This window comes from Pseudopodoces humilis, chromosome 17 (genome assembly GCF_049639895.1).
Source record: "Pseudopodoces humilis isolate 2021_Gansu_Grassland_sample_001 chromosome 17, ASM4963989v1, whole genome shotgun sequence".
Lineage (NCBI taxonomy): Eukaryota > Metazoa > Chordata > Aves > Passeriformes > Paridae > Pseudopodoces > Pseudopodoces humilis.
The window spans coordinates 1,557,166-1,687,503 of NC_142216.1; the positions used below are offsets into that span (position 1 = coordinate 1,557,166).

General features: G+C 54.7%; 6 protein-coding genes and 1 long non-coding RNA gene across 12 annotated transcripts; 3 read left to right on the top strand and 4 right to left on the bottom strand.

Annotated features, from left to right (window-relative positions):
* Positions 1-2,882: 2,882 nt before the first annotated feature.
* On the bottom strand, positions 2,883-15,424 carry ARHGEF37 (Rho guanine nucleotide exchange factor 37). 2 transcript variants are annotated; one of them, XM_014253028.2, is made up of 13 exons: positions 15,298-15,424; positions 13,073-13,276; positions 12,611-12,734; positions 12,175-12,322; positions 11,244-11,443; positions 10,628-10,758; positions 10,057-10,161; positions 9,326-9,436; positions 8,369-8,692; positions 7,608-7,736; positions 7,069-7,264; positions 6,488-6,660; positions 2,883-6,209 (listed from the first exon to the last, which is right to left on the bottom strand). In XM_014253028.2, the coding sequence occupies exons 2-13, from the start codon at positions 13,262-13,264 to the stop codon at positions 6,000-6,002; spliced, it is 2,043 nt and encodes a 680-aa protein (XP_014108503.2). In that variant the 5' UTR covers positions 13,265-13,276; positions 15,298-15,424; the 3' UTR covers positions 2,883-5,999. The 2 variants fall into 2 exon arrangements, with proteins under 2 accessions (XP_014108503.2, XP_087919840.1); XM_088063714.1 differs by having other exon boundaries at positions 8,369-8,698.
* A 2,497-nt stretch (positions 15,425-17,921) lies between these two features.
* On the top strand, positions 17,922-19,155 carry LOC106628220 (uncharacterized). Its single transcript, XR_001331499.1, has 3 exons — positions 17,922-18,009; positions 18,087-18,159; positions 18,938-19,155. It is a non-coding gene; the product is annotated as an uncharacterized LOC106628220 (long non-coding RNA).
* Positions 19,156-29,178: 10,023 nt separating this feature from the next.
* Positions 29,179-61,328, top strand: CSNK1A1 (casein kinase 1 alpha 1). 3 transcript variants are annotated; one of them, XM_005523685.2, is made up of 11 exons: positions 29,179-29,583; positions 30,402-30,508; positions 40,952-41,078; positions 42,745-42,843; positions 45,252-45,335; positions 48,076-48,215; positions 51,329-51,407; positions 52,398-52,472; positions 53,774-53,880; positions 54,728-54,876; positions 59,809-61,328. In XM_005523685.2, the coding sequence occupies exons 1-11, from the start codon at positions 29,461-29,463 to the stop codon at positions 59,814-59,816; spliced, it is 1,098 nt and encodes a 365-aa protein (XP_005523742.1). In that variant the 5' UTR covers positions 29,179-29,460; the 3' UTR covers positions 59,817-61,328. The 3 variants fall into 3 exon arrangements, with proteins under 3 accessions (XP_005523742.1, XP_014108577.1, XP_005523744.1); XM_014253102.2 differs by having other exon boundaries at positions 54,728-54,840; XM_005523687.3 differs by lacking the exon at positions 45,252-45,335 and having other exon boundaries at positions 29,184-29,583.
* A 30,058-nt stretch (positions 61,329-91,386) lies between these two features.
* On the top strand, positions 91,387-93,014 carry IL17B (interleukin 17B). Its single transcript, XM_005523684.2, has 3 exons — positions 91,387-91,444; positions 92,317-92,603; positions 92,756-93,014. Exons 1-3 carry the CDS (start codon positions 91,424-91,426, stop codon positions 93,012-93,014), a joined length of 567 nt encoding a protein of 188 aa, XP_005523741.1. The 5' UTR covers positions 91,387-91,423.
* Positions 93,015-94,110: 1,096 nt separating this feature from the next.
* PCYOX1L (prenylcysteine oxidase 1 like) lies at positions 94,111-97,008 on the bottom strand. Its single transcript, XM_014253039.2, has 6 exons — positions 96,894-97,008; positions 96,493-96,699; positions 95,883-96,057; positions 95,592-95,803; positions 95,363-95,503; positions 94,111-94,842 (listed from the first exon to the last, which is right to left on the bottom strand). Exons 1-6 carry the CDS (start codon positions 97,006-97,008, stop codon positions 94,184-94,186), a joined length of 1,509 nt encoding a protein of 502 aa, XP_014108514.2. The 3' UTR covers positions 94,111-94,183.
* A 1,889-nt stretch (positions 97,009-98,897) lies between these two features.
* Positions 98,898-110,177, bottom strand: GRPEL2 (GrpE like 2, mitochondrial). Of its 2 annotated transcripts, XR_001331522.2 has the most exons (5): positions 110,021-110,177; positions 105,928-106,096; positions 104,695-104,776; positions 102,309-102,797; positions 98,898-101,551 (listed from the first exon to the last, which is right to left on the bottom strand). XR_001331522.2 is itself a non-coding variant. In XM_005523683.3 (4 exons), exons 1-4 carry the CDS (start codon positions 110,086-110,088, stop codon positions 102,442-102,444), a joined length of 675 nt encoding a protein of 224 aa, XP_005523740.1. In that variant the 5' UTR covers positions 110,089-110,177; the 3' UTR covers positions 98,898-102,441. The 2 variants fall into 2 exon arrangements, 1 of the variants encoding a protein (XP_005523740.1); XM_005523683.3 differs by having other exon boundaries at positions 98,898-102,797.
* Positions 110,178-110,760: 583 nt separating this feature from the next.
* AFAP1L1 (actin filament associated protein 1 like 1) lies at positions 110,761-129,950 on the bottom strand. 2 transcript variants are annotated; one of them, XM_014253041.2, is made up of 19 exons: positions 129,890-129,950; positions 119,554-119,682; positions 119,095-119,178; positions 118,681-118,778; positions 118,424-118,535; positions 117,971-118,069; positions 117,391-117,602; positions 116,850-117,029; positions 116,154-116,240; positions 115,846-115,939; positions 115,565-115,717; positions 114,966-115,177; positions 114,593-114,738; positions 114,210-114,288; positions 113,985-114,099; positions 113,694-113,858; positions 113,240-113,418; positions 112,869-112,997; positions 110,761-112,613 (listed from the first exon to the last, which is right to left on the bottom strand). In XM_014253041.2, exons 1-19 carry the CDS (start codon positions 129,903-129,905, stop codon positions 112,590-112,592), a joined length of 2,313 nt encoding a protein of 770 aa, XP_014108516.2. In that variant the 5' UTR covers positions 129,906-129,950; the 3' UTR covers positions 110,761-112,589. The 2 variants fall into 2 exon arrangements, with proteins under 2 accessions (XP_014108516.2, XP_005523843.3); XM_005523786.3 differs by having other exon boundaries at positions 113,985-114,102.
* Between the last annotated feature and the right edge of the window lie 388 nt (positions 129,951-130,338).

Genomic DNA, 130,338 nt, shown 5'->3' on the forward strand with positions numbered 1-130,338 from the left:
TGCTCTGTGCATGGCATTCCCCACCTGGATCCCTTCCAGGGGATTCCAGAAATGCTGTCAGCTCTGGGAGCTGGGCTGTGGGCATGGGGAGGGCAGCAGCTCGAGGAGGTGAAAGCAGCAGCAGCAGCCAGCCCTGATAAGAGCTGGGCTCTGCCCCGTTATGGCTCTGGGGAAGGCACAAAGAGGAGCACAAGGTATTCCATACTTAGTGTGACCCGCCTGGATCACGCTGTACCTCCGGCTTCATCCACTTTGGGAGAAACAAACCTCTCTGGTGGGGAGGAGAGGAGATATTCCCCCTCCTTGACATCCCTCTTTGCCCACCCCATGCCCCGGGGTGACTGCTGAGGCCTGGTAGGCAGCAAGGAATGTCCCTCCTTGGGGGATTTAATCACTCCCAGAGCAACCCAGCTCCATTTCTCCATTGCCTGAGGTAACTGCTTTAGATTGGGAGGGCAATCCCAGCCCCACTGTACCCAGTTCCCCCCAGCCTGAACAAGAAGCTGGGCAAAAGACACATTTTCTTCGCTGAGGAGGAGGATTCTCCTCTCCCCCAGCACTTGTTCCGAGTTTGGCAGTCCCACAGAGACATGAGCAGAGCTCTGTGCAGCTGGAGGGTTAACATCTCAGCTCTTCCAAATAAATAGAAAATGACCCAGTTTCTTTATTTTCCTTTATCTCCCAAAGTCCAAACACCCAAAAAATGAGATGGTAAGTGGAAGCCACAAATAGATTTCATGTATCCCGGCAGAGCTGGGAGATGAAAGCAGGGAAAACAGCTCCTGCCTCCCCTGCTCAGACCTGGGAATGGTGCAGCACATCTTGCCAGGGGTTAGTTTCCCTCGGTCAACAAGGCAGGAGAGGCTTTGGGTCTGATCCCAGCTCAAATCCTCATCCCTGGGGGAGCAGGCTCTTCCCCGCAAGCTCTCCCCAGTGCTGCTCCCATCTGCCTCGTTCCGAGCATTAAGGTGAGTGGCAGAACGTGCCCAGCCTTCAACTATTCCTATCACGTCCCATCTGGAGACAGAAATCTGCCTGCTGGCTTTACAATTAAAATTGAAATGATTTGATTATGGGGCTTCATTAGTAAAAACAAACACCAGGCAGCCTGCCTCCCTCTCCCCCCACATCCCCGCCCAGCCGTTCCTCCCTGGGGCTGTTTTAGGTAAATCCCAGCCGGGATGCGGTCGGGCTCACAAAAGGCTTCGTGTCTGCAGCTTGTAGCTCCTGTCGGGAGCAGCCTAAGAGAGGCAGATTTGAGACCCACAGATCTCCTCCTTTGGGCAGAGATGAAGGAACAGCCCCCATGGTTTGATGGGCTGCGTGGAGTGCCCGACACGGCCTTGAGGGGAGCAGGATGTTTTCCAAGCCCTGTGTAAATGCTTGGTGATCTTCCCAAGGGGTTCCCACAGCTCTTGGGGCTCCTGGCTGGACTCCATCCCCTTCACCCCGTGACTCTTTGCAATGGGGGTGTTTCCACCTGCACATCGACCTGGCCTTGTCACTGCTCGCTCCGTTTTCCTTCCCTGCAGCTGGAGCATCCCGCGGGAAGGGCTGAGCCGGCTGCCCGCGGTGTGTGCAGATGCTCCAGTCCCTAAAGCATTGGCAGTTCTGGGGAAAGCGATTCAATTAACGCTTGGGGCGTTGGGAACAGGCTGTGCAGGCTGGGAGAGGAGGAATGCCAATGAAGGAGGGCTCGGGAATGCTGCTGGGTTAGGGTGCGCTCCCCCGGCTGCTCCCAGGGACTGGTTTTCTCCAGCAGTGACAGGACAAGGGGAATGGTTTCAAACTGACAGAGAGTAGGATTGGGTTAGATATTAGGAAAAAATTGAATTGTCACCAAGCCAGTGGCACTAACAGCATTGCTGTCCTACCCGGGCTTGCCTTGTGGGCTAAATCTTTAACCAGATCAAGGGTTTAATTTTATCAGTAGCTGGAAAAACGTGGCACCACTTCCCTGGGGCAAAGTATCTTGAGTCCTGCAGAAATCCCTTTTCCTGGGCCTCACTCAGCAGCTCCTTTGGCATGGGGACCCTCTGGAGCAGGGAGCACCCTGTGCCCCATGCCAGATCTGGGCTCCTAGCTGCTTTTCCCTCCAAAATCACTGTTTTCACAGCCCCGAGGAGCTGGCACTTCCCCTGGCAGCGTGTGTACCTGGTCATGGATTGCCCTCCTGCTGGGCAGCGCTGGAGGGAAGCCACCACCGGAGCAGAGGGTTCTGTGTCCCCCTGGGGAGCCCCCCCAAATCCCCCTGCTCGCCCCACCAGCTCCCCAGCCCTGGAAAACCTCGCACGTCCCCTGCCCACAGCAGGGTGATTGATTATTGTTATTAGAGGTGGAGAACAGTTTCTGTGCACAGCCAGCTGGCTCAGGAGCAATTCGTCACCCACCGGCGGGGGGGGCCGGGCTGTCCCTCTGTCCCTGCCAGGGTGGGAGCTCTGTACAGCCGCAGGAGGCTCCGGGATGGAGCCGGGGCAGGGCTCTGGCAGCGGCTCAGCCGCAGGGCAGGGCTCCCACCTGAGCCGATCCCTGCAGCCCCGGGCATCCCGTGCGATAAGGGGGCGGCACGGCAGCCCCCAGCCCCACGGATCCAGCCCCAAGGCAGAGACCCAGCCCAGCCCCCACGGCAGCCCCCAGCCCCACGGCAGGGATCCAGCCCATCCCCACGGCACGGACCCCCATCGCGGGGGTGCCCCGCAGAGCTCTGAGGGGCAGGGAGGGGATCCCGGGCCAGGGGGGCTGCAGAGCTGGGCCGGGCCCGGGGGGACACAGCGGGACACGGGGGGACACAGCGGGACACGGGGGGGCACAGCGGGACACGGGGGGACACGGCGGCAGCCGGTGCGGGGGGGCTGTAATGACGGTCCAGCTCAGCAAAGGTAGCAGAGCATGAAAGCAATTTCACACTTTATTAGACAATTCAGGTGCCAGCTGCACCAGCCCGGAGCCAGCGCTGCTGCTCACAGCTCCCCTCCTGCTGCACAGCCCAGGTTCGCTCGGCGTGGGCTCAGCCCCTCCTCGGGCCACGCTGGTCCCGGCTGGCTCTCCCGGGTGCCCGGGCTGCTCCTCGTGGGCCACCACACGGGCGGGTGGCCGGGAGCACTGCGGCACAGGCTGGCTCTGCTCGGAGCCAGCTCAGCCTGGCAGAACTCGAGCTCCCAAAGCCACTCGGGCTGGTTGTGCCCTTCAGCCCAGGGCAGCCACCCTGCTCCTCCTGGCTCCCCGCTCCGACCCTTTGTGTCCTCTGCCTTTCTGTACCCCGGAGGGGCCCGGCATTGGGAGCCTGGGCTCGGGGTTTGCGCGGCAGCTGCTTTTTCTCTCTCCTCCCTGTCCCCGGGGCGCCCCAGCAGAGGCGGTGGGCACACGGACACCTGAGCACCCAGCCATCCTCCTGCCATCCCGGGATGTCACCCTGGACGTGCTTTGTGGCCCCGCAGTGTCCCCAGGGAGCAGCAGACAGGCAGAGCAGAGCCGGAGCGGCCCCGTCCTGGGCTGGCACCCGCGCCTTGGGGACACGGCCGTGCGCTGTCCCAGCCCGATGCTGGACAAGATCCAAATGCCTGCACGTCCAGGATATGAATCAGCCCGGACAGGAGCGCAGCAGCCGCTTCGGGACAAGCGGAGCTGCTCCGGAGGCTGCTCCGGCAGCCAGGCAGCGCCGGTGCCAAATTCCGTGCGGGCTGGCGGGCAGCACAGGCGGCTCCGCTGCCACCTCCAGATCAGCCCCGGGCACGGCAAACCCCTGGCCTGGCATTCGTTTCCCTGTTTGCACGGCTCTGCTCCCCTGGTGCCAAGCCGTGGCACGGTGGCAGCGGGCCAGGGCCGTGCCTAACCTTGACCTGCCCTCGTGGCGAGCAGCCCTGCCCCGCTGTCCCCCCGTGCCCGCGGGCACAGGCATGTTCCGCCGGGCCAGCCAGAGCATTCTTCCCGGGAGAGCCTGTCCTTGACGGGCTATTTAAAGGCACACTTGTGCCCTTTATCCCCACTCATGTTTAGGCTGGAAGAGCCCCGTGCCCTCCCGTGACTCCCAGAGGGCACTTCCAGGCTCAGGGCAGCGGCAGCGCCGGGAATTCAAGGGACAAAGGAGGGATGCGGGCAAGTACCAGGCCCCATCCTGGGGACAGACCCCCGGGAAAGGTCCCCTGGCCATCGAGGGTGGCAGCAGGACTGGGGGAACTGCAGAGCCCAGCTCACCCCTCGGGATCCAGAGACTGGAGAAGCCACATGAGCTCATTTCCCTCTTCCCGGCAGGAACCAGCCGCTTGCTGGATGTCCTGTGCAGTCCTGAGCACCCCACATCTCCTTCCAGGGGGAAGATCGGGGCCCAGGCAGCAGCGGGCTCAGCACCCCCTGTGCCACTGTCCCCTCGAAGCCTCTGAAGGGCCTCAGGCAGCCGAGGGCTGTGGAGCAGGAGCTGCCCGACTGCCGCCACCGCCTGGCACAGGGCCGATTGCTTGTGCACCCCACGGAGCTGGCAGGAAGGTGACTCGGGAGGGAAACCCGACCTAATGTGATTTGATTAGGGGTGGAAAAATCCAGAGGAGCCATCTGCAGGGAGCTGGAGGGGTGAGCCCTGTGGCTGCAGGCAAGACACACAACCCCTGCTCAACAACCCCCAACCTCCTCATTTTCCCTTTCTGAGGGAAACCATCAGCCTTTCCCCAGGCTGGGAGCATCCCCAGGACATGTCCCCAACCCTGGCACTGCTGTCCCCTCCCAGCTTTGGTGTTGGTGAGCATCTCCTCGGGGCTTTCAATGGCACCTGGGCAGAGGTGGCTGCCCCCCAGCCACCCCACTCTGCCCCAAACCAGCCCTGGGGAGCCTGTGGGGAGCCCGTGGGTGGCCGGGCGTGCTGCTGGCCCCGGGCACGGCAGGGCAGGGCAGGGCAGGGCGCTCGCCAAGCCGCCACGGGCACCTTTGATGCGGGCAGAGCCAGGAGGCCAGGGCAGCCGGGCCGACGCCAGCCGGGAGCTCCACTGCGAGGGATGGGCAGCGTGCGGTGCCAGCCCCGGGGGGCTCCTCGGGTCCCCTCTGGCACCATGGCAGGGCTGCCGTGGGCACGGCTGCCCGCCTCGGCGCCACCAGCATCTCCTGAAAGCGGGGGAAACTGAGGCACGGAGCTGGCACACCTCGGGAATGGTGGGAGGGAGGCTGTCTCCGTTCTCAAACAGAGCCTTAGGTCAGGATCAACACGGATTGATTCTCCCAAAAACCTCTTCCACCCGTCTCGGGGATCTGTGCGGGTCGCAGGGGAACGGGGGGTCCCGGGAGTGGCGATCTCCGTGCCCTGAGCGGTGCGGAACCCCCGCGCTGCGGCCCCGCACTCCCGCACCAAAGCTCCCAGTGCTCCCAGTGCTCCCAGCGCTCCCAGTGCTCCCAGTGCTCCCAGTACGGGCCGGGCGGGCACTGGGAGCAGGTGAGGGGCGCCCTCTGGCGGCCACAGCGCAGCGCTGACACAGGAGCCCAGGTAGCCAAATTCTCAGGTGCCCACCTTCTCAGGTCCTCAGGTAGCAAATGTCTCAGGTACCCAGGTGCCCAGTTTCGCAGGCACTCAGGTGCCCCAGTGCCCAGGTGCCCAGTTTCGCAGGCACTCAGGTGCCCCAGTGCCCAAGTGCTCAGTGCCCAGGTGTCCAGGTGCCCCACGCCTGGCCGAGGACCCCTCTGCAGTGCTGCACCTCTGCTGCTCGGTCCTGCTGTAACCAGGGACGGCGCTGCCTCATCAGCCCCAGCACACGTTTGCCACTTGCAGGGATTTCAGCAAATCCCTGGAAAACTGCAGCCACCTGCCCTCGCTCCCTGGTGCTGCTTTGCTTTGTGCCAACACACACCCGGCACCCTCACAAGTGCCACCCTCATGCCCACGTCCCTGGGCCGTGTCCCCAGGTGCCTCCCACCACCTTCCCAGCCGGGGGCTGCTCCCTGCAGCATCTCCTGTGAGGTGCCCTGGGGTGCCGAGCTGGCTGCTCCCATCCTGTGCCCCTGGTGCGGGCTGGCCGCGCTCACACGGGCAAGCTCCAGCCCGCGGGGTCCTGCACGGGGACCGTCACCAGGTAGCTGGAGGGCACGTAGCCCCTCTGGCCGTTCACCTCCACCAGGCTCCACTCCGTGCTCCCCTTCTTGTCGTGGGGCTCCAGCACCAGCACGGGCTGCCCTGCCTGCAGCGTCACCTCCTGCGGGCTCCTGGCTGCGAAGGAGAAGCCGGCGACCACCTGTGCAAGGCAGGGAAGGAAGGAGGGAGGGAGGAAGCCCTTGCTGGAGCTGGGAGTCAAGGGGGGAAGGATGTGGCAGGACAGGCAGTTCTGAGAGGGCAGCACAGCAGTGGCACGGATGGAGGGATTGGTGACCCACCAAGGACAGTTCTCTTGGCCCGTCCACCCTGGTCCCAGCAAGGAGGACACCTGGAAAAGCAGGTCCACCTCCCCAGCCACACAAGGACCAGCAGGGTGGGGTGGCTGGAAATGACCCTGGGGATGTCCCCCACTCTCACCTGGAATGTTGGGGTGAAGGTGGCCACCTGTGGCCTGGGAGCTTCGGGGGATGCATAGGAATGTCTCCTTCTCTCTGTGCCACTGTCCAGGGGCAGCAGATGCATCCCAGGCTGCTGGGCTTGCACTGGGCTATAGGGCCGGAGCTTTGCAGCAGGAACAAACCCTCGGGGACCTGCAGGACATGGACACACACAGCTCATGGGGCCCTGCACGTGCAGGACCGGCTGGAGGAGACAGGAATGATGTTTTGGCTGTTGCCTGGCATGGCACAGCAGCCCTGCTCAAACTAGTCCATCTCTAGGGGATATTCAGGAGAAATCCCCGCCAAAAAAAGAATTCCAGATCTTTCTGTGTGTGTGGATTCTCCTTTCCCAGCCATGACACTTGAGGAGTGCTCCCTTGGGGGATCAGCCAGGACAGCTGAACCTTACAGCTGATGGCAAAGCTGAGGTGGCCTTGGGCTGGAAGGGAGCAGCCAGGAGACCACGGCCTGCTGTCTCACCCAGGGTAAGGAAATGATTCAGGTGAATCTGGCCCTGGTGCCAAGGTGAGGAGAGGCTGCCCACAGTGCTCACAGTACCTCCAGCATCCACCAGCCACCTGCTCGTGTTGCCCTTGGTGTCGGCGCTCTGCAGCAGAGCCACGATCTGTCCCCTCAGCAAGGTCAGGTCCAAGTCTCTGCTGCCACTGATGTTGCTGGTCACTTGGTAAAGCTTGTCTGGGCCGTGCTTGCTCACCAGGGAAAGGACCTTCCTCTCCTCAGCAGGGGTCAGAGGCTGGTGGGGAGCACGAGACAGAGGAGCATTGGCTGAGACACAGGGGGTACACCTGCTCTCCTTCCTGCAGGATCACAGCCCAGGGACAGGGACAGGAGAAACTCCTTCACACTCCCTGCTCCACCCCCAGGTTTGGAGTGTCCAGAACCAGCAGAGCTGAGCTGTTTCATCCCTGGTTATCCCCAGCCAGCTGCTCTCAGGGGCTTGGGGAAAACACTGTGGCAACCCCCTGGGTGACATTCTGAGCCAGCCTCCCCACCAAGGGGATTTTCTGCACTGGGAAGCCACAGCCCAGTCCCTCTCTTTATCCAGCTGGCCCAAGCCGTGCCCTGCCCAGCCCTACCTGTGCGCCAGGGCTCGGGGTGACGGTCTCAAAGGCCTGGCAGAAGGCACGGAGCTGAGCCCCCGACTGCTGCAGGCTGTCCTCCACCACCTTCCAGAAGCTGGGCAGGGGCATGTGGCCATGGGGCAGCTGTGGAGACAGACTGGCATCAGGGAGGGCCCTGAGAGAGGAAGAGCTCTGGGTAGGGGCAGAAGGGAAGCAGGAGGAAGAAAAAGGGTGGGAAAGCAGAAGACCAGACCTGACCACTAAATTCACCTTGCACAGGGGATCAAAGGTGCTCCTCTCTGGCTTTGAGCTGCACCTTGTTCTCCCCCTGGTCCTGGCTCAGGCCAGGGCTTTGGACAGCCCTCACTCTCCGTGTTTGCAAACACCAGGCTCAGCAGTGAGGAGCTCTGGGAGACATCTCCCAGGGGATGGGCTTGGGGGAGGCAGTTCCCCAGCCCAGGAGCTGCCTGTCTCCTCCCTGCCTTCCTGGCTCTCAGGAGCTCCGAGTTCACACTGATCTCTCAGACAGCAGCACCTCAATAAATTACCAGTAGTGCCCACAAACAGAAAGCAGAACAGTTTCTGACAGTGCAGAAGAGAAAATTTGGATTTCCCTGGGCAGGAAGGAAGGGAGATTCTTACAAATGCTCCACAGGGAGTTGTGTGTCTGCAAGGGCAGGTTCAGAACTTCAGTGCCCTGATGCTGTCTGAGAGATCTCCCAAACCTGGAGAAGGCAGTTCTAGCTCAGTTCGTGCACCTGAGGGGTCCCACTCACCTGCTCCAGCTCCTTTTGTGCCTGGTGCAGGACCTGGGCAGCCAAGTCCAGCTGCAGGGCGCTGAAGGAGCGCAGGATCTGCCCCAGGAGCTGCACAGCCACCTGGTTGAAGCGGGGGAGCTCGGCCAGCAGCAGGTCATTGATGGCCAGGTAGGTGTTCATGGCTGCCTCCTCATCGTAGCTCACGCTGCCCATCTCGCTCTTCCTCTCCTGGATCTCCTCGTAGTCCAGCAGCTTGTCCAGGCGCTTCTTGACCAGCTGCTGGGGCCCCTCCAGCATGTCTGAGAGGCTGCAGAGGGGCTGCCACACCAACCTGTGCACACACTGCTTCTGCCAGGTGAGAGCAGCCCCATTTCCACGGGAGCCCGTGGGAGCAGCAGCTGCCAGGGCCAGGGGGAAGGAGGCTGGGGGATGTGGGACACCCTGGGACATCCCCTGGGATGGGGAGCACCTGGGACATCTTTCCCTGAGGGCACATAGGATGCCAACCAATGCAAACCCTTGGGAGGGGGCAGTCATGCCTGACACAATTCCCAGCTTGTGCTCTGTGCAAACAGCTGGGCAGAACCCTGGAATGGCTCAGAGCAGTCTCAGCCAAAGCTCTCCCCACAGCCCTGCCCAGAGCCCATTTAAGGGCCCCGTGCCTTGGGGTGTTCTGGTCTCCTCCCCACCTCCCTGGATGCACATCAGAGGGACACTGCAGCTCATCCCAACCCTGGAAGGGCTCAGGAGCTGTGCTGTCTCTGTCCCTCTGCCCTCCCTTCTCCCCTGGAGCTGCTCCCTCGCTTCATGTGTCAGTGACTGCAGCTGGATCCTGTTACTTGCTGCTGGCTCTGCCTGCTGCCCTGGGGGGGCTGTGAGGACACTGGGCTGCCCTCAGCTCCTGGCTGCCAGCCCCACTGCGGCCTGGCAGAAGGTGTGAGGGCTGAAGGGCACGTGCAGGGAAGGAGAACTCACAAACTCTGGGAAAACGGTGCTCTGGAGGAGCTCTGAGAGGCGGCGGTGCTGCAGGGCAGGTCCCTCGTCCATCTGCAGCTCGCACCGGTGTGGGGTGGGCAGCAGGAACGCCTGCAAGGGGGGAAGCATCACGCTCTACCTCCTTCCCAATAATCCTGTGTGGGCAGCCCTTGTCAATCTTTTCCTGCAAGGCCTTTCCAGCCCAGGAATTGCTGCTGAACCCTGGGCCACTTCCCCAGGCTTTCCCTGTAATGCTGTGTCTGGGGATTGCGTGTTCTGCCAACACTCAGACTTTCATTTTCCTCAGATGCCCCCAAGGGATTTCCATGAGAAAATCGTAGCAGCTGCTGACCCAGGTGATTTCAGAAGGGCAATTTGTTGTCAGGACAGATCTGGGGACGTTTCTGCCTTATACACATTATTAAAGCAAGAATTCCCAGGCCGAACAACACCCGGCCTTTTCAATCATTTAAGACCCTGAAATAATGATAAGTTTAAGGACAGATTATTCTCAGATGACACCAGCTCAGACAGTGCTGCCAAAGCCTCAGCTTTGGTTTAAACTCCCCTGGACCTGAGCAATCCTTGGATGTTGTGCAATTCCCTGACACAACAGCTCAGCTGCAAATCCCTGAACATCCCCAACTGCTCCTGGTTTCCACAGGGCTTGAAAACATTCCACAATCCTGAGGGGATGGAGCCAACCCCTGGGCCAGTGGTCAAGGTTTTACCTCTAAATGGCCCAGGTAGGATTCCACATTCTCCTTCAGCGTGGCCACACTGGATGCCACACACTGGAATCTCTCTTCCAGGTCGTCATATTCCTTGTCCTCAGTCTGGAAGGAAAGAGGCAGCTTGTCACCAGCGTGGCCAGGGCTGATGCCCATCACTGGCGGCACCTGCCTGGAGCTCACGGGGCTGGGACAGGCAGGGCAGACCCTGTGGGGCTCCATGAATCTGGAAAAGGGTGAAAACATCGGTGCAGGCAGCAACAAGGCTCTTGGTGTGGTCGTGGTGCTGGGGAGAACAGGGGTGTCTTTCCTTTTGCTGGGGGTATCCTGTAGGTCCTTTGGGGGCCAAAGTGGAGCCCAGCAATGCTCTGGGGTGGGGAGTGAGCATCCCTGCATCCCTGCATCCCTGCTATCCCACAGGCCCTGATGGAGAACCAAGCACCAGCCACCCCACTCCACGCTGGCTCCCCATTCTGTTACTGAGGCACCTCAGGAGCAGCAAAACGCCCCAGAAACGCCCCAAGGAAGGGCAGCAGGTCCCGGGGTGGGGCAGGGGGTGAGGGCTGCCCACCTTGGCCACGATGCCGGCCTCGTGCATGAGGAGCCGGCTGAGGCGCGTGGTTTTCTTGGCGATGGAGTGGGTGTTGAGGCGCGCCAGGCGGTCCCGCAGCGTCAGGTGCTCGGCCTTGTTGTATTTGGTTGCTGCCTCGGGTGGGAGGAGGCAAAATAGGGAGGAGAAAAGATCAGAAGAGGAGACTTCACGGCTGAGCAGGCAGCAGAAGGTGAGCAGCACAGGGCTGATCAACAGGATAAGCACAAGCCACATCAAAGAAGGGAAAGACCAGGAAAATCAAAAAGCAGGGTGAGCTGCCATCTGTGGGGAGCCTGATTTCTCCTATCCCAAGAGCAGGACTGTTATTCCCTGCTCCCCTGCCCCAGGAATGTGGACAGACTGGTTTTGTCCTCAGCCCCCCCATGCCACCCTGCTCCTGCAGCCTTGGGGTCTTGCCCAGAGTGGCATTTACAGGACCAGAGCAGTTCCAGGAGCTGCCTGCACAGCCTGCAGCTCCACCAGGCAGGATTAAGTGGAGGGCAGGAGAGCTTTGAACTGATTTAAGTGGCCCAGGAGACCACAGGGGTTGGGCTGGGTGCTGTGCCCCACCTGCACCCAGCTCCTGGCCACTCACCCACTTCCCGGCGCCGCTTGTACTCGTTGATGTTGGCATTGACCTGGGCCATGGCACGAGCCGCTGCCTGCAGGGCTGAGTGGGCACTGGCACTGCTCGGGGTGTTCTCCAGGATCTTCCCCAGCAGCAGAGGGTATTTGGTGACCCTCTGCACGGGCATCACCAGGAAGAAGCTGAGGTCTGATGCGCCTGTGTGAGGCCTGATGGAGAGGGGGGATTGCTCAGGGTTGGTGCCTTCCTGCCCTGCTGCTCTCCACGGCTTCTCCGGGAGTGTTTTCAGCAGAGAGCAGGCCAGAAGTCATGGGGCATTTCTGGCTGTGAACCTCTGCTCTCCTCCAGCTGCAGGGGGACTGTGTCCCTGCCAGCCCCGAGGGCAGTGCCAGCCCTGGCTGGGTGTCCTGCCTCCCTGAGCAGCGCTGTGCTTGTCCAGCCCTGGGACACGGGATCAGCGCTTGCTCTGCGGGCAGCAGGGAGGGAGGTGCTGGCAGCGACTCCCTTCCCACCCACAGGGAAGGCATCTGTCTTTTGGGAATCATATTGCCTGTGTCCTAGGCAGCAAATGCCAGGAGCTCCTCCACTGCCGCTCCTGCTTCTCCTGGCTCTGACAGTGTTTGTGACCCTCTGAAAGTTTGGGTCCCCTAGGGCCAGCCTGTGTCTCTCCGGTCCATGTGCCCTCCCTGGGGAAGGCAGCAGCTGTGGATGTCACCCATCCCTTATTTTGGGTGAGATTCCATGATAAAAGATTATGAACCAAGGGTCTAGGACAGGCTGCCAGGGATTACACCAGAAAATGCCACAAAGGTGTTGGCTGTGCTGTGACACCCAGCCTGGTGACACAGATCCACGCAGGCAGCTTGTCCAGAGAGGAGAAGGGCAAAGCCAGGATGTGAAGCAGGGACAGGGAGGCGGTGGCTCAGCAGCAGGGACCTACACGGTGGCATTCAGGGTGTCCAGGATCTCCTCCTGCAGCCGGGGGTCCCTGCGGTAGCTCTCCACCAGCTGCAGGGCCTGGTCGTAGCTGGCACAGTAGATCTTGTAGACGGTCTCCATCTCTTCCTTGAACTCCTGGAACAGGGTGCCTGGGGAAGGAGAGAGGGGCTGGAGAGGAGGGTCCTTTCCTGTGGGCTCAGGGGTTTCTCCCCAGCCTGCTGGAAGGGTGAAGCCAGTGGAGCAATGCCAAGCGTGCCAGGGCAGGGCTCTGCCCCCCGGGCACCCTGCTAAGCTGGGCCTGGTGCTGCCCCCATGGCTGTCTGCAGGCTGGGCAGGTCAGCCAGGGGCAGGAGGTGTCAGGGCAGGGGGCTGGGCTGGCCCCCCACCCCACACACACAGAGTGGGCACAGGGCAGCCATTGGCACTGCACCACTTACTGATGCAGAGCAGCTGCTCCTGCCCCTGGCCCGCCGTGGCCTCCAGACCCTTCAGAAACCGTCTGGACACATGGAGGATGTCGTCGGTGTTAGAGAAGAGTCCTTCCAGGTCAAGCTCGGGCAGCTGAAGGGAACAAAGATGCCCCAGGCTAAGCCAAATACATCAGAGATGGAGCAGGTGTTTTAGAGGCACTCCTGGTGAGCTTCCAGCTGGCCCAGGGGACACCCCAGGAGCTGGAGTGATGCTCTGTCTCAGGAGGCTTTGGGAATGCTGAGACCTGTCTGGGCTCCCAAGGGAAAGTCATAGTGTGAAAGTCAGACCCAAGATCCATCCAGCCCCAGACCTTGGGGGAGCACAGGAAGGTGGAAGAAGCCCCTGCACTGATTTGGGCATCTCACAGCTCTGGACAGATTGACCCTCCAGTGCCCAGCCCCTGGGCAGGGGGAGGTGGCCCGTGTCACCTGCTTCTTCTGGAGGTGTGCCCGGATGTCCGACACGCAGAGCTGCATGTTGTGGACGTAGCTGGCCTCGGTGGTGATGAGCTCCTCCACAGCCAGGCGCTGGCTCAGCTCGGTCCTGTCGCAGGGCATCACCTCGTAGGTGGCCTCTTCAGCCTCAGCTGCCTCCTCAGAGTCGGGCTCTGCACTCGCCATCTCAGCAGGACACTGCAGGGGTGGCAAAGGCAGCCCTGGTGGCACCAGCTGCTCTGCTGCCCAGCTCGGTGCCCCTGCTCCCACCCCTGTGCCTGGCACACCCCACAGCACATCCCCAGGGACACTCAACCCATCTGCACTTAAGAGCACGCTCCAAAACCGTGGAGCCATGACGTGCTGGGAGGCAGGAGCAGGCTGGCTGCAGACACCCACGTGTGGCAGGCAGGGACCTGCCACACACGCGCCGACACTGCGGTGCCCACGTGTGGGGCTGGGGAGCAGGCAAAGGCCCCCAGGGCCTGGCAGCTGCCACCCAGCACTGGCACAGTGTAGGGACCCGTCCCCAGGGGCAGAGCAGGGTTTGTCACCTCCACTCCAGCTCCTGGCTGCCAGGGCCAGTTGTTCCCTCCCTGCCTTGACCGCTGGCGCCTTGCCTGGCATTCAGGGGTCCTGTCTGAAGTACAAAGAGCAGTTCTGCAGAGCTGGAACAAGAGATGTTTCTGTGACAGCAAGAGCTGCTCTAAAAGCCACTGGGACGGGGGGAGAAGAGGGCAGAGCTGCTGACGCCTCTGCCAGATGCACTGGTGGCCCCGGTAGGCAGTGCCAGGGCCCTGCGTGGCACAGCACGTGACACACTCTCCTCTCTGCTGTGGAAAATCCCAGCTGATTCCTGCCCATTCCTTCTCAGGAAACATGCTCTGCTCTGAGACCAGGGAGGATGAGCAGCTCCCAGAGCATCACAAACAGTGCTTGGCTCCTGGCAGGGAGGCCTTGAGAGCGAGAGGTGCAGCACAGCCCACAGCAGCACAGGCACAGCTGGGCTGGATCCATACCCCAGCCGGGGCAGGAATGCTGCCAGGCCTGCCTGCAGAGTGGGAGAGGAGCAAAGACAAGACAGAGGTGGCCTGGCAGGATAAAAATCAGATGGCACAAGCAGTGGCACAGACTGCCCTACCCTACCCGCCCAGCCAGTGCCAACCTCCACAGCCGGACTGCAACATGCCAGGTGCCACTTCAGAGGTGCAGCCCCTCTCCCTGTGGAGAGGGTCCAGCTCACAAGTGGCTGATGCAGCTGTGAGCCGTGGGCAGGGCCAATGCCCCTCCTGGCACACGCCACTGTGCTGGAGGAGAGCCGGGCTTGGCACAGCTTGGCACACTGTGCCACCCTGCCAGCTGTCATCCCTGCCCTCTGGGACGTGGCTGCCTCCCCTGCCTGTGGCATGGCATTGGCTGCCACGGCACATGGGGAGGAGAAGGCTTTTCTGCACCTCTCTGGGTGCCTGTGAGGTGTCCAGGCAGAAGGATTCCCATCAAAGGCTCTCGGGCAAACCCAGTGTCCTAGGCCTGGGGTGAGAGCAAAACCCCACTTCAGTGGAGGCAGGAGGAAAGCCCTGATCTCAGACACCCCCCTGAGCCCTGGAGGGGCACCCTGAAGCTCAGGACACGCCAGTATTTGGGTGTCCCTGGTCCCTCCAGCAGCATCCCCAGAACACAGAGCTGCTCTGGGGGGTTCCCCAGGCTGCGGGAACCTCACTGCCTCCCCTCACCCCCCTGGTCTGAGACCTCGGGGCACAAGGGTGCAGTGCAAAACTAAACTGCAGCATTTGTGGGCAGCTTGGAGCAGGCAGACAGCGCAGGAGCAGGTTTTGTTTTCCCAGCCTCCCCTTCCCAGGCAGCTTCCCGCATTTGAGCTGTCACTGCTGCCTCGGCGGCTACAGCATCCCTGTCCCCAAGGGGGGCTCCGGCCATCCCTGTCCCTAAGAGGGGGTCTGGAAACCCCTGTCCAAGGGGGGCTCCGGCCATCCCTGTCCCTAAAGGGGGCCTAACAGCATCCCTGTGCCCAGAGGGAGCTGAAGCCATCCCTGCCCGTAACGCAGAGACCGGCCCGGCCCTCCCCGACCCCCGCTCCCCGCGGGCCGACCCCCGCCGGCTCCGGGTCCGCAGCTCCCACCGCGCCCCAGGAGCGTCACCCCCGCTCCTCAGGCAGCCCAGGCTCTTCTCTGCCCCCCGAAGCCCCCGGGCCCGGCTCTCACCTGCGGGCCGGGCGGGGTTGCGCAGGTCGCCGAGCGCGGCCGCTGCTGCGGGCGCTGCCACCGCAGCCGCAGCGGGCGGGCACGGGGGGACACGGCCGGGCCGGGGATGATCCCGAGCAGGGGGATGATCCCGAGCAGGGGGATGATCCCGAGCAGGGCTGATCCCGCCCAGGGGGGCCCAGCCCCGCCGCCGGGCAGCCGCAGCCGGTCGGTGGCGGGCGGAGCGGGGCGGTCCCTGCGCACGGCCGGCGGGCGGGGGAGGCTGGCGGCCGGCCCGGCTGGCACCGGCTGGTCCCGAGCGCACCTCCCCCGGCACCGGGAACGGGAACGGGAACGGGAATAGCACCGGCACCGCTCCCATCAGCCAGAACAGCCGATACCCCGCTCTGTGTCCGCCCTCGGTGCCGCCCTCCATCCAACCCCCGGAGCACTGTGCGGCTGGAGGGCAGGGGACACACAGGGACACACCGGGAGAGCAGGGACACACATGGAGAGCAGGGACACACCGGGACACACAGGGAGGGTAGGGACACACCTCCTCGCCCCCAGCACGAATAGCAGGGACAGGTCCCCCGTGTCTCCCTGGCGCTGTTGTGGCTCCCATGTACAGCCCCAGCAATGCCCTGGTGTTCCCACAGCCCATCCGTGAACGCACGGGATTCCCGGTGTGTTATCCCAAGGTCTGGCGTGTCCCCGGCACTGCCCCTCTGCTGTCCCTTACCAGCTGCTCAGCCTCGGGAACGGGGGCAGAGAAAACAGAAATGAAAATATAACCGAGGAAGCGGTTCCCAAGATTAGGGCATGGGGAACCAGCGGCTACTTGGCATGAAGATAGTTATTTTTTTTTGCTTGGTGAGGTGTTTGCATCCTTATAAACAAGCTATTGAGAAGAGAGAGGCTGATCCCTTGTCCTGACCACAGGGAGGGGATGGCAGCACCGGGGTTTTTCCAGGCTGACCCACAGTGCAGAAAGTGTCACTGTGAAAAGGACTCTGAGTTTTTCAGTGACTCATGTAGGACAAGGCAGCGTCTGTGGCTGGATCCAAAACTCCCCACGGGCCAGGACAAGCTCTCTGGCAGTTCCAGCCCTTCCCCCTGAGTCCTTTTGTGGGACCTTTTCTGATATGGGCTGGACAGGGCACCACATGCACCTGCTGCACCGGCTCCCTGCCAGTGCTGGTGCCATCCTGTCCCCCTGCCCACATCTCATCCTGCCCAGGGAGAGCTTGGGTGCAGATCTTGGGGTCCCAAGCCAAGACCATGACTCTGGCAGGCTCTGTGGCTGGGGTAAAGCCCCCCCGGGCTGCTCTGTGCCACATGGGCTTGGGCAGTGTCCAAAGGGCTGGCACTGCTCTGATGCCCGGAGTTCTCAGCTCCATCCTCGGGCAGGAGCTCTTACTGCTGTGTCCAGCAAAGCCATCGGGACACATCGCAGCTGCTTTGCTCCCATCAGCACATTGTGCATGATCCAGGACAGGAACCACGAGGGAATCCCGGCAGGGCAGAGCTCTCTCCTCCTCCGGCATCTTCATCCCACCGGGCAGGACCAACACCCCCAGCCCAGCTCCTCCCCGGCCAGCTCACACCACAGGTGCTCCCTCAGGCATATTTCCCATTCCAGCCCGCTTTTTCAGAGGCTGGATAGCCCGGCTCCAGCGAGTTCCTTGTAGGATGGGCTTGCTCTCCTTCCTGACAGCTCCTTCCCTCAGCACAAGCTGTTTCCTTCCTGCCCTGCTGCTGGCACCCCTGGGCTGGGGCTCCACTCGCCTCACCCGGGTGGCTCAGGGAGCACCGGGAGCAGTGTGACAGTGCTGTCACCGCTCCAGGGTTCCCCAGGAGCTGTGACACCAGCCTGCCTGCCCTGGCTCTCCTTACACGAGCAAAACAAACAGGCGCCGGCTGGTCGAGCAGGAGTGTTTGTGTGGCAGGGCTGTGCTCAGGTGAGGCCAAGCTGAAGTGTTCCAGCAGGATCCCCTGGCACCCAGCCGGGTGTGCTCCCACCCTGCCAGCACAGAGCTGTGGTGGGGAGTGGGATCTCCCGTGGGACCGTGTGCGGGATCACCGTGCAGGGAGGCAGGACTGGCTTCTCCTGCAGCAGAGCCAGTTGTGCAGCCCCATTGCAAAACTGCGAGGGTGAGCCACCTCCACGGCATTGCCCAGCCCTCTCCATGGCCACTGCCACAGCGGGACTGCTCTGCCAGCCCTTCTCTGGCAGCATTTCAGAAAAAACCCAACCCCAGGAGGCTGGTGGGATTTGATCCCCTGTGACACTCCTCGTGTGATGAGCACAGCCTCAGCCCAGGGGCTGGAGGAGCACCTGATGATGGTTCTGTGTTCTGGCTCAAAACAGGACATGGTGAAAGCCTCGGGAAGAGGGAGGTGGATGGGAGGCAGGAACATTCTGCCATCCAGGCAGAAGGCATCACCTCACCCTGGAAAGGGGCTATTTCCACCCTACATCTCACCCTGAGCTTGCCGGCTCCTGCAAAGCCTTTTGCTGTTTTGCCTTTTCCCAGCTACTCCAAACATGAATGCTCAGGATATTGGGATGAAAGCTAAAGCCATCAGGGGGCTCTCTGGGAACGCTCCAGACAAGCTTTGAGTTAAACAGGGCTTGCTCAGAAAATAAACACAGCTTCCAGCCATGCAAAGCACCACAGTTCAGGCTCTGCCTAATAACAGCAGGCGGGGTGGCTCCTCTCCCAGCAGCAGGTTTGTACAGGAAAGTTACATTTCCTCTATTTAATCTCTTCCATTCTTACTGTTCTTTGGATTTCTTTCCCGTCTAGAAAGGACCTGGTGACCACAGGATGGAAAGGAAAACACAGGGAGAAAAACAGCAGCTCAAGAATGTGCTCCCAGGTGCGTCCTAATCACAAAACTTCCTCCCACACAGCAGGGCTTGGAAGTGGACTTTGCCTGCAGCCCCACACTCTGTGCCGTGCAGCTCCAGCCACTGGAAAGGAGGAAAAAGCCTGTGAAATTAAAGGTTTTCATCCTGCTGAGCTTGCCACCAGCATGAGCAACTCCTGAAAAACCACAAGGATGTCATTCTTCCTCTTCCTTCTTCCTTTCCCAGCTAATGTGCTTAAGAGGGAAGGAGGGCAGTGCCTGCCTGCTCGGGATAATCCCATCCAGGTACTCAGCCAGGGCTCCCAGGCAGGTGGAAATGCTGTCAGCTCCAGGGGTCTGCACGGAGCTGCAGGCTCCAGCCACGCTCCTGCAGCATGAGGCAGAGCACAGCCTAAAAATAAGCAGATAGGATTTGATCTAGGCAGAGTAAATGAAGAGTCAGCTCTTTCCTTCCAAGAGGGTTATTTATGGGCCTCCTTCATGGAGGAGGTTTCAGCCCCTCTTGGCCTCTCTGAGGCTGCAGCAGCACAAACCTCCTGGATCCATGTTTTTGTGGTTTCACGTCCACCAGGGTCTGTGGTCCTTCCTTCTCCCCTCTGCTGCCCTGCCTTGCTTTTCCTACCCCAAGATCTAAATTTCTCTCCCAGGGCTGGTGACTCTGGGCCTTTCACCTATTTGTCACGAATCCCTGTAGCCAGCTGAGCCAGCTGGTGGTGACAACAGCTCAAGGAGAAAGCCAGAGGCTGGAGTGAGGGCACTGAATTCTGAGATATTTCTGTCCTGACAGAGGATCCTGCTCTCTCAGGACCAGCACGGAGAATGCCGAGGTGTGCGCAGTCCATGGGCACCTGAGCTGGAATGCAGGGAGAGATGGAGGTGTCTGCAGCATCCTGCAGCTCTGGGAGGAAGGACACATGTCTCCAGGCCAGTCCAGCTCCAGACAGGGCCACCACACCCTGTCACGGGGCAGTGCCAGTGACAAAACTCCTTGCAACCCATGGGGCACCCCACTGAGGACCTTCTGCCTGCAGCAAGGAGGTAACAAGACATGAGAAAAGAAGAGTTCAGAAAATTCTGGTGTTTTCTGCTGATTACTCATTTCCACTGATCCAATACTGATCTCCTCCCTGCCTGACTTTGTAGGATTCCTGCGCCTGCCGCGTCATCACAGCCACCCACCCGTGGAGCTGGAACTCCACTTGAGCTCCTCCTCCTCCTCCTCCTCCTCCCTGTGGGCACCCCACACACCCGGGCACCCCCTGCCCACGGCCACCCCTGGGTGCTGCCGCTCTCCTGAGCAAGGTGAGGGCGTGAGAAGCCGAGGGGAGGCACATCCCCTCGAGAATCACTGTATCCTTTGGGATCAGACACCTCTGGAGTCCCACCGGCTCCTCCAGACAAATTCCTGCAGGAGTGGATGTTCTGGAGTCACAGCAGTAGCTGCTGCCTGAGCAGGAGGAGCTGCAGGAGCTGACTTCTCTTGCTTCAGAGAGAAGTGAGGGGTGGCAGGGAGGTGAGAGCCCCCTCAAGCTGCAGAGCCAGTCCCTGTGCAGTGTTCCCATCCCTTTTTCCACTGACGGACCCAGGAGCGTGTCTCTGCCACAGGCAGGTGGGACAGGTGTCCCTTGGGAGAGCCACTGGGTGCTTGTTCCCCTGCTGGAGGCAGAAACCCACCCGTGGGGCTCAGCTGGGTCTCACAGCACGGGGAGGACACCTAAAACAAAGACCTGGCAGGTCACAGGCTCCAGGCTGTGCTGGGAGGGAGGGCAGGGCTGGGCAGCCCTGAGCTCTGTGCTACAGGCTGGGGAAGTTCACGGCCAAGAGCTTTTCCATGGGAGCAGCCTAATGCCTGGATCCCCCTTCAGTTTGGGGGACATAATCACCAGAGGCTTCAGAGAGCTGCGAATGGTGGGGCTGCCAGATGCCGAGGCTGAGGAAACAGGGAGATGTGGCTGAACAAAGCCAGGAGGGGTGAAAAGAGGTTGAGGTGGAAGGAGAGCTCCAGAGGGCCCTGGAGCCCCAGCAGCAGCAGCAGAGGGGATGCAGGGCCAGCTCACGGTGCTGCCCACACGTCCTCCTCTCCCCACCACGTCACGGCAGAGCAGGGAGGATGTTTAACTGGGAAGGAGTTCGTTGTGGTAAAACCCCAGCAGCTCATGCCATGGAATAGAAAATGATGGAATCCCAGTTCTGGTGGCGCTGAGGTCAGGCAGCTCAGCCTGGGGGCCAGGTACAGCTCAGAATCACCCAAACCTGTGGGGTTATCCCAGCTCTGGCAATGTGGAGCTTCCTGCCAAAGTGTCCAAGGTCACTCTGCCTGTCCACAGCTTCTGCTGGAAGCAGAGCTCCCCTGTGTGTCAGCAGCCATTGCTTCATGCCCTTCCCTCCAGCCACAGGACGGCTGCAGTGTCAGAGGGATGTCTCCATTTTTAATGTGTCTCCATTATTAATGAGATTCCAGCTCTTGCAAGACTGGAATCAGGCAGGAATTCCTGACTCACCAGCCTACACCCCAGCTCCAGGCCTCGTCCCCAGGCCATGCTGGTGACAGCCACCAGCTTTGACACCCTCTGCCAAGCCTGGCTCCTGCTCTTGGCCAAGGGCGAGCACGGGGCCATCCTGCAAGGATTGGGGAAGGAAACCTGGTTTGTGAGATGTCCAGCCAAGCCTCCCACCAGAGCCCCTCAGGGACATGGGAGGGAGAGAGGAAAAACCTGCCAGGCAGAGCAGTTGTTACAGGAAAGGAAGGGCTGAAATAAAGGGTTTGTTTTCACAGCTAAGGGATGTTACCTAAGGAACATTGAGTGTGTCCAAAAATTATCTGGAAAAGGGCAGGGCCAGCAAAGTGGCCGTGTTTGGCACCAACACTGAGCTCTTTGGAGCCGCTGGGTTCACGTCCCTGAGCAGGGGACTGCAAGGCAGCCAAGGGAACTCAGGAAAAGGCAAGGAAAACACATAAAAACCAGTCCTAACACTGGTAGCCCAGTGATAGACTCTGACTGGTGCATCTCCTCCCAGAAAGGGAGCCTGGGGGTCGTGCTAAATGATGCTTCCCAAATTCCTGGAGCAGAGAAAGCAGAAAATTGAATGTTGGAAATGAGCAGGGAAGAAGCAGAGGATGAGAAGGGAAGCACTGGCTCTGTGTGAGCTGGTGATGTGCCCACGCTGAGGATGCTGCCTGCAGCTCTCCTCGCTTCCTCATCTCCAGAGGGATGTGGAAGAGGCTCAGAGAAGGGAAGCAGGGATGCCCCAAGCTCTGCAGGAGCCTCTGCACGAGGAATGGCACTGTGGCCAGGAGAAGGGATGAGGGAGAGGGGTGTGATGCAGATCTGCCCTGCCCTGGGAGGCGTGTGAGGGCAGGAGGGGGATTACTCACCAGCTCTGCCACTGCAGAGTACAGGCTCCAAATGAAACTACCTGGAGGGAAGTTTGGGACAAGGAAAAGGATGTGGTTCTTGGTGCAATGCGTAGTTAAAGCGTGGAGCTCCTCGCCACAGGATGTGACAGATGCAAAGCATTTAAACAGGAACTGGATGAATTCATGGAAGAAAAATCCTTTGGGTTATTAAAGACAAAGAGCCACCACCTCTTCCTTAAGGCTGGAGGTCTTGGGGGAGCTCAGGGGCTATTCTTGGGACAAGAACACTGCAAACATCTGCTGTGGGCCACAGCTAGAGCCAGAGTATGGGTGAGCTGTCACATGGCTCTCACGTGAGAGAGATGGAAGGATCTCATGTCCTGAGATGGAAGCAGAGATCAGGAGCTCCCTGGGAGCGTGGCACACCACTTCCTCACCCGGGGAATGCTGTCACCTGTCACACCCCAAGGCAGGTCCACCCTCGTGTCAACACTGAGCACTCCTTGCTTCCCTTCTGGACTGAGACATTTTTGGCTCTCTGCGGAGGGGAGGCAGGCCCCACATGTCTGAATTTTCTTGGGAAGTTTCAAAGTGAAAATTCTGCTCAAGTGATGGCAGGTGGGATCCCAGGCCTGGGAGTGTGGCTCCACCAGCCCAGGGAACATTGTTCAGTCACCACACACTGTGTGTCCCTCTGGAGGCAGGGTCACAGGACACCTTGGGACTGCCTCACTTCGGGGAGAGGAGATTGTGCCTGAGTCACACAAGATTTTGATCAGCTCCCTAGGTACCAGTGGGGTTTGTACTGGGCCAGCAGAACCCTAATGGGGGTGAGGCGTCCTTGCTGGGTGACATTTCTGTGCCAGGCAGCAGCCAGCACCTCTCAGCCCCACAGGAGCTGCTCAGGAAGGAGTGTGGGTATGAGAGCTCACACAGTGACAAATAATCCTGCCTGTATTTTCAGCCAGTCTCAGTCCAGGACAGTGACCAGCAGAGCTGTGCTCCCATCATGAAGCCAAATCTGCTCCCTCCAGCTCTGTCCCTGCCAGGACCTGCTCCCCTGAGCAGAGGACGATGCAGAGGGAGCCTGTGCTGTGTGTGCTGGAGCTGCAGTGGTGCAAGCAGGAGGGAGGTTCATCCTTGGCCGCTGCTGCTCCCAGATTTGCATTCTGGGTGTCCTTGGAGCACTTCTGCTGCTTCCCAGGGCTGTCCCTCTGATCAACACAAGCTGCCTTGTGCCACAGGGCCCCAGCCCAGCTGTCCCCACAGGGTCTCAGAGCCAGTTCTGGGGCTGAAGCTGGATGTCCCCGTCTGGTGGCCATGAGACCCCACAGAGCCACTCCTGGGGTGCCTTAGTGAGGGCTGGAGTGCCCAACGTGGACAAGACTGCAAAGCCTGGCCCTGCTCTGTGCTGAGCTGCTGATCATTAGTGCTGAAACTCGCTGAGGGCCCATCAGTGAAGGAGCGCTTGGCAGAGCTCGTTCCCAAGTGCATCCAGGCGGGACAGCTCGTTCCCTCTTCACCTGCTTGTTCTGCTCCTCAGGCCCTGAAGTGGGACCCACACGTCCTGGCTGCTGCTCCAGAGGGGTGCTGGGGCAGGGCCTTGTGCATCAAGGGCTTGATTGATTCATTAGTGATATTTCCAGTGCTGGGCTGACAATAACATGTGATGAGCCTTTCCCCTTATCTGGCACTTTCCACCCTGTGCTCTTCCCAAACGCAAATGAACCGGAGCTCGTGATGATCTTTGGAGGAGGGGAGAGAAAAAAATTCAGGCATAATCAAACAGCATCTCTCAGCCCATTGTTGGGCTTTTTTTAATCTCAGCAAGCATCAGCTTTTGAACGACCTGAAAAGCTCATCCATTGAGTAGAGAAGATGTTTGGGCAGGAAGGAACTTGCTTTAAAAAAAAATTGGAAGGGTCTGTAATGTCCTGACAAGGGGAGCCCAGCCTCTGCTCCAGCTCCGTGTAATTTCTCCCCTGATGTGTAAAGAGATCCAGAGCACCCCAAAAAGGTGATGGTGCCACTGGGACAGACTGTGCTTAGCTGGCTCCTGCCACTGGGGAGCAGCAATGTCCAGCCAGATCCTGCACTGGGACCAGCAGCAGACACTGCACCAGCTGCTTTTGTTCCTCTTATCCTCCCTGGCACCCTAAACCACAGCACAGGACATGTATAAAAGTTCCCTAATATGTTCAAGAAATAGCACTTAGGAGGATGATTTACTCCCAGGTGTATCAGCTGTCTTCCAGCACCTGAATTATTTTGTGTTAGAGCAGACTCACCTCAGTGATTTGAACCTGTCTGATTTAAGCAGCCACAGAGGAAATGTGCCTTGGCTGCCAAACACCAGAACTCTGCACACCAGCAGGGTAATTAATTCAAAAGCACCAGAGAAGCTGCTGCTGAACACTTCTCCACAGCACTTGACATGCAGTGAATCAGCTGTGCTGCCATTTACATCTTTTTGGGCCCATGACTTCTTCAGGCTCTCTTTCCTCACCTCCCAGTGCATCCTCTCAAGCACTCAAAGCAATTTCAACCCTGGCATCACTGGGAAGTTTGGGCCTCAGCTCCACACTGTCTGCAGGAAAGTCTTCAAAGGAACAATTTCATTGGTGGAGTTTCAGCTGTGCACTAACAACATTCCTGTGAATCATCCAAGTTACTTGAAAATCCCCCTTTTCCTCCAGTACTTAAAAAAAAAACCAACAAAAAAACCACAAAAAAACCCTCTCTCCAAACAGCCAAGAATGTCCCAGACTGTAGAATTCCCCTCTAACTTCTTACAGGCTTGTAAGTGGCACTGCTGGCTCCTGGACACCTCCCTGGACACAGACCTTCGGTTCAACCCAAGCACTGCAAGAATGAGATTTGTGCCACCGTCCCCACCTGCTCCTGCTCTGTCCCATCCCATGTCCCACCTCCAGGGCCTGCCATGTCCTTTCCCTGCTGGAGGATGAGCAAGGCACAATGGCTGTGGGTGCTGGGATCTGTCTGGAGACATCATGAGGTCAAGTTTGGCATTAGTGGGGGAGTCTTGTCGCAGCCTTGTCCAGGCTGTTCTCTCCTGCAGCAGTGCCGGAGATGAAATCCCATGATTTCATGGCTGCTCACATCCCTGCTGAGGCAAAAAGGCATCGCCTGTGCTGGCTGTAACTACAGGGGCTGACAACTTTCTGAGGGTTGCATGCAAACACTTCAAGCAGATGCCCTTGCCAAGAATAATGGTGCCTCTTGCCTCGTGCCAGCACTGGCATTGAAGCTCTGCACTGAGATCCAGCCTGGCAAAGGCTGCCAGTGTCAGACTGTTCCGGAAAAATGGAGTTATTTTCAACCTGGAGCAGTTCCCTGGGCTGGCTCCCCACAGCCCTGTGCCAGAGCAGGGGAGGGAGCCCCAGGAGGGCAGGGACAAGTGGCTCTGGCAGGGGTGGCCAGCAGCACCCCTTTGGGTGCCCTTGGCGTGGGTGGGTGCCGGGCAGGACACTGCCCATGGAATGTGGAGGGACTGGATCCCTCCAGCCACACTGCAATGTCCTGGCGAGCCCCACGTCACCCTGCTCTGCAAGAGCCACCCGAGGGACAGGAGGGTTTGGCCAGAGGGGTGGCAAAGCCACCTGTCCTTGGGCAGGAGTGTCCCAAGACGAGCTGCCTCACACAGGGTCCCAGAGCAAGCCTGGTTTGGTTCCTGCTGGCACAAGCTGCTCCTCTCCAGCCGTTTTCCCAAACACCATAAGCTCTGCTAAAAATAGCTGGATGGAGGGTGAGCTGAGGGCAGCTCAGAGATGAAGGCAGGGATTGGGAGGGAGGGCAGAGGTCCCTGTGAGAAGGACACGCTGCTGGTGTGAGGTGTGGGCAGATGGCAGAGCAGAGAGGGTGTCCCAGACCAGGACTGGGACTGCACACCTGTGAGCATCCCTCAGTTGTGCCAGAAGCTCACTTGCCCCTCCTGGCAAAGAGCAAAGGGATTCTGACGTGATTTTGGAGCCCAGGACTCAGTGACACCCATTGACGGTGTTTTGGTTCCGTCAGCATCTGGGTTTTGCTCACTTAGAGGGAAAATGGGGTAAAATTGCCTTGGGTCCTCCATCTTTTTGAGACAATAAACACTTCAGAGCGCAGATCAGAGCTCGGGCTGAAGATGAGGGCTGCTCACACTGGAGGCTTGTCATGCAGCAGGACTTCTGGCCTGCCTTTTGGAAAGGGAAGAGAGAGGGTTTATTCCTTTCACTCTCTCATGTGATGCAGATACAAAGATGATTTCATTGTCTCAGTGGCCCTGAAAGATGTGAAAAATAATAATGGACAGGAGGTTGACATCCTTCAGGTTTCCAGCTGACACCTCCTGTTGTTCTGCCATGTCACTGCCAACCTGGGACAACTCTTGCACTGTCCCCTGGAGCTCCATCACAGTCCCCAGCCTGGCAGAACATTAACCCAGAGAAAGCATCAGGAGAAACCATTTGGAAAATTTTCTGTAGGTTCGGAGAGCTGAGCTGACCATGGAGGGTCTGCTGACCTGCCAGAGCTCAGCAGTGAGAGGGGAGAGTAGGAAGGAAGGAGGATGAAGAAGAGAGACCACCCTGTGTATGAGCAGCAGTGAAACCTTGGGTCAACTCAGCCTGAAACTCCCCTCCAAACTGAGATTTTCAGAGCTATTTAATTGGAATTTTAAATCCAATTTCTGGACATGGAGATATCCCCTGGACCCAGAGCTGTTCCCTGGACAAGGAGCTATCACCCAGACACAGAGCTGTCCCCAGGACCCAGAGCTGTCCCCAGGGCACAGAGCTGTCCCCTGGACACAGAGCTGTCCCCAGGGCACAGAGCTGTCCCCAGGACCCAGAGCTGTCCCCAGGGCACAGAGCTGTCCCCTGGACACAGAGCTGTCCCCAGGGCACAGAGCTGTCCCCTGGACACAGAGCTGTCCCCAGGGCACAGAGCTGTCCCCAGGGCACAGAGCTGTCCCCTGGACACAGAGCTGTCCCCAGGGCACAGAGCTGTCCCCTGGACACAGAGCTGTCCCCAGGGCACAGAGCTGTCCCCAGGACCCAGAGCTGTCCCCAGAGCACAGAGCTGTCCCCAGGACCCAGAGCTGTCCCCAGGGCACAGAGCTGTCCCCTGGACACAGAGCTGTCCCCAGGGCACAGAGCTGTCCCCTGGACACAGAGCTGTCCCCAGGGCACAGAGCTGTCCCCTGGACACAGAGCTGTCCCCAGCAGGCAGGAGGTGGCAGCATTGCCTAGCCCAGCAGATCCTGCTCTCCTGCATAGCCAGGCACGGGGCTCTTTCCTGGGCCAGGAGCTCCAGACCTGTTTTTCCAGCTCCTCCAAGGATACGTGACTCCAGCCAAACGCCTCCTAACTGCTCAGATCCCATCCAGAGCAACCATTAAACGCAACCCCAAAGGGCGACGGAGGCACATCAGCCCTGAGCTGTCTGCAAATCACGGGGGGCACCTGAGGACACGGGGCTCTGCTTTCAGGAATGGGTGTGATGTTCAAAGATACCTCATTTGCCCTTGAAGCTCCAGCCCCCTGAAGGAGTGTGTGATGCATCCCAGATCCCCCACACGAGATCCACAATCCCTGTGAGTGACAAGAGTGCGGATATTCTTGCCTGCACAAATGCTCCCTGACAGAGCCGAGGTGGGAATGAGTTGGAGGCCAGCTCGTTCTCGGAGCATCGTTTTCCTTCTGGTGCATCTGGCTGATTTTGAGTCATTTGCATTTCAATTTTTTCATCAGAGATAGCTGTAGTAAAACCTTGGATTTAAGCTCCCTGAAACACAAGGGGAACTTGGAAATGGCATTTGCCATGCAGGGCATTGCTGAGTGCCAATCTTCCCTCTCCAATCCTCTCGGTCTCTCACTGTGGAGTCATCTGGAGCTCACTGAGTCCACCACAGGAAGAAACTCAGGAAAATCACAGATTTCCCTTCCTGCCTCACAGCCAGATGGACACAAGCCAGGGCTCTTTTGCACTTGTGCAGGCAGAAAGTGTTTTTACCAAGCTAGAAAGCAACATGGTGAGTTCAAGGAGAGCTTCTTCCACTGTGTGGATGCTGTTGTTTGAGAGAATTCCTCCACCTTCGTATCCTACTGATATGTCCTAACCTGGACCTCTCAATCTCACTTTTCTCCAAAGCAATCAGCTATTAAAAAAAATAACCACACGTAGACAGGTCTTAAAATCCATATCTTTATTATTTCCATGGCTTTGGGTGCACCAGGCAAGCTGAGAAGCCGTTTCTGCCTGCCTGCCTTCAAAGCAGACACCCTGAGTAGGCTTTCCTTCTACTTCCATCAGCTACATTACTGGAGGAGCTTTCTCCCTCCTGCAGACTGAATCATTTCCCAAATGTAGCCTTGCACGGCAGAAGACGCCGCTGTGACAGGGAGTGATGATGAGTCACCGGGAATTCACAGTTTGGTGTTCCTGCAAAGGGAAAACTCACAGCGCAGGAGATTTCACTTCTGACAGGCAGCAAGGAACAGCCCCTGGAGCACGAGCTGCTGGGTCAGGGTGACCCTGGCCAGGAGGGAGCCGGCTGTAGGAGCCACGTGAAGATGGAGAGGGCAGGGACAAGGGATGTGGCTGTGACGGGTGGTTCTGCTGGCGGTGTCCTTGTCAGGGGGTCACGGGCTGCTCCTGGATCCTCACCTGGTGTGACCACCCAGGACCTGCAGGCCCAGGGCGAGGGGCTGAGGGGGAATTGCGGTGCAGGGAAGGGAGATGGAGCCCAGTGTGTGTGCTCTGGAGCATGGACAGCTCGGGCCCGTGATCCCCCCGGGCTGGGGACAGGAGGTTGTGGATTTCAGAGAATCGTACATTTGTTTGGACCTCTGGAGATGGTCCAGTCCTGGCATAGGGGACATGGGAATGTGTCCAGGTGGGTTTGGGATGTCTCCAGAGGCTCCACAACACCCCTGGGCAGCTGTTCCAGGGCTTTGCCACAGTCATGGAAAGAATCAAAACATGCCAGGATCCTTGGGGTTGGAAAAGATCTCCCAGATCATTGAGTCCAACCTGTGACCCATCCCCACCTTGTGACCCAGACCAAAGCACTGAGTGCCCCATCCAGCCTTTCCTTAATCACCTCCACGGAACGAAGTTGTTGTGCATTTATTTATTTACCCACAACCCAGCCCGGTAACGCACACACAGGATGGGGGCTGGGCTTTGAGAAGAGCCTGGGAACAGCATCATATGTGGGGTGGCATCTCAGTGGTGGCTGATCCAGCTCGCTGTCGCGGTCCCCCCGGTGTCTCGGGGCCCAGAGCTGTGTGGGCAGCGCGGGCACCGCGAAGAAGCCCCCGCCAGCCCCCGACCCCCGCCCGCTGCCGCCGCCTGCCCCTTTAAGAGCGAGTGAGGGCGCGTCCGCTCTCCCCGCCCTCTTCCGCCCGGACTGGCGGAATGGCGCTGTACGCATGCGCGTTCCAGCGGAGCACCCAATCACCGCCCCCGGCCGGGGGGCGGGGCGCCGATCGAGGGCGGTGATTGGTGCAGCGCCGCAAGGGGGGCGTGGTTTTCTCGGCAGCGCCCCGCCCCGCTCCCCGCGCGCCCCGCGCGGTGAAGGAGCGGCGGGCGCGCGCCGGGGGCATTTTGTGTCGGCGGCGGCGGCCCAGGCACAAGATGGCGGCGGCGGCCGAGTGAGCGGCCGGCGCCCGCCGCGACCCCGCGAGTCCCCCCCCCCTTCCCCTCTCTGCTCTCACAAGCACCTCGGGGGTCGCTTCTCCTGTTTCCGGAGCGCGCCGAGAGCCGGGGAGCGGCGCAGAGCCGCGCACGGGGGGCGCCCGCCCGAGGGCCCCGGCTGGAGCTGAGCGCGGGGATCGTTCTTGGCTGCGCCGCTCTCCCCCCTCCAGCCCCTTTCCCCTTCTCGGGGGCGGCCGTAGAGCCCTCGTTGTCCCGCCGAGCCGGCCGGGAGGGCCCGAGAGCCGCCCCTCGCCATGGCGAGCAGCAGCGGTTCCAAGGCCGAGTTCATTGTCGGAGGCAAATACAAGCTGGTGCGGAAGATCGGGTCGGGCTCCTTCGGGGACATCTATTTGGCGATCAACATCACCAACGGGGAGGTAAGGGCCGCTCGCATTCCCCCCTCTGCTCCCCGGGGGGAGCCGGGCACCAGCCATCGCCACTCCGAGCCCCACCTGCCCCCGGCTGTGCTCTCCGTGTCCCCGGGGTGGGCTCTTCCTTCCCCCCCAGGCTCTTCCTTTCCTGCTCTTTCCCCTCTACGAGAGGTTTCATTCCTCTTTTTCCCCCTTCCCCACCGAGGGGCTTCCTCGCTGGCCCTTCCACAGCAGAGCCCTGCGGTCGTGGCTCCCCCACCTAGCACTTGGGAGAGGAGAAAAGAGGCGAAAACCATTGTGGGAAAAGATATTTAAACATATTTGTGTTTTGTGAGCGGCCAAAGTCGTCGTCCCTCGCCCGCCATTCATCTCCTCCTCTGCCTCAGCTGGGGAACACTTTGTATCTCGTTTCATCAACAGTAATAGAAACAAAGAAGATCCCCCTGTTTTTCCAGCTTTTCCTTTGGGTATTTTTTTTTTTCTTTTCTTCCTCCCCCTCACGGCTATGAGCTGTAAAGAAGAAACACCCACGTATGTTCTTCCTCACTTAAGTGGTTCTGAAGACTCCACATCTCTAGCTCAAATGCATGACCCGGGATGGATATTTATGTACAAATCACCGCGATGTGGATTTTATTGGAAGATACGGGAAAAAAAAAAAAAAAATTAAAAAAAAAAGCGACACGTCGAGCTGGGAAGTAAATAAATATATACCCGAAAGCTTTTGCATCAGGGGTGTGTGGGGGATGTGGAAGTGCTGTGCCCCTTAAACCTCGGTGCTTGGTGGACGCTGTGCCCTGACTCGTTGTTCCCTCTCCCTGCAGGAAGTTGCTGTGAAGTTGGAGTCTCAGAAGGCTCGGCACCCCCAGCTGCTCTATGAAAGCAAACTGTACAAGATCCTGCAGGGAGGAGTTGGCATCCCACATATACGGTAGGAATCAGCCCTGCGTGCCAGTGGCGTTTCTGTATGGCTGGCAGGACTTCTTTTTTGTCACGCTTATTACTGTATATTGGCAGTTGATTTATACATGTTAGTGTGAGGCAGGGCACTACCGTGAAAAGAAATTTATCCGTGCAGGATTTGGGCTGCTAAGGGGGGAAATGCTCCATTCCAGGCTGTGCAACTCGCTGGGTTCCTCTGGCAGGCATGCTGTCTTTATAGAGAGCGAGACACCCAGCGAGAAATTCTTGTGGCCATTAGAACAAAGTGTGAGGATGAGGAGGCTGTTTCTCTGAGAGTTGGGAGCCGGCCCTGGAAATGGCTGCTTTCTTTTGTTGCCTCTCTCTCTCTCTCTCTCTCTTTTTTTTTTTTTTTTTTTTTTTTTTTTTTCAACATGTCTTCCTGCTCCGCTCAGAAAATGGCGGCTGGACGTGATTAACCCTCCCCCTTCTCCTGGTGGGACAAGGGACGTGCTCGGGCTTGTGCCTTTTTCCTTTCATAGTTAAGAGCCGCCAGGCTTGAGACTGCGGAGAACCTGGAGCAGGAATGAAATGGCAGCAGCTCCTTTCTGCTGCCCGCAACAGATGCGTCACCAGGCTTTCAGTACGGGATGAATCCCTCCCAATTCCTCATTATGCGGCTCCTTGCTTCATATTCCAACTGAAACTTTCGGCAGGGTTTCAGAATTTCTTGATCTGGAAGAAAATCGCTGGTGCAGGACTTCTGGAGAGGTTATTTCCTCATGGGATTATCCAGTGTTACCCTGGGGTAGTGCCCAGCTCTGGAATCTGGGCATCAAAGAGTTACATGAAACTTCAGTTTCCTCCAGCAAGACTTTTTACACGTTGTTCCTTTTTTTGAAACTTTGTTAATAATTGTTTTAAAAGTTAATATATTTTTTTCCTTGCTACAATGGCATAAAGGATTTTTGTTCCTTGAGCTGCACAAACTCTTGTCAGTTTAGGTTCTGTGTCAAACTATGGATTCCATTGAATTTAACCCTTCCTGACTTTGTACAGGCTCAATACTGACATTTAGGGTCTGTGTTAAAGTTCTCATGATGACCTGGCCAAGATTCTGTATTAATTTGGACAAAGCCAAGTATAAATCTGCATTTCTGAGGTTAATAGCTCCCTCCTCCCTCCCCTCAAACACAACTGGCTCTGATCCTGAATGTGAGCTGGAGGAGACAGTGTTCTGGCCATCTGTCCTCATTCACTCCAGCCTTTTGCAGGGATACAATCAACATACCTGAATTAAATACTTGCAGCTTCAACAGAGTTGCTGCTGTGCAAACAGATGCAGTCTTTCTTTGAGAATAGTTTCCTTCTTTTCTCAAATGTGGCTGCCTTTATTTCACAACTGAAGCAATAGGAGTTGCATTTTGGAAAGCTTTCATGGTATCGTTGCATGCTAAAACAGGGATAACTGGGAAAACAGCCAGAGCAAGCAGATATCAGGTGTTTCATCACAGAACTGGAAAAGCAGGCATTCTTGAACTACTTTTTTGAAAAGTAAATGAGTGAGTGGTGCTATAATGAGGCCCAAGTCGCAAATTTTTGTCTGTTCCACTGAGATACTGTTTAATTTCTTGTATTTGGTTAAAATGCCCTGGGAGATACTGATGATAACCTTGCATGTTGACAAACCTGCCTCTAGCTTCAACTACAACTTTCCTCTGTATTTGATGTTCTTATACCCCCTAAAAATATACAAGGTTATAAAAAATTGAGAATAGACAAATGAGGCAATGCTCAGCACATTCACAGACTCACTGTGCTAAAGGTGTGTGATTGTTGGATAATGTCAGTCAGTCTTTTCAGGTTCTCAAAATGTTCATCTTTTTAGTATTTTTCTAGAAAAGTGTCCTTTTGGAAATACTCTTTCTAGAGGCAGCATTAATTGTAAATCTATTTTTATGTGCCAGATGCTCCTTGAGAGGTTTCTCTGATATTGGTTTGATGATGCTTGAGAAAATCTAAACCAGCATTCTTAGGTTTATTTTCTTTTAAGAGGAAGCTAAGTAGGGAACCAGCACAGTTCTTGTGACAAATATTGAAATGTTCTGTGTTTAGTAGAAGCAGAATCCATGGTGCTCTGAATCCAAGTCAATACTTAGGTCACTTTGCGTGTGTCATTGATAATCCATGTGCCACCATTGTGTTATAATAATATGCTGTCACATTGGAATAAGCTGTTCCTGGCTCAGTGTATTCACAAGGATGAATCAAGCTGAAAGAAAGTCAATACATTTGGTAAAATTTCTGTAATGTGACACCTTTAAACAACAGCAGCACAAGAATTTGATAGGAAGTGAAGGAATCATGCCAAGATTTCCCCATTGCCATGCTTTATAAAACTCAGTCCACATCTTGGACACATCAACACGAAAATTTGTGTTCCTCATTAGGAGTGAGGCACTTTTCCTCTATTTTTCACCTACTTAAGTGATGCACTGGCCAAGATCAACTTCCTGGAAGTTGCATGATGTGACTTTGCCTCACTCAAGTGGTCTCTGCTGTGGCTCTGTGACTCAGAGCTGAGATAATAAATGAGGTCTGGATTGCTCATTCATTGGGACTCCTGTCTAAAGCTGAGTTCTGCCTTTAGATGTGATTGCAATTTAGGATTACAGGAACACATATCTAGAGGGTCACTGGAGTTATCTAGAACCAAGAAATTCTTCTTACAGCCTTAAAGGTTAATTTGAGGGACTTTCTGCTCATTGCAAGAAACTAATGAGCAAAATGTCAGTTTTGAGGTTAAGAGTTTAATGTTTCTGTGGGGTCAGCAGTGAGCCTTCACCTGTTGTGGAGGTTGAACAAGGGGCCTTGGTGCTCGATTCTGCTGAAATAGAACATGTAGTTTGCACAGAAAATAGCAAAAAATGAGATTGGTGTGAATTAATTGGAAATTTTATCTTCTGGATATTCTTAACCTTTTTAGATCTTTAAATTTGCTGCTTATTGTTTCCTGGAAGAGCAGCAAAGTTTCTGAAATTAAGCCAAAAGTTTCACAAAACCTTCATTAATACTAAAAAAAAAATTTTTAAGCTGTGTTTTATTCTTGATGTCCAAATTTTGCTTAATAATTACCTTATTTTTTTTCCTAAAAGGCTGTTGAACCAAGCTTAACATTGTGACAGTCTGCTGTGCCTTTAGGACACAATGGCCAGGCCCCAGCATTCTGCTGGGCTTATTCTCATTGTTCCCTCTCATCAGCTGCCCTTTGCTTTTTTTCCTTTCTTTTTCAGTGACAAAGCATTTTGAGCTGTAATCTCGTTAACTGGGCACTGATCCTATTAGTTGGGGCTATCCACCTTTATTCCCCAATTCCTGGTGCTGCCTTGGAGGGATGCAGCAGAGTGTGTTTGATTTTTTGGGTGTTTGTCCACAGTGTCACTCTGATAAAGCTTTATTTACAAAAGCAATTATTCAAATTACCTGGGACAGCCACTCTTCATTTTTTTGCCATTTATGGTGTTCATCAACTATTGGTTGTATCCTTGGTGAAGATCAGCTATTTGTAAGTTTAAAAACAAAAAGTTACTGACTTAGTGTTTTGGGTTTTTTTGGTGTTTTGTTTTTTTTTTTTTGCAAAGTTTTCTTGCAAACTGAATAAATCATTCTGTACATTTCTGCATTTTTCAATGCAGTACTTGCAAATAATTTGGTATTGAGATATTCTCTATCCAGTATAGTTTTCTGGAAAAGACAATAAAATTATCTACAGTATTTGTGCTTCTGTTTTATTACTGCCATGTTATGTTGCTGGATAATTATTAACAACAGAATCTGCCCTTATACATCTTCATTAAATGTTACCTGTAATGGAAAAATGTGGTCAAGGTTGGTAATCTTGAGTTATCACAGTTTGCCTTAAGCACTTGAAACATTGATATTTTTTTTTTTAAGCAGTGCTTAAAAAGCTGTAAACACACCTCTCAAACACCTTCATTTTTAACTGTTTTCTCAGTAACTTCCTGCAGCATAAAACCCCCAACCAACCACCAAAAACACCCTAAACCACCATGAGAAAAGCAGAAAAACACTCATAAAAGCCCACAAGAAGCCCCACTCCCCCTGAAAAAAAAAGTTTCTATCAATAAATCTCACTGTTAATTAACTTTGTTATTAGTTAATCTGCATATTGAAGGGTAGAGCCATCTGATAGGTAACCTAAAGCCTCTTCTTGTGCCTCTAAATAAAATGGAAGATAATATTTTCAAATAATACCTATGGTTTCCTTATTAAAAAAATAAATATATTTAAATAAAATTGATTTCCTGGTTTCTACCAATCTAAACTCTTGTGTAAATTGGTCTTTGTGGACTCTATCAAAGCATCCAAGAGAGACCACAGTTTGAATTTTCTTCTCCCTGCCTTAACTCAGTTTTTGGAGTTTGAGGTCAGTGTTACTCTTGTTTGAAGCCTATGAGCAGAGATAATATTAAAATACCCATTTCCTCAGTGATGTTTGCTGTCCTCACTGTTGATTAATGGTTCACCTTCTCACTAAACTGCAACTCCTGACTTTTGCAGGGGAAACTCAACTCCTGCCTTCCTCCCAGGTGTTAATGAGGTTTATTAAACAGCTCAGCAGAACAGGGAATCAGCTGCGTGTTTGCAACATCACCCTGGGCAGATGAAAACACCTCCTTGCCGAGGGGATGAGTTGTGCTGGCATTCTTGGTGTATTGCTCTCAGAACTGTACAAAAAGTGATCCAGAATTTTATTTATAGAGTGGAGCCAACTCCATAGCGTAGGGTGTTCATGGCTGTTTCTTTATTTAGTACTTGGGTGGCCTAATTCATGCTCTCCATGGCAACTAACGTTAGGTGACATCTGCTAAATATTGCACTTCAGGATTTCAGTCATGCCATATTATGTGAAGTTCATTTATATTACTCTTAGCTGGCTAACAGTTAAGTGCTTTTCCAGTTTCAGGGGAGATAAAGCAGAAATATAAAATATGTGTCAATTAGAAATGAATCTGTAATAATCACCTTTCTCTTACGTGTTGCTTCAGTGTGTGTAAGACTCAGTGCATTTGTACAGGCATAATTCACTTTCCAGTTTGTCTGCACTGTCATTGTTTGTCTGGAGAGGTCTGTGCTGAGAACGTGGGAGCAGAAGGGTCTGAATCAGTCAGGTGCAACATCACAACTTTCTAGGCCAGCAGGGCAGTGCTCATGATTGTTTTGTTGGGCAGAGAGGGCCAGAGAGCTTCTGTGCCTAAAGATAATGCTTGCACCCACAGGCACTCAACTGCCAGTTATTTTTTCCCCTCATTTTTGTTAATAACCTTTCCCCATCCTCCTGTAGCTATAACAAATAATTGCATGCTTGAGCTGTTTGAGGAAATGATTGCAGAGGTCACAATGTGCCCTTTTTGGGATTTGGATTTCCTTTCCTGAGTTGGTGACAGGGCTTGCAGCAGTGATCCCAATTCACAGGTTCTGTGTAGAACAGCTGCCCTTTTCCTGGTTAGGATAACTTGGTATTTTTCAGGGATATCAGAGCTGTGTAATTACAGGGAGGTCAGTGTTTTCTCTTTAGTCCCATCATCTGACTGATGCCCAGTTCAGAGACTTTTGTGTAAATGACTTAGGGCTGGCAGGGTTGGAATACAGTTCCAGAGTGTTCACCAGATCAGTTCCATTTGCATTTCTGTGGGATGTCTGAATCCTTTGTGTCCATGAGGCCTTCCAGACTTGCATATTCCCTCATGTGCCTGCTGACTTGTCAAACTTACTAATTAGGTGATCTCAGGTATCTGTTGGCAACTTCTTTCCAGCTTGCTTTTTCACCTTACATTTTTGTTCTAACAGCTTTTTTATCCACTTTAGTTCTTCTGACAATCCCCATTTCTGTCACTAAAACTCTTTCACTTGTTGCTTGAAAACCCAGGTGCTGGGAAACTTAATTACATAGGATTATACAGAGTAATCATAGGGTCACACACCATAATTTATGAAAGTGGCAAAAGTTTATGTAATGTCAAAGAAGTTAAAATCACCCTTTTTGTAAAGGGAGTATAAGCATTTCTGGAAGTGTAAAGTTTTGAGTTTAAATATTCCAGTGTTGGAAGAATTGTCCTTTCCTGCAGTGAGGCACCAGGAGATGATTTTTGTTTGACAAAAGCACAGCCTCCTGTAGCTCTGTAATTCCAGGTGTCAGAGCCCCTGTGGGAATAGTCAGTGATGGAGCTGACAGAAGCCTTTAGTGGAGGATGGCTTACCTGGCAAAGAAGGTGTTGATTGAGGAGAGCTTTTATTAAGTTGGAACAAAATGGCCTTGTCATGGTTTATCTTGTGGTGGGAACAGTTTTTTTGTGACATTGAGCTCATGTTCTGGTTTTTTGTATAAGCTTTAGGCAAAGCAAGGTGCCTTTATTGCCTTTATGTCTTCAGAATTCTGGGATTTGGGGTTTCTTTACCCGTGGCTTAGAGTTGTCATTTACTAATTAGTAATTTCCTTCATCTTGATGTGAGTTTGTTGGGTTGTTGTTTTGTTTTTAATGTGAATCTTCTTAATCTTTTTATTTATTTCTTACACATTTTGGGTACTTGTGCTGGGTTTGTTATCTCATTGCAATTATAATTGCCAGTGTAGTGAATGAAACTGCTGGTTGTTGACTGGAATTGTGTGAGTGACACAGTGGTGTGAAACTGGGCTGGAATTTCATGGCCTGTTTGTGATTCTGTTAGCCCTTCACCCCCTTCCTCTGCTAGTTTGCCTAGTTCTGTTTGACCCTTTCAAAGGAAGATGTGAAAAAACACTATTAATAACCAAATGAAATGTTTTTCCTAGGTAAAACAAATAAAAAATGGGAACTAAACAAACCAAGCTATTAACAAACACTTCCTCAAACAGTTCTTTTGTCCTTGACATTATTTACAAAACATGCACTTGCTGAAATAGAAATTATTGATTTTTTGAAAGATGCAGCTCTGAAAAGGCAAAAGGATTTAAAGTTTGGTTAGAGTTGACTACAGTGTTTGCCACCAAGTATTAGATATGCATCAAGACTTCACTTCCTTATCTCAAGGTTAGTCAAGAGAATTTTAAAACCCACCCCATGTCAGTTCAAGTAAACATCCATTTGTCACATCCTACCTGCTTTATTGTGTATTATTTATAAATTAAATGCTTTCAGACCACTGTGTGGTGGGACTTAGATGTTCCCACAGTTCCCAAAATCCAAGATGTTAGAAAATTTCTGCTATGTGTTTATGCTCTCAAACCACATGATTTGGAAACTTGGTGACGTGGCCAGTCTTGGTTTTTCACATAGACAAGTCACTGAAGTGAAATTAAGGTCACTGTGCTCAGCCTTTAACCATGCTCTGATAGAAAGCTTCATAAAAAATGTTTACTGTATTCTGACTAATTGGGAGAGTTTGATTATGTAGCTTGAAACAGATGAGGGAAGGGAGAGTGATGAAGCATTTTTCTGCCTGGGAGCTTGGGCACACCTTGAAGGTGAAGTAGGTTTGTGACATCTGTGTCAGATGTTTGTGTGACGCTGCCTGTTCAAGGGCAAACTCAGCTATTCCTCATGATTATGTCCTGTTAATGTTTTGTGTAAGGAGGTGAAGCACACTAAGAATCAATTAAAGACAGACTAGAAGAGCTTTTTCTAGTAAATTAACTTCTCTTCTTGAAATAATACATTGCATGTAACTAAATCAGAGTAATTACCCACCCAAAATGGCCATCAAGTAGTTCAATCTCTTGCTCCCATTTTTCATTCCCCTCCAAAACTCATCCTTATTTAAAATGTGTTGCTTCCTCGACTTTATTATGAGGGAAAGGACTTCAAGTGTGCTGACAGAAGTCATGGATCTCTCAGATGTGTGGGCACACTTTTATACTGAAATGCCAGTGCCACCTAATAGTTGCCCAGGGCTTTGTATGGATCGTTCCCTTATATTAGTAGATAATTCCAAGTTTCCTTGCTGATGCAGTATAAGAACTTGTGAAGATCTCTTTTTGGGACACCAGCTTTTTATATAAAGTTTTCCTAAGAAAACCAAGACTTTTAATGTTCTTTCATTCAGAGCTGCCAGTAGTAGCAGCTCCTACACCTTGAATGGACATTATGTCACTTTACTTCTTAATCCCATTTTCCCTGGAAATGTTCCAAGGGAAATGAAAACTTACTTGGAGTGTTAGTAAAGTAAATAAAACACTCTGATACCTTGGAAGAAGTTCCAGTTGCCAATAGTGAAATGCACAGTCTCAGTCTTCAGTGAGGAATTGCAGGCAGGTAAATGTGAGAATGAAATATTAAGAGGTTCTGCTTTATTTCTTTTGTCTTGGAGAATTGAATGTGCTTTCCACCAGTGCAGAATGGTCAGGAGATGAGAATCTTCTTGTTCATACATAGAAATAGGCCAAACAGGGGTTGTGCAATCATCCTGAATTACTGCACTTACTCAGCAGACAGATCCCTGTGGAGGAACAAAAAGGTTTTTAAAATGTACCTTCCAGGGTGGGCTTCCTTTGCAGCAGCTTCACCTTGTGTGTGAGGCTGTGACTAAATTTTCTTAGCTCCACTGAAGGCTGATCTTTGATCCTTTTCTCTTCCATTGCATCTCTTGGGCACTGAACCTTTGCTGTGCTGAACAGTTACACTCAGTATCTCAATTAGAATTCCATCCCTTGAAGAAAATAGCACTTCATCCAGATCTTGATTTACTCCTTGGAATTCTTCACTTCAGCCCTTACTCTCTAGTTTTTGGGGTTTTTTCACAACAAATCTCAAGTTCAAAGGACAGAATACCTGAGCAGGTCATTTGCTTCAATTTTCACTACTTTAGGTGACCAAAATGTTTTATTTTCACCTGTGACTCCTGGAGTTGTTTACAGAGCTGTTCTGTTGACATTTCAGTTGAATGATTGCTTTCAAAATACATATTTTCTGCATCCCATTTTGATGTAGGGAATCAATAAAGGTATTAGACTGATCTGTGAAAACAAGGAATGTGATCCACAGCTTGTGTATAACTTTTATCAGATTTATAACAATGCAGGAATGAAGGGTATGGTTTCTCCTAGAATCCAGACAGTGGGAAGGTGTACAGGCCAGCAGTTCCTGAAACAAATCCAAATATAGAATCTTTTCTCTCTGCCTTTGTAAACATTTTATTTTACTACTCCAGTTAAGCTAAGCTTGGAATCCTGTGAATACCTAGGAATTTGTTGACTTTATCAGTGGTAACTGTTTTCCAGACAACCATGCATTGGTGTACTGGAGTCTTTGCCTAAAGTGGAAATACAGTGTCTGTACAGATATTTAAGCCCCAGCAGCTACTTTAGCTGAATCTTGAGTTATTTTGTTTTTTATCTGTATGCTCTTATGAGGCAAATCCTTGGTGTACCTTGTCTATGCCACTGCTGTTGGGAAATTGAGGGAAAAATCTCCCTGGACTACTGGGAATGTGTCCTTGATGTAAGGAAGCTTAGAAAAGGCAAAATTACAGCCTTCTGATCAAACAGGTGTCATGTCAGCTTCAAAACAGTTTTTCACACACAGCTGTCACTTCGGTGTAGTTATCTGGGATGTGCAGAAGGACTGGAGAGAATTCCAGCCCTGTCTTTCAAGTGTGCAGGAGTCCAGGGTGTGACTCCAGGTCTGCTCAGGAGCTTGGGTGGGGAGATACCACCCCCAGTTGCAGATGCAATGAAGCAGGGCTTTATTAAGTGTTAATCATGAGTTGGAAAGGAAGATATCCATGGAAGGACTTATGTTTGTCCTCACAACATTAATAGCCTTTATTTTTGCCCCAAATTGATGTATTGGGCACTTAAAGGTTACTATCACAGTATAGCTGCAATTAATATTTTGTCATGTTTTTACTTTTGCTTTTCTGACATTTACTTAAGTGCTTCTTTCTCTGTGATATTAAAAACCTGATAAAGAGCCTTTATATTCAACTTAATTGGACAATAGAACTTATTGGCATTTTTTGAATTGAAAAATAAATAGAAAAGTATAGGGGTGCACTGCTTTGGTCTGGTGCAGAGAAGTCTGACCTGAAAACAAAGCCTGAAGCATTTCAGGATGGTTTTGTGAAGTGAAATGCTGCAGGAGGGATGAGAGTAAGGTGTCCTGCAGAGGAATTCCAGTCCAGGTGTTGTACACACCCCTCAGTATAAGGACACTGCTGCTATGGTTGCATTTTCATTCTGGTGTTGGGTATTTTGGTTGTTGGAGTACTGTTTTCAGGGAGAATTGCCAACTTGTGTGTTCTGGTTTGCGCTCAGACTTTTGTTTCCAGGAAAAATAAGATATTACCGGCATTAATTTCTCATTAGCTTTCAAGATGGAACATTAGTCAGCAACGTGCCCTTGCAGCTGAGAGCACTGATGGTATCCTGGGCTGCAGCAAGATTCCTGCTAATGCTGGATCATTTCCTGTCTTGCAGGTGGTATGGTCAAGAAAAGGACTACAATGTTCTAGTCATGGATCTTCTCGGGCCCAGCCTGGAAGACCTCTTCAACTTCTGTTCTCGCAGGTTTACGATGAAAACAGTACTTATGCTAGCAGACCAGGTACGTGCACACCTTGGTGGGAGCAGCTTCAGGGCCCTGAGGGGTTCTCTGCAGAGTGGGATAAATAATTAATGCAGTGTTTTATACACTAAGTGAACACTTGACCTAAATAAGGACAAAGTAAGGGTGGTTTCTGTGTGCTCTGCCCTACAAAATGCACCGAGTGGGAGGGCACTGCAGCTGCCTGCTCCTTCGTGCTGCTGCTTTCAGGGCAACTTCATTAAAATAGTCAGACTAATTTGGGTGTATTCACTGCCAGTATCGCCATGGGGGTTGTGATAGGGGGCTGAAATATTCTCCAGCTGTGGGTGATGTGATTCAGTGGGACCAGTGGTGACAACATGCAAGATTGGCCCTGTGCTCTCACACCCTCCTGTAGCCTCTGGGACCAGACAGTGAGCTAGTAATAAAGAACTGCCTTCCTTCTTTGGTCCTCACAGAGAGTTCTTAAAGCTGTTAGAGGAGATGCCACTCTACCTCCAACAAAATCGAGGCCTCTAAAACTCTCTGAAGTCTTTTTTTATAGCAGTTGATATTTTTCCAACTTGGTCATGAGAAAACAGCATTTGAAATGAGCAGCCATATTTATTTCTTGCTGCTTAATAAATGGCTTGATTGTGCTGCTTTCAGCTCCTTGAAAAAGCAGTGAGGGTTTTTCAAGTTGAATTTTTCAATGGTAGTTGAAATTTCATCTAATGTTACGTAATTGATGTCAGTACCAAGTTGTCACTTAGCCAGATGCTCGTAGAATCCCAGGCTCTTGGCCAAGGAAGCTCAAGGCATTTGTCTGGAGACAAGGTCAGCTGTCCCTGTTCTCTCTCAGCTGCCCTAAGAGGGTTATGTGCTTGCTTTAGAGAGCCATTTGCCTGCTCACTTAGCCAGAGTCTGGGTGTGACAGCATCTCCAGGGAATCCACAAGGGGATTGTGCAGTATTCTTTTGGATAATAAACATTAATTAGCCATCAGCTGAGAAACAGGCAGAAATGGGGGATATCAGTGCTCAGGAGTGGCTTTCAGGGCACAGTCCAGCAAACAGCTGTCAGGGCTGTGATGTAACAACTCAAGCCTGCAAGAGGAGTGTTTGAGGAGCTGCAGAGCTGTGCCACAACCACGGGCTGTGATCTCACCCACAGGAAATGGGTTGGCCCTATATGATGACACAGATGTGCCAGAGTATCTCCATGTCTCCAGGTATTCTGGGGTCAAGGTAGCCTAGATATGACAGGATGGACCACCATCGAGTTGTGACTTGCTCCATGAAAACTCTTGCCTGGAAAAGTGATGTTTGATGAATGAATAACCAGATGAATGAGTAACTGGGACATGGGGAGCAAATGAGCTTTAAAATTGGCTTGTGGTAGCTATAAAACCTTTGAAGTGATGACAAAAAATTACTTTTTAATAGGAAGCTGTAGTTAGATACATGAACTTCAATATCTGGGAAATACTCAGGTATTTAATCTGCCTGTTTCTGACCAAGATTATGGAATTTTGACATGGAAAAAAGATACTCAGACAGCATTTTAAAAAATTTGTTTTCATTAAGGAAATGCATAAACTGAAGTTGCAGAGGAAGGTAACACTAAAAATTCATGCTTGCATTGAAGGTTTAATGAAATGTCTTGCTCACTTTGAAATCTTACATGTTGCTGGTTTTTTTTACAGATGATCAGTAGAATTGAATATGTGCACACAAAGAATTTTATACACAGAGACATTAAACCAGATAACTTCCTAATGGGTATTGGGCGTCACTGTAATAAGGTTAGTCCAAAGCTCTTTGTTTCCAAGCTGCAGAGGGAATGCCTGTGTGATTTGATTCCAGCTGCACAACTTTTGTAAAATCCATTACTAAAACTGCTATTTTGGATGCTAAACCACAGTTCTTGGGTGTGAGAACTTGGTTTTCTTGGTGTCCACTTGTAAATGCTGTGGGTCTGTGACCCACCCTGGGAGATGCACTTGACTGCAAAATGATTTCTAGACTTAAAGTTATAAACTAACCCTAGAGAAAACTTGACTACTTCTCTGAAGATACCTGTTGTCATAGCATTTTATTCCTCTATGATAAAAGTCAAATCTTACCTTTGGCTTTGGGGCTGACTTCCTCGGATGAAAACAATTTGTGCCAACGTGGGAGCTCCTGACCTACCAGTCAGCAGGGCATTAAATCTTGCAGTGACAGACTGGTAAAGTCTCTTCAAGCATCAGAATTGTGGATAAGACCAAGAGCCAACATGCAGATGCCTTTATAAATAAAATAAATGATGCAGTTATGTTGATGGAAAACTGTTAAGCTGTAGCATACCTGCTGTACAACAAAAATTTTGTCTCAGTTTACTTTGTGGGGGGAAAAAAGGCTGAGGGTGGGTGGGGGGTGGGCTGAGGTTGTTACACTTTTTGGGATGGGTAAACATAGTCAGAAGTGCATGTTTCCTGCCTAGAAGGCAACTTTTTCATTTTCTTTTTAGTTTTCTTGAGTGAAATATGCTTAATCCTGCAATTTGTATGTCGAGCTCGGGCAGACAGGCAGCATTGGCAATGCATTAAGCATGCTACTGATTAGAAATTAACTTCAGGACAAATGTACGTGATCAAGCTGTTTATTGGAAGCAAGATTCCCACTTATCTCCTCTATATGCCGTCCCAGGATGTCTCATCTGGTTAGGCACTACCAGTAATCAAAATGTTTACCTTTGTTTGCCTGTATGAATGCCAACTTCAGGGCCATGAGCATTAGAAGGGGAAAGCTTGGATAATGTGAGATAACAGCTCTTGTCTGAAGAGGTGCAATGCACTGAGTGTTTAGAGACAACCATTGTTGGGAAAGCTTGTAATTCCAGCTGAAAGACAGTCTTTATGTAATCCTGTTGCTGTTAAACTTTGTTTGTTCCCAAGTTTCATACTTTCACTCTGTACAGCTCTATTTTTCTCTGCTGTGTTGAGCAGTTTAGGCTCCTTAATTTTCTGGCATGACTCAAAGTAGAACTTGAAAACTTTTATTTTGGTTTTTTCCTAGTTTTAGTTTCTGATTTCCAATTGTTCTTTTTGGGCCATTTTTCTATACTTTTGCACAGTCATGCTAGGTTGGCATTGCTGCACTCCAGTTCATCTTGGTGTGGATTAATGGCCTAGAAATTGCTGCTGTGCTTACTTTAGAGGAGGAACACATTAGATTTGCATCAGCTGAAATGAAAGACAAAATTGCCTACAAACCATTCAATTTTTTCCCCATTAGTTAGGGAGCCAGGCAGTGATATGGTGGTAAAACACTGTGGCCAAGGGCTTCACTTATGTCTCAGGGGGTTAGGGAGGTAGATCCTGACCCAGGAGCAAATTAATAGTTTTGCATGAGCAAAATGTGGAATGGGTTCCTTCAGTTTTGGAATCAAGTGCCTTGTCTAGGAAACACTTGCCACCATACAGTATTTAATGTTTCTTTTTGTAACCAAGTGTAGTTTTGGGTTTTTTAGAGATGACTACCCAGTTCAAAGAAAATCAGCCACAAAGACTAGAACAGCATGGTAATCTTGTTCCAGTAGCTTCCTGTCAGTTATATTAAAAAAAACAAAACAAAACAAAAACTTGATTTTTTTTTTCCAAATTTGAATTTGGTGACTGGGAGAAATTTTGCTCCCACATTAAAAGATGAATTTCCAGCTCTGCTAGAAATAAGCCCTGCATGCTTATGAAAGTAAACTTTAAGGTGACTAAATGCCTTCTACCTCTTCCTTACTGAAGATTTACTTTTTCTAAATGTCTTTTGGGGGAAGGGCAGTTTGTGGAACCAAAGGCTGCTTTTGTAAGCAAAAACTTGAATTTCCTTTTTTAATAGAGCCAAATGTCACCATTGCTATCCCTGGTTAAGGCAGTGCCATTTTGGAGCGGCTCACAGTTGAAATTTACCTTGTCCCATCTGTCAAATTTTCTCCTTGGAAAAAAAATAAAAATAATAATACAGCTATAAATAATCAAAATCTTGCTAAAAAAAAAAACCCAAAAAAGATGGAAAGATACAGTTTTTTTGAAAAGTACAGTGCTTGGTGGAAGAAGGATGGCATTTGGCTACCCTGTTCTTTCTCGAACGCCTCGGTGTTGCCTGTCTGCGCCGGCCAATGTTGCAATGTAAGCAAGACTGTTTGATGCACTGCCACCCTCTATTGTTTGTTCAGTGTTTAGAATCTCCAGTGGGGAAGAGGAAAAGAAGCATGACTGTTAGTACTTCTCAGGACCCATCTTTCTCAGGATTAAACCAGGTCTGAACTGTCTCCTATTCCAACCTCAACCCCAAATTCATGTGCTTTATTTTTGTTTTGGTTATTTTTATTTTATTTTTGTTTGGTTTGGTTTCTTTTTTGTTTTTTATTTCGTTTTTCTGGAGAATGTAGACCTTGCAAAAGCACCTCTTATGTTGGCATTATTCAGACATACTTGGCAAACATGTAACATTACTAAGATGTTTCCCTGTGGCGCTTGTTTAAATTGTGGAATGATTTCTAAACTTTGATAGGGCTAAATGTCCGTGCTTGATTTCAGGTGCAGGTTTTATTTGTGGTCTTTCCAACTCAAAATCTCCTAAAAATGTGGTGAAGGATGGACATGAAATAGCAGGGCTCCTGCTTGCTTTGCTGAAGGTTTCCTGCAGTTCCTATGGATGCACGTGGAGAAGTTCTGTTATCACTTCAGCCAGACTCCTCCCCATGCAGTTTTTGTTCAAAATCAGTCCAAATGTGTAATGAAGACTTAATATTTTCATCCACTGTGCTTAAAAACTGAAATTACTCCAACAAGCTGTGTCTTGGAGAAGCAGGAGCTTATCTTGTAGTGTCTAATGTTGTATTTCTGACTCTTGAAGAGAAGATGAATTGCAGAGAGAGGAAGACATTTGCCAGCTGGTAGCAGGACAGCTGGAAATTGCTGAATATGAATCACTGCTCAGGAGCTTGGCCATTGGTCCACAGCTTTCCACAGTAGTCTCCATGGATTAAATCCCAGGCGGATTCCTGCTGTACATAAGCTGACAGGCTTCTGTTGTCTGCTTCTGAAACTTTCTTATCAGAGGCACAGACTTTGATCTACTTCTAGTTGCTCTTGGCAAAAATCGTGCCCTACTTCTCCAGTTTCCTGCTGATAGTGCAACAAACAGAAAGAAGGTGGTGTGAGGTTATCTGGGAATGTGTTCCTGAGGGCTGGCACTGGGACGTTCTGTGCTCATCCAAATTGGGCTGTGTCTCCCAGTTTAATTCTTTCCAGGAGGGACTCACTCCTTTGCCTTCAACCCATCCACAGGGAATTACAGACTGATCCTGAGCTAGGGAACAGAGCAAACTTCCCCAGGGAAGCTGCTGCTGCTGTAAAATAATACCCAGTTACAGGTCTGTGTTGTGAACCAAATCAGAAAATGAGGGATTGCATTTGAGCTCAGGCTTTGCTTCTAGGACAGTTGCAGCCAAGCAATCACGTAAAGCTTTATACTGTCTGCTTTGGGTTTCAATATCAAATATTTCCTGCCATATCAGATGATTTCCTGGTAGCCAGGGAACATATCCATGCTCACTGAGTAGCTGCCTGTAGTGGGTGCAGCACAGCCAAGACTCACACCTTGCTGAGCTGTCTGAGCAGTGGAGTCGATATAAAAACTTGGGTTTATGGCCCTTGCTCCAGGCGTTCTGGGCTTGCAGGGTGACTTTCACCTGAACAGCAAATGTAGCACTGCAGTGCCTTATGTTGGCATATAAATCATGGCAAGACTTCAACCCCATGTTTTCTGCTCTGACACCTGTAGTTTAAGAGGATTTTAGCTTTGCTTTTTCCTGTCTAGGCTACAGGAGTTGGTAAATCTTCTTGAATCAGAATTCTGAACCATAGCTACTCTGCAATTCAGAAACTTTTGGTATCTTGGATACTTCACAGAGTTGAACTTCCTAGTGCACAGCACTTCCAGTGTGTCAGAAATGATCCCCCATTTCAGCCTTGGATGTATTTTAGTGTCCAGTTTGCTTTTAAAGATGTATCTTCAGTTCTGGAATCAGCTTTAAGGTGATACTGAGTTGGTTTTTACTGAGACTTTATCAAACTTCCAGTATCTTCTTTCCATCATGTTCTGCCCCCACCCAAGTTACTTTTGCAGCACTGATCAGTCTGTAGGGATTGTAGTCCTTGATCCTGTAGCATTAATCCAGTGTTGGAATCAGGATTTGTAGCTTGAAGTCTGAGTGCTAGAATTTGAAAGGTTCCTTATGTACTTCTTTCTGCCTCAGCTTTTTTTGCCTAGTCCTGAAATCTTGCCCAAGAAGGTATAGCCTGGATGACCCTTTGTAGGTGGGCTGGCTGGCAGCACACTGATTACCACACACTAATTACCACACACTCAGGTTGCTAAATACCAAATCATTGGGCAAGCTTGGTTATTAGAAACCCAAACTGGATCCATTCCTCGGCTCCAGCTTCCTGGCTATGTTAAAACCAGCGAGTTTGTCCTGCTGCTGTGGCAGAGTTCTGGGAGCCTTCAAATGAGCCAAGAACAAGCTGTCTTGTTTGCTGGGGAAGGTTTTGGCCTCGTGCTCTGCAGAATGGCCACTGTTCTTTGAGACAGGAGGTTGCAGGATGTGCCTCGCGCATTAACTCCGTGTGTGTGACCCGCTCCAGTGTCAGTGGGGCTGGGGATGTGCTTTCACACATCTTCCTCCCTCAGCTGTGCACTGCAGACATCAGACTACAGTAGTGATAGAAAATAGTGGTAGAACTAAGCTCCAGAGGCTGAGTAGCACCATCTAATCCATCGCAGGGGATTGAGAAAAGGCTTGAACTAATTCACCATTGAGTTTTTAACTGACTAGTTAAAGCTGGTTGCGCCTCCGCACTGTTACTTTGCTTCTTTTAACTGTAGGCTGTTACATTGTCTGGGTGTCTTAAAACATAGCTAATGCCTAGTGACAGAAGTTGGGAATTTTGGGAACTGGAGAGGAATCTAACCTATTTTCATTTTTCTTGAAGTTATTCCTTATTGACTTTGGTTTGGCCAAAAAGTACCGGGACAACAGGACAAGGCAACACATACCATACAGAGAAGACAAAAATCTCACTGGCACAGCTCGATATGCCAGCATCAATGCACACCTTGGCATTGAGCAGAGGTGAGTGCAACGTTCTGGAGGGTGATCTTTGGAAACTCCTCAAGAGTCTGAGCTCATTTTATATGAAAAGTGTATCCATCACTTTGCAACTGTTCTTCCTTTTGGCTGCCTGTGCAAGGATAGGGGGAAAAAAATCCAAGCACCTAATTTGCTTCTTGAGGAGACTGTGTGTCTTGCAGACATCAGGTGGATGCTCTGCATATTATTTTGGCTTTTTAAAGGCTAAACCATACTTTGATGTGGGTCTGTCAGAGGCCCTTCACATATAAAATGGTGCACTCTGCTGATGTGTTGGTACCTGTTGGCACTGCTGCTGACTGGCTCGAGAGGCCTTTCTGTAAACAAAGAAAGGCTGTTCTAAAGCTGGTGTCTGGCCTGTTTTCTCACTCTCTTCAGCTTAGTAAACCATTATTTCTCCTTTTGCCTGCAAGCAAGACTTAAACACCTTCAGTCACTGTGTTTTAGTTTCTGGTGTAGTCATGTGTGTAGGTATGTACACATGTGTGTGGATATATTTATATATTTGAACTAAGCAAGAAACACATCTTTATCTTCTGGATCAAAGGCATTTTGTTCCTACAGAATCCTAGCATTTTCCAGTGGAGAGGGCACTTTTCAGGTTGTTTGGAAGTGTTAGGTATTCATGGGATGTATCAAGGGGTGCCTCTCTTCCTTACATCTGTGCCTAAATATTGTAGTGGGTAACTAAAGGGTGTGGCTTTACCTCTCTTGGATAATTAAAGCTTCAGGAATGTCTGTGCTTCTGACCTTTGTGTTAACCAAGATGGGAATGACTGAATTTCTCGTGATCAACTTCAACAGAACACTTAACCCGCAAATGAGTCTTTAAAATGCTCCATGTTTCCTTTTTTTACTTTAACTTCCTTAAGGTTCCTTCAGGGTTATTTTCTGTCAGCGTCATATTTAAACCAGCTTGGCATGTGGCTCAGGGAGGTAAATGACAGGTGTCACTTCTGAATTAAATGCATTTCATAGGTCCCAAGCAGTTCTGGTAAGGGAGTATCTGTGCTTGCAGTTGAGAGTGAAGGAGGGATCTGCAAAGGATGTTGCCTTTGGATTTAGTTGGACACCATAAATTGAATTTAGTTGGATTTTACACCATATCTGCTGGTAATGGGAATTCTGTTATAATTAGAAATGTAGGTTGATGCTTGCTAAAAGCTGCTAAACTGTCTAGGTCAAGCCAGCAGTGAGGCAAAGTAATACATTCCTGTAATCAAGAGAAACCAGTTCTGGAGCTTATGGCAGAATATTTCAGCTTCTAGTCCTGTACTTTTAACTGTTACAGAACATGTTTTCCTACAGGTAATGACAGCTGTACTCAAGGAGCTGTTTGCAATGTTATTTATTTTAATAATGATTAGGATTGTCCTGTTTTCCAAATCCTGAAAACTACTTCTATCGATATATTCTCAAATGCAATGTACCGATTACAGATTTACAGAACTAAATGTTTCCTACTACAAGATCATGACATTAAACATTAAAACAATGAGCTGGATGGGGGATGGATACTCTTAATCCCTTTATTGCTTCTGAATTTATCACTGCCTTCTCAGAAAACATAATTTTATGTCATGGCCCTGTACAGGTTCACTGAATGCTGTTGGTGATTAAAATCTGCAGTTGTAATAGAATTAGCAAGTTTTGCAGGCTGGACTTTGTGGACTCAGTATCATTTTTCAGCCCTTTGTCTGTGGTTTCATGTTGCAGCTGAGATGATCTCAGAGGTAGCTGCTGCTGAGGGAGGGAACCAATCCTCTCTTCCCTGGGCACGGCAGAGCTTTTCTGGCCTTGTGCTAAAAGCTTTAGGGAGCCAAGCTGATTTTCCCCTGGGATAGCTTTTCCTTTGTTCCCAGAGGGGCACAGAGCTGGCCCATGAGCGAGGGGTACCAGACTCTTCTGGTTATATTGGCTGGGCTAGAACACAAAACATCACCAGCTTCTTTCTTCTCCTACCAAGATCTGCAGATAGATCAGGTTACAGCCTGTTCCCACTTCTGGGGAGTTGTTTTCCCCTCACCTTTGTGTGTAATCCTGTTTGCAATACCACTGTCAGCTTTTTGATCCCCTGTTGGGGTAGGAGGTGTAGAGTCAGTCCTGCCACCCTTTAAATCCTTCTCTGGATGACAGAGCAGCAGCAAATCCCACCAGGTTGTCCCCATAAGGGAGCAGGGAGGAGAAAAAGAAGATATTTTTCTGCCTCATATTGAATAGATGTCAGCTGCAGAAAGGCAGTCAGAGTTAAAATCTGATTTTACCACAGCTGGGAAGAGGCAACTTTGCCAAGAGGAAAAAAAATCCTGGAGTGTGTTTTCCAGTCCAGTGAACTGTGCTGGTCTTGGTTCCCAGGAAAGCTGTGAGCAAAGTACAGTGGTGTTCATGTGGCCAGAGTGGGGATGTGCAACATGTGCAGGGCAGAAAGCATTTGAAGCCTTTTGCATGAGAATTTGTGCAAGTTCTCAGTGAAGTCTGGGGCTGGATCACTTTGGAGTTCTCCAGCTACCTTGGAACAGACTTTAGTGGGAAGAAGGCAGAAGCACCTCTGACTGATTCATGCACCTTTATAAATACTGCTGCCTTTTAAAATCAGAGACAGCTCAGGGGTTTTTGACAGAAGGGAAGGAAGAAAGGAGCAATGCCCTTTAGGGACCACGTGGTCAGGATTGATCCCTGACTGAGACAAGGTTCAGGGAAAAATTTTACTGACATGATGTTACAGCCTTATTGACCTCATTAACCTCATTCTCTCTTACAACGCATTCCATGGTTCCCACAGGAAAATCTTCAGTTTCTACCCAAGCTACTTAAGAAGACAGGAAAGAAATTTCATGGGCTTTTTGTTTGTTTGTTTTCTGTTTTTTATTTTCCAAAGTTTTCCCAAATCAGTGTAACTCCAGATGGAAACTTAGAACACACAATACCTATGAATATTCCTTGCTTAAAAAATGAACAGGATCTCTTCCTATCTTAGGGTTCTCTTGGGGTTTATTACTGAATTATTTGTTTAATTTAAATTTTTGAGTGCTAGTACCATGGAATAGAGTAAGAAATGCCAGAATTTGTAATTCCTTGTGTTTTTCCTCCTGCAGTCGTCGGGATGACATGGAGTCTCTAGGCTATGTATTGATGTACTTTAACAGAACCAGTCTGCCTTGGCAAGGATTAAAGGTAGGTTATGATGCTTTTCTTCCCTCCCCCACCCTTTTAATATTTTTTTTTTCATGTTTGGGTATCATGCTTCTGCCTGTCAGGTGGGTTTATATAATGTTTAGCCTCAGTTGTACAAAGCAGCTTTTCCCAAAGCTTGATATTTATAGACTGTGGATTCTGCCTCTTATGCAGCAGGCAAAATGTGCATTGTTGGACTGTCTTAAAATTTATGCTAAACAATAGCTGACATCATCTTTGCCAGTTATTGTCTTGTTGCAGGCTGAGGCCCCTTTGGGAAATAGAAAATAACATTGTTAGTGGTTTTTTGAATTGCTGGAGAGTGCATGGAAATAATCTCTTGCCTGGCAAGTTCAGCCTCAGTGGTATCTTCAGTCCAGGTTATGGCACAAGTGAATAATCATTAACTGCAGCAGGCTTATTCAGGATTTCCATGTATGGGAACCAGCTACAAACGTGGCAGACATTTCTTAATTCACTTATTTAGACACCAGTGATTGGTTTTCATGTTTTAATAATTTTTCTTCCTCTGTGTGAGAGCTGTGTAATTCCAGTGGTGTTGCAGCTGCACAGTTTCTAAAAGGGCAGCAGCTTTTGGGCCAGTGGAGCTCTTCAGCTGCAAGTGAATGTAAAGGGTGCTGGAGCACCAGGCAGCCCTGAATGGGGCACTGAGTGGGAATTAATACAACTTTGGCAAATGTAGCTGCAGGTCTGCTGTGGTTAATGGACAAAAGCAGCAGCTAGAACTACACGAGCTGTGCCATGTGATGGAAGCATTAGACTGCGACAAATGGTATTAAACTGTGGCCAAATCTTAATACCAGATTGACCTTCATTCTCTTTGCAATAAGTGTGTGGGACTTGGAGATTTCACATAAAATACTTATGGTTGACCAAAGGATTTTTGTCATTTTTTTTTTTTTTTGCTGCTGTCCTTGTTAATCCAGTGTTGCACAATATCTCTTATATTGTGACCTACATGTTCCACAGGCTGCAACAAAGAAGCAAAAGTATGAAAAGATTAGTGAAAAGAAAATGTCCACTCCTGTTGAGGTTTTGTGTAAGGTAAGAGTTTCCAAATGATGTCATACTGTGGAATGGAAATTCTTTTCTTGTTTGGTTTGTTGTTTGTTTGGGTTTTTTTTTCCCTAAACTTGAGCCAGTATATTAAATAGCCTCACATGGCATTTGCTTCTGAATAATACTGCTTTGGCAGGCACTGGGTGCCTTGTGTTTGGCCACCCAGCAAGACTGGGAATGTGGGTACAGGGCAGCATTTGCTGTTCCTTGGCAAAGTTCATGCCACCATCATTCAGGTCTTGCTGACTGCTGGCTGTGCAAGCTCCCAGCTCTGACGTGAGGCTTGTTCAGCTCTTCAAAGTTTACAGTGCAGGTTTGACATCAGAAATAAATAAGTAACCAAGGTGGAGCTGTCTGGTTTGCCCACATCCACTTTCTGTCTGCCCTGACTCAAGTAGTGGCTGTGATGAAAGTGATCTTTGTTTTCCTTTGAGTTTTAAGATTCCTCTTTCACTGTGGCATCCAAGTGCTTCTTCTTAAAGATCCTTGAGAGCTCAGCAGGGTTTGTGCCCCTTCAGACAGCAGCACCAAGGATTGAACTTTCCAGTCCTGCCCATCTATAGCCCAAGAGCCTGACATCATCTCCCAAGATGTTAAACTGTTCACGAAATGCTTTGGGTTGGAAGGGACCTTAAAAATCATCCAGTTCCAACCCCCTACTGGGGTCAGGGACACCCTCCACAAGGCCATCCAGTGTGGCCTTGAACTTCCAGGGATGTTACACCCTGTCATCTTTTACAGCACTGTTCTCTATTACAGCACCAATAGTTCTGTGTGCTATTACCTTTTACAGGTAGGCTTTCATACACCATTAAATGTTTAAAAATGTAAAGCAGAAAAATCTTTGAAAAAGGTTTTCATAAGTTTTCACACTTAATGCTTATTAGCTGACCTTGTCTCTACTATGTTCCAGCAGATTATCAAGGAAACAGGAGTGAGTCTCTTAACAGATAATGATCATTATTTTAGAGACTTAGTTTATAAGAACAAGATTTAATTAGATGAACAATGTGCTTTATAAGTAAGTTAAATGTTGAAGGTTCTGGTAGCAGAGAGCTTATGATTGCAAACCATGCATGAGGTAACATTTGTGGGGAAGGAGTGTGTACCTGAGCAAATCCACATGCTGAAATACAGAATAAATTAACAACTAGGGGCAAAGTGGAATTCATTCATACATCTCCAACCAGTTTTCCTCTGCTGTTAGAGACAGATGTACAACTTTTTGCCTTTGTTAGAAGGTTTTTGCTGCAAGCCATGGCTTGATTAACACTGTTGATTTACAGGGGTTCCCTGCAGAATTTGCCATGTATCTGAACTACTGTCGTGGCCTGCGCTTTGAAGAGGCACCAGATTACATGTATCTGAGGCAATTATTCCGTATTCTTTTCAGGTCAGTCTCCAAGTGGAAAAGTACAGAAACTTCTCAGGGATCCAGTTGGGAACTGCTCTGTGGGACTGGCACTGCAGAGAGCAGCTCCTGTGTATGTGGTGTAGGGAGTTCTTCTGGGACTTCTTTCATTTCAGAGCTTCAAAAGCTGTTTAAAGGATCTGAAAATTATTGTTCAATGTTAAACATAAAAGGAAAAGATTCTCTTGTTTTTGCATTGTGTGATGTGACCACAGGGTTGAGCCCATACTTCAGGTTCTGTTGCAAGTACATTAAGAAATTGACCCCTTGGTAGGAGTCTTTGAAGCTTTTTATGTTTGGAAATTGGTGCTGGGCCCAGCAGTGGTTCCCAGGAAAGAAATATCAGTGGAGGAGAAGAGTGCTGCTTCATTGAGCTCGTTAGAGTAACTGGAACATCAGTTCCACCTTGTGCAGGGAGCAGCATCTGTCAAAAGGAGGGCTGGCACTGATCTCTTGGGTCTCCCCCCAGGTTTCTGGAATCCAAAGAATTCCTATTCAGTGATGTACAATACTGCAGTCTCTCCTTGAAATTATGTCTATATTTAAAAAAAAAAGCTCAGAAGCTCAGTGCAGCCAGTGGGTGAGCTGGGCTGGGAGGAAGTGCTGCTTCCACAAGTGCAGCCCTTTGTGTAAGCAGTGAGTAAATGCTGCTGGCTGGCATTTGGGCTTGCTGCAAGAATCCCTTTAAGTTAGTAATACTTAGCATTTCTATACCATTCATAATCTCTAAAGCAGCTTAGAGAAGGAGCTATCCCCTAGTTCTGGGATTTCAGGCAGGGCTTCGTGTTAGCTCTGACGTGTTACAGCAGAACATTTCCCTCTTTTGCAGGACCTTGAACCACCAGTATGACTACACATTCGACTGGACAATGTTAAAGCAGAAAGCAGCACAGCAGGCAGCCTCTTCCAGTGGGCAGGGGCAGCAGGCCCAAACCCCCACAGGCAAGCAAACTGACAAATCCAAGAGTAACATGAAAGGTTAGTAGCCAAGAACCAAGTGACGTTACAGGAAAAACAAAAATTCCACGAATTTGGACCACGGTGGCAATTCCAAGTGTTAGATCAAGGAGGTGGTTTAAAAACTACATTTGGCTCTTAAATTCAAAAGCAAAACCAAAAGACGTCCTTGGAGAATTTGACTACTAACTTTATACCAAAATGTCCTTGTTATTCATATCATTTCTTCTGGGGATGTTGGGTCATTTTTAACCACTGCATCTTTTGCTCCTGCATTAACCACTTTCCAAAAAACAAGAAACTGACTTGGTGTTGGGAATGTGACATTTTGATTTATTTTGATTTATATATGTACATATATACGGCCTTATATATGTATAAATATATAATGCAATCCAAAATCCTAGACCTAACACTTCTTAAGGGATAATTCTCATTGACTAGGAAAGGATCTAGAGACTTTGGGTTCTGCTCTGTGGCACCTGGTACAGTGCTGTGGGTTTGCTTCTGTTCTGTATGCCTCAAACACTGGGAACAGAAAATTGTGACTGCTCTGGCTTCCTCCAGGGGGTTTACATTGAGACATTTGGTCCAGAGTTCAAGGGAGGGACCAGTGAGCTCAAAATGCCTTGTCTAAATCATGTAGTAACCCCAAACTGCTGTGGATTGCCAACTCACAATTTTCTGAGGTATCTGGGTGCTCTGGGGTGGGGCTTCAGGTTTCCTGATGATTTTTTGATGTTTCTAGGTTATGGTTTCAAAGGGAAATGTTGTGACATGTTCAAATGTAATTGTGTAATAACTGAAAACTGAGTTCTGAAAACTCAGAAGCACATCAGATTTTTTTTTTCCACATGGTCTAGAAGCTTTTAAAATATTGGGTTTTCTTGTGATGTAAATGTGCTGGTGTGAGTCTGGTAAGTCCCTAGGATGAAACTACCACATCTGTGCATTTTTGAGCCAGTCTTGCCATGAAACCAATTCCTTCAGCTGAGCTGTGGATCAAATTGAAACTAATGAGATTGTGTGACTGAGAATAGAGAAGCAAGGTTTAAATTCTATACTGAACCATTGCTGCTCTTCAGAACCTCTTGTCTGTCATTTTTACATGTATAGAATTATATACTTGGCGAACATGACAATCCTGGAAATAAAAGAAATGCAGAAGTGTTTGCAATAAACTTAAACATTGTTCTTCACGGCAGCATTCAAACTTTACCAGGTGGCTTTAATCAAGATAGCTATCAAAAAAACCACATTTCAGCCAGAATAAATGAAGTAATAAAATAACTGCTGCTTTTCCCAAGATTTAAGTGGCTCTTGCAAAAAAAATAAATTCATAGATGCCATTAAGTATCAGATTTTTGGCATAAAGAGTGGCTGGATCTGTCTGGAAACCAGTTCCTTCAGCTGCAACACCAGTAACAGACTGGGTGATTAATCACCTGCGCTTGGATTGCTTCCTGAAATAGAAAAACTGTGACTGAAGTTCAGAACCCAGCCCAATTTGGGGTGTGGAGAGGTTGGCTGTTCGAGCAGAAGATAATTTGAGCAAAAATGCACCTTCCTCACAACAGCTCATGCTCAAAGTGAAGCTTTGCAGGAGGTGATGATCTGTATGTGGGACCTGCCCTGAAAATCGAGTTGTGAGCTGGTGAAACACAGTTTTACTGAAGTGTGCTGAGGTTTAATGTGCTGCTCTCCTGGCTCAGACAGTCTCTGCCCAGGTGCTGTGTGTGGAGAAAGAAAAGGTCATTAAAGTGATTATCTGCCTGCACCTTGAAGTGATGCTTCAGTGCAGAGAGCAGAGCTGAGCTCACTGCCAGGCACAAGGAGCAGGGAAGCTTTGCCACAGAACCTTAGACCATTTCTGTTCACTGATTCATATTCCTTATCACACTGTCCTTTGGTGGAGACCCATTGCTACAGCTAAGATAAATTCCTGGTGTTTTAGCACAATTTCATTGGGTTTTTTTGGGAATTACTCTCCTCTTCCCATCACCAAGAAAGGCTTGTGACCTTTGGATCGATCAAGCTGTAATGTCAGCAGAGCATTAAAACAGTGCTTGGCAAACAGCTGAAGAGTTCAGAGGCTTCATCTCTTCATCAAAGTAAAGATTTCCAGATTCCTAAAATCCTCCATGTCTTTTTCTTTGGAATTCTGCTTATTAATGAAGATTTTTTTGAACCCAGCTAAGCTGAAAGGAGGAGGCTGTATGGCTTGGATGCTGTCATGTTGGAGAGGATGAAATACCTGGTTATTTTTTATGAAGTTCAGTTAAATTCTTTTGTAGTTGCTGTAGCAAAGCCTGTGTGGAAGTGGCTTAAAAGGCTTCCTGGTATCAAATGTTACCTCTCTGATAACCACATCCATTGAACTGGAGTCCTGCAAATGGCAATGTACAGGTGCAGTTCTTTATAAAGTGCTGTTGAAGATGTGCATCTGGGCAGGGTGGGCCAGAGAAGTACAGCCCAGATTGTTTGTCCAGTGTTCTCATTTACAGATATTCCTGTCTCCCTTAACTCAGATCCATGGTAAATCATCAATGAATCCTAGAGTTTATCCAGGCTAAATATTCTGCTTGGTTCCAGAATAACCTGTTCTGTCCATGGCCTTTTTTTCTCTCCAATTTATTTTTTTTTCCCTATCCCTCTCTGGAACTCTGTGCAGTGTCTTTTGTAACAGCCAGGTCAGCTGGTTTGGAACTTGGGAGAGGTGAACTGTTCCAGCAGACAGAGCTCTGCTGACTCGGGGAAGTTGGGCTGGCTCTCTTTTGCCAGTGCAGCAGTTGTTCAGGTGTGATTTGTAACTGTGCTTACACTCATCTTCCCTCAGTCATAAAAGTGACTCAAGCAGTCAATCTGCAGGATAAAGTCTACCAGTTGCATTTGGGAGAGGTGTTTTTAGTTCCTGGCAGTGGAGATTCTGCGAGGCTGTCAGCAGGTCCATTAATATTTGCTGGATGCCTGTGGTGGTGGCAGGATTGCATAGAACAGACTGAGGCTTCTCTGCTTGAGAATTAGAATTATTGACAACTGAACACTTCTCACTTGCTTGTCTGGAGAAATGGAGAATACACAAAGTTTGAGCATTTCAAATTGAGGAGGTTTTGAGGGAATTACACTACACTTGCTGCTCCCCTGTCAATCAGCTCTTCAGCCATGGTAATAATAAAGCAGTTTGAAGATTCCTCACGTAGCACAGAGATTTTCAGAGATAAGAGCAACACCTCAGAGGGACAAGGAGTGATGATTTGGCCCTGTATGGAGTGAAGATCTGTGGAAGAGATGCCACCATGAACTCTGCAGCACGTTCCTCATGCCAGCAGTGCTCTGTGTGCTGAGAATCTGCGTCTCATCTGACAGCTGTGGTTGGGCTGTGCTTAACAGGACTTCCAAGGGACATTTTGAATTTAATCCAGTTCCCTGTTGCTCTCTGCAGCTGGACATTCTCCTGCTCATATTACCTTGGGTTTGAGGAGTTCTAATAGCAGCAGATCACTTGTTGGGATGTCCTTTGTCCTCAGGTTCGGGCATCCAATTCTTGTGAAATGTTCAGTTTTCTGCTGCAGGGAGTTGATCTGTTTCTTTCCACACTCTTCCTTTGTTGACTTTGTTTTGGCTGCTCTAACGGAGAAAGTGGTTCAAAAGATGAATCAGTGTTCTCTGCTGAACACACTAAATGGAAAAACAGCATAATTTTTGGTTGTATGCATCAAGTAAGGATTAGGAAACTCAGGAGTCAGTGGGCTTTCTGTGGGAATTCACACTCAAGTGGGAATGGCTGTCTTAATTCTGGTGCAGGATTTTATTTTTTTTTTTTTTAGTATGACCAGTGCTGGATAAAGAGAATTGTCTTTCAGTGCATTAACACTGTGTTTGTAATTACTGAACCTCTTTGAAATGACCTGTAGCCAGTGCTGCAAGAGTTAAAGCCATTTTCTGGGTGCTCTCCAGATACATTTTGGACAGAGTGTCAGACTTGTTTGCACTTGCTTCTCTCTGGATGACAGCACAAGCTATAGCTGAGGTCAGCTCTGTCTGTATTTCACTGAGAAGAGGTTTCTGTTGCAAAAACTCGGAGCTGTTGCTGTGATGAACTCACCCATGGCCAGAACCATCCTGTCTGGAGGGCATCCAGAACGGAAACTCGCTTGGCAAAGCCATCTTTGGTTGAGGCTCCTGTTCGCTGTGTAAAGCACAGCCCTGCCACCTGAGTCACCAGCAAGGAGCAGGGAGGGAGGACTGGCTCAGCTTGCAGTAACTGGTTCTTGGAGATCTGTGTGTATCCCTTTCCTCTCCCTATCCCCCAGTGTCATTTGGAATACTGAACATTAAAAGAATCGCTGTGTGTGCACCAGCTCCCCTGTCATGTGAGTCAGCACTTGCCCTTCCCAAGGCTGAGCTGTGCTGCTTCCCCAGCCACTGTCCCAGGTTCTGCCTGCTGCTCTGGCTGCCCAGAGCGTGCTGCTGTGGCTTTGTGGTGGCAGCAGTCACTGTAAGGTGAGTTATCCCTGCCTGGCCGTGTGACACTGCCGTACTGCGTCTCTGGAGAGCACCCTGCAGTCAGATGACAGCTTGACATTCAGGGATATAAACATGAGCCACTGCAGACAAGTAGAAAACAATCCTATGAAATTACATCCTGTTTCCTAGTGGCAGTAACACAGCTTGTTTTCAAACTGCTGGGCTGAGTTCCTGCTGGAGGAATGTGGCATCCAGCTGGTGCATTGAGCCCAGCTCCCAGTGCAGCACTGGGTGTCAGCGAGAGGTGTGCGAGCTCCAGAGTTGTGCCAAATGCTGGTTACCTTTGGAAATGGACCTCTGCAATTCCCAGATGGAGCAGCATTTTCCCCTTTGAATGACCATAACTGCTGTTGAATTTTCTTCTGTGAAAGCTGTTGCTCGTTTCCATCCCGTATCAGTAAGTTTCCCCTTGTGTTTATCTTGCAGGTTTCTGAGCATGACGAGGATGGGACAAAGCAGAGCAGATCGGAGCAGGACTTATCACTCCCCAAATCCTAGAAATTTTAGTTCATACACTTGCCAGTGGCTGTGGGCAACCATTTCTTTGGTGTAAAGAACTTAATATCAGTATAAACTGGCTCTGGGCAGTGTCAGTGATGCTGCACTTTGAGTTGTAGCAGCTGTAATTGTGAATATTACTGAGATAGTGAAACATGGTGTCCAGTTTTCTATTGCATTTTTTTCAAGTGGAAAAGTTAACTAATGGTTGACACACAAGTGGAGAAAATTGTGCATATGCCAATTTTTGTTACCTTTTTACTTTGAACTACACTGCTTATGAGATCTCATTGTTTTGGAAGAATGGCATGAACAGTCTTCGGCAACAGTTGTGATAATTGTAAATGCTCACAATTGTGCACTCTTTTCTGGTTATTCCTCCCTGGGTTTTGAAAGTTGTACACACTTAAAACATTCTTAAAGTTGTTGGCTTCTATGTGCAACATACCAAGCCAGCTGACATGGTAGTAACCAAAGATTCCAGTTTTTAAGCATATGAAAGACTCTGCCTGCTTACCTGTGCTAGAAATAACAGCATCTAAAGTGAAGACTTAAGAGAAACTTAGCGACTACTAGATAATCTTTAGGACTCTGCATTAACTCTATAATGTTCTTGGTATAAAAGGAAAAACAGCATATTTGTCACAAAATTTAGTTAACATCTTACAACTGAACCTGTATGTAAGTTGCTTAGATAAATGTAATCACTGTAAACATCTATATGATCTGGGATTTTGTTTTTATTTTGAAGCGGGAGCTTTTTTGTTTACAAGTTCATTAAAAACTAAAAACTGTTTCTGTAAGGAAATGAGATTTTTTTAATTTGCCTTGTTAATTCAGTTTAAGAAATTTACATTACCCTGTTTTTAAACCGACTTTTAAGGCCATTTGTTAAGCAAAAGAAGTCATATTTCTTTCTAAATCATTTTAGATTTAGTGTTGTAACTCTTCCTCATTTTGTTTTTAAATAAATTTTGTATTTTTTCCTTGAGGGGGAAGGGGCAGTCTTGCATTTTTATAACCTGTTGTTTGAGACCAGCCCTCTATAATAAGATTGGAATTTTTATTAAAATTAAATGGCATCTTTTGCAGACCTGGGATTGGCAGCCTCTGAGCATTGCCATGTCCTGCCTCGGCTGGACTGACTCGTCGTTGCTGCTTTGGAGAAAAAAATTGGAATGGTTGGAAAAAATAATTTGGATGGTTTGAAACCAAGGCATTTTCTTTCAAGTTCTTGTGAAGTGGATATGACCAGATTTCCTCTTGTTCTCGGGGGCAGCCTCGCACCATGCAGAGTTCACATTGGTTACTGCCCCAGGCTGTCTTCCTTCTCACTCCTATTCTAGCCCAGCTGAAAGAAAGAAATACTTTTATTGCTGGTAATTCTTTAACAGTGTAATTTATTCCTTTATAGCATGTCAGAATAAATTAAAAAAAATGTCTGAAAATGCTGCCAGATGCCTATTGTGTAAATGTTGTCTGTATGTTTGCTTTTTTAGACAGTTTTCATGTATGGAGCAGAATTCCTGCTCACAGTTTTATCTTTTTTACCATTGGAAAAGATCTTTTTTTTTTTTTTCCTCTTTTGAAAACCATTTCTTCAGGATCATAAGACACTGTGCACTCCTGGAATGGTGCTGATGTGGATCAAGCTCCCCTGTTCTCTGTCCAAGAAGGATCTGCCCTGAGATGTTAAACTTTAGGTGGAGAACACTGTGTGCTAACAATAATAAAAAATAATAAACACTGGGGTAGATAACTGGGAAGGCTGCTGGGATTCAGAGATAGCAAAGCACACTGGGGAACTCCTGAGTGTTCTCTGCCAGGTGGGAGAAGAAATGGAGCTCCTTCTCCTGGCCACGATGGTTTCCCAAACTCCCCATCCAAATAAGGATGGTGTTCAAGCGGTGCCTCCTATGAAAACCAGTGTGTTTGTAAGAACTGGTCTCTAGAGCACTGTGAGATGTCCTTGTCCATGATTTCTGCTGTCTAGGCAACGTGTCTGACAACACACGTTGGCAGGAGGGGAAGAAGCATCAATGAAATGCTTTCTTGGCAGCTGTTCTTGGAGAGGCTGCTGGAATTGTTGTGGCATCGCTTTTCATGCTCTGACATGAGATACTTGCTGAAAAGTTGGAGAAAATAATTTGGTTTCAGGAGAATAAATTATTTTCTCTGTTAAATTTGCTTGTGACTTTGAGGGGGGTTTTAGAAACTGAGCTGCTCTTGCTGAGGCCTGTAAGGGAGAGTAAATACATTTAGAGTGTCAAAATGCATTGGTTTGTAGTTTGGGGAGCTGCAGGTGCTGTCAGTGGAGGAGCCTGGAGCTCAGTCAGCCCTGCAGATGTGTGGGAACAATTTATTTCTGCACAGGAGCGCGGGCCAAGTGTTTTGCATCAACAGCCTGTGCCGGATGTGCTGGCCATGGCATGAGATGCCCACCTTCCTTAAGCAGGCACCCAACACCCGTTTGCTGTGTGCTGTCCTTGGTTGGTAACAAAGACTTCAGCCTGGAGATTAAAACCTGTGGATCCTGACTTCTGCTTGCACCCCTGCAAACAAACTGTGTTGAGAGACATTCACCTGCCAAGTCAAAACTTCTGCAAGCAGTCCCAGGCCCTTGACAAGGAATCAGCATTTGGACAAGAGGCTGTAAAGCTCAGGATCTGCAGCCTGGTGCTCCCTGGAAAGTGCCAGAATTCAGGTAATGACATTAGGCTGCGACAGCAGCTCCTTAGTCATCTCACTAAGCTGCGTCCAGGGTTTCAAAGCAATTTATTAACCTCCTTAGAACGACTCTGAGAGGCTTCCTAAGGCCACCTTTTAAAGGATTGCTTAATTGGGAGCACAATGCTCATGTGCAGAGTACTGCTTCATTATTTTTAACCTATTTAAGCCATTCCTTGTTAGGAGCAGTTGAGAGCCTTTTTCTCCCATAAAGGCTCAGAAGAGAGACAGCTCTGGCTCGCAGTCACTGCCAGCGTCACTCCTTGGCTGCTCCTCGCTGTGGTGTTGGTAACAAGTGACAAACACAACCCCTGGCTGTGTTAAAAACTCTTGATGTGTCTGGTGGGTCTGGAGCCTGTCCAGCATGTGCCACACACTTTTTATTTTTTTGCTGATTTCTATGCAATTCTGTCTCTCGGGGGGTTATTTTCCAAGCTCGAGCGTTGCCTTGCTGCTGCAGTGTTGTGCCTGTTCTATCTTGGCTTTTTCAGGTGTTTTTTGTTGGGAGCCTGGCCCTGCTTTGTGCTGGGGTTTTGAGCAGGAGCTTGGGCTGCCTGCCTCCCTGCAGTCCCTCCCATGTGGAAATTTTCTGCCATCCCAAGTTGGCTTTTTGCACGAGGCTTTAATTTCTCTTGACAGCGTTCTCCAGTTTGGAAGATTTGTTGCTTAGCCAGCTCCATCAGCCCCATCTGCTCCTGCCTTAATTGCAGTGAAATCATGATGATTTCATATCAGCTTGATGGAACACACGCCGGTGGGCACGGCAGGCAGAAAGGAGCAGTGGGCTGGCAGGAAAAGCTCTCTGCCTCTGGAAGGATGACACAGAGGAACTGCCCACCCTCCTAATAGAACCTGAGTGGAAGAACTGCGTCCCTGACTGTTCTAAAGTGTCTTTAATGTGATCCTTGTCAGCAGGAACTGGGCAGGGTGGGACCAGGGCTGGCTGTGAGGAATTGAGATTGGCTCGTGCTGCATTAATGAACCCTTAAAACACACCCAGGTCTCTGTCCCTCTCTTTAAAGCACACTGAGCTCAGCTGCTTTGCAAAGCTCAGTACTAAAGGTGTAAAATCCATTACTTTGAGATGCTAATGTGACTTTTTACATTATGTGAGATGTTCTTTGATGTGACTGTGGGTAGTGCTGGATTTTGGTAGCTGGAAATCAGGAGCCAGGGAATATTCTCACACCAGACTCGAGCTCATTGGGTTTTCAGGTATTTGTGTTCATAAATTACTGAAGGCTGACGTAACTCTCGTCTCAAAGAAGATCTTGATGTTTTGGTATCAGGGACTGCTGGAAGTACCTCAGCCCTCCCTGTTCTACCTTCCCTCCCCAGAAACCTTTTGTTCCTGTTGATAATGTGGGTTGTTTTTTGTAAACACAGCCGACTAACTGCATTTCTTTCCCCCTCTGAGTTAGTAGGAAGGCATGGACGTGCCTGGCTGGAGGAGCAGCTCTTCCAGAGCTGTGTGCACCACTCATTCCCAAGAGCTCCAAGGCTCCCCGTGCTGCTCCCTGTCCCCACCCTTGAAATAACACCGAGCCTTGAGCTGTTTTGCAGGTGGCAGACTTTGAACTTCTTTTGAATGGAAGCAATTTGAGCTGGTCAGGAGGCCTTGAAGGAGTGTACATGTTGTCCTACAGGGTGGACTGGCTTGTGAGCTTCCCTTCTGCTCTCAGGAGATGCATGATAAATTCACTTTACAGCCCTGTAAATGCCCAGGGCAGGAGCCTGACTTGGCAAAATCCTGTTCCTGGCAGAGGTGGGGCAGGGAACTTGTGAGACTCAGCTTTGTGGGACTTCATGAACCACCAGAACAGGGCTACGAGATCCAAATCCTCCCCGTCCCTTCCTCATACCTCGGGTGAGTCCCTCGTGCTGCAGTGCACTGGGACTTTCCACATGAGCCCATCGTGTTAAACTGGGAATCTCCAGGGCTGGGCTTGCCCTGATGGGTCTGATTCTCCTGAGCTGCTGCTCTTCCTTCTCACGGGTGTTTTAACTGCTGCTCAGCCCTGTGGATGAGTTAAAGATTCCTGAGTCCATCTCTGGTGACTGCAAGGATTTCACAAATCCAAGTGGGCACAGTGGGGACCAGGAGCAGCCTGGGGCCGGCAGCTGCCTCTGGTGTTGAGCAGCCAGACCAAGCTGGGTGGCCTCTGCTGATGGCATCTGCCACATCCTCATCTGCTGGGAGCCATGGGCAGGACTTGGCCCAGATGGGGCAGAGAGGAGCAGGGAGCGTTTTCCTGCCTTGGCAGCTCCAGTCAGGCAGTGGGGGAGGAGAGCAGAGAGGTAAAGCCAGAAACTGGTGCAAGTCCTTTGAGCTGAGAAAAATCACTTAGGCAGCAAATAGAATCGTTCTCATGTGCCGACAGCTTCCCCCCGGCACAGCCCTGCCTCGTGCTGAGCTCTGGGTTCCTCCTCCTCCTCCTCCTCCTCTCCAGCTGGAGTCAGGCCAGGGCTGTTTGTGCCACTGGGTCGGGGTCACCTGGGGGGACCTGAAGAGCTGCAGGGTGGGCACGGTGGGAGGGGGTGTTAATGCCCCTTTAGGCTGGCATTCATGGTGCCACTCAAACCTTGGGGAGCTCCTCCGTGGGACAGCAGAGCCAGAAATCCCTGCTGACACACCCTGGAAGCGCCTGCCTTCCTTCCCAGCCCCCTTTCTTTGGGGAGGAAAAGAGAAGAGCCCGGCTGTGGCCATTCTTTCCTTCCCAAGCCCCTTTCTTTGGGGAGGAAAGGTGAAGAACATGGCTGTGGCCTTTCTTCCCTTGGGAACAGCAAGGAGGTGTTTGCTGCTGGCTTTTATTTGCTGGCTTTGTGCTGTTTGTGCCTGGGGAGCTGGGGAGGGTTGATAACCCTGCCAGAGCTGCAGCCCTGGGAAGGTGGAGCTGTGCTGACGCCGTTCCCAGCGGCCTGAAGCTGCTCACAAATCCCATAAACTGATTATGGGTGTTAAGTCCCTGCTCAGTGACCTTTCTCCCTCTCACTGACAGCTTTTAACATCCGAGGTGCTGCCGGGGGGTTCGGGCTCAGCAAGGTGGGTCCGAGGCTGGCATGGCTTCGCGTGCCAGCTCTGCCAGCCGCTCCCCAGGAGATGCAGCACGGCCTTGGCACCTTGATGTTGATTGCAAGTGGCTTGTTTTTGCTTCCCGACATGCAAACAGCTCGTGGGGTCCGGGCTGGCTCTGGTGAAAAGCTGCTGGCGGGAGTTCTCAGCCAGCTGTCCCCACTCCTGTCGTGTGTCCCCAAATGCCAGCTCCGGGCAGGGCAGGGCAGGACCCCGTGGTGGCCACGGAGGGCTGGGATGATGGCACTGGGCAGATGGGCTCAGCTGTGGCTGCCAGCTCTGCCTGGGCTGCCTGTTCCAAAGAGGAGCCGATGCTGTGTGACAGGGAACACCTGGGTGTGCCTGAGGCAGGGGAGTGTGCTCATGAGTGTCCCTGTGTGTCAGTGTGTGTCCCTGTGTGTCCATGAGTGTCCATGAGTGTCCATGAATGTCCCTGTGTGTCACTATGTGTCCCTGTGTGTTCATGAGTGTCCCTGTGCATCCCTGTGTGTCCATGAGTGTCCATGAGTGTCCCTGTGTGTCCATGAGTGTCCCTGTGCATCCCTGTGTCTCCATGAATGTCCCTGTGTGTCACTATGTGTCCCTGTGTGTCCATGAGTGTCCATGAGTGTCCATGAGTGTCCATGAGTGTCCCTGTGTGTCCATGAGTGACCATGTGTGTCCATGAGTGTCCAGGGGGTGTGCCCATGCATTTCCATGTGTTTCCATATGTTTCCATGTCTGTCCATGTGTTTATGTCAGTCCTGGGGTGGGGAGCAGGAGGATGAAGCAGTTGCTCTGACCCAAGCCCCATCCCAGCGCCAAGACCATGCAGGCACCTGCCTGTCCCCCTTTCCTGGAGCATTCTGCTTTGTGTCCCTGTTGGGAAGTGCCTGGGGAGCTGCCCTGGTCCTGTCCCCTGGTGATGGAAAGCCTGGCACCCCCTGCCCTGCTGATCCCGGGGTTGAGGCTGTGAAAGCAGAGCCAGCACCGCTCTCCTGCCCCCCTGCTCTCCTCTGCTCTCCTCTGCTCTCCTCTGCTCTCCTCTGCTCTCCTCTGCTCTCCTCTGCTCTCCTCTGCTCTCCTCTGCTCTCCTCTGCTCTCCTCTGCTCTCCTCTGCAGGTTGCTGGGTGACAGATAAACACAGCAAAGGCAGTGTCAGTGGGGCTGGGTGCCCTTCACCCCTGCCCAGGGACCAGGGCACAGCTGTGCCCAGCACAGCTCAGGTGGCACTGAGGACCTGCTGCTGACCCTCTGTGTGCTCCTGGCCCAGCCCAGCTGGTCAAGGTGGCTTCTTTCTGACCCCAGCCTTCATTTTGGCTGCTGGGGCAGCCACTGAGGCTCCCTGGGAGGTCCCAGAGCTGCAGCATCCCTGTGGGCACAGCGCCTCTCAAACACCTCATTCCTGCAGCTTCCTTCTAACCTCTAGGAAGAAGTGTAAACTCAGGATATTTGAGCAAGCAGGGCACAAAAAGCCTGTTTGGCTGTTCCTCAGCCTCTTCCTAGGCTCACCTGGGGAGCCTGTGAGGATCTGGTGCACGTGGGGAGCAGTGGGACCATCACCCCAGCGCTGGCCAGGTCTCTGGCAGGTTATGGGAGAGGGAAGCAGTGCTGGGAGCAATCCTGCTGCTCTAAATAACTTCCCAGCTGCTGATGTTTGTTACCGTGGCCGAGCCGAGGTCCTGCAGGAATGTGAGGTACTCCCGGATCAGTGTCGCAAGGGGAGCTTTGTGGGATGGGAAGGAATCCCAAATGCCAGGATACACTTTCCAGGAAAGAAATGTTTATGCCCAAATCCCATGTCTGGAAGGTCAGGGCAGCCTCCCCTGTGGCTCTTTGGCTGCTTTTATTTTTGCTGTGGTAACAGAGCCGGGGTTGGAGTCCTGCTCTGAGCCTTTCTGGGAGCTAAAGGCTGACACAGCTCTGCACCAGCTCTCCCACAGCTCTGCAGCTGCTCATGGAGGATGTGCCCTGCTCTGGACACCTGCATGTCTGCTCTGGAGAGGGTTCAGAAGTGCTGGCAAAGCCCTGAGCTCAGTCCCACCTGCACCCTGCTCCCCCCTGGCTCCTCACCTTGGAGCAGGGAGCACCCCTGGGTGGGGACAGCTCTGTCTGCTCTGTCTTCTCCCAGCCCAGCAGCGTGCCCAGGGCAGTGGGAAAGCTGGGGCCGGTTCATCTTGACCCTGCAGCTGTGTGCCAGCACCTCTGACTGTGTTAACCTTACTGTGGATGATCTCAGGGGAACACAAAGCACCTTGAGGTCACCCCGGGCCCGTGACCGCCCATGGAGGGTGCCCCATGCAGGACAGCTGCTGAGGATCCTGTCAGGTCTTTTTTCCCCCTGTGAAAAAGGTTCTCTGCAGTGCTTTGAGTGCAGAGGGGGCTTGGAGGGGCAGCTGTGCCAGGCTGGAGTGGTGCTGGAGCTGCTGGAGTGATTCCACAGCTCCTGAAGGAGCCAGGAGTGCTCTGGCAGCACTGGCAGAGTGTGGCAGGACCAGGTCAGGGCTTGCATCCTCATGGAGTGTGCCAGGTGAGCTGAGAGCCTGCCTGCATAACCTGTGGCTGCAATTTGGGGTGCAGGCCAGGGCCTGTGGTGCTCTGCACATCGGTTTAAAGCGAAGTATTGGGAGCGTTTCACGTCTGGTGGATAGCACAGCTCAGCTTGGCTGCCCTCTCCAATCCACCCACCCAGTTCCTGGGTCCCCACTGCCCAGCTCCAGAAATGACAGCGCTTTCCTTTCAGCTGGGGAGGGAATAGGCTGCTTCTTCCTTCAGCTCCCATCAGGAGGAGCCTGATAAACCCACAGCGTCTCGTCTGGCTCTGCCTGATAGCTGGAGCACGGAGGTGTTGCTGATGGAAAGCGATGTGGGAAGCGCTTTTGGCTTCAGCCGTGTGAGCTGCCAGCACAGCTCCTTCCTGCAGAGCGGCCTCCGGGTGCAGGTCAGCTCCTGCCGGGGCTGGGCTGGCACAGGCGGCTTTCCCAGGCTCGGGAGGCAGAGCTGGGGAGGCACAGAGACGCCTCAGTCAGATAAGCACTTGTGCTCTCAGCGTGCTCCCTGGCCCGGCCAACGCCTTCTTCTCAAAGCTGCCACGGAGCTGAGCCACTGCTCCTCGGTCAGCAGGATTTCATCAGGAGAACGTGCGCTCTGGTTCCTCACCCTGGGCAGGGTCTCCTCCTGCCCTGCTCAGCTGAGAGCCCCCAGCCACCTCTGCCCACCCTGTGCCTCTCTCCATCCCATCCCATCCCATCCATCCCATCCCATCCCATCCCATCCCATCCCATCCCATCCCATCCCATCCCATCCCATCCCATCCATCCCATCCCATCCCATCCCATCCCATCCCATCCCATCCCATCCCATCCCATCCCATCCCATCCCATCCCATCCCATCCCATCCCATCCCATCCCATCCCATCCCATCCCATCCCATCCCATCCCATCCCATCCCATCCCATCCCATCCCATCCCATCCATCCCATCCCATCCCATCCCATCCCATCCCATCCCATCCCATCCCATCCCATCCCATCCCATCCCACCCCTCTCTCCTGGTCCCCTCCACCTGCCCTCGAGTCCTGGGGCTGGAAATGTCCCCTGGCTGCTGGGCTCGGGAAGGGATGTGTGGTGTGAGGTTCTTTACAGTCTGGGCTTCTCTTTCCCAGCAATACAAACTTTTAGGGTGGTTTTTAAAATGCTCTGAAGTGTCTCCTCTGTCCCGAGTGACTCTGGAGCTGCCGGGCTCAGGCTGTTTTGTGCCACCCCCAAGCAGCCGATTCCAGCTCCTTCATCCCACTTAGCCCAGATTTTCTTCTAAATAGGTCACTCGTTAATTGAGGGCAAGTACAAAGTTGCTGTGTTTCTCCTTGTTCTCCGAGGCTGGACAGACCCACTTCAGGAGCTGCCAGACCCAGGGCAAGGCTGGCTGGTGAAATCCTCGTGGGCTGCGGCAGCTCCAGGACCAGGATTGCTGGAGTGTGAAGCTGTGCAGGGCAGCTTGGGGCTGACTCTGTCCCTCCAAGGCCGTGTGAAAGCCCAGCCCTGGCTTGTTTGCAGGAGGAGAGGCCAGCAAAAGCCTGGCTTGTGGCTGCTGGGAGGGAGGGAGCAGCCCTGGTCTGGCGGGATGGGGTTTTATCCTCCACGGTGGAGAGGAAGAAGCCCTGTGCGTGTTCCTGCCCTCGGGAATGCCCAGCTCTGGGGCTGAGCGTGTTGAGCTTGCCCTGCTTGTTTCCATGGAGGGAGGATGGAGGGGGCCAGCTGCAGCCTCTGGTTCCCAGGAACACGGATCAGAGTCCAGCAGGGAGCACAGGCACAGCCAGCTCGTGTCTTTCTGGGCCCAGGGAGGATCTGTTGGAGCAGGACGAGGTGTGGCACTGGCTCCCAGCGCCTTGGCCCTGCTCTGGGTGGTCCTGTGCTGATTTACCCCACACAGGAGCTCATCCCCAGCCCCGGGGTGGGGTTAACGCAGCCTGGGGACCCGGTGGAAGGACTTGGGCTGCTCCCCTAAGGCAGGAGGAGATAACAGCAGAGCCAGGCCCATGGTGCCGAGCTGGAGCTGTGCCTTGAGTCAATATTGGCTGATGAGGGGGCTGCTCCAGGGCAGCAGGGCCCTCAGCCGTGCCCCTCTGGGCTCAGCTGTGTCCCTGCCAAGGCAGGGCCAGCACAGCAGGATCCAAACCCGTCCCCAGGGGCTGAGGGAAGGAGGGAACGTGCTGGGATGGTTCCCTGAGCTTCCCTGGGCAGGTTCTGCTCGCCCCGGCTGCGGGAGGGAGCGGGGCTGGGCGAGCAGGTTTGGGGCTGCTGCTGGAGGGGTTTTGGGAGCGGGGTGAGTGGGCAGGGCTGTGCCCCCCTGGGACGGGCTGGGCACGGTTCTGGGGATGGCTCTGGGCCTGGCTCTGGGCGCACTGGGGCTGCCACCCCTCACGCTGGGTGGGTGCTGAGGGGGTGCTGGCAGTGCCCAAAGCTCCTCTGCTCTGCTCAGCCCGGCCATGCAGCCGGCTTTGGCAGCGGGTTTGGCACTGCGGGCCCTGGGGCGCGCCGGGCAGGGCTGGCAGGCCCGGCTGGGACACGACCTGCCTGACTCAGCAGGGTGGTGGCTGCCAGCCCGGGCTGGGCAGGCTCAGCCCCTGGGCAGGGACAGCCCTGCCATGCTGCCACCCTGCTCCCTGCTCCTGGGGGCTGTGGCTGCCTCCTTCCTCTCCCCCTGCAGCTTTCCATGCCATCCCACCCCACCCCATCCCATCCCGGATGGGTTTGAGGGGCAGTTCCTGGGCTGGCTCCCCAGGCTGATGTGAGACCCTCAGGCCCTGAACCGCTCCATGCTCGGCTGGAGCTGCCCAAACCCCATTCCCTGTTCCCAAGGGAGTTCTCAGGGAGCTGGGGGCTGCTCTCAAGGGCAGCCTGGAGGGGCTGTGGGCAGCAGGGAGGAGCAGGGACCCTCTGGAAAGCCCTGGAGATGCAGATGGGCCCTGCTGCGGGGCTCTGTGCACGCCCTGCTCCCAGCCCTGCTGAGCCTGTGGAAAACCTGAGTTTGCAAAACTCCAGGAGTCTTTCCCCAACCCAGGGGTGCCCTGCCCCTGACAGGGGCCAAACTGGGGTGCTCCAAACCACTCAGCCACTGTGACACGGTGCTGGGCGTGCTGTGCACTCGGGGCTGGCGCCTGGGCACGGCCACACCATCCTTGGAGCTTGGAGAAAGGGAATGAGCTGCCCTGCTTGGAGTGCCAGTGCCATCCAAAGGCTGCCACACCAGCCCCTGGCTCAAAATGCCCTGGCAGGGGGGCACTGCCAGTCCCCCCTGGTGGGGCCAGCGCAGGACATGCTTGGGGATTGTTTTTAAGCTGATTGCTGCTGCCTGTGGATGCTGTGGGTCACAGGGGGAGCGTGGGCACCGTGGGGCTGGCACTGCCCCCCTGGGCAGGGGGAGGTTTTGCCCCTTCCCCAATCCCTTTAGGTTTGCCAAACACGACCCTGAGGGTCTCTAGGAGTGAGGGGAAGCATCCTCTGCCCTGACACCCCTCTCCAGCTGGGCATCCACAGGGACAAACCTCCCTGCCTGGCCCAGGGATGGCTGAGGGCTCACAGAGACGTTTTTTTCTAAAGAGAGAAAATTTTAGAGGGATGTGGCCCACAGGAGATGGAGAGAAGGCAGAGAAGCACAAGCAGGCAGTCCTGGGGACAGAGGAGGATTTGTGGGCACGGAATTTCTAAAAATTGGGGGTGGCTTGAGAGCACCAAAGGGTTTCAGGCACGTGGGTGCCACAGCACCACACACCACCCCTTCATTAAAATCCCAGTGTTTCCCTGCAGAGCCTGGCAGGGGGGCATTGCCAAGGAGCCCTGGGTGTGGGGCCAGCCCAGGATGCTGGGAAGTGAAAAAACTGCCAAAATCTGCTTTTTTTTGGGAAAAACTACCCAATAAAGGGAGCGTGGCAGCTTGAACTCCCCTCCTGAGTGCTTTGCAGAGAGCAGGGAACATGTGGAGCTCATCCTGCCGGGAGAAGGGAGGCGAGGAACGAGCAGGGAATCAGCCCAGCTCTGCCACTGCTGCAACCTCCCTCCTGCGTGCCCGGGGCGGTGCCAGCAGCTGCTGCTGCTCCCAGGTGCTGCCGGTTTTGCCGGCTGAGTCAGGACAACTCCTTTCCCTTCCCGGCACGGGCTGCCTGCTCCTGGGCCAGCTGGGGAGCTGAGCTGGGCTGGGATGCTCAGCATTCCCCGGGGAAACTGAGGCAGGCAGCGCCTGTGATGGGTGCCAGGGTGGCATCTTGCCCAGGGCATCCTCACCCACACCGCCCTGGGGTGGAGCAGAGCCCTGGCTGGGTTGTTCTGGAGGCAGGACGGTTGTGTGCCTCAGTTTCCCTGGCAGGTGGCTGGGTCAGCGCTCCTGGAGCTGTGGATAATCCCGGTGCTTGGAGCTGGGGATGCACCTGGAAAATTCCAAGGGAACCACTTGGTTGGGAGCTGAACCACAGCCCTGCTTTGGTGACTGGAACCAGACTGGAACGTGGGGCTGGGGCAGCTGGTTCAGCTCTGGGCAATCAACAATTCTCCAGTGAAAGAGCTTTTTCTGGCCAAAAATTACTGATATTGTCCAAACTTGAATCTTTCTCAGGGACGGGGTAAACCCTGACAAATTTTCTTGAAAAAAAAGGTGAAAAGAAAGAAAAAAAAAAAGGTTGAAAATAAAAAAAGAGGGGGAAAGAAAGAAAGAAGGAAACAATCAAAGCTCTCTGAGCTGGCATTTCCTGAACAAAGTGCCGTATTTTTTTAATTTGGGTGTGTGAGAGCCATGGCTTTCCCTCCTGCCCCAGCATGTCCTGCAAGCCCCTAACAACCAAAATCAAAACAAATGCTTGGAAAGTGTTGAAACAGAGTGGTTGGAGCCATGGCAAAACAACAGTGCTGTCACGGGGAGGAGCAGGGCTGGATTTTGGGTTTCCATTTCCAGAGACCTTTTGTGATTTCCATTTTTCCTTCTCCTGTGGGGCAGGAAGGACTTCCCCCATTGCTGTTTTCCCTTGGCTGGGTTTGGGGTGTTCCTCTGGGGTTCTCCTTGCCCATCCCAGGCACCCCAAACCCCACTGGGTGTCCATTCCATCTCCCCAGATGAGTTTTTATGGGGCGTGGGGAGGGTCCTGCCCCATATCACTGTCCCCAGGGAGAGCTCTGCTGGCCTGGGGACAGCTCTGACAGGGGACAGGGGACAGCTCTGCTGCTGCCAGGGGAAGCCTGGGGGCTCCATGCTGGGAACTGGGGAATGTGGGATGGGATGGGATGGGATGGGATGGGCAGGGTGGGATGGGATGGGATGGGATGGGATGGGCAGGGTGGGATGGGATGGGATGGGATGGGCAGGGCAGGGTGGGGTGGGATGGGATGGGATGGGCAGGGCAGGGTGGGATGGGATGGGATGGGATGGGCAGGGTGGGTGGGATGGGATGGGATGGGATGGATGGGATGGGCAGGGTGGGATGGGGTGGGATGGGATGGGCAGGGATGGGATGGGATGGGATGGGATGGGCAGGGCAGGGTGGGATGGGCAGGGTGGGATGGGATGGGATGGGCAGGGTGGGATGGGATGGGATGGGGTGGGATGGGGTGGGATGGGATGGGCAGGGCAGGCTGGGATGGGGTGGGATGGGATGGGCAGGGCAGGGTGGGATGGGATGGGCATGGTGGGATGGGATGGGATGGGATGGGCAGGGCAGGGTGGGATGGGATGGGCAGGGCAGGGTGGGATGGGATGGGCAGGGCAGGGTGGGATGGGGTGGGCAGGGCAGGGTGGGATGGGATGGCCCTGCCTGCTCCCATCGAGACAGCAGTGCCACCTGCCGGCCTGCCCAGCCTGCTGCCTGTGCCTGCACCTGCCTGCTCTGCCAGGACAGGCTCCGGCTGGACACGGGAGGAATTCCTGCATGGAAAGGGGGCTCAGGCCTTGGCAGGGGCTGCTCAGGGAGGTTTGGAGTGCCCACCCCTCGAGGTGTCCCAGGAAAGGGCTGGAGGTGCTCTGGGTTGCGGACAAGCTGGGGATGGGTCACAGCTAGAGCTCAATGGGCTGGGAGGGCTTTTCCAAGCTAAGTGATTCTGGGATTCTTCTGTCTCCATCCAGCACCTGCCCACACCCACCCTGGTGCTGGCAGGGATCAGTGCAGGTGCCCAGGGGGCTGCAGCTGCTGCTTGGATGCTCTCAGTGCCCCACAGGGTCCCACATCAGTGTCCCACAGGATCACACATCAGTGTCCCACAGGATCACACATCAGTGTCCCACAGGATCACACGTGTGTCCCTTCTGCAGGAGCTCAGCAGGGCTGGGAACAGGGGGGATGTGCTGGGGGACCCCCAGGGCTGCATTCCACAGGTGGTTCCTGCCCCTCCTCTCTGCACCACCCCCTCAGCTCCCACCCTGCTCCCAGCCCCAAAGGACCGGCCGGGACAGAATCACTCGGGAGTGCAGACCTTTATTGACCCTGCGTGGCCTGGGCAGGAGCAGTGTGAGGCCACCTGCCCTGGCAGTGAATGGTGACCCCAGGGACATCCATCATCCCCTGTGTGGGATCTCCAGGGGCTCCCCCTCCCAGTGCCACCCCTCCCCGTGTCCCTGTACCTCCATTCCCGGCTCTTCTGCAGGCTGTGGCTCCCTCGGGATGGGCTGCCGAGCCGTGGCCCCAAGAACAGTATTTCCAGGAATCCCCAACCTAGTGCCTAAGGGATTCCTGGGAAAACTGGACCCTGAGGACACGGCAAGCCAGGCTTTGTGCCACAACATCCTCGCGCTGTCCAGGCTCCGTGTGTGGCTGATGGGGGAAAGCCACCACCGTGTCCCTGCTGTGTCCCCACCCCTCCCATCTCTGTGGGCCCCCTCCCACTGGTGCCCAGTGCTTGGCTGGGGGTCCTGAGCAGACACAGGGGTCTCTCTGCTGCAAGGAAAATCCTCCCCACCCTCCTATCCCTCCTTGTTCTATGCCAGTTCTGGGATGAGCCCTTTTCCTCGCAGCCGGGGCTGAGCTCTCCTTGTGTCACCTGTCCCAGCGGGTGTGGGGTCCCCAGGGTGACAGTTCCTCCCTTCCCGAGCTACAGTGCTTCATCTCAGACTCCCAATTGACCAGAGATGCAGCACTGCACCTTGGGCTGGGAGACATGGACGTGGCCAGGCTGTGTCTGGGTGTCCCCAGCCTCCAGAGCTGTGTCCCCAGCGTGGTGGCAGGACAGGCCTGGGCTGGGCAGCTCAGCCCGGCCCCAGCTCTGCAGGGACAGACAGGGATAGGGGATGGGTGAGTGGTGGGGCTGCCTCTAAATCCCAAATGCATCTCCCAGAGAGCTGGTGCAGAGCTGGGCAGGAGGGTGAGGGTGATGGGGAGTGAACAGGACAGTGTGGGGCTGTGAGTGCCACACAGCACATCCCTCCCTGCCCCTTCCCCACCCTGGGGATGAGGAGTGTGTGAAAGCTCCTGCTGTCCCTCCCCACCCTTGTCCTTGTCCCCATCCCCAGGAGAACCTTGGCTTCAAACCTCGGCCTGATCCATTCCCAGGCTGGCAGAGCCCAGCCCTTCCCACAGAACCAGGGGCTGTGGGACAGAAGCTCCCTGGATCTCCTCCCTTGGGTCTGGACAGGCTTCAGCCCACCTGGCCTGGGAGCGAAGGTCCGGGGGGAAGCAGGAGGCGAGGGAGGATGGAGGGAGCGGCCGAACCCAAAATATCTTTCTCAGGCGAACACTAACATCCTGAGCAGGGCTGAACCTGATAAACAGCCCATCTATCACAGCCCCAGCAGCCCCAGCAGCCTGATGAGAAGCAGATGCTGCATCTCTGCCGTGAGCCCCTGCATCCGGCCCGGCCCCCCTGGCCACGCACACCCAGCCGGGACCGGGGCAGGAACCACCCCGTGCACTGGGCTGGGCTCCCCCCACTGCTGCCCCTTGTTCTTTGGGGGGAAAGAGCTGGGGAAAGAGCCCCGTGGAGCCCCAAGATTGCAGCATCCATTGCTCAGGAACGAGGGTTTGGAGCAGTCTCTGTTCCAGCCATGGCCAGGCCAGCCCTGAGCCCTGGCCAAGTGTGACAATGGCCACAGGGACCCAGCAGCAGCAGCAGGGGAGGTGCTGCAGGGACCCTGCTGCTTTTGCAGAGGCCCTGCCTGGCCCCCTGCACATCCTCAGGAAGGGGCTGCTGTGCATTCTGCAGGAGGGATGTGCAGTGTGCTCTGGGATCCCTGCTCTGGGATCCAATCCCTGGGAGCCAACCCCTGGGATCCAGCCCCTGGGATCCATTCCCTGGGATCCATTCCCTGGGATCCAATCCCTGGGATCCATTCCCTGGGATCCATTCCCTGGGATCCAATCCCTGGGATCCAGTCCCCTTTGCATGACTGAGCAGGGGAAAATAAGCCCAGGGTCTGTCCCTGCCTGTGCCCAGGAAAGGGCCCGCGGTGGTGCCCGTGTGGCAGCGTGGTGGCACATCAGCTCTGCCCATCTCTCTTGGTGCTCTTGGGGGCTGTACATCCTCTCGTGTGTTCAGCAGCTTCAAAACCCCAGGGACAGCCACAGCTGAGCCTGTAAAACACAGAGGATGGGAGTCAGCAGAGTGGTGAAGAGCTGAGTGTGGAGCCACAAGCTCTTGGGTCCTGTCCTGGGCAGCTGCTGTGGGGCCCCTTTGGGTGCTCAGCACCTGCTGGGCCTGAGGACAGCAATGCCAACAGCTCTGTGCACACAACAAACCCTACAACAGTCACTCAAAAGCCTCCCCTTGTTGCTCAAAGCACTGTTTGCCCAAAGCCCACAGGTGTGGGACACGTCTCCGCTCCTGGGAGTGACTTCCAGGTCCCCTAGGCGTGCAGGAACCCTGCACTGGGACTGGGGATGGCCCTGTCCTGCTGCCACCATCCCCTGGTGGGAAAAGACAGGACAAAGCCTTGCCTGCCCCCGTGCTGCAGGGCTGGGACAGCTCAGCTGCCGTCCCCAGGGAGGTGCTGGTGGGGGAAGAAACGCCGAGAAACTCTGGAGGAATGCGCTGGGCTGCGCATCCCGCCGGGATGGAGGCAAAACATCTGCACAGCTCAGCCAGCCCTGCCCCTCAGAGGGGCTCAGGGCACAGACACCCCAATCCTCCCTCCAGTGTCCCCAAAATGAGGCAAAGCCCCAGCACTGCGGGGCCTGCCCTGTCCCCCTTGATTCCACTCGCGATTTTCTCCCCAGTTCCTAAGGAAAGATGACTGCCACCAGCACACCTCTGGTGACCACACTGACATTGCTGCTGGGCCACCTCCTTGGGGTGACACCGGTGTCCCCCGAGCCAGGATAGCCACAGCCCCAGGCTGCTCATCTCACTGATGTGACCAGCGTGCCACACGGATTCGGAAGGATCCGGAATGACCAACGGCTGGATCGTGGCCCAGCAGCCACTGCCACATCCCCACGTTCAGGGGAATCCCAGGGCACGGCCAGGACAGTCCCCTGGCACCTTCCATGGCCACAGCAGCGCTGCTGGCATTGCCCATGCCCCGACCCACGGCTCACCTCTGTCCCAAGCCGTGTCCCTGTGTGTCCCCTGCTGCTGCTGGTGGTGCCAGAGGAGGAGGAGTGGGCGAGTGCTCCGAGAGCTCCGTGGCCACCCTGAGCTGCTCCCGGCAATGCTGGGCTGAGTCAGAGCTCGGCCCTCCCCGCGGTTACAACACAGCGCCCTTTCCCCTCTCCAGGCAGGCCTCCGCTGCAGGAAATGTCCTTTTTTAATAGCACTTGGGATTTGTTCCTCCTTGAAATTCCCCAGCCCTGCGAGGCCAGGCTGGGGCTCCTCAGGGACGCCTGAGCCTCCCCGGCCAGGAGGGTTCTGCTGTGAGCAGCTTCCAGCTCTCTGGAGGATGGAAGGCATTGGGTGATGCTCCATCCCATTCAGGTGCCCTTTTCCCTCCTCCTGGCCCCCAAAATCCTGATCTTCACCAGCCATCAGAACCCCAACCCTGCCCCAAACAAGCTTTAATCCATCAGCTTCCCAAACAGCCCTGATGCCACCACCAAGGTAGCACAAGACAAGGTAAATCCTGCCTAAGAACCCCTCATATGCCCCTCCTGGGTGCTGAGGACTGGGACCATGTAGGAGAACATGTCCTTGCTGGAAGGACTCACTCAACTCCAGAAATTTAAGGGGCTGAGCCCAGGGCAGCTCCTGCTGCCTGTTGGGTCCCTGTGGGCAGCGATCACACGGGGATGCTGATCCCTGGCACTCTGCAGCACGAGTTGGTGGCAGGACAGCTCCAAAGCTCCTTCCCACTGGGGCCTTCCAGCTCTCCCAGCATCTCCATCCCATCCCTCAGCATCTCCATCCATCCCCCACAGACCACGGTGGCCTCTGCAGAGGAGAGGTGCCTCCTCTCTCCCTTCCTCCCTCCCCTCCTCGCCAGCGCTGGTATTAAATCAAAGGTTTATGAGAAAATGGAGGGGCCAGGGGAGATCCTAATCTGGTCACAGGCTGATTAACCCCGAGTTCAGGCTGAGGTCCTGATGCTCAGCTATAAATAGCTCTGCCTTCCCTTTCCCATCCTCCTGCCGGGGCTGCGTGCCTGGCCTTTTATGGTCAAAAAGGCAGATTTGGAGCCCGAGCGGCCCCCATCTCCCCCCATCTCCCCCCATCTCCCTTGCTGGGGACGAGCCAAGGGGGCCCAGGGGGATGCTGCTCTTGCTCGCTGGGTTTTGCTGGGATGAATTATAATGCCAAGAACAAAGGAGCAGGTTTGGGGGGCTGCGAGCAGGGGATGGGTGCAGAGGGGAGAGCGCATCTGGTTTGTGGGGCCAGAGCGAGGGATGAATCACCGTATTTGGTGTCTCTGCAGAACTGGGATCCTGCACACTCTGCTGTGCTGCTGCTGGTGGCATGGATGGCATGGCATGGCATGGATGGCTGGAGGGAGCTCAGGAACAAACGAGGCCTCTGCCACCTCCCTGTTTGTCAGCCCAGGGAAGGGCACTGAGCCCGCTGTCCCTGTCTGGCCACACCGCCACACAGAGCCTGTTGGTGCCAGGGCTGGGTGAGGGACTCAAACCCTCCAGCTACAGATCCTGGCTCCTGGTGAGGAGTGTCCAGAAGGGGAGGAGCAGCGGAACAGGGACTCGTGGCTGGAAGAAGCCATGGAAGCTACAGAAGAGCCGAGGCACACAGGAACCTGCTCACTGCCATTCCCACGGCCTCAACTCTTCCCTGCTGCTGCAAGCCCTCGGATCACCATCTCCCCCAGCCCTCAGATCACCATCTCCCCAGCCCTCGGATCACCATCTCCCCAGCCCTCAGATCACCATCTCCCCAGCCCTCGGATCGCCATCTCCCCAGCCCTCGGATCACCATCTCCCCCAGCCCTCAGATCACCATCTCCCCAGCCCTCGGATCACCATCTCCCCAGCCCTCGGATCACCATCTCCCCAGCCCTCAGATCACCATCTCCCCAGCCCTCAGATCACCATCTCCCCCCAGCCCTCGGATCACCATCTCCCCAGCCCTCGGATCACCATCTCCCCAGCCCTTGGATCACCATCTCCCCAGTCCTCGGATCACCATCTCCCCAGTCCTCGGATCACCATCTCCCCAGCCCTCGGATCACCATCTCCCCAGCCCTGGCTGCTCTCCTCCCCCCGTGCCCAGCCCCGTGCCCGCTCCCCAGCCCAGCCCTGGAAGGTGTTTTGGGGCACGGGGCCAGCCCTGGGGCACACGGAGCGTGGGAGCCCAGCCCAGCACCAGCCTCCCCACTTTGTTTACACGTCACATTCCCGGCCTGCAGGAAGTGGTGCAGGGGTGAAGTCCCAGAGGGGACAGGCCAGCACGTCACCGGCCTCCAGCCCGCTCTGGGAAGGGCTGGTGGGAACCCGGAGCGCCGTGGGGAGAGCTCCCCATGGACGCTGTTCCCAAGCAGTGCGGGGAGGCAGCTCCAGCATCCTCCTCGCTCCCGGGCTCTGCTCCTCACCCTGCTCTTGCAGAGCTCCTGATGGGGCTGCAGAGGGGACACCTGGCATGGTGGGCATGCAGGAGCTTCCCAGAACTCGGGGCTGGAGCAGGCAGGGAGCTGCGTCCTCGGGCAGAGGCACAGCCATGGTGTTCTCCTTAAGCTACCACAACTTTGGCTGCTTCTCCAAGTGCTATCACCTTATCTGTGCAGGCTGTAATTCACATCCCCCCCACAGGCTCCCAGCTTTCCCAGCTCTGCTTGCTGCCCAGACATCTAAACAATAAAAGACCATAAAATAAAATGCCCTAAATGTCTCATCAGGAGATGAGATGTGGAAAAACAGGGAGCACAGAAGTTGCACCAGGAGTGGTGCATGTTCCCCTGCACAGCCTCTGGCAGGAATTGTGGGGCTGGAGGTGGGGAGGAATCAAAATGAAATTTAAAATCTAGGGTTGAAAAGGAAGAGAAAAAACATCTCCAAAACAAAAGACAAATCTGCAGTGAGGGATCCCAGTTAAAAAGGTTAAACTGGGAGAGAGACAAGTGTCCTAAGTAGCAGTGGCCACTGAGCTGGTGCCACAGTGAGACCAGAGTGACCTGCTGGCCACCATGGAGCATCTGCCCCTCATGTGGCACATCAGACCCCACAGCCCCATCCCCAGCCCTGGCTGCTGCCATCCCTTGTGCAAGGGGAGCTGCTCATCCCAGCAGAGCTCAGCCCAGGGAGAGGCAGTGCTGCCCATGGCCCTGCCAGCTCAGGGGTGTCCCTGCAGAGTGGGGACATCTGCTCAGGGCAAAGACAACAGCACCAGCCAGCCCCCATGGACCCTGCTGGCCCAGGGTGGGAAGCCTCCAGCACTGCCAACACACCCTGGCACTGTCACTCCCCATCCCAACAGAGCCAGGCAGGGCTGAGCCCCCTGAGATCCACTGGGACAGGTGGCACTGGTGCCCTGCAGGGCTGGCAGAGCTCTGGGCAGCCCCCCAGGACCTCCTGCACCTTGCTCCCTGCAGCTCCAGCTCTGCACACAGCAGGTTTCAGTGACAGCAGGGCAGGGAAGATGCTGCTGCTCAGAAGCTCCTACCTGGATGTGTCACCTGAGGCAGAGCCTGGGCAGGGTGACCACACACACGTCTGTCACCTCCCCAGCTGGCAGCCATGCACACTGCACCCAGTGGGGACACAGGCCTGGCCTGGCAGCCTGCAGAGCCCCCTCCCCATGGACAGCATGAGCATCCCCAGCTTGTCCAGCAGCACAAAGCAGCTTCAGCCCTCACCTCACCCAGCAGCTGCAGCCCAGGCACTGACTCTGCATGGAGTCTGTCTCCAGCCCCTGCCCCTTGTCTCCATGACCATGCCAGCATCTGTCCCTGCTGTCCCTGCCCTAAGGCAGAGAGATGGGGCACCCCAGGGGCAGGAGGAGCACCTGCACCTCCCAGCCAGTGCCCCCTTTGGTGGCTACTACAGGAGGAGGACTGTACCTACTCCCCTGTGCCCTCTCAGTGCCCGGCTGGCAGGTGCTGCTGGTGGGCACACACTGCCCCGGTTCCCCCAGCATCCCCAGAGCGGGCAGGCAGCACATTCCCATCACTCAGGCATGGAGCCAGAGCTGAGATGGGCTCTGTGAACACACAGTCCCGGGCAGGCAAAGGGGTTTGGGATTCAGGAGCAGCGAGCACTCCCAGCACCCACTGGCCTTCAGCCACAGGATGTGAGTTGGGCTTCACTCCACTGGAGCCCTCCCCTGTGCAGGATCTGCTCCCATCGCTCCTCTGTGCTCCCAGCCAAGGTCAGGGCATGCTGCAACAGCCCCAGAGCTCAGATTTCAGCCTCTTGCCTCATTGCTGAGCTGTGGCTGCCTCTGCCCCGCACAGGCTCAGGTGCTGGGGCTGCCCTGGGGACAGCCAGGTCCCCAGCCTGGCACAGCCCCTGCTCCTGTGTGTGCCACAGCACTGCCAGCACCCTGCCATGGCATGGCACAGCCAGGGCTGTCACTGAGCAGGAGGCAGCGGTGCCATGGGCTGAGGGAGAAGCTCATTGCAGCCCTGCTCTCCAGGAGCCACTGCAGGATGATCCACCAGGCACGGAGCACTGGCTCTCCCCACTTATCCCAGGAGAGGGGCAGGGTGCCAGGGATGAGCAGGTTACCCAGACACTGTGGAGGAACAAGCCTTGGAAAAGCCTGATCGAGGACAAGGGTAGTTCTTGGACAGAAAAGGAGACCGGGAGGGAAAAAAGGGCGCTTAATCATCTGCAGACTCGCCCTTGACAAGTGTGGAGGGAAATGCCACTCTATCCAGCAGCCACCCAGAGCTGCAGCCTGTCTAGACACAGCCTTTCCCAAATTCCTGCTGATAACTGCTTGGGAAATCTTTGGCAGAGGCTTCTGCCTGTGTTTGTTGGAAACTGACTTCTCTCCCACCGGCTGGTGGTGAGGAGGCAATTCCATTTGGAGGGCTCCCTGGATGGTGCACAGGGTCTGGGGAGCCAGGCTGGGCACAGGCAGGATAGCCCAGTGCCAGGGACATTGCCACTGCGATGGGGACACAGCTCCTGTCCCACGAGCCTGTCCCCAGCCCCATGTGCAGCATCCCAGTGCCAGGATGCTCCAACTTCCCCAGGAGCAGCCAGCAACAGCAGGAAGCTCTTGAGGAGCAGCAGAGTGGGGACAGACTGGGACCACGGTGGCCACGGCTGCCCTGAGAAGCTGCAGTGGCCTGGTCACTGTCACTGTCCCGCTGCAGAGGGACACAGAGCCCATATGGAACCCGTACCCCAGGGATGGCACCGAGCCCTGGCTGGACCCGCTGTCCTTGTGCTGGACCCGAGTCCAGCAGGAGGAGTTGCAGGAGGACTTGCTGCCACCGGGCACAGTGTCCCCAGGTGGCCCACTGGGAGGGGACAGCCACTGCCGGTGTTTTGGGAGCGGAGCGAGAGCATAGACCAGCTGTAAACCCCACAAAGGCAGCCCTGAGGGAGGAGGCACCACCCGGGGAGCCTTTGCGAGGCCATCAGCCCCGCTGGCCGTCACCTGCTGCCCTCCCTGCGCCCTCCCCTGCAGCCAGGACAGGGCTCAGCTGTCCCCAGGGTCACACACTGTGCAGCCACCCCTGCGGCTCCGGGGCTTTGAGGGTGCAGCCACCGTTCCCCAGGACGGAGCCAGTGAAGAACCCCGGCTGGGATAACATCACAGGGCCGGTTGGTGCCATTCCTGGAGCACAGAGAGAGGCAGGGGTTTGGGACCCCGGGGTCCCGAAAGCCGCGGGCAGCAGGATGCTCCCGGTGGGTGTGAGCGTGGGGAACGGCGGCTCCAACACTGAGCCCCGGCTCCATTCCCTCCCCAGCTCGTTTTCCCAAAAGTGGCATCAGCACAGGCTGCCAAGCAGGGCTTCCACATCCTCTCTGTGCGAGGAGCCCATCCGTCCAGCCTCACCTCCGGCTTCCCGGCTTTTCCATCCACAGAGCAGAAAGCAAATCCTCCCGCAGCCCCGGGAGGGTCTATCCACACATCTGAAAAACCAGGCGAGCCCCACCATGCCCAGCACCAGGACGGAGCTCTAGGGACAGATTTTGGGGAACCCCTTTGCCCAGGATCCCCTCACCCTGAGGATGCTTTGGCGGCTCCTTGCCAGCTCGATGCCGGCAGATTTCCCCGCTCGTGGCTGTGCTCCATTCACCTCCCGGGGCTCAGCATCCCGGGCTGGGCTGCCACAGGGGGATGCCGGAGGAGTTGTGTTTTCTGCTGCTGGGCAGAGCCAGGGAGCCCCAGCACCAACCTCCCCATCCCCTCCATCCCACACACACCCAGCCGTGCCCCCTCCGCTCCCTCCATCCGCAGCCACCTACCTGCGACCCCCCGGGCCACCGCGGGGACACGGCCACGTGCCCGCCACCTCCTCCCGGCACATTATCACCCGCCACTGCCACGGCCTCGCCAGGCGGGCCTTTTTGAAGCGGCCGGCATGGGAGCCCTGGGTGCAAAACTCCTCGCAGGCTGCTCAGAAGCTGGAAAAACCTTTTTGTTTTTACCTTATATGAGCTGGCGGGGGAGGCCAGGCCGCGGCGGGCCGCGCTGTCAGGGGCGCCGTGGGGATCCATTGGCTGGGGGGGCGTCACGTGGCCCCCGCGCCGCCACCGCCGCCGCGAGGCCCAGTGTTGCTTTTACCCCCTAAGGAAGGGCCGCTTGACAATTTTCATATTTCTTCTAAATTTGGAGATTTCAGACAATGCTGGGAGGCTTGGCTCGAGCTGCCAGAGGCCCATGTGGAAGTCATTAAGGCGGAGAGGGGGAGCGGAGGGAAGGAGGGTTGGGGGAAGCGAGGGGGAGGAGAGCGGCCAGGCCTGCTCCGGCTGCCAGCGGCGTGCCTGGGAACCCGGGCTGTCCCGGCCGGAGAAAGTTGTTTGGAATAACTCACTTCCTCCCGGCATCGTGCACGGGGGGGATGCGCATCCCACGGCCCGTGGGGAGGGGGTCCAGCGGGGCTGGATGACCGCGGGGAGCCAGCGGAGGAAGCGGAGATGCTCCTCGGCCTGGCTGGAGGGGTCCCGTGACTCCCGAGACTTTGAAAATCTCCATCTGGCCTGGGAGAAAAAGGCGCTGCAGCAGCCTTGGGGCAGTCCTGGGAGTCCAGGGTGAGGCCCCGGAGTGTCCCCAGGGCTGGCAGCCCCGTGGGGTGCCGGTGGCGAGGCCGGGGCTGCGGGGCTGGCTGCACGGGAGCCTTGCCCGGGTTCCGGAGGCACCGGCAGCTCCGTCAGCGAGCCCGGCCCCGGGCGGACCGGGAGTCCGGGTATGGCCTCCAGCGGGCCCCGCAATGAGCAGCCGATGGAGCTGGGGCGGGGAACAAACGGCACCGAGCGCCTTCAGCCTCTGCTCCATCAGCCCCCGAGAAAGGAGCTTGTCCCTGCTCCGGCCACCGCTGCTCGGCCCGGGTGACACAGCGCTGTGCTGGGCACTGAATCCAGCTCGGAGCTCAGCTCTGGAGCAGCAGGAACAGCCTCTGCTGCAGGGAATAACTGAGGGAGAGCCAGGGAGCGCGGGGAGACGCTGCCTGCCTCAGCTCTGGCTTTCCGAGGCGGTGACGTTCCCTGAGGGGAGCGCAGAGCTGGGTTCTGGGCTCTCATGTCCATCAGAAGGTTCTGGCCCGTGGGAAGGAGGCGGATGCTGAGCCATGCACAGGCACAGTGGTTGCTGTAACCTTGGTGGGGACAAATGTGGAGTGGGAGTCTGTCAGGGCAGGACTTTCACCAGGAACACATCACAGAGAGGCCTGGCTCCTGCCATCCTCAGAGCCCTGAGCCTGTTGGGACAGTGCTAAAGCCAGGGCCAGGGCCTCTCTGCCATCGTGCCAGGCTTTGTGGGGCGCTTGGTATCCCTGAGGCTTCCACTGGACTTAGGCAGCACCTCAGCAGCAGAGCCACTGGTGAACATCCCCTCAGCACTCCTGTGTGTGTCCCGGGAGAAGCAGGGAACCAGCCTGTGCTGGACGAGGCACTGGGAAGCTGCCCAGCACCTGCCAGGAGAGCAGGGTGGGAGCAGCAGTGCCTGGGTCTGCCAGCAGCATGGCCAGACCTGGCAGGGAGAGGCATCCGATGGCCTCTGAGGAGCCAGAGCCACCAGCCAGGTACCTGGCCAGGAACCATGAAGCGCTTCCCAGGGGCTGCTTGGAAAAAAAACCCAATCCTTTTTTGAATTGCTGCACACACAGAGATGCAGTGGCCCCTGGCAGCACAAGCCTTAGTTTTGCCAGGGCCCAGGAGCAGCCAGCTCCCGGCAGCTCTGCCCGCTGTCACCAGGGCTGAGAGCAGCCCAGGCTCACTGAACTGTGATGGGAATAGCACAGAGCACAGCCCACAGCAGGACATCCCTTCCCCTGCTGCACACAGCCTTGGTGCACAGCACTGAGCTGGGACAGCTCCTGTGCTGTGTCCCCAGGACACGCTGGGGCTCTCCCTGGGCACACTTGCTGCTTCCAACCCTCAAACCCCTCGCTGTCCCCAACTTAATCCCCATCCCATGCCCTGGGAGCCAGCAGGGAGATCTCCCAGCCCTCTCACTCCCCTCTCTCTCTGCTCTGGGGGGCCTGGCTTTGAGTGAGGCGCTACCAAGGGCTGCCATTAAACAAACACTATAATTAGAAACCAGGTTCCCTAAATGAAGTGAAAAATGTAACGTTAGCCTCTGTTTGTTCGCTGGATGCTGCGCTCTTGTTCCATGACCCAGAGGGGTCGTGCCCTGTGGTTTCTGAGAAGCCTTAATAAGGTAATGTTTAGGAGGTTACTATCTTTACAGCTCTTGTCCTATTACAACTCCATAAGAAAAACATTTGGGGCAAAGCAGGATTCCTTGGCGCGGATTTGTTTTTGTTACTCCTTCACTAAGATGCTGCCCGGCCATCCTTCCTCACCACAGATTCAGTTTCAGTATCTCCATAAAAGTGACATTTTTTCCCACCTCCTGCTGACCTCCAGCCTCTGTGGCTGGGTGTAAGGGCAGGGCTCAAGGAGCAGTGACAGCTCTGTCCCAGGCAGCTGGGGAGGGGACCACTGGCTGCACACGGGGTGATGCCACAGGGCAGGGATGGAAAGGGAGCCCCTGGGCTGCTCCCACCTTCCCAAGAGCCTGGGACGTGGTAAGAGAATCCGTTCTCCTACAAGCCCTGTTAACATCCAAACACACCAAATTTAGAACCTTTTCATCTGCTGCCCGACATCAGAGGGGGCTGCTGGAGGGCAGGAGGGCATTTCTCAGCTGTATATTATGACAGCCCCTGCCTCCCTCACCCCCTTGCAGGGGCAGGACAGTGATTAATGGGTGACTTGGGCTGGAGCAGCTCTGAAGGTGACCTTCAGGACTGGCCAGTGCTGCCCTGTAAATCCCTGCTCTCCCTGGAGTGCAGCACACAGGAGCAGGGAATGGGAAGCAGGGCAGGAGATTGTCTGCTCTGACTTCAAGCCAGCAGTTCCCGCGTGGTGATGATTCCCCAGCTGTTTGGGGGTCCCTGCATGGGATCCCTTGCTCAGGGACACGGAGAGAAGTTTGGCTTGATCACAACCCTCCAGGACAGGCATCAGTGCACTGCTGAGCTTTCCATTTACCTCCGCCCTTCTCCTTGCCCTGGGAACTGGGAACTTGGACTCCTGCCCACAAGAAAAAGCCACCAAAGCCCTTCATATAAGAGGTTTTCTCCTCACAGACCCAGAGGGCACTGCCACGTCCCTGGGAGCATCCTCCAGCCCCATGGCCTTGCAGGGAAGGTGGTGGGGATGGCTCCAGGCTGAAGGACCAGCTCTTCCCACAGCCAGGAGCTGGGATGCAGAGGGCACCCTGGCAGGACTGTCTCACCTTTGCAACCCAGCACAAAACGAAGCTGCCCCTCCAAAGCACTCAGGGATTGGTGTCTGACTGCCTTAGGCTGCAGAGGGAAGGAAAACTGAATTATTTGGAAAGCCAGCATTGCCCACCCATGCTCTGTGCTGGTGGGCAGGGGGGCACAGCCAGGACAGGGCTGGAAAAAATCACGGGGCAAGCACAGGGGTCCTGGAGGGAGCAGGATGAGGGGAGCCATGGCCAGCTAGTGCCTCAGTGGTCCCTGCAGCCTCCCAGCTTGGAGGAGACTGTTGTTCTGTCCCCCTCTGTCCTGTGCGGACCTGAGACTGCCCCGCACTGAGCTCCCAGAGGGGCTCGCTGGGACCCCCCCAACCCTCCCCCAGCGCCACCATCGGGGACCGGGGCAGGGACGGAAGGAAGCGGCTGTTTCCAGCCCGGGGAGCGGCCGAGCAGGCTTTTTCCATCAGGTGCTCTGTCTCCAGCAGCAGGAGGCAAAAAGAAAACAAAAGGCACGAGAGGAGCGGGACGGGAGGAACCTGCGCGTCTGGATCGTGTAAAGCAGCGACGTGCTGTAAACGCCGGCCGGGTGATGGATGTGCCGGAGGGGCCGCGCAGGATGTGCCGGACGCGCATCTTCCAGCAGCCGCTGGCACGGTGCCTCCGGTCCCCCCGGAGCCTCCCGTCCGGGGTGCTGCTGTCCCCGGGGAGAGCCCGGCTCAGCTCTGCCTCCCGACTCCCAAATCTGGCTGCTACGGGATCCAAAGAGCGTGATTTACAGCCGGCCCCGAGCATCGCCCAGCTCCCCGCCCGGGGAGGCAGAAGGGCGGCCGGGAGAGCTGGATTAGGGCTGTATAAATAATATTGTGCAGGGATGCAGAGCCCTCGGGCTGCCAGCGTGGGTACCCCTCCTGCCCGCAGCACCCTGGCACCACGGTGGGGCAATGTCCCTTCTCTCCCTCGGGAAAACCTGTCCTGCCACGATAAGGGGTTTTGGGACAATGGGGGCACAGAAGAGGATGGGTCCTTGTCCTACAGCAGCTGCTGGGGGGAGAGCACCCATCCCACTCGATGCCAGCAACAAATTCCTGGCTGCCCTGTCCAGCCGTGCCGTGTCTCTGTGTTTATGCAATGGCAGGAGCCGGCAGAATTAAGCACTTTTTGTTTTTCCCTTTTTTGAGAACGGAGAGTTTTAATTCCCACCAAACAATGTTCTTTTTCCAGCAAGCTTAAAATAAGCTTTTTTGGCTCGGGCGTCTCTGGAGCCGTTGTGCAAATAAGGATGTGAGCTCCGTGCTCTGGCTGGGCCAGCACCACCTGCCAGGGGGGTTTTGGGGGGCCATGGGAGGCCCCCAGGCCTGACCCTCCTCCCACGGCGGCACAGGGCTGGATCTGGCCAGGACAGCTCGCTGCAGCTTTCCTTTGATGAGTGGAAAATGTTGCTCACACAGAGATAGGGATGAAGCCGTGCTGGAGCCTCCTGCCAGACCTGCCTGTCTGGCCCTGGGGTGGGTGTGTGTTCAGGTGTGCTGGGGCCTCACAAACCCCACCAGGAGCTGGGTTCTGGAGCAGCCTGGTGCCTGGAGAAGTGACCATGCCCTGCAGAGTGGCACCAACAGCGCCCATTGCCCACGGCAGCTGGAGGGAACTGCAGACCCCACACCAGCAGCTCCCACCCCTACAGGAACATTCCTGCTTGTGGGAAACTGCACAAAGCTATTTTCTGCCAGCGTGAAACTGTGGCCTGACTTGCCCCCATTCCCTTACCTGCAGTCCCCAGGGTGTGCTGTGGCACAGGATCCCTGCCCAGCACATCCCTGCTGCCAAGCACGGCACGACACGGCTGCCCTGCATCTCTTGGGCTGGGGTGGGTTCCATGAGGGTTTTCTGGCAAATAAGCACCTGGGTTTACTCAGGCCAGGTGGAGTTTATCTTCACAGCCTCTCCTGCCCCATTTGGATCCTTGTTCCCCATCTTCAGGCCCTGCCCTCCACCCAAATTTGCCATGGCAGTGTGGCAAAGCGGTGACAGCAGCAGAGATGAGCACGTACAGAACTTGAGAGTACCTCTCCTCTCCTGGTAACCCCTGCCCAGGAGAGGCCTGGGGGGGTTTCCAGCACTCCAACCCCAGCACATCCTGCTCCCTTCAGGCATGGCCCTGCAGCCAGGATGGGCACAGGAGCCTTCCAGCCCTCCCATCCCAGCCTGGAGGCAGAGCTGGCCGTGACCCAGCCTCCCCATCCCAGCCCCTTCCCTCGGGCAAGACCGGTGGGGAAAAAACCTCCCTCCCCTGCCTCCCCCAGCTTATCAAATTTGGCCATGTCTGGAAAGGCCTGGTTTCCTTTTCACCAAAAAAGATCAAAACTGGGTAATTGGCTGCCGGCACAGATGCCTCTGCGCCTCTCTCATGTGTAAACAGCATTGCCGAGCGCTGACACAACGCAGGCGGCCGCGGCACACGCAGGCGCCCCAGGGCTGCCACCGGCCCTTCTGGGGGTGCCACAACAGGGGAAGAAGTCACTGAGTGCAGGCAGAATTGGCTCTGCACCCCAAAAAATGCTGGTGGCCAAAGGGCGGGTGTTGCCACCCACCTGAAGCACTGGCAGGTGTTTGCAGGGCTCCTCTGGCAGGTCCTGAGGTGACAAACGGGACACTCTGTGCTCACATCTCAGCCAAGGGGACAGCAAAGCCTCTGAAACGCTGTGCTGGGGGTGTTAATGTGGGTGGATGCACAGCCCCTGCATCCCAGGGCTGGCAGGAGGAGGAGGGGGACAGCGTGACTTGGGGGTGCAGAGACCTTTACCCTATTTATGGGGTTTTCTAGAGGCACAGTTCATGGACTGGGAAAAGGAGGCGGAAATTTCCCTCTGCCCTACAAAGCTCAAGGGCTTTCAAATCCCTGGGGACTCACAGTGAGGCGGGAGGAAGAGGGAAACAACGTCCAGCGCTACCACCAAAGGAGCAGGACAGAGTCTGCTGCCCGGGAGCGTGGGGAACAGCGCCGGGATCGGCCTAGGCTGGGCTGGAGGGGAGGAGAGAGGGATGGAGGGAGGGATGGAGGGAGGGATGGAGGGGCGGAGGGATGGAGGGAGGGATGGAGGGGCGGAGGGATGGAGGGAGGGATGGAGGGGCGGAGGGATGCGGGAAGGGATGCAGGGAGGGACAGAGAGGAGGAGGGATGCAGACGGGAAGGATGGAGGGCTGGGAGCGGTTGGGTGGCGGACAGCACCATCGCGTGGCACTTGACCGCAGGGACAGCAATGCCAGCCCCTGTCCCCTGGAAGGGGAATTACAGCCAGCATCCCCGTGCCTCAGTTTCCCCCACCCCAGCACCCTGCACCGCGGTGCCCGGCCCCGGAAAGCCAGGGCAGCAGCCCCAGGGCCAGCTGTGGGCACGGCTGTGTGTCCCCATGGCAGGAGCTGGAGGACAGCAGAAGGGGAAGGGTTGGGGGACAGACAGATCAGGGATGCAGCGGGTGATGGGTGATCTCACTGCTGGGCAGAAGGGTCTGGGGGCTCCTGGGACCAGCAGAGCTGCTGCTGCTGCTGGTGGCACACAGATGACAGCGGGCCCTCAGCCCCGGGTTACCTGCTCACCTTGCTGCCAGCACGGAACACAGCCACTCCCGCTCCTCCTGCGAGCCCTTGCTCCGCCAGCCGTGTCCCTCCGGCCCTGTCAGGGCTGTGACCCCGCTGCTGACACCAACAGAGCCCAAACCCCCTCTGCAGATCATGTTATTGCCAAGAGAGCCCCTCAGGGCTGCCTGCTCCACAGGGGACCCGCCACTGACCACAGTCGCCACCGCCAGAGGAGCCAGCGCCTGGGGTGGCGACGGGTGGCCGAGTCCCAGACCACGCTGGCCCCCTGCCCTGTCTGCTCCGAGGCTCCCTGGCACCTTGGGGACCGGACACACCTCTGGCAGGGCACAGCCGGGGGCTGGGGCTTTCCCTTTTTAGCTGCCCTGCTTGCAGGGACCGGCCACACTGCAGGACAGCGGCCGGCAGCCCTCCGCGGCCATGGAGCGGGCTCCAAACCTGGTAAGGTGCCTCCCCGGCAGCTCAGGGCTTGCTCCTCGTTTTCCTTCTCTAATAGAATGATTTGCATGCTTGTTTACCTGGGGTTGTTTGCTTTGGAGGTGCCCGCTGTGGCCTGCCAGGGCTCCCACGCCAGGCAGGGTGAGGATGCAGCAGCCTGGGAGAGCAAAGCCACGCCAGCCTGGCCGGACAGTCCGGCACCGAACGGGGAGAACAGCCCTGGCCGAGAGCTCCCTGCCCCAGGGCACTGCACACCCACGGGCAGGGCCTGGGGGTGCCTGGGCCACTGCAGGGACACCAAGAGCGGGGAGCAGGACTACAGAAAGCAACTTTGTTCCCTGCTGGGCAGCCTGCCGGGGGGCAGCACACGGCTGCTCGGCCCGGCGAGGCCGGAGGGAGAAGGGAAGGAAAAAAAGCATCTTTTCTCTCTCACCGTCCTTAGAGCACAGAGGGAGGGAGAGGAGGGTTTGGATAAAGATCCCATTCTTGACTGTCTCATCTGTGTAAGGCTCCTTTTAAAGCAGAGGCTGCCCAGGTACGGCCTGAGCTGGGTCCCTCCCAGCACGTACTGGGTGGGCAGGGAGGGCACCGGGCACAGCTCAGGCAGGGGCACTTTGGGCAGCACAAATTGCCAGCTGTGAGCAGGGTGAGGGACAGCCACACACATCAGCTTATCATGACTGTGTGCCCACCATCCCTGCAAACTACCCTCAGGTGTTTCTCACCTGCAGGCCAGCACTTTGGGCGTTGAATGTGCCACCTCAAAGTCAATGTGGTCCTGCCATCGCCTGGGGACCCCTGGGAGGAGGGAGAGCTCCCTTTCCGTGCCAGTCCTGCAGCCCAAGCAGCCACTCACCATCCTCCTTCTTCCTCAGCTTCTGCTCTGCATCTTCACCTTCGCCATGGTGCCGGTTCCTGAAGCCAAGGACCAGAGCAAGGCAGCCAAGGGCAGGAGAAGGGGCCTGGCACGGCCACCAACAGCCCCCCCTGCCCTGGCCTGGGCCCCAGATGACCCCTACACCAGCATGGCAGAGTACGAGCACAGCATCCAGGACATGGTGCGCCAGCTGAGGAACGGCTCTGAGCCGGGGGACACCAAGTGCCAGGTGAACCTGAGGCTCTGGAGGTCCAACCGGAGGAGCCTGTCCCCCTGGGCCTACAGGTGAGCTTGGGAGGGGCCTCGGGGACAGGCAAGGTGGCCCTGTGCCAGCACAGGGGCTGTGGCAGGATGTGATGCCGAATCCATCTCACCTCAGCCACCCACCTCCCCCATCAGCATCTCTCCAGCCTTGTCCTGCTTTCCTTGTCCTCCAGGATAAACCACGATGCCACACGGATCCCAGCAGACATCCCCGAGGCCCGGTGCCTCTGCACTGGCTGCATCAACCCCTTCACCATGCAGGAGGACCGCACCATGGCCAGCATTCCCATCTACAGCCGGCTGCCCGTGCGCCGCCTGCTCTGCCCGGGCCCGGCCGAGGCGGGGCACAGGCCCTCGGGCAAGAAGAAGTGTCACAAGAAGTACCAGATGGTGATGGAGACCATCGCTGTGGGCTGCACCTGCATCTTCTGAGGCTGCAAAGCTACCCCCTGCAGCTCCCTGTGGGCATCTAACCAGCTTGCTCTTGCTTAGCCCTTTGGGAGAGGCCACCTGGCTGGGCATCAGGGTCAGGGGAGGTTCCTGTGCAAGAGCTCCTCAAAATCCTCCTGCAGATTCCGTCACACTCAGCCCCAGCAGCTGCTTTGGGGACATCCAGTGCAGAGGCAGTCCCAGTCCCTGACATTGACTACCCCAGCCTGCAGAGCTGCTCATGGGCCCTCTGGCTGGGCAGGATCAGGATCAGGATCAGGATCAGGATCAGGATCAGGATCAGGATCAGGATCAGGATCAGGATCAGGACCAGGACCAGGATCAGGCCTCCTCTCTTCCCGAAGTCCCCACTCCCCTTTGTTGGCTCCATCGCAGCAACAGCTCCAGCAGCACCCAGCCCTCCCATCCTTCCCAGCCCTCCCATCCTTCCCAGCCCTCCCCAGCTCTTCCCAGCCCTCCCCCAAGTTCCTCTGTGCCAGGCTGGGCAGTCCAAGGAGCGGGTGAGCTGCTGGTGGTTTGGGCAGCTTCTGAGGTCTCAATAAAGCGCATCGCTGTCCCTGGTCTGAGCTGCGCCTGCCTCGGCCCCTCCCGCTGCCTCTCTGCCCTGCCCAGCTTCTCCCACGGAGGCTCTTCTGCCCCCCAAACACAAGTCTGGACACCCCCAGGAACACAGAGCACCTGGCAGGACCTGTGACAGCCCTCCCTGCATCCCTGGGGCACAGTTAGCCTGGGTAAGGCTCCAGGCATGGGAGAGGCCGTGGGATCTCCAGCCCTAGCTGTGAGTTTCCCAAGGACAAAGCCAGGAAGGCAGGAGAGACTGGTGGGAGCTGGGAAGCTCAAGGGGGACCCATTGCTGCCAGTGCCAGCCATCCTCACCCCTGAAAGCCCCTCAAGATCCCTCCCAAATACCCTTTTTTCAGGAGGAAGGCACAGGCTCCTTTCCAGTAGAGCCTGAGGTGAGGGAACAGGGAAACTGAGGCACACGGCACAGACACAGCAGCACTGGGCAGGAACTGTATTCCTGAAGGCCTTCAAGTCACCGGGACACAGCCTGTCCCTTGTCCCCCAGCCCCCCCTGGCCTCCCCAAGGCAATAAATACTCCCCGGACTACCACACGCCAAAGCTCCTGGCCCACCACCCCTCGCGGGCGTCACAGCTCCGTCTTCACCTTGTGCATCAAGTCCTTCTGGTCGATCTTCTCCAGGTCCTGATGCCAGCGGTTGTAGGCCAGCAGGGCCACGTTTTTGGCAGCCACCGCTATCATCTCCATGGAGCTGGCCACCCACTCCACGCCGCTGAGGTAGAAGAGGTTCTCATGGAGCACGATGGGCGGCAGGGCCTTGGCGGCGTCGTAGCGGGGGTACGCCGGCCACTCTGTCACCTGCACCGAGTAGTAGGACCTGAAGAGGGTCTTCAGCTGCTGCTTGTCCAGCGGCTGCTGGGACAGGACGCGCCACACCGCCGCCTCCTGGGGCTGCTTGCGCCGGAACGCCGCCGAGATGTTGACGGGGCAGATGTTGTCCATGGCGTGGAAGAACAGGTCGGGGGTGTCGGTGGTGAGGATGCTGGTGAAAGGGAACAGCTTGGGGTCGGGGAAGCCGAAGTAGGAGGAGTTGAGGTAGCCGTGCACCACGGAGGTGACCGAGGGCTGGAAGGCTCCGGGGAAGTCGGTGATGGGAGGGTCGAAGTTCTCGAAGGTGAAGTTGCTCCTGCTGGGATGCAGTGGAGTCGTCACCACCACCATATCGTAGAAAGCCGAGCCTTGGCCTTCGGTGCTCTCGTAGTGGACCTGGTACAGGGCTCTCCCCTCTGAAAAGAGACAGGGGACAGTCAGGAGCAGCCCTGAGCCTCGTTTTTCCAACCTGACCTCCATCCCTTCGTTTTCCAGCACACACCAGTGCTGGACCACAGCACCTGCTGGGTATGGATGAGCTGCTGATGCCTTAGGGTGGCAGAAAGGCTTCACTAAAACTCTGGGAGAATGTCTCCAGAGAAGGTGAGCCCAGCGGGGCCAAAGAGGACTGGGGAAACACAGCCCACAGCCCAGGCCCCAGGTATTCTCCTGCTGAGGTGGAAGGGGGAGTGAGCCTGTGACAAGGATGGTGCCACAGGAGATCCTGATGGACCTCAGGAGGGAGGGAGGGCAAGCTCAGGGCTGAAGTTGGTGCAGCAGGGTCCCCATTGGATCAGACAAAGGGAGGACAGACCCTCAGGCCCTCTCCCAAATGCCTCACTGGGACCAGGATGCCCTCCAGCCACAGCATTCCCATGCTGCCACCACCACCCTCCCACCCTGGTGCACCCAGAGCCACACCTGTGCCAAGCTCACCCGAGCTGTGCAGGGAGATGCCCGTCACCCTGGCTGAGATGACATTGGCTTTGGTCAGCTTCAGCAGACCCGAACACACCAGCTTATTCCCTCCTTCCACCGCCCAGGTGCTGCCCTGGGCTCCTGCCAGCGACATGGCCCCTGCAGAGAGGAAGATGAGGGTGGCTCCACAGCCTGGCCGCAGAGGGGACACTGAGGAGCGTCACACAGCGAGAGGAGGCGGCTTCACCTGCGAAGGCGGGCACCAGCACGGACTGGCCGTAGCTGGAGCGCAGCACGGCGGCGATGACGTCGTCCACGAAGCGCTGGGTGACACCAACCTCCAGCAGGGACTCGGCCACCGAGCGCTGGGTCATGTTCACGAAGGCCTCACCCCCCAGCGAGCGCAGCAGCTCCTCCAGGCTGGAGAAGGCGTAGCCGTGAGCTTGGTACTTGTAGATCCTGGAGGGGACAGGAGCAGGGGACAGCCGGTGACGCCCCGGTGCCAGGGAAACCCCCCCAGCCCCTCGGGCTCTCCTACCTCATGAACTTCTCCATCACCTCCTCCACCCACATCTGCAGGCGCAGGAAGCTGATGCCGTAGTGCCACCAGAGCCGGAAGAGGTTGAGCAGGTACCAGTCGGTCTCCTCCAGGACAAAGTGCTCCCCGCTGAAGATGGCGCTTTTCCCGGCCACCTCGCGCCGGTGCTTGAGGCCTGCGGGAGCAGAGAGAGCGCGTGGCTGCCCCTCCCTGGGGCTGGCTGGCTCCTGGGAAAGGCCAGCGCTCCACACGTCCCAGCAGGAATATGGGCAGAGATGCTCTTGGAGGAGCATCAGGAATGAGAGACCCCAAGGCTCTTCCCAGTCACATCATGTGGGGTATCTCACGGAGCTGCTGCTGCCTACTGGGACACACTGGTAGTAGCTTGTGAACAACCCCCCAGCACCAATTCCACCAGGACCCCCTGATGGTAACCACCCCATCCCTTTCTCTCTCCAGGGCACAACCGGGCAGGGGTGCACGGACAGCACGGGGATCCCCACATGCCAGGGGTGCCAAGGGGGACTGACAGAAACCCTCCCAACTACCCCAAGCACAGAGCCCGGGGGTGTCCCAGCCTCCCAGCTCAGCGAGGGACGCCCAGTCTCACCCAGGATCTTGACGAAGTCCTGCATGTGGAGGCTGAGAGCGTGGATGGAGGCTCCGCGGCTCTCATACTGCTGCTTGTTGACGGTGACGGTGGCCAGGCGCCCACCCACGCCCGCCGCCTCGTACACGTCCAGCTGCACCTGCGGCCCGAAGTGCTGCTGCAGGAAATACGCGGTGGCCGAGCCCCCCAGCCCGGCGCCCACCACGGCTGCGGGCGAGAGCGGCGAGAGGCCGGGTCAGCAGCGCCCCGGGGCCGCCGTGGGGCCAGCGGGGATGGGGATGCAGGGATGCGGAACGCCGTGTGCCGGCCCCGGGGCGGCGGGGAGGCGGCCCGGTGCTGCCGGTCCCCCCCGCGGGCTCCCGGTGCCCACCCCGGGCCACCCCAGGGCATCCCCCGCGTACCGATGGAGCGCGGCGCGGCGCGGGCGGCGGGCGCGGCCGGGAGCGCGGCCAGGAGCGCGGCCAGGGCCGGCAGCAGCGGCAGCGGCAGCGGCAGCGAGGCGGGCGGGGGGGCCATGGCGCGGAGAGCGGGGCCGGCAGCGCCCCCCCCGGCCCGCCTCTCCCGCAGGCTCGGCCCCCGCAAGCCCCGAGCCCGCCCCGAGCCCGGCACGGGCGGGGGAGGCGGCGGCGCAGGGATCGGGGTGGTGGGAGCGGCGCTGATGGGGGGAGCTTGGCACCGCTCGAGCATCCCCTGCCCTCCGCTCCTCACACATCCCACACAGCCGGGGCACGGCCCGGAGCGGCTCCGGCCGCACCGCGCTCCTGCTGCCCGAGCGCGTTTCCATGTGGGCACACGGAGGATGCTCGCAGAGCTCGGCCCCCGGACCAGGGGAGCGGGCTGGCTCCTGCCTGCCTCATGCAAGGGCGTTTCAAGCTTTCCCTCGGAGTTTGTGCCCCGGGCAAAAGAAGGTGCCTGACAGCGAGCGGTTTGTGCCAAGGGCATCCCACGGGAGCTCGCTGCTGCTCGGATTACAAAGGATAGCAAAAGGCTGAGCAAAAAACCCCGAACAGGTTGGACGTGTAATTACAGACCCAGGGCCTGTTCCAGCCCAGGGCTGGCTCTTTACCAAAGGACCGAATTTTGAGAATCCATCACTTGAATTTTGTCTCCGTGAAACACAACACAAGCACAGGCCCCTTCTTTTCCCCAGCCGGGAGCCACTTCAGACTTCCTGCACGTACAAGCCTGAACCTCAAGTGTGAATATTTGGGGTGGGCACAGACAAAAATTAACCCTTGCTCAGCTCCCCCTCACAAGGGGCAGGATCCCACCGGGATGTGGAGACGATGATCCCAAGCAGCTCAAAACACAGCACACAAATATCTTTGCGGCACGTCTTGGGTTTTAACAAGCTCTTATTTAACCAGCCTGATTTCCCCAGGGCTGTGGGCGACAAGAAATCTGCTGTGCACGCAGCAGGGCTCCCAGGCAGGTCAGCACTGCTCCCAGTCCCCACCCTGCTCGCAGGAATTCTGGAATATCACGCCATAAGCAAAATGCTCTGCCCCAATCTCCGAGCCTTTTCTGCACGTGGTGGTTTGAGAACTCCAAACTCTCACTGTTGCTGCGGAGAAAAACCAGCAGAGCCAGAAATTGGCTAATGCAGCAGCAGGATTTCCTGCGCTGGGGTGGTTACACCGAACAATGCTCGTGCATTTTAGCAGGATGAGGAAAAGTCATAATGGTTCATCACCCCTGCATCGCGGCTGGCTTTGCTGGCGCATCTTCAGCACGGAAATATTGATCTCACCCCCATAAAGGCTATTTGTAAATGGTCTTTTGCAAATGCTTTTGACTGCAGGGAGAAGTGCCCGGGGGCATCCAGAGCTCTGGGAGAACAAGGCCCACCCACAGGGCACCAAGCAGGAATGGAGGCCCAGAATGAAATCCGATATAAACACACCCTTGCACAGAAAGCCTCGTCTTTTCTCCCACAAATCCCTGAAATCGCAGCCTGCCTGTGGGTACCACAGTGTGAATGCACCCTGTGAATGAAGCCACCCTTGTGGCTGCACACAGGGGCAAACAGGCAGCAGAGCTGAGCAAAGACAAGCCCAGATATCCAGATTTCAGCTGTTTCTGCTGAACCAACCACCACCAGAGGCTGGCAGAAACCATTTCTCTGCACAGCCATCCAGGAACAGACACAGCAGAAGGTGTGGAAACGGCACGGACTGACACACCTGGGCAGGTTATCAGTGCAGGAATCACTGACACCAACACCCTTTGTGTGCATTTCTGGGAATCCTCCTAAAACATCGTTAATAAAATGTTCAGCCAAATGCTGCTGCAGCCCTTTCACAGACAATGAGATCAGGAACAGCAAGAAACCTTCCAAAGTGCAGTCCCAGCTGGTTGGAGTTGGAATGAGCAGCAGTTTGGGGCAGGGAAAAAGGCAAGAGGAGTCACTGCAATTCTTCTGTTTTATTAGCAAATGGACAGGATCTGGACATCTAAAGGAAATCAGCCCTTTCCAGCATCAACTCAAATATTGTTGTCAATTCCTTGCACTGCTCCCACACATCTCTGTTTTTCATACAGCCAGAACTTTTGGGTAAACAAAGAGCACAGAAACACACAAAAAATACAATATATACACGTTTTCCCTCCACCTAAACGGTCTTAGATTTTTGGAGATTAGCAACACTTTGTTCATTTGACTTTGCAAGCAATATCAAAACACCTTGAGTTTTAAAATAAAAAATACTACAATATTCACAATATAAAACTTAAATACATTTTTTTTTAATTAAGGGACTGCTAAGAGCTATTGAGTGATCACAGCTCTTCCAGCAGAAGCTCTGCTGATGAAGCACTGGGAAATTAAGGTTCACAAAGCAACATTCATTTCCACGTTTCCATCCAACAATTTCGTTCTGCACTGCTCCTGGTCAGAGCTCAGATCTTGCCATGCTCATGAGAGTGCCACTGGAGACTTGTTCAGGTGTGGAAATGACTAAAAGGTACATGACACTTCCTCTCATCTCTATTCCTGCCCTGTTAATGTGTTTCTGTTTTATGAAACAGTCACTGGATAAAGTGACTGCAGAGGAGCAGCTCATGGGTCACTGCCCTCCCTGCAGGAGTTACAGAACAGGGTAGAAAAGGCAGCAAGAATCAAGGAGAAATTCAATCTACCCTTCCACAAGCTCATCCAGGACCAAAAAAACAAAAAAAACCCCATCATTAAGTGTGCTTGAAAGGCAAGAGAATCAAATTTTACCTGGGAAATCTGGATTCTATGATGGAATCCAGGATCGGATATTTCATTTTCACTTCACCTTTCAAAGGAAGCAGGAACTGGGACAAACAGCTACAGGATTTATCTCTTTGGTAACATCTGTGAAAGAGTCTCTCAGCATTGGCTCCATTTCACAGGAATCATAAAAGCTGATAGGATCCTGCAGAAGTTTTGTAGGTTTCACTGGGAGAAGAACTCGCCCCACATTAAAAAGGGGCTCTGTGAGGGTGGGAAGGGCTGCACAGGACCCGGATCCTTCAGATTCCTGCTGCAGCCACACTGCAGTGCCTCAGTGAAAGCAGACCCCAGACAGATAAGCTGAATAAATCATCTCTCAGTACAGACAGAAGGTCTGGAGTGCATTTTAGGGTATTTCCTTAAGGCAGAAGTGGGTGAGTATTGGCTGAGGAGACAGGCAGAGTTGGCAAACCCAAGTTGCTCTGAGTGGCTGTAACATTTTTTTCACAGTCCAGTGGCTCCACGGGTGAGTTTAAAGAGGATTTGGATCCCATCAGTCCTGGTCACACCCAGCTGCAGCCTCTCTGTGACACAAAAGTGTTGTGTAAAATGCCTGTGCTTCTGTTTGGCTCTTTACAACTAAAGTTTCATTTTCAAAGTTGGTTTCCAGCTCTCCCCTCATACTGCAAGACTCAGCTGATACAGCAGGGGCTGAAGAGGCAGCAGAGACCCCACTGTTCCTTGCAGCTGAGGACACGGGCTCCTCACTTTTGAGGAAGAACAGCCAGATTTGTAGTGCCACATTTCGTATTTTACTCGTTCTTCTCTGGAGAAACAGCGTACCCTGGTGACCTGCTCAGCACAACAATGAACAGGAAGTGCTGTTTATCTCTGAAACTTCCAAAAACATGAAAATAGTACAAGACACTGAGCAAGGGGTTGGTTCATGAGCTAAAGCTGCCAGAAGTGTTGTATCAGGGCTGAAATCTCCAGCGCCTCCCTCAGAACTTACTGCACAGAGGCAAAAACCCACACTCCAAAAATGATCCACTACAGACCCACACCACAGCTGCCACTAAAAAAAGTTGCATGAAACAGGTTAGAAATGTGCAGATTCCTTAAATTTTTAGGATGCCAACCCACTAACTGCACACAGTCCCCAGGTGAAAGACTGTCAATTCAAAGGCTGTGACAATTTTGAAGTCCACCACAAAAGGGTTTTTCAGCTGAAGCCTAAAAAGGAATGGGAGAAGAATAAATTTTCTTCCAAACCAGGGGTGGCATCCACTCTAAGTAAAGCATTTTTGGAAGTCAGGTTATAGAACCAATTCCAGAGAGTAAAAAGGAAGGAATGAACAGATCAGTAAGAAACAACCTGGAAACCAACCCTTCCTGGTTTTGTGGCTTATCTGCTCTTCTGTCATTTGACTGCTTGCTGCTCTGCAAAGGGTTAAATTCTGATCCTCTTCAGTGACTGCATCCTTTCAGCTGAGATAAATGAACTCCCAGGCAATAGGGCCAGTGGGAAATACATATGTGCTGTGACAACAACATGCCTCCAACCAGGAGGACAGCTCGAGGTCAGCTTTCACTTCCTCAGCCTTCTGCTTCTCTTGCTTTCTTGTCACTGCTGCTAAAATTGGCACAAGGGCACTTGAGACTTTGGAGCAGAGATTTTTCTCCTTGCGTCAAAACCCAAAAGGTTTCATATTTACCAGGATCATTGGAAGTAGGATCAGAATGTGGATTGGAAGTTGGTGTAATCTGAGCAACCTCTATCTGAGGATCTCTACTGGAGAGCTGAGAAAATAGAACAGTCCAGATTTCCTGCTTAAGGGCACAGCTCCATTTTGCCAGCAGCTGCAACAAAGAGCACATAGTTTATCATGCTTGAAAGCTGCACAAATACCCACCAGGGAAGAGAAATTACTCTCCTCTAAAACATACATTTGGGTTGGAGATTAAGAGATGTGAGGACAGTTTTCTGGCTCCACCACAAATCACCATTCCCTGTTTTACCTTTGGGAACAAAGAGTCAAGCTGGAATTTTACCTGGAGAAGGAATATTAACATTAGTATGACCTAACAACTGAATTCTTTTTAAACCCTGATCTTTCTTCAACTCTAGTACGACCGAGATTCCACGAATTCCAGATTGTTTTCCTGAAGCAATGTAAGAAAAAGCTGCCCCTAAATGTCATTGCAAGTGATCATCTTTGCCCCATCTGATGCGTCTGGGGACAAGGGAAGACATCAAATCCAGGTGATAATAATACTCATCCCTCTGGACTTTTCCCAGTGCTTTGCACGTGAAAAGCCTCACCACATCCCTGTGAGGTAGGTCAGTATTATTACAGTCCCTTAATACAGCTGTGGAAAGTGAGGCAGAGAAGTTCCTTTCCTGGAGGCCACTGCAGGAGTCTCCCTCAGAGATGGAACAGGGAGACAAGAAGAGAATTTCAATTTCCCCTTCTCTCCATATCTCCTCTCTTCCCCATACAAACCTTCATGGAGAAAAAAAGCAGAGAAAGAGGCTACAGTGCCACAGATTTCTGACAAACAGCAGGACTCCTACTACTACTGCACAGACTCCAAGGATTATTAAATACACAAGTACCTCAGGACGAACGGCGCCGACGCGACCCCGAAGCCATCACACGACACAAACCCAGCTCAATAAATAAGTAAATACAAGCAGCCGTGACTGTCCCCAGCTCAGGAAGGTCCCAGGTGGGGCAGCTGAAGCCACTTCACTCCTGTGCCTCCACGGCCACGCCGACCAGCGCGTGCCTGATGGTGCGGCCGTGCAGTTTGTAGCCGTCCTGCGTGACCAGCGCCACCGTGCCCGGCTGCATGCCCTCGGCTGGCACGTGGCAGATGATCTCATGGTCGTAGGGGTCGTACCTGCCACCCACAGGGTTCATCTTCTGCAGGCCGTGCTTGGCAAAGACGCTCTGCAGCTTGGCCTCGATGAGAGAGAGGCCCTCGTAGATCTTCTTCAGGGTGGGGTTGGGATCGCTGGGCCCCGCCTGGCCGGCGGCGCTCTCGGCTGTCTTCTCCAGGATGTCTGCGACCTCCACCAGGTCCCTGCAGAAACTCTGGATCCCTGCAGGAAGGAAATGAAGGACAGCTTACAGAACATCCAGTACCAAGGACAGACAAAGTCACAGTGGTTTGAAGGCACCTTTAAAGCCGCTCATTGATTTGAAGTTAATTTAGTCAGAGCAGGCAGTGTCTTCTGATTCCTGGAACCAAAGCTTCAGCATTAAGAGCAATCGAAAAACTCCTCAAACCAAGTGATATGCAGGAAATGCACATCCATACCACAAACATATATATATTTGGTATTCCTGACGAAGCAGAGCATTAATATCTCACTCCAAGCAGTTTTTTGCAACTCAGATTTGATTTAGGACTCTGCTCCAGACACAATTTTGTCACACAAATGCCCATTCCACAGGGAACGAACACAATGAGGGGAAGCAAAAACAATGCATGGCTATTCAAAAGTACAAAGTCCCCAATTTATTCGTAACTTAAAACCATTGTGGAAGAACTGGACCAAAATGGTTCTTGGGTTGGTTATGAAAAGCCAGGCAGGTTTTGTCATTAGAAAAACAGGGTTAGACTGGCTGCATTTCCAACAGTGATTTCTTGCACAGTGCAGGAATTCCAGGAAAAGCTGCCTCCCTCAGTTACATAAATGTCATAACTCTCTGACTGGGATGACACATTAGGGAAACAGAGAAAATGAGGCAATAGTCAGGTGCTGTCTGCAGCTGTACATGTGAACAGGCACCGAACAAAGGGAGAGGAAGGAGATGCAGCAGAGGAGCAGACAGAATCCCAACACTTACCACTCATTTCACGGAATCAGAGTCATTTAGGCTGCTCAAAACCTTCAAGATCATCAAGTCAGCACTGCCAAGGCCACCACTAAACATGTCACTGAGTCTTTTCAGCACCTCCAGGGATGGTGTCCCCACCTCTTCCCTGGGCAGCCTGTGCCAGTGCTTGGCAACACTCTCAGTGAAGAAATTTCTCCTGAAATCCAATCTAAACCCCCCCTAGCACAACTTGAGGCTGTTTCCTCTTGTCTTACCTCTCATCAATTGAGAAAAGAGATTAACCCCACCTTGCTATGACTTCCTTTCAGGTTTTCCTCTTACCTCCAAGTCTCACTCAGTGAGCAATTTCTAATAAAGAACTTATTTTTTCTTCATGCTACATATAAAATCCCAAGAGCTCCAAAAACCCTCTCAAAATGAATCATCCTGTTGTTGATTATCCCCAAACTCAGCAGCCATTTTATAGCACCATGGGTGGAAGGTAAGAAAATAACAGCAGCTCTAATTTTGAGGCTGCTAGAATTAACTAACAATAAACCTCTTGAGATTCATGCATTATGGAGAAAAACAGATTTTCATTCTCAGAGATGGTTCTGGCACAGTGCAATGCCTGAACAGCACTTTCTTCCCCCTTCACCTGCTTCTGCTGCCAAAGCTACGAATCCAGCTCCTTTCACCGATGCTAAAATATTTCTTCTGGAGGTTTTAAACACCTAATCTAGAGACTGGCAACCACTGCCCCAGGCTGCATCTCCCTCCAACGAACTGAAGCAGAGGAGGCTGTTAATATAGTAAAGGAGATCACAACCTCATGACACAGCCGAGTGTGAAATGCACCCTGCCAGAGCCAATCCTCAGCACACAGCAGAGCCTGCATTTTCAACCAAGTCAGAAGAACTAGACTCAGCTTCACTGGGACTATTAAAAATTAAAAAAAATAGTCACAATTCTGTGATTCTGTGGATAAACTCGACAGGACAGGACACAGCTGGACACAAGAGAAAAAATTGTGATTAAACCCAGATATCAGGAGTCCAGGCCAAACATCACAGCAGGCTTTAAAATAAAGGAGGGAGGGCAGGACAGGGGGACAGAAAAGCTGCTGATCAGCACTTTCTGCTCAGGCAGGCAGGCCAGTGAGTAAACAGCTCTTACCAAAGAGTTTGGCATCTTCCACAAACTTCTGCGTTCTCCTCCGGACGTTCTCAGAATCTGCCAAAGCTTTTCGGTATCGCTCCTGTAACCACAGAGGGCACACATCAAACCAGGAGGTAAAACCCCTTTCCTGACACTGGAAACCCCTCAGAAATGCTTTAAAAAAGAGAAGGTGGTGCTGGGCTCCTGCATTTTCATACAAAGCCGAGTCCTTCTACTGATTAACCAAAAACTGCAACTCCCTCAGAAGACCCAAGGAAGGCCAAAAATATTCTGGGCACTGAATGACTGAATTCAGCTGAACAGCCACTGTCAGGCTGCTGCCGAGATCCTCTTTTCTCCAGCAGGCAGCTCTGTGACAGCTGATTTCTCACTTGGTGCAGGATTCTCAGGGTGATTATCTCCAGAGCAGCCCAGTGCTGTGGTATTTAATCCCCTACCTCAGTCACGTGTGTTCTTCCATACAGAACCCGATTTCCACCACACATGGGCACTTAAAAGGACTTCCCTTCTTGCATAATCTGGATCCAGTGTGACATAAAGGTATTAAAGGTCCAAAGGAGGGGCACGAGGATGGTGAAAGACCTGGAGGGGCCATGGAGGAGCAGCTGAGGGTGCTGGGATTGTTCAGCTGGAGGAGGCCAAGGGGAGACTCCTTGGGCTCTGCAGCTGCTCATGAGGGGCAGCTCTGCCCTCTGCTCTGTGACAGCAGCCGGGGAAGGGCTGGAGCTGGGCCAGGGGAGGTTTGGGTTGGATTTTGGGAAAGGTTCTTTCCCCAGAGGGTTCTGGCACTGCCCAGGCTCCCCAGGGAATGGTCCCGGCCCCGAGGCTGCCAGAGCTCCAGGAGAGCTTGGACAGCGCTCCAGGGATGGAGCTGGGATTGTCTGGGGTCTGTGCAGCTGCCCTGGATGATCCTGTGGAAACTCAGGATATTCCATGACTCTGTGCCAATATGTGACACTAATCAGCACGAAGCTACTGCCACAAGGCTGTGAAAGACGTGACCAGCTCCAACACACAGCTTTTCCTGCCAGGATCACACCATCAGTGGCCTGCTGCTGGCACTGCTGACAGATGATGGTGTTTTGGGGAAGGCAGGGTGGAATTTCACCCTCACACTCAGGGCACAGCTGCTCTGGAGCTCTGTGTGTGTCACAGCATTCAGAGAAAAATCCAGGGCTGAAAACCAGACCAAGCCAAGGGGACTGAAGCAAAGGCATCCAGCACACTCACAGTTAAATCTCGGACTTGCTCTTCCAATTTGATGGCTTTGTGCTCCAAGGCACAGTCAGAGAGGGGGTGCTTGGGCTCGTCACTGGGCTCCTCTGGGCCACACTCATCTCCTGTACTCCTCTGCTGAGCTGCAGTGCTGAAAGCACAGGGGGACCCTCTGAAATGCAAACTAGGGACAAAGAAACAAAGTTGAGTAACTTCAGGGTCAAGGAGAATTCAAGATTAGTGTCATTATTAAAAGCAGGCTCTCTTAATAGAGGTACACAGGATTCTACACACAATTTGAGTACTTTTCAGAAAACACAAACAATCAGCAAAGAAACACAAAGAGGTGTTTTTAAATTATTTTATTTTAGACTAACATGGCACACAGAGGCTTTACACCACTTCTTTGGCATACCTTGAAAAGAGTCAGATTTTCACAGAAACACAGAATAAATGAGGCGGGGATAAATAAATAAATGTGAGGAAAACACCTTCAAGCCCAACCTGTGCCCAATCCCCACCTTGTCACCAGCCCAGAGCCCTGAGTGCCACATCCAGTCTCTCCCTGGACACTCCCACCACCTCCCTGGTCTTTTCCAACATAAATAATTCTGTGATTCCCTGTGTTTCACTCTCCCTCCTACTACACTTCCTTTTACAAACCAGCCTAGACAGGGCTCATTCCTGTCAGCATGAGCTCCAGCTCCACCTCCCTCTCACACCTTACACCAGGAAGAATCTGCAGAACAAAACAGAATTTACTTCCAAACCGGCTCCATTCCGGAAACAGTTCAGTACACACCTAACAAGGAAGCGTGTATTCTCCTTTTTTGGGAATACTTGGGCTCTTCCTCTGAGCAAAGCTTTCAACACCCCCTTCATGCAATGTTTTATATCCCCTCTATGCAATATTTTCCTTAATTTAAGTGCACATCTACCCCGTGAAAGGCAGCACAGCCCAGAAATCCCTGTGTTGGCATCAACTCCACTCCCTGTGTTTTTACAGAACAATTCCACACTGCACAGAGACACTAATTTAGACCCCAGGATCGATTCAGCTGAGTTCACATTACCAGGCCTGCACCATTAAGCATTCTTCCTCTTTAGCAAGGCTGAATTGCTCAGGTTCAATGTCACAGAAGTGCACAGAGTTTCTTCTGTCTATCATGAAGCCTCAGCGCCGTTCAACCCTCTTTATTCCAGTACTGGAATTGAGCAGAATTCAATCTCAAGGAGTTAAAACAGCTGAAAAATAACCCTATAAAACAAGGGGACTTTTCTCTCAGTGTCCCTGAACAGGTCTGCTGACAGATCAGATCAGTGCAAGTGCCCCTAACAAAGAGAAGCCAAATATGTGAGATGTGGGGCAGGGAGCGGGTGTCCCTGAGGTGGTTCAGACTGGCTCAACCCTCAAAACCCAGCTCAGGAGATCTGTATCTGCCCAAAGATCACCAAGCATCTCCTCCCACCCCGTGTTTAGCAGCCCAGATGTTTCCTCATTTAAATCCTTAATACCAGGTGGCTAAATGTCCCACGGCACTAATGACAAACTTCCTTTCCCCACCTGAGGACATCTGCATGTGCAGTTTTTATTAAGTGGGTACTTAAAACATCATCTGTATGTCAGACCACTCCTTTTCAACAAATTATTGTGCCAAACACAAACCTGAAAGTGCTTTCTCTACTTACACTTGCTCTAGAGTAGGATGTTGCTCAGACTAATCTTTAAAGAACCATCTGAGTTCCAGGAATGCAAATACAGGGAAAAAAACCCCCACATTTCATCCCTGGCTGCTGTTTGGGGCACAAGACCCCATCCTGAATGATTATTAAGATTCCTGTCACATTCATTTTATTGACTGCACTTTATCAAAGTTAGACAAAGTAGATTAAACTAGAAGGGGAGACAGAGCAGTATCCCTTCACCAAGCCTTCAAAAATCTATCTGAGGCTTTCTTTGTACATAAAAATATCCATGGGAAGCACCAGCTACAAGCTTTATCCTTTATCATCTCATATTTCATTTCAAAGAGCTGCAGGGATGGAAATCAGCCACGCTACAGATGAACCAAAGAACCCAGAGAAATCTCTCTGGGCCCCTCAGAGGTGAAACTCCTGTGTTTTAAAAATAGGCTGTGCAGCTCAGTTAACTCCTCTGTGCCCAAGAAGCCAGAGTTAGGGAGGTATTTCCCTCTACCAGCGGTTACAGTGCAGGGAAGGGCGTGTTTTGCGTGGGAGATGGGCATGGAGGAGCCGTTCCCAGCTGCCTACGTGGAGCAGGGAGCTGCCTGCATGGACTCCTGTCCGCAGCCTCTGAACCCAAATCCCAAATCCCAAATCCCAGAGCACAAGGACATGCTCTGGCTGTCACACGCTGCCTGGAAAAGTTATGGCCAAGAAATCACAGCCTGACTCCAAAGGGAATTCTTCAGGTCTGTTATGCAGGGTTGAAAATGCCGCTGAATTTACTCCTTCCTGCAGGATGAAAGGAATCCTCCCCAACAAGTGGCAGGAGCTATTTACAGGCTGTCCATTGACTGGGCTCCATCTTCTAAAGGCTGGTTTGATCACAGCTACCCTAAAAATAGGCACGGATCCCACGGGAGGAAGCTGACACATCCTGAAGCGCCAGGCACGTTGAAGTCGCGGGGCGTGTGAAGGGAGTTACACAAGTTGGTGCTACAGAAAGATTTACAGGGTGATGTCACAGAAAGCCGAAGAGATAAGAAAGAGCAGAGAAGCTGATTGCAGCCATATGGCTCAAGCCAATTGTCCTTCAAGATTAATATTTCAGTGATGAGAGAGGGTTTCTGGTCAGAGGTAAAACGGTAGCACCTCTTTCTGGAGCACCCAACCATTCCAAAGTGACAATCAGCTCTGTCTAAGGCAAGGGTCCTTCCCCATCCGTCCTGGAACACTCCCTCCTCCTCCCAAATCAGCATGACAAAGTGCTGAGACACACACAGACATCTGCACTGCTTTCAGCTCTGATGAGCCTGCTTTGGAAGGAAATCTAATTACTCCCAATTCCTCGGCGCTAGTTCATCAGGGAGTGACTCCAGAGATAATCCAGTGGAAGGAGGGGATTGTCCCGCTCTGTTCTGCACCGGGGCAGTTTTGGCTTCCAGCATGTAAGAAAGACCTAAAGCTCTTAGAGAGTATACAAAAGAAGGACACGAAGATGGTAAAGCACTCATTGCACCTTTTTTAGGGAGGCAAAGCAATTTTCACTCACGTAAGAGGGAGAATTTCCTGACATGCATCTACATTTAGTCCCAAACATAGCTGCCTTTATTATGTGCTGCAGATTTATTATATTACATTTAAATAGTATTTTAGTGGTGTTTCTCTTATAGACAAAAATAAATTAACAGGCTTTTTGGCTTTTTTTTTCTTTTCACCTGCCCATACGTCATTCAAATAACCAAAGCACCTTTATTGATTTCTTTTTTCTAAGCCATATGCCACGATAGAAAAAAGCATGAGTGGACACTGTTCCTCTGTCTAAATATTGACACAATGAAATGGATTCTCTTCCTGCGACCACCCGAAACACACTGATAGCACATGTGCTGCCTCAGCATCAAAAACAAAACCCGAGGAGCACATAAAAGCCGTAATTAATGAATAAATGGTTCAGCGACACACAGAACCCACCCACAGTTCCAGGAAACCACCTCCCAACGTGACTTACCGAGCGCGGAAACGCTTTGCCTTAAAAACGAGTATTAATTCACGCCAAAAAAAAATCACTTTTCCGGGAAAAGAGCTTGGTTATCGGGGGTAATTTCAGCTGCAGGGCGTTCTGAGGAGAACCGCAGCGTTTTGGGGATGAGATGGGGAGCGGCGGGGGATGATGAGAAGCGGCGGGGATGATGCAGGTCCGGGTCTGGGTCCGGCTGTGGGTTCGGGTCGGGGTCCAGATCCGGGCCAGCCTCATGGTTGGGATTGGGGTTGGGGTTCGGATCCGCTCCCGTTCCCGCCCCCGGCGCGGCGCCCGCCCGGGCCCGGCCCCGCAGCGCTGCCACGTCTGTCCCCGACAGCCGCGGCTCCGGGCCACCCCTGCCCCCCCCGCCCCGGCCGGCCCGGCCCGGCTCGCCCCACGTACCTGCCTGTGCCGGCCTTGCCGGCCGCCGGCAGCAGGGCCCCGAGGCGCCGCAGGGAGCGGGCGGCCATGGTCCCACACGGACCGGCCCGGAGCGCCGAGGAGGTGGCGGCGATGCACCCGCGTCACCGCAGAACTACAGCTCCCACACGGCCCCGGGCACGGCACCGCGCTGAGGGGATGAAGGAGGGGATGTGGGGAATGAACTACAGCTCCCACACGGCCCCGGGCACGGCACCGCGCTGAGGGGATGTGGGGAATGAACTACAGCTCCCACACGGCCCCGGGCACGGCACCGCGCTGAGGGGATGTGGGGAATGAACTACAGCTCCCACACGGCCCCGGGCACGGCACCGCGCTGAGGGGATGTGGGGAATGAACTACAGCTCCCACACGGCCCCGGGAACGCCGGGCGGGGCTGAGGGGATGAGGAAAGGCGGGGATGAGGGGAATGAAGGGGTACGGATGATGCTCCGCCCGCCGCCGCACACACCGCTTCGGGACCCCGGGACTCGGCTCCGGGCACAAGGGGTCCGGGCTTCGGGGTTTGGCTCTGGACACGGCTCCTGACCCCCGAGACTCGGATATGGATACGCGGCACCGGTTCCCTGGAGCTCGGCCCCGGCCCCAGCTCCTGCCCCCAGCGCAGTTCGGAGCCGGACACCGGGCACACAGCTCCGGGCCCCTCGGCTCGGACCTGGGCACACGGCTCTGTCCCCCGGGCTCGGACCTGGGCACACGGCTCTGTCCCCCGGGCTCGGACCTGGGCACACGGCTCTGTCCCCCGGGCTCGGACCTGGGCACACGGCTCTGTCCCCGGGGCTCGGACCTGGGCACACGGCTCTGTCCCCGGGCTCGGACCTGGTCCCCACAGGGCTCAGACCCACACACAGCTCCTGCCGCTGGCCAGGCAGGTTAAGGGGTGGTAACAGGACAGGTTTCACCTGTAGTTCAGGAAAGGACTGGAAGAGACTGCGAGTGTTCCTTTCCCGTGGTGAATAAACATTAGCCAAAGCCCAAAGCCTTGGTCAAAGCCACTGACAACTGCAGGCTACCCACAGGGAGCCAGTGTGAAGGATGAGGGACAATGCCTCAAACTGCCAGAGGACAGGGTTAGATGGGATATTGGGAAGGAATTCTTCCCTGTGAGGATGCTGAGGTCTGGTACAGGCTGCCCAGAGAAGCTGTAGCTGTCCCATCCCTGAAAGTGTCCAAGACCAGAGTGGATGGAGCCAAGAAGAATCTGGGATAATGGAAAATGTCCCTGCCCCTTGGAACAAGATAAGCTTCCAACCCAAACCAGTCTGGGATTCTCTGATGTGCTTTCATGGGCTGCTTGTCCCAGCAGCTGCTGCCACAGGAGTGCTGAGCCCACCCCAGCCCCTTTCCCTAGGAGCAGGAGTAGCTTTCCCACCTGTTCCCTCAGAGAGAGGATCTGGCAGGCCAGTGCCAGCATTTTTATTAAAAGCTGCTTACCTAGTACTAACACAGGGCTGTGGAAGTGCGAGCTCCAGAGGTTAATTGTGGCAGTCCATAGCATGAGAGGGTGATTGTGACTCCCTTGTTCCCAGCACAAAAGCTGGGGCCTTTTCCTTTCCTTTCCTGTCCCTTGTTTCTGTCTGTGCTGAATGACCTTACTCTGTTTTGCTTTTCTGCTCCAATAACCCTGCTGGTTTGTTTTTCTTTTTTAAAATTTTTAGACCTCCCTTCACTCCATTTTGATCACATGCCTTACCAACCTGTGTCTGAGTGCAGCAGCCAGAGTGTGAATGTGCTCTTGAATGAGCCTCGTCCCTGCTCCCCGCAAAATCAGCACGGGACCAGGGCAGAAAGCTGGCCTGCCTCCATCCCCAGCCCTTTGCAGCACTTCTAAGCTGTCTAGCAAAGGTAAAAGGCATCCACTGTTAATTTGCTTTCCAATGCTGACACTTGAGCTTCCTCCATTCCAAGGGAAGGCAGCATGCCGTCACCCTTACTGCTTGGAGAATGAGAAGGAAATACTGGACAAAGGCACTTGGTTGAGGCACAGCAAGCTCGAGCCATGAGGAACCCTGAGATGAAACCCTGCAGAGCTGGGAGCAGTGAGCAGGGTGAACAGTCAGCATCTCCGAAGTGGCTGGTCCTGAGCAGCTCCTGAATCCCAGTACTGAGGGGGCCAAAAACCCCAATGAGTCCACGGATGCTTTGGCAAATGTTAGCCTGGACACGTGCTGATCCCAAAAACTGGAGCACCTGCTGGGCAGTGCCAACTGCCAGCCCCAGGCTCTCCCCTCCTTCCTTCTGCACCCAGAGTTTGTGTCGGACTTCTGGCTCTGGGGCAGGCTCCCCCAGAGCTGGGTTTCCCAGTAGTTTGTGACCCTGATCCACAAGGAATTCCCTTTCCCCACCCGCCTCCCAAATCCCCTCCCTCCCCCTTTCCCTGGTTTATCGTGGTGGTGGTGCTGCAGTGGTGGGGGCTGAGAGAACATCTCTTCCCACCACGCCTTCCCAGCACCCTCCCAGTGTTTTGGAGAAAGGGGGCTGGCAGCTCCTCGGTGATCCCCAGTGTGTGTTCAGGGCTTGGCAGGCTGAGTTAAGTCTGCTTCTTTTCCCATTCCTGCAGAGAAAGGATAAAAAAATAAAAGGGATAAGGAGACATTGCTGGAAAAAGCAACACTTCAAGACATCCCACCCTGCTGGGGGACTTTGGACCCAGCATTTTCCAAGCATTTTCAGTGCTGCCCTGAGCATTGTGGGGTGATGCTTTCCCTCTCCCACCCAGCCCTGCATGTCCATGATTTCATGGTTAAACAAGGGGCACAGACTGAGATTTCCCATGGGGCCAGGGAGGAGAGGGAGAGCTCAGCAGGACCTTGGCTTTCCGCAGCACGCTCCCTGTGTTGGCAGGGATGATGGAGGGGCTTCTCTTCCTCAGCTCTGCCGCACAGTTCACAGGGACCAAGTGCTCAGGGGGGGTCCCATTTGGCTTGTTTGTAGTTTCCTGTGGAAAAGGGGGAACAAGAAAAGCTGAAGAAACCCAGGAAACATTGACAACCAGATTAAAAAAAACATGAACTGTAATGAGAAAAAGGTTGAGGTGACCAAATTCAACTCACACACCTCTGTCCACAATGGGGCAAAGCCAGAGAGATGTTCCCTCTCCCCTGTGCTGCTCCCCACAATACCCCAACCACCATTTCTTGCAGAAGCTGGAGCTGTGCGTGAGGAAAAAGGGATACATACCCCATTCTCAGCCTTGCTGGTCACAGCCAGCCCCAGGGCTGGCCCTCCTGCCAGCGACTGCTTCAGCTGCTCCTTCACCTCTGTCAGCTTGAGCTCCAGATCGACCCGAGACTCCTCCTTGTGCCGGCACCGCTCCTCCAGCAGCGCCACACGCTGCTCCAGCTCCTGCAGCCTCGGCCCTGAGTGCACAATTCCCCAGCTCAGCGCTGGCAGAATCCACCCATCCTCCTGCACAGCGACACTAGATGGGGCTGCCAGCCCGGCAGAGCGCTGCAGCCAGCCCAGCTCCTGGCCACACTGTCCCTGTGGCCAGCCCGGTGTCCCTGTGCCAGCCACACTGTCCCTGTCCCAGCCACACTGTTCCTGTGGCCAGTCCTGTGTCCCTGTCCCAGCCACACTGTCCCTGTACCAGCCCATCTCTGAACCCGAGCGTCTCACAGCAGCCCCAGCCTACCCGTGCTGCCCTTCATGGCTTCCCGCAGCTCCCGCTTCTCCTTCCGCAGCAACATCAGCTCGCTGCGGATCGCTGCCTTCTCCTTCTCCAGCTTCTCTTTCTCCGTCAGGAACCGCCTGGCGTCCTCCTCGGCCCGGTTCTTGCCGTACCTGTACTGGTTGGCACCTGCAGGGATGGAGGAGCCCATGAAGGGCTGTACCGATGGCACCCGTGGCTGCACATCCCTCTGGGAGCAGCCTCCTTCCCGCACTGGCCAGGAGCCCTGGGGAGTTTTGTGGCCCGTGGACTCACTGGACGCGTGTCTCTTCACTTTGACTTGCGGGTCCACCCTTCGCGACTTCTCGCTGCAGGACGAGGCGTGGCGCTTCACCTGAGCACCCCCCGGCCGCCCTGGCTCCTCCTCCGCCTGCTGGGAGGAGAGGGAGTGAGCTGAGGCACCTGCAGGGCCATCCCCGCCCGGCCACGGCTCCCTGGGTCACTCTGCTGGGAGATGATGAGCCGTGAGGTCGTGCTCACCTGAACCTTCTCGTAGGGGACATCATCGTACACCACCCGAGAGGAGTCCGCTCGGTGATCCTGGGAGGAGCTGGCCCACCTGCAGAAGGAGGGGCGGGACCTTCCTTTCCAGAACATCCTTGCCAGCCCCTCAGGGAACCCTTCCAGCTCAGGGGGATTCCCGCATCTCATGACCCTACCCTGCCATACCCTTCATCAGCCCCATGAAACCCTTTCAGCTTCCCATCCTGCCCAAGGGAACAACCCCTGGGGCACTGACTGTCCCTGAGACCACAACCACAAACCACAGCCCAGCCAGTGCCCGTTCCAGGGAATCCACAGGGCACAGATCCCCAGTCCCAGCCCAGCACTCAGCCCCTGGCACAGCAGGAGCACAGCCTTACAGGTACGAGTGTCTCACGGCCGTCACGATGTTGGCAATGGTCTCCACATCCACGTAGTCGTAGTGCAAGGCCTCTGGGGCTGTCTGGGAGCCTGTTTCCACCAAGAGGAGACCCAGCCAGCGGCCCAGGTCTTCAGAGCAGCTTGCCTGGAGGACAGAGGAAGAGTTGGGGTGCATGCCCAGCTCCCAGCCCCTCATCCTTGCTGCCTCCCGACGCAAAGCCCTGCTGCGCACACTCCCCCCTCCGTGCACAAAGTTCCAAAAGGTGCCCTGACCTTTCCAGTGGAGTGCAAAACAAGGCACTGCTTGCGTGGGACACTGATCACCCCAAGGATTGCTCCCCCATCCCCACGAGTCTGCCCCACCCCGCTCACCTCCAGCGCCGCCACCTCCTGCCCGTGGCGGAGGATGCGGAAGGCGAAGGGGTGCTTGGGGCCCAGCCCCGGGACCACCTCGCAGCCCCGCAGGACGATGGCGTTCACGTGTGTGCGCAGGTCCGTGCGGTCCTTGTGGAAGTAGAGGGTGTTGCCCTTGAGGCGACACCAGCGCTCCTTCCAGCACTGGTTCACCAGCACGCTGAGGTGGCCTGGGGGTGGCAGGGGGAGGGAAGGGCATCAGTGCCTGCCTGGCTGGGCTTCGGGACAGAGGTTACAGCACGGCTTCCTGCTCACCCCAGCCCTTCTGTGCCTCAGTTTCCCCCCTGACAAGCGGCTGGGCTCAGGACAGTTGCCAGCTTGGTACCACACGGTCTCCCCAAGGCTATTTTTGGGGATATGGATGACCCCTTGCCCAGTTGCCACTGGAATTTGCAGAGCCAGGCCTGGGCAGCATTTTCCAGCCTGTGGCAGTGTCACATCTCCCCAGTGAGCTCATCCCCACCCCTCAGCCCTCCAGCCACGCTGGGGGAAGGATGTCACTCCCCACCAATCCCACTCCACTCCTAGCCCCATCTTTGCCCCCAGCCCGCACGAACCGCAGCAGGGGATGTCCTCCTCGGTGGAGGAGGTCTGGGTGTCCTCAGGGGATGGCTTTTTCTTGGAGAAGCTGATGATCCTGGTGATTTTCTTCCCTGCTGCCCGGCTCATCGAGCCCTTCAGGTCAGCCAGGCCGCTCTTTTTGCCTTTCCCTGGAAGGACAGGGTAGCTGTGTGACCCTGGTGTGTGCCCTGGCACTCCATCTGGCTGCAGAAGCTGCTGCCCAGCTGTGGGCACACAGCTGGCCCTGGTTGGGTGGGCAGTGGGGACGGGGACTGACCGTGCTCGCCGTGCTCTCTGCGGGTGGCCGGGGACCCGGTGTCACCCATGGCCACACTGTCTGAGTCTGAGGTGTGCTTCTCCTGGGACAGGCGCTGTGGGAGAGCAGGATCCCATCAGCATCATCCCCCTGCACAGGGCTGGGATATCCAGCTCCTGTTCCCCTTCCCAGCCCTGCTGAGCTGCTGTGAGAATGGGAAGGGCTCCTCATGCAGCCCCAGGAATTTGGGGTTCTCCAACCCTGTGTTTCCCAGGTTTGCCCACAGCAGCCCCACACAGCCCCTGGACAGGGCCCTTAGAAACCATCACCTTGTCCAGCTCCATCTTGCACGGCATCGCTGGGGAGGTGGGGGCTTCCATCCCGCCCGCTGCTGGACTGCTGGCTTCCTTTATCACCTGCAGAGACAGCCCCAGCTGCCACTTCCAAATGACCCTGGGCTGCCCTCCCTGGCTCAGCTCCTTCACTACCAGAGCCAGGCTGAACCAGGGGGACGAGCCCTGGTCCCCACAGCTCAGGGCAGCAAACCCAGCTTGGTACTGCTCACACCTTAGCCCCTTCAAAACTTCAACCAATTTTGTGGATTTTAGAAATCTCAGAAGGAAGAGACTTAGGTGCCAAGCCAGCATCATCCTGCCAGCACAGGACACCTCGTGACCCCCACTTTAAGGCGTGGTGTGTAAAACAACCCTGTTCTCCCACACTGGGGGTGACAGCTGCATTGGTGGTGTGCTCAAAGGCTCCTTCCCCGCAGCCCCCGCTTCCCAGCCCTGAACAAAGGCAGGAAAGGGCCCTGGGGAAGAGGAAGGGGAGAGCAAACATCCCCCAGCCGGGGCTATCAGCACCGGAGCCACCCAGGCCCTGGGAAGCGGCCGATAAGAGACAGGAGCAAAGCCCCCTTCCCCTTCCAGCAGGGCAAGGCCATTCCCAGGGCAGCCCCCTCCCCAGCTGGAGCAGGGAGGATGCCAAGGGGAGTCTGGGGATGCCCCTGGGAGGAGCAGTGGTACCTTGAGCCACTCCTCAGCCTGCTCCTTGCTCTGCACTGCCAGCACCAGCGCCTCGGCCCCTGGCAGCGAGAACCGCAGCTCGTGCTTCTTGCGCCGCCCGTCCTTGGGCACGTAAATGACATTGCAGGTGCTCAGGGGCACCTCCACGTGTGGCTGCCGGTCCTTGGAGCTTTTGTAGCACTGAGGGAAGCAGAGAGAACTGCTCAGGGCTCAGCCAAACCTGCCTGGCTGGCTGAGGACAGGCCCCAGACCCCTGTGCTGGGGGGGTCTCATAGGTGACATGGGGTCTCAGGTCCCTTGCTGGGGGCACAGATGGAGGTGGCTCAGGCCATGCAACAACCTGAGGGTGCCCTCTCACTCCGTGGTGTCCCAAAAATAGGGGAGCCCTCTGTTCCCTTGCAAGGTAAGCGAGGGCAGCTGCTGCTTGGGTGGCAGCCTTGGGGCAGGGACCTTCTTTGGATGGTGGTTTTTTCCATCAGCTTGGGCTCAGCCACCCTCCCAACCCCTCAGAGGGTTTCTGTGCCCCCCAGGCCAGGCTCACCAGCAGTTTGCCATCCCGGATGATGGTGAGCTGCTTGGCCCACTGCCCAAAGCGCTTCTTGCGCAAGAGGAACGCGCAGATCCGGCAATCCTTCACCAGGTTCATGGAGGCTTCCTCTGATGGCCACTGGTGTGTCAGCTGCTGGCCCTTGCCCTCCTCCTCCTCCTCGTCATAGGACTCGTAAGAGCTGCTCATGGCATCCGAGTCATTGTCTGGAAGGAAGCAGGGGGGTCACCCAACAAGGTGCTGCACACCCTGCCAGGGTTCCCCATGTCCAGCAGGCTCCAGACAGAGCTGGGCTGGGTGCTGGGATAGGTGGATTCCGTGTCCTCCTCTGGAAACAGCAGTGCTTGGCACCAGACCTCTCCATTTCCCTTGGAATCCCAGCAGGATGCTCGTGGGCCGAGCGCCAGCCCCAGGTGCATCGATCCAGAGCCCTGGGCTGCTTTATTTCTTTGCACTCTTTGAAATCCTGCTTCTCCAGCCTCAACCCCAGCAGCCCCAGCCCATTGCTCACCCCCACCTCAGGCTGGACCTTGCCAAACTCTCCCCTCCCTGTCAAGGACACCCAGATACCTACAGGAATTTTTCTGCTCCCCGTTTATCCTGGTGACAGGGTAGTTGCTGTCTGCATCCTCGTAATAGCCGTCCTCGATGGAGTTGGGGGGGCTGGAGCTGTCTGCAGGGGAAGCAGAGGGAGCTGGGGATGGCACACACACTTTTCCCTCACGGATGCTCAGTGGGACACAGCCAAGCACACCCTCCCAGGGCATCCCAGCATTGGTTCTCCCATGGCTCTGATCTCTCCCCCTCATTCCCAGTCTGGCTGGAGCAACAACTCCTTGCAACACCCAGTGGGATGGAAGTGAGTGTGACAGGAGTGATGCTGGTGGGAGCAGCAATAATTCCTTCCCCAGGATGAGCAGCCCAGCCCACTGGGAGCTGCCTGGTTTTTCAGGCAGGTGAGGGATGTGGGGGACAGCTCATGGGGCTCCCCACACCCTCCTGCTGGCCTGGATGGAGCAGGACTCACTGCGGGAGGTGATGTACTCGGGGGCCTTGCCAGGGCCCAGAGGCAGCGCTTCCTCGTAGTAATCCTCAGGAGGGGGAGTGGTGGGCAGTGGAGGAGCAGGATCCACAGGAACCTAGAGCAGAAACACCTCCAGCACGAGCCAGGCAGCAACAGGGGCAGGAGCCCCAGCAGGGCACAGGAAGGGTCCCACCCCTGCCACTGCCACGTCCCCAGGCAGGTGCAGAGCAGAGCTGGCTCGGGGACAGGCAGGCACGTACAGCTTTGCAGGTCTGGCTCCTCGCCAGCTCCAAGCCAGCGCCGTCACTGGTGTCCCCCTCGTCCTCCTGCATGTCCTGCAGGTCCCGCAGGTCACAGTCTGCACGGGGAAACACAGGGTGAAGGGAGCAGGAAAGCAGAGCTGGACACCCCAGCTGTGCCCTCTGGGGATCTCCCTCCATGGCCCTTCCCTGGGAGGGTGCTGGGAGATGGGAATCACTGGGAAATGCAGCTGGAGCGTGGACTCCCTCATGGCCAGTCCCCAGACAGCTACAAGGGAGCAGAACAAGCAGCCAGAGTGATGATGCCCACTCTGGACACGAGGATGTAGCTGTCACCCTTCTTCCAAAGGACCCCAGGACCAGCACACACCCAGTAGGACCCCCAGGACACCCCTCCAGCTGAGCCACACGTACCAAACTCCTCAAAGAGGGACTCCACAAAGCTGGTGCCATTGCCCAGGGACGCTGTGTTGACGTACATGTAGTCCACATCCTTCCCTGGAATTGAGGAGGATGCTCTGAGCCTGGGGCAGGCACTGGCACCCCTTGTCCCCAGGGACACAGAGCAGGCACAGGGCATGGAGGAACCCCCAGGGATGCTGCAGATCCCCCAGGAGAGCAGCAGTGGGGAAGGTTGGGAAGCCCCAGGTGCCTTCCCGTGGAAACCCCTGCGCTCAGCACAAACCCAGGGCAGGAAACGCTCTGGGAAGCGGCGTTTCCGCAGAGAGCAGCCTCCTGGATCCAGGGAGGATCCTCCTGTGCAGGGAGGAGCTGGGAAGGGAAAGCAGGGAGCCCTGAGGGGGCTGAGCAGGTGCTGGGCTCATCCCTGCACTTTGGGAACAGCCACAGCCACCACAGGAGAGGAACACAGACCTGCCGGCGGCTGCAGCTTCTGCAGGATGCTGGAGACAGCCAGCTTCTTCTCCTGCGTGGTGGCACTCAGGTACTCGTGGTCCAGCAGCTTGAGCAGAACGCTGAGCTCTGGCAGGAGCTGGTCCAGCACTGAGGGGAGCAGGGAAAATCCTGTCAGCCAGGAGGATTTTGGGATGCTGGGGTTAAGACAAGGCAAAACGGGCTGGAACTCCAGCAAAGCTGGAGCAGGGCAGAGAGTGGGAGCTGCAGTTCCTGCCAGTGCAGGGCCCCTCCTGCACAGCCAGGGTGGCACACAGCTGCCTTTGGCTCTCCTGGGGCCAAGGGTCATCTTGGCAGAGGCAGCTCGGACGTGCTGATGGATGAGGATGGCTTGAAGGAGGGGACAGCTCCCCAGAGCATGGGGACACCCTGGCTGGGCTGCAGCTGTCCCCACACTGCTCCTTGGCAGAGCAACGCTGGGCAGCACCAAGGGGCTGGCACGGGGTATTTCCCAGAGGAAGGGAAGGATTCCGAGCCACTGATGGGATCCTCCTTCCTCATGTAAGGAAAAGCAGCACAATAAAACCAACTGGTGTTTGAAAGGGTGGAGGGGAGCACAGCAGGAGGGGGATGAGGTGGAGCAGCGCCAGCCAGGATGAGCCCCTGGGCACAGAGACAACGTGCCAGCATGGATCAGCACCATCCCAGGACACGGGGCAGGATGTGGCTCACGAGGCTCTTCCTGCCTCCCTGCATTCTACCCCCACAGCCCTTCTGCTTCCTCCTCCCTCCCCAGAGCCACACTGAACAGCAGCCTCGGCCCTTCAGGCCACGGCACACGGCAGTGCCCATCTCCCCTGGGCAGCCCAAACCAGGACAGGCAGCCCCAGGCAGCAGCAGAAGCCTCAGCAGCGCTCCAGGAGGGACAGACAAACATCCCTCAGACCCTGGGGAAGGAGAAGGAAGCACAGGGAATGGGATTCCTGTTCCTTGAGCTGGAATGACATCCCACAGCCAACACGCAGGCACAGGGCGATGCTCAGCTCGCTGGCTCTCACCAGCACACGCCTCCTGTGCTCTGCCAGCAGCTGTGTGGGGTAAGCACCCGGCTCCCAGGGCAGGGAGGGAGGGAAGAGAGGAAAATCCTCCCTGGGGTGTTACAGAGTGCTGCACAGGCAGCACAGGATCAGGCTCCTGCTGGGGATCTCCAGGCAGGTGACACAAACTCCCTGCAGGGCTTGGCAGGGCAGGGCACTGACTACGAGGAAGCAGCTGGGACAAAAAGTAACATTTCCCCGGTCCAGCCAGCACCTGCAAACATCTGGGGAGTCACCCAACCTCCTGCTGCCCCAGCTCAGCCATGAGCTCCCACAAAGGGGTCAGGGACTGTGCAGACCCAATGGCTTTCCACAACTCACCAAACCCCAGGCTGTGGGGTCAGCAGCATCCCCCACACTCCCAGGACACCCCAAACCCCAGGCTGTGGGGTCAGCAGCATCCCCCACACTCCCAGGACACCCCAAACCCCAGGCTGTGGGGTCAGCAGCATCCCCCACACTCCCAGGACACCCCAAACCCCAGGCTGTGGGGTCAGCAGCATCCCCATCCCCTGCCACGCGTAGGACACGTCCCATCACAGGCACCAGCTCGGTGTCAGGGCTCGGGGCCAGCCAAGGGCAGCCTGGTTTGTGTCAGCAGTGCCAAAGCAGGCAGGGAGGGGGGCGAGGGGACCCTGCCCTGCTGGGCACCAGAGCTGAGGGTGCCTGTGAGCAGCCAGGGCTGCTGCAGGGGCTGAGCTCAGCTGCAGTGCCCCGAGCTGGGCACACTCAGCATGGACACACAGCTCTGAAGGCGCCTTTGTTTCCCCCCAGCTGAGCTGTCCCCTCCGTCTCCCTTGTTCAACATCCTCCAAAATCCAAGGGGGGAGGGAGGGGGCAGTCAAAGAGGCCTGTGATCCCAGGAGGTGCCTGAGCAGAGCCCGGGGGAGCGCAGGGAGGCAAGGAATTCATTTCCTACGCTCGTTAGGCTTCCAGCCTGAAGGAGCTTAACGAGGGGGCACAGGAAGCGAGGGGAGATTGCTCCAGGGGGGCAGCAGGGGATGGCTGGACACCCAAAGTCACCTGGCAAGCAAGGAGCAGCACAGACACTCCTGCCAGAGCTGCTGGGAGCCAGCACAGACCCGCAGAGCTGGCCCAGGGGACAGGGACACATCTGCTGTGTGGGGTGGGCACTGTCACTGCCCCTGGGGGCTCTGAGCCCGGGCACCAAAGGGCTCCTGGGGAGGAGGGCGTGGGATGTCACAGTGACCACCGGTGACGTGGCCAAAAATGGACCCTGTGTCCCCTGCTCTGGGACATCTCCAGCCCTGGTGCTGGCAAGTGGCTCCCACCTGCTGCTTTCTGCTGGGGCTTCTGCTGCACCCAAAATCTGTGGGATCACCCCGCTGCCCTGCGCTCAGGCACCCCAGGACAGAGAGTGACAGCAGAAACTCCCTCCTCGCCACGTCTGCAGCCTGTCCGAGGCAGGATGGGAGATGTCCCTGAGGTCTCTGAGCCTGGGAAGGCCAGGACCCGTGGCAGCAGATGGCTTTAGCATTAACTAACAGGGCTGGGTGGGCTGGGGGGACCCAGGGGACAGCACCAGGACACCGGGGCAGTGCTTCCCCTGCTGCCAAAGCCTGCCCTGGCAGCAGCACCAAGCACGGTGCTGCAAGGAGCTGCATCCCCTCCAGCCCCTCTCGCCACCCTACACCAGGCCAGCTCTATTTTTAGAGCCCACAAGTGCTCCTATCCTCAGGGACCCTTCTCCCAGCACACAGATAAGGTCTGAACACAGCCTGCAGCTGCAGAGCCTCCCTGGCTCTGCTCCAGCACAGCAGCAAAAATCAGGTCCTGCTCCAGTAACCTGCAGAGAGGAGGAAGAGGAGGAGGAGGAAGAGTCTCTGGCCAAGCCAAAGCAGGAGTTTCCTGATGTAGAGACCCAGCTTGTGCAAGAGGAGCGATAAGACAACCCCATAGAGTTCTGACTCCGAGAAAAGCCCAGTCTGCAGCTTGAGAGAGCCCCGGGGAGGGGAGATGCTGAATCACAGCTCTGAAATGCAGTGGGAGGTGCACAGGGACCCCCATCCTGTGGCCACAGCTCTCCTGCCTCCGGCCACGCTTCCTCCTGCGCCAGGTGACGGCTGGGGCCGAGGGGGGCCGGGGGAAATCGGATGCTGGGAGTAACAGCCATTGTTTGTAGCTAAAATAAAACCCAGGCACAAAGAAATCCTTCCTGTTGGCACGGGCAGGGCCCTTGGCCGCTCTGCCTGCAGGCACAGGGCTCCTTACAGCTGCCACCCGCAGCAAAGGAACGCTGAGAGCTCCGGGGATGCCCGAAATAGGTGGGGACAGCACCCAGAGCCACCCCAGCCCCAGGGGGAGCCCTGCAGGGAGGTGTCTGTGGCACAGACAGAGCCAGGGGAGGTCTCTGCAGCACACAAACCACACTCACCTGCCCGCAGGTGGATGTGGAGCCACCTGCGAGAGCCACACGGGGCTGGGACGTGTCCCCACGCCTCGCTGGCTGCTCTGGCACGGGCATCACCACGGGGGTGAGATGCTGGCAGCTCCCTCCAGCCCCAACAGCGCTGCTCTTTGAGGAAGCCCACGGCCTCCTGGGCACCTTGCTGAGCTCCCAGGGCAGTTCCTGTTCCCATTCCCATTCCCATTCCCATTCCCATTCCCATTCCCATTCCCATTCCCATTCCCATGGAGGTTTCTTCCCGCCGGGGAGGAGGAAGTGCCTCTGTGGGGGTGGCCTGGCGCTCCCAGAATTGTTCCTTTGTGCAGGGGACGGGAGGACAGGGCTGCCTGCTCTGCTGTGGCACTGCCCTGGCGAGGGGCAGGAGAGGGGCAGCACTCGGCCCTGGAGGTGGCAGGAGGCAGGCAGGCTCTGCCCCCATCACTCAGCACCTGCTGGCTGTGGGGCAAACTGGGATGGGCTGCTAGGGGCAGGAACAGCAGCCTGGAAAACACTTCCACCTCCTCCTCCTCCTCCTCCCAGCCTGTCCTGCTCCAGGCCGGAGGGGTTTTAGGGAAAAGCCAGCCATTAATGATGGCACTTGAGCCCTGGCAACGTCCCCTAAGAGTGGAAGATCTGCTGAGGGGCCACTCGGTGCACATGAATCATCTCCTCCCTGCAAACAAGGGCCCCTTGAGTGGGGCGGATGGGGGGGAGCCTCTGATTCTGCATCCAACAATTCCAGCGGGAGCTGAGCACTCGGGGCTGGCTCCTGCCTGCCTGGGACCCTGCCACCCTCCCTGGGATAGCTCACAGCATCCTGCTCCCAGTTTGGGTGCTGCAGCATCCCTGGCTGTTGAGGAGCACAAGGCAAGCTCAAACCTCAGCACCTCCCCACGGCCCCTGCAAGCAGGCAGAGCAGCCATGCACAGCTCCTGGGGCCCTCATCATCGTGGCCTTGCAGTCATTAATATCTTTAGCTGATAGCCTTGGAAAATCAATCTCGGGAGAAGAACGTGAAACCTGATTTTCCGAGGGGACACGAGCCCCCCCGTTCTGCCTGCCAGGGCATCGCTCTCTCCCCTTGCACAGGGGGCTTGGGGGGCTCCTCTGTCCCGCTCCAGCCCTGGCAGAGGGGCAGCTGAGCCACCAGGATGGTTAAAAAGCACAAAGGGTGCCCTGGCTGAGTGCCCCCAGCAGCTCTGGGGATCCCATTCCCAGCACTCTCCCCTTGGCACCCCAGGCCTGGGCTATCAGAGGGACAGAGGCTCCCTGAAGTGACATCACTGCTGGGACAGCCCCTGCTGGCCTGCAGGGAACGTCCCTCATCCCAGCAGCTTCATCAGTGCCACAGGTAATTATTAACAGGCTGATTAAATCACCAACAAACACCTCCTGTGTGACCCAGGCCGCCAATGACCCCCCAGTGTCCCTTCTCCAGGGGCTGTTCCCCCCTTTCTCTGCCTCCTGGAGAAGCTTGTGGCTGTTTGCTTTAGCTCACCCACAGCAAACTCTATCCCCCTGACCTGGAGGCTGCAGCCACCCCCACCCCACAGAGGAGCAGGGGGTGGTTTCTGGGTCACCACTCACAACTGAGCACAGCCAGCAAATAAAATCACCCAGGTGAGAGATCCGTGAGTGACCCAGCTGTGTCCCCAGAGAGGCCACGGGCAGCCTCCAAACTCTGCTCCTAACCCCAGGTACGAGGGGTTTCCAGCCCCAGCTCAACACAATCAGCTCTGGAAAATCCCATGGAGCAGGTTTAGTACTCCCAGACTGCATTTCAGGACCTGGTGCCAGGCTCAGCAGGCTCGGGGCAGGATGCTCCAGCATGGGAGCAGGGCTCGGAGGCTGCTGGCTGGAAAACACATTTAAATAATGAATGAAAAGGAGAGGTTTGAGATGCCCTTTAAAGGAATAGTCAGGCAGGGGTGAGACCTGCTGAGTAATGTATAAAAAACAAGCTTCAGGCAGAGGAGAGATGTTAGGATTACTCAGAACCCAGAATAAACTGTGTTTCCTCCAACCAAAATTTTGGTGTCGGCCTTTTCCAAACAAACTCCAGCAACAGGTTGGCCTGGGCTCCTCTCCAGCACTGGGAGAGGCCCTGGGATGGTGCCCCAAGCCTTTGCCCACCCCTGTGCCCACCCTCTGCGGTGGGCAGAGCAGTGAGCAGCCAGCCTGGGTCACACCTTCCTGCCTCTGGGCACCTGGAGCTGGCACCTCTCTGCAGCCCTTGGTCTCCAAACTTCAGCCTCCAGGAGAGTCAGAGGCTAAGTGCAGGAATTCCAGCCAATTGTGGGAATTCCAGCTAATTGTGGGAATTCCAGCTAATTGCAAGCATTCTAGCGGGAAACCCTCATTCCCACCAGTCCACACCAACCACCCAGGGCTGAATCCAGCCCCCACATCCCCAAAATCTCCTCTGCTTGGGGTGGAAAGCTCTCTGCACCCCAAGAGACACTTCTCCATGTCCTACGCATTCCCATTGCCCAAAGCCAAGTTCCAAAACGCCTTGGATGCAATTCCCAACCTGCAGGAGCGAGACATGGGGAGGCCACCAGAGCTGGCACATCTTGGGAGGAAAAGTCACACGGGGAAGTTGTGACAGGATCCTGAGAAGGAGAGGAGGATCCAAACCCTCACCAAGCAGGGGATGGGCAGGGATTTGCAGGAAGGAGCTGGTGGATCAGCTTTCCCAAATCCCACTGCACTTTCCCAAATGCCTTCAACAGCAGAATGTGGATCCTTCTTTGCAGATCTGGTGGGGGGAGAAACCACAGATCCTGGGGGGAAAAATATCCCTGTGGATCTGGGGGAGGGAGATGTGCACCCAGCCCCCAGCCCTGGCATCCCTGCCCCGACCCCCACAATGCCCAGGAGTTCCAGAGCTGTGCCAGACAGGAATCCCAGGGATTGGAACCCTCTCAGTGGCCACCTCAGCCCTGTCCCCATGTCCCCAGGCACAGCAGGGTCCCTGTGTGTGGGGGCTGGGGCCGTGCTGTCCCGGAGGACCCTCGGCGAGCAGGATAAGCGTTATTTTCTCAGCCCTTCCCTTTCCTTCCCTTGCCAAGCTCCGCCGGGAGCATCAGGTGCAGAGGCAAGGCCACCATCCGACAGCATTTCCTACCCGGTTAACCCCTGCAGGGCAGGGCTGGAGGGGCAGGAAAACCGGGATATCCCAGCGGGAAAGGTGACAAGGTGGGACTGGTCACTGCCGGCGGCTCCAGCAGCGCTGGCACTGGTTCACCTGCTTTTAACCTGCTGCTACTTAAGTTCTATTCCTTGTTCTGTCCTTCACAAGCACTGTTTCCCAAAATTTTGGACATCATAGAATGTGCAGCTGTTCCTCCATCAGAAACTTGGGTGGGTTTAATGCTCAAACAAACCCCGGGAGAAAGCCAAAGCCATTCTTCAAAGTGCTCCTTACACATCTCCTGCTAATTGCCAGCAATCAGAGCATGCCAGCATCTCCCCGAGCTCCCTCTTATCACTTCCAGGATCAAATGCACATGAAAACCACTTCAAAAAAAAAGAAAAAAAAATTAGTTTGAGCATGGAAACCCCTTGCAGCAAAGCTGGTTTTGTTCTGAACTGTTGGGAAATGTCAGTGTTCTCCCTTGCCTGCCAAAGAGGCGGCTTTGATGCCACGGGAGGCTTTATCAGGAGCAGGAAAGGAAGGGGCTGCAGCAGCAGTGCCGCGGGGGGAGGCTCAGGGAGGTTATTTTATCCTTCTCCTCTGCAGATTGTCGGCCCAGAATATCAAGAATCAGACCTGAGCTCCCCAAATTAGCACCTCGGGGTGATGACAGGCGGCTGCTGCCTGCCAGGGTGCCCTGGCTGGGGTGCCAACCCCTTGTTTCTGCAGGGCTGGCAGTGAAAAGTTTCCAGCCCCATTGTCTTGTTGCTGCCCTGGGACAGTGACATTTAATAGATATTTTACTGGATGGAGAGTTGTGTCATTCTTTTTTAAAGCTCCTTATATGCAGGAGGAGATGTGTTCCTCAGGAGGGAGTTTGAGCTGTGCCAGGCTAGATAATAGGGAAGGGTTAAGGGGTTAGGACACAAGTCTGGGATGCCAGAAACCACTTCAAGCCTCCACTCTGCTCCACTGTTATCTCCTGTCCCCAGCAAGTGATTTGGCTACTGCACAACAGGCAGAGCTTGGGTCTGGCCCAGTGTTCTCCTCTGAAAGGGCTTCCCACTGCTTGGGATGAGACAACTTCTTCAAAACCTTAAACAAAGTTTTCCTGGGCAGGGATAGGAACCTCCTGCAGGCCCGTGGGAGCTCGGGCGCTGCTCCACAGCAAAGGGCACGGCAGGCTCGCAGCTCAGCACGTTAGCACAGGAAAAGAGCATTTCCAGGTCAAGAGAGGAAAAGAGGCAGGTTTTCCAGGCACTGCAGGCAGATGGGACAGTCCCCAGGGCTCCTGGCTGGGGGGACACTATTCCAGAGTGGCCTTCCCCTGTCCAGCAGCCCCTCTGTGCCCCTGCAGAGCTGCCAGGAGCCTTCACACGGACCCAGGGTTTCCCTGCAAAGGGAAATCTGCACACAGCAGGATATTGGAAAAATCCAGAGGGGCGAACAACTCCAGCACTCCATCAGCATCCCCAGGGCCGCCTCCCACCTTGTTTTACCCAGCCCAGGGGGCTCAGCCCCCTCCCCACCACCCCCGGGCTGGAAACAGGCGGTGGCTGAGTTTCCAGCGGAAGGAATGGCTGCAATGCGAGGAGAGCTCGGCACTTGCCCGGCGCTAACAGCTGGCCCGGGCTGTGCTTCTCAGCACCCCAGAGCCCTTCCACCGGCAGGATTCCTGCTGCCAGCTCGCAGGAATGATCCCGGCTCCCTCCCACCCGTCCTGCAGCCTCCCCATTCCTGTGGGCGAGCTGGAGCCAAGTTTATCCCTGACACATCTCCACCGGCTTTCCTGGATTTAGAGCCCAGATAAGTTTGGGGCAGGACCTAAATTCCGGTGGCTCAAAAGGTCAGGAAAGAGACACTTAATGAGGGGGGAGAGGCCATGTGTGAGCACAGGCGTGTTTGAGCAAGGGATCGGCTCCCAAATCACACATTGGGAGCTGGGCTCTCCATCAGCACAACCCAAAACAACTCTGCCAAGAGCCTACAGCACCATTCCCCCCAGTCAGCACTGGTGGAGAGCTGGGCCATGCACTGGGCACTGAGAATGAGGAAAAACTGGCAGATGATAAAACCAGGATACAACAGGGCCTGAGCAGAGCTCCAGGTGAAGAAAGGAACTGCCAGAGATCAGCCAGAGACTGGGAATGGGCACAGAGCTCCTGCTTAACCCTTTCACTGGGGAAGGGAACATTCCCTCCAGGAGTTACAGCCCCCAGAGGGATCCAGCAGCTCTGGATGATGGGCAGGAGGGGCTGGGGGAGGTTTACATTAGCAAAGAACCATCCAGGTGGCAACAGCAATTCATCACAGGCAGGCGCTGCTGTGGCTGCCATGGCAGGCACCAGCGAGGGGGATTAAACAGCTCTTCCCTGGCAGGAAGAGGCCAAACCATGCTCAGACACAGCTCCCTCAGCTGGACATCCCCTCCTTCCCTGCCATGATGTCCCGGGTTTGATTTTTGGGGTGGGCTGAGGTGCAAAGAGGGAATTTCCCATCAGCTCACACAGCAGGAGCGTGCAGGAGCCGAGGCGCTCTGCTCGCCCCTGTCCCAGCAGTGATGTCCTCTGAAGGACAGCCCTGGCATCAAGTGTCACTTGACAAAGCTCCCCCTCCTGCCACAGCTCCCTCCTTCAGAGCTGGCAAAGCCACCGTGGCTGGACACAGCCCCCGGGGACGGCTGTCCCTGTCACCGTCCCTGTCCCCTCCCGGCCACTGGCACCGCTCCCCAAGCACTGACACCGTGCCTGTGTTTCCAGCAGTCCCAAACTCCTCAGAGCTGTTTCCACTGCGGAAACGCCACCCCATCCTTTTACATCGGCGAGGGGAACTCTTGACCCCTGGGTCTGTGTGGTGCTGACCCAGGGCTGCAGACACAGCACTCCTGAGGACTTCAGCGTGGTCCAGCCCGTGCGGCCAGAGAGGCCCCTGGCCAGTCTCTTATCGTTTTTGGCCAGTGTTTCTGTAGCAGCTCCAAGGACAGGTCAAGGGCCAGGACCCCCGTGCTCCATCATGTCACCACCTGCTCCTCCCGTGCAGCCCCAGGCTGCAATCAGCAGCAGCAGCGAGAAGCAATCCCCCTGCAAACCTCCCTCTGCTCCCTCCAGGGACCTGGCAGCCCCAGCAGAAAGCCAGGACCTTCTCTGCAGAGCTGGCCCAGAGCCCTGGCAGGTTTATACAGATCCCAGATCAAAGCCCAGGAGCTCCGGGAGCCCGGTGCCACAGGCTGCAGGCGGGAATGGCACACGTGTGGGAAGGCAGCTGCTCCCCAGCAGGGTGGGGATCGGCCCCTCCGCGGCTTCACCGGCGTCTCCCCAGCCAGGGAAACCCTCTGAACCCGATCAGCTCCATCAGGAGCGTCACCTCCCTTTCCACCACCACCATTTCCCCTAACAAGTGCTTACACCCCACAGCCTCCCTTGCAGGCTCCCGGTGTTTTACGCATCCGACCAACAAAGAGAAACTGGTTCCAGTTCGTGCCCCGGCCGGCCCTGCTGGAGAACTGGAGCAAAAACACGCTGGGAGCAGGGTCCCGCATGGAGCCGCTGGGATTCACCCGCTGGGCTGGGACGGGATGCGCGACCCGCGATTCCCTGCGCCTGGCACGGGCATCCCGTGTGCCCTCCGCGTTCCGTCACATCCCATCCATCCCATCCCGTCCATCCCATCCATCCCACCCCATCCATCCCATCCATCCCGTCCATCCCGTGCCCTCACCGCTGAGCCTGTCCATGGTCCGGAGCCGCAGCAGCCGCGGCCGCCCCGGGAGCTGCGGGCGGGGAATGTCCCGGGCAGCGGCCGCCCGGCGGGGCCGGCTCTCGCTCGGGGCGGCCAATCCCTTCACCCGCCCCTCCTTCCCTCCCTCGCTCGCTGAGCGGCAGCGCCCAGCACCGGCCCGGCCCGGCACGGCACCAGGGACAGCCCGCGGGGACAGCCCGGCCGCGACTGCGGTCCCCCGGCACCCCGCAAACCCCATCCTGCATCCCCCGGCACCCCGCAAACCCCATCCTGCATCCCCCGGCACCCTGCAAACCCCATCCTGCATCCCCCGGCACCCCGCAAACCCCATCCTGCATCCCCCGGCACCCCGCAAACCCCGTCCTGCATCCCCCGGCACCCCGCAAACCCCGTCCTGCATCCCCCGGCACCCCGCAAACCCCATCCTG

Coding starts and splice junctions, on each gene's coding strand:
- IL17B (XM_005523684.2), top strand. CDS start 91,424: ATGGAGCGGGCTCCAAACCTG. Junction 91,445..92,316: donor TGGAGCGGGCTCCAAACCTG/GTAAGGTGCCTC, acceptor CTTCTTCCTCAG/CTTCTGCTCTGCATCTTCAC. Junction 92,604..92,755: donor CTGTCCCCCTGGGCCTACAG/GTGAGCTTGGGA, acceptor CTTGTCCTCCAG/GATAAACCACGATGCCACAC.
- AFAP1L1 (XM_005523786.3), bottom strand. Junction 115,940..116,153: donor GCAAGATGGAGCTGGACAAG/GTGATGGTTTCT, acceptor GCTCTCCCACAG/CGCCTGTCCCAGGAGAAGCA. Junction 114,103..114,209: donor TCCCCTACGAGAAGGTTCAG/GTGAGCACGACC, acceptor CTCTCCTCCCAG/CAGGCGGAGGAGGAGCCAGG.
- CSNK1A1 (XM_005523685.2), top strand. CDS start 29,461: ATGGCGAGCAGCAGCGGTTCCAAGGCCGAGTTCATTGTCGGAGGCAAA. Junction 42,844..45,251: donor TTGGGCGTCACTGTAATAAG/GTTAGTCCAAAG, acceptor TTGTTTGTTCAG/TGTTTAGAATCTCCAGTGGG. Junction 53,881..54,727: donor TTATTCCGTATTCTTTTCAG/GTCAGTCTCCAA, acceptor CCTCTTTTGCAG/GACCTTGAACCACCAGTATG.
- ARHGEF37 (XM_088063714.1), bottom strand. CDS start 13,264: ATGGCGAGTGCAGAGCCCGACTCTGAGGAGGCAGCTGAGGCTGAAGAG. Junction 12,323..12,610: donor GGAGCAGCTGCTCTGCATCA/GTAAGTGGTGCA, acceptor CTCCTTCCCCAG/GCACCCTGTTCCAGGAGTTC. Junction 10,162..10,627: donor AGGCCGGCATCGTGGCCAAG/GTGGGCAGCCCT, acceptor CTTTCCTTCCAG/ACTGAGGACAAGGAATATGA.
- PCYOX1L (XM_014253039.2), bottom strand. CDS start 97,008: ATGGCCCCCCCGCCCGCCTCGCTGCCGCTGCCGCTGCCGCTGCTGCCG. Junction 96,700..96,893: donor CGCCGCGCCGCGCTCCATCG/GTACGCGGGGGA, acceptor TCTCGCCCGCAG/CCGTGGTGGGCGCCGGGCTG. Junction 95,504..95,591: donor GCTGGTGCCCGCCTTCGCAG/GTGAAGCCGCCT, acceptor TCCTCTCTGCAG/GGGCCATGTCGCTGGCAGGA.
- GRPEL2 (XM_005523683.3), bottom strand. CDS start 110,088: ATGGCCGCCCGCTCCCTGCGGCGCCTCGGGGCCCTGCTGCCGGCGGCC. Junction 104,777..105,927: donor AGCAAGTCCGAGATTTAACT/GTGAGTGTGCTG, acceptor CTGTGGTTACAG/GAGCGATACCGAAAAGCTTT. Junction 102,798..104,694: donor GGAAGATGCCAAACTCTTTG/GTAAGAGCTGTT, acceptor TCCTTCCTGCAG/GGATCCAGAGTTTCTGCAGG.